General features: G+C 61.6%; 12 protein-coding genes, 1 long non-coding RNA gene and 3 pseudogenes across 26 annotated transcripts; 4 read left to right on the plus strand and 12 right to left on the minus strand.

Moving 5' to 3' along the window:
* Positions 1–12,243: 12,243 nt before the first annotated feature.
* LOC102444423 (V-set and immunoglobulin domain-containing protein 10-like) lies at positions 12,244–19,292 on the minus strand. 2 transcript variants are annotated; one of them, XM_075907871.1, is made up of 11 exons: positions 19,222–19,292; positions 17,206–17,538; positions 16,846–17,109; positions 16,303–16,587; positions 15,828–16,082; positions 15,066–15,338; positions 14,674–14,961; positions 14,270–14,383; positions 13,471–13,532; positions 13,207–13,350; positions 12,244–12,839 (listed from the first exon to the last, which is right to left on the minus strand). In XM_075907871.1, exons 1-11 carry the CDS (start codon positions 19,268–19,270, stop codon positions 12,738–12,740), a joined length of 2,169 nt encoding a protein of 722 aa, XP_075763986.1. In that variant the 5' UTR covers positions 19,271–19,292; the 3' UTR covers positions 12,244–12,737. The 2 variants fall into 2 exon arrangements, with proteins under 2 accessions (XP_075763986.1, XP_075763985.1); XM_075907870.1 differs by lacking the exon at positions 12,244–12,839 and having other exon boundaries at positions 12,858–13,350.
* Positions 19,293–20,850: 1,558 nt separating this feature from the next.
* ETFB (electron transfer flavoprotein subunit beta) lies at positions 20,851–24,896 on the minus strand. The gene is made up of 7 exons (XM_075907897.1): positions 24,741–24,896; positions 24,104–24,259; positions 22,961–23,119; positions 22,676–22,738; positions 22,352–22,510; positions 21,182–21,363; positions 20,851–21,044 (listed from the first exon to the last, which is right to left on the minus strand). Exons 1-6 carry the CDS (start codon positions 24,795–24,797, stop codon positions 21,193–21,195), a joined length of 765 nt encoding a protein of 254 aa, XP_075764012.1. The 5' UTR covers positions 24,798–24,896; the 3' UTR covers positions 20,851–21,044; positions 21,182–21,192.
* A 1,208-nt stretch (positions 24,897–26,104) lies between these two features.
* LOC112544991 (uncharacterized) lies at positions 26,105–29,517 on the minus strand. Its single transcript, XM_075907888.1, has 4 exons — positions 28,741–29,517; positions 28,161–28,310; positions 26,882–27,001; positions 26,105–26,799 (listed from the first exon to the last, which is right to left on the minus strand). The coding sequence occupies exons 1-4, from the start codon at positions 29,411–29,413 to the stop codon at positions 26,684–26,686; spliced, it is 1,059 nt and encodes a 352-aa protein (XP_075764003.1). The 5' UTR covers positions 29,414–29,517; the 3' UTR covers positions 26,105–26,683.
* A 53-nt stretch (positions 29,518–29,570) lies between these two features.
* On the minus strand, positions 29,571–34,773 carry LOC102448796 (protein NKG7-like). Its single transcript, XM_075907915.1, has 5 exons — positions 34,478–34,773; positions 33,343–33,553; positions 32,800–32,946; positions 32,318–32,452; positions 29,571–29,852 (listed from the first exon to the last, which is right to left on the minus strand). The coding sequence occupies exons 2-5, from the start codon at positions 33,518–33,520 to the stop codon at positions 29,806–29,808; spliced, it is 507 nt and encodes a 168-aa protein (XP_075764030.1). The 5' UTR covers positions 33,521–33,553; positions 34,478–34,773; the 3' UTR covers positions 29,571–29,805.
* A 4,197-nt stretch (positions 34,774–38,970) lies between these two features.
* Positions 38,971–45,306, plus strand: LOC142819625 (protein NKG7-like). 8 transcript variants are annotated; one of them, XM_075907904.1, is made up of 6 exons: positions 39,369–40,019; positions 41,145–41,295; positions 42,247–42,460; positions 42,806–42,952; positions 43,814–43,948; positions 45,053–45,292. In XM_075907904.1, exons 3-6 carry the CDS (start codon positions 42,283–42,285, stop codon positions 45,094–45,096), a joined length of 504 nt encoding a protein of 167 aa, XP_075764019.1. In that variant the 5' UTR covers positions 39,369–40,019; positions 41,145–41,295; positions 42,247–42,282; the 3' UTR covers positions 45,097–45,292. The 8 variants fall into 8 exon arrangements, with proteins under 8 accessions (XP_075764018.1, XP_075764017.1, XP_075764016.1 ...); XM_075907905.1 differs by having other exon boundaries at positions 41,148–41,295; XM_075907903.1 differs by lacking the exons at positions 39,369–40,019; positions 42,247–42,460 and adding an exon at positions 38,971–39,180 and having other exon boundaries at positions 41,145–41,191; positions 45,053–45,306.
* Positions 45,111–46,879, plus strand: LOC142819622 (uncharacterized). Its single transcript, XM_075907889.1, has one exon. The coding sequence runs from the start codon at positions 45,111–45,113 to the stop codon at positions 46,161–46,163; it is 1,053 nt and encodes a 350-aa protein (XP_075764004.1). The 3' UTR covers positions 46,164–46,879.
* A 240-nt stretch (positions 46,880–47,119) lies between these two features.
* Positions 47,120–52,269, minus strand: LOC112544519 (uncharacterized). Of its 4 annotated transcripts, none has more exons than XM_075907879.1 (5): positions 51,675–52,269; positions 50,938–51,134; positions 50,161–50,307; positions 49,554–49,688; positions 47,120–48,491 (listed from the first exon to the last, which is right to left on the minus strand). In XM_075907879.1, the coding sequence occupies exons 2-5, from the start codon at positions 51,044–51,046 to the stop codon at positions 47,542–47,544; spliced, it is 1,341 nt and encodes a 446-aa protein (XP_075763994.1). In that variant the 5' UTR covers positions 51,047–51,134; positions 51,675–52,269; the 3' UTR covers positions 47,120–47,541. The 4 variants fall into 4 exon arrangements, with proteins under 4 accessions (XP_075763994.1, XP_075763993.1, XP_025036588.2 ...); XM_075907878.1 differs by having other exon boundaries at positions 49,554–49,652; positions 51,671–52,269; XM_025180803.2 differs by having other exon boundaries at positions 51,671–52,269.
* A 1,037-nt stretch (positions 52,270–53,306) lies between these two features.
* LOC142819626 (protein NKG7-like) lies at positions 53,307–58,773 on the plus strand. 2 transcript variants are annotated; one of them, XM_075907913.1, is made up of 5 exons: positions 53,307–53,971; positions 54,673–54,803; positions 55,601–55,747; positions 56,538–56,672; positions 57,362–58,773. In XM_075907913.1, exons 2-5 carry the CDS (start codon positions 54,692–54,694, stop codon positions 57,460–57,462), a joined length of 495 nt encoding a protein of 164 aa, XP_075764028.1. In that variant the 5' UTR covers positions 53,307–53,971; positions 54,673–54,691; the 3' UTR covers positions 57,463–58,773. The 2 variants fall into 2 exon arrangements, with proteins under 2 accessions (XP_075764028.1, XP_075764027.1); XM_075907912.1 differs by having other exon boundaries at positions 54,673–54,876; positions 57,362–58,762.
* Positions 58,774–61,167: 2,394 nt separating this feature from the next.
* LOC142819623 (uncharacterized) lies at positions 61,168–65,247 on the plus strand. Of its 2 annotated transcripts, none has more exons than XM_075907895.1 (5): positions 61,168–61,275; positions 61,545–61,739; positions 62,851–62,982; positions 63,648–63,788; positions 64,623–65,247. In XM_075907895.1, exons 1-5 carry the CDS (start codon positions 61,230–61,232, stop codon positions 64,772–64,774), a joined length of 666 nt encoding a protein of 221 aa, XP_075764010.1. In that variant the 5' UTR covers positions 61,168–61,229; the 3' UTR covers positions 64,775–65,247. The 2 variants fall into 2 exon arrangements, with proteins under 2 accessions (XP_075764010.1, XP_075764011.1); XM_075907896.1 differs by having other exon boundaries at positions 61,188–61,271.
* Positions 65,248–67,109: 1,862 nt separating this feature from the next.
* On the minus strand, positions 67,110–75,634 carry LOC106731456 (protein NKG7-like). The gene is made up of 5 exons (XM_075907920.1): positions 74,635–75,634; positions 73,460–73,668; positions 73,092–73,238; positions 72,763–72,891; positions 67,110–67,344 (listed from the first exon to the last, which is right to left on the minus strand). Exons 2-5 carry the CDS (start codon positions 73,623–73,625, stop codon positions 67,304–67,306), a joined length of 483 nt encoding a protein of 160 aa, XP_075764035.1. The 5' UTR covers positions 73,626–73,668; positions 74,635–75,634; the 3' UTR covers positions 67,110–67,303.
* Positions 75,635–77,848: 2,214 nt separating this feature from the next.
* LOC142819624 (protein NKG7-like) lies at positions 77,849–80,845 on the minus strand. Its single transcript, XM_075907898.1, has 5 exons — positions 80,639–80,845; positions 79,073–79,281; positions 78,711–78,857; positions 78,365–78,550; positions 77,849–78,113 (listed from the first exon to the last, which is right to left on the minus strand). Exons 1-5 carry the CDS (start codon positions 80,821–80,823, stop codon positions 78,073–78,075), a joined length of 768 nt encoding a protein of 255 aa, XP_075764013.1. The 5' UTR covers positions 80,824–80,845; the 3' UTR covers positions 77,849–78,072.
* A 3,860-nt stretch (positions 80,846–84,705) lies between these two features.
* LOC142819696 (putative G-protein coupled receptor 33) lies at positions 84,706–86,164 on the minus strand (annotated as a pseudogene).
* Positions 86,165–97,696: 11,532 nt separating this feature from the next.
* On the minus strand, positions 97,697–99,173 carry LOC142819697 (putative G-protein coupled receptor 33; annotated as a pseudogene).
* A 4,018-nt stretch (positions 99,174–103,191) lies between these two features.
* On the minus strand, positions 103,192–106,088 carry LOC142819630 (protein NKG7-like). The gene is made up of 5 exons (XM_075907921.1): positions 105,960–106,088; positions 104,395–104,603; positions 104,033–104,179; positions 103,708–103,872; positions 103,192–103,456 (listed from the first exon to the last, which is right to left on the minus strand). The coding sequence occupies exons 2-5, from the start codon at positions 104,558–104,560 to the stop codon at positions 103,416–103,418; spliced, it is 519 nt and encodes a 172-aa protein (XP_075764036.1). The 5' UTR covers positions 104,561–104,603; positions 105,960–106,088; the 3' UTR covers positions 103,192–103,415.
* Positions 106,089–113,217: 7,129 nt separating this feature from the next.
* Positions 113,218–114,203, minus strand: LOC142819632 (uncharacterized). Its single transcript, XR_012897490.1, has 3 exons — positions 114,075–114,203; positions 113,754–113,903; positions 113,218–113,502 (listed from the first exon to the last, which is right to left on the minus strand). It is a non-coding gene; the product is annotated as an uncharacterized LOC142819632 (long non-coding RNA).
* Positions 114,204–125,818: 11,615 nt separating this feature from the next.
* Positions 125,819–129,832, minus strand: LOC142819698 (putative G-protein coupled receptor 33; annotated as a pseudogene).
* Between the last annotated feature and the right edge of the window lie 990 nt (positions 129,833–130,822).

Below are 130,822 nucleotides of genomic sequence, written 5' to 3' on the forward strand. Positions count from 1 at the left end.
GGCCGCCCCGCGGCGTCTCCTCTCTGGGAGCGTTTCCTCCGCCCACGCCAGGTGGATTTAGTTCCTGCCTGGCACCTCGTAGCCAACAATGTGCATGAATCCCAGCAGGGGTTAGCAGCGCTGGCTTGGTCGAGTGCTTGACCTGCAGATGGACCATGTACAGTGTCCCAGTGGAAAGGCCTCTGTGGGAACAAGGGACCAGCCCCGCACCTTCCTGTCCCGGCTCCGCCCCTTCCTGTCCCGGCTCCGCCCCTTCCTGTCCCAGATCCACCCATTCCTGTCTCAGCTCCGCCCCTTCTTGTCCCAGATCCACCCCTTTCTGTCCCGGCTCCGCCCCTTCCCCCACCTGTTTGGCTGAGCCCCTCCCCGCCGTTGGTGTGGATGCTGCAGGACGTGCGTTGGTCGACGTACCGCCTGGCACCTGGGCACTGCTCCATCACAGTCGAGCCACAATCACAGTGCCCCGGAGGATCCCTCCTGTCCAGCGACTCTCCTGGAGATCAGCCTCCCGCAGGGCTCTGCACCCGCACAGCGCACGCCGGCCCGGCTGCTGTTAGGGCCGTGCCCGCCGCCTTCCCGCTGACTTGCTTCTGAGCCTTGGAGCTGAGCGCGTCTGTCCTGCGCCTGCCTGGCGAGCCACGAGCCGGGCTCGTTCTCTGGGCTCTGCGGGCTGCTCCGAGGCGGGGCCGTGGGAGGGGACGCCAGCTGGGGACCTGGCGGACTGGGAGACTCACCCAGCGCTGCCACTCGTCCCAGCATCGTTGGCCGGGTCCTGCCAACCCCCGGGCTCCTTCCGCGTGTGCCCCAGTGACGTGCTCACCTGGCTCCTCCGCAGGAAGGTCCCCCAGGCGGCGGGGCGACGCTCGGCGCCTCCCGTGGCCACCTGCCAAGGCCCGTGTGAGCCTGCGGGTTTTGCAGTCGGTTCCCTTGCAGGGGTGGCCCATCCATATGGGTGAACTAGGCGGTCGCCTAGGGCACCAAGTTAAATGGGGCGCCAAACGGTGGCGCAATATCACTGAGGGGTTTGGAGGTGGGGCGCCGACCGCCTGGCTCGCCTAGGGCGCCAGTTGCTGGCAGCTAGTCTAGGGCCGCCCCGTTACTGTGACTCGTTCTGGGATGGGGGCAGAGGCGGCGAGTGGGACTGCCTGGGAAAGCTGGGTCCCCCTGGCGCAGCCACTGCTAACCCACGGCCAGACATCTGGGCTGCTGTGGCCCTGCCTACGCTCCGCCCCTTCCTCTCCCTGATCCGCCCCTTCCCCAAGGGCCCACCACCCACCTGCCTGGGTGAGCCCCTCCCCTCCCCCCTGAACTCCTCACCCACATCCCTGCGGGTGGGGGGGGGCCTTGTGGGGTAGAGGGAGGAAGGAGAGGAGGGAGGTGGCAAGTGGAAGGGGCGGGGCCTGAGTGGGCAGAGGGTGTGGCCTGAGATGAGATGTGGGCGGGGCCATGGGCAGAAGAGGTGGGACAGGGAGTTCGCCTCCCGCAGGGGAGGGCGTGTCTATGTCCGCGCCGTTGGCAGCTGGTGCCCCGCAGGCTCTGACTGGGTGCGGAAGCCTCATGAAGACTCGCTGGGGGCCACAAACGAAGCTGAGGCTCCCCACTGCCGCGCTGGCGCCGGCCAAGCCCCGGGAAATGCTCCGCCCAGTCCCTGGGCTCTGTAGCCTCACGGACACGAATCCGGGCCACGCGCTGAGCACAGCGGCTCCGCCAGGCGCAGGCTGCGAGATCACCGGGCCAGGGCTGCGTCCCGCGGGGGGTCTATCCCAGTCGGTTTGTGAGCAGCCTCCTCGACCCAGTTCCTGGCGCTGGTAGCGATCCGCCCACGGAGCCAGGAGCCGGGCGGGGGAGAGTCCCCCCCATCACAGCCCAGAGGAGACACCCCTGAAGGACCTAGATGTCAGAAAGGCCCTTAGCACGGTCTCGAATCAATAACCTTGGGAAACACAACCTACTTGGGGCTCCTGTAAGGTGGGGGCAGAACTGGCTGGATAACCGTTCTCAGAGAGTTGTTATTAACAATTCACAGTCAGGCTGGAAGGGCAGAACCAGTGGGGATCCGCAGGGGTCTGTTCTGGGACCAGTTCTGTTCAATATCGTCATCAACAATTTAGCTATCGGCATAGAGAGGACGCTTATTAGGTTTGCAGATGATACCAAGGTGGGAGGGGTTGCAACTGCTTCGAAGGAGAGGGTCATAATTCAAAATGATCTGGACCAACTGGAGAAAATGTTGGAGGTAAATAGGATGAAGTTTCGTAAGGACAAATGCAAAGTGCTCCCCTTAGGAAGGAACAATCCATGTCACACCTACAGAATGGGAAGCGACTGTCTAGGAAGGAGTCCTGCAGAAAGGGATCCAGGGGTCAGAGTGGACCACAAGCTGACTAGGAGTCAACAGTGTGAGACTGCTGCAGAAAAAGCCAACATGATTCTGGGCGGCATGAACAGGAGTGCTGGGAGCAAGACACGAGGAGTCATTCTTCCACTCTACTCTGCGCTGATTAGGCCTCAGCTGGAGTCTTGTGTCCAGTTCTGGGCCCCACATTTCAAGAAAGATGTGGAGAAATTGGAGAAGGTCCAGAGAAGCGCAACACAAATGAGGAAAGGTCTAGAGAACATGAGCCACGAGGCAAGGCTGAAGGAATTGGGCTTGTTCAGTTTGGGAAGGAGACGACTGAGAAGGGACATGACAGCAGCTTTCAAGTATTTAAAGGGGGTGGGGAACCGCAGGCCTGGGGGCCAGATGCAACCCCCTGGCTTGCCTGGATCCGGCCCCTGAGGCTCATGCCCCGCCCCCCAGCACTGGGGAGCCCACACTGGTGCGCCAGTCCCACCGCTACCCCACTGAGGGGCTGGAGCACACAAAATCTAGTAGGCCGGCCGTCGGCCCCCCTGGGCTCTGGTGCGTGAGGGGAATGTGGGGAGGGTCTTTCTCCTCATTGGGGTCATGTCAGTGTTTTTGCTTCTCACTTGTGTGCGGCCCCCGACTGATTTTCCTGTGGGTGGGCAGCCCCTGACCCAAAAAAGGTTCCCCAGCCCTAATCTAAAAGGTTGTTTGTTACAAGGCAGAGAGGGAAAAATTATTCTCCTCAACCTCTGAGGACCAGACAAGAAGCTGTGCCCATGGTATTCAGGAATAAAACCTGGCCTCCTCCACCCATTGATCCAAGCCCGAGTTGCAAGATGGTTCTGAGCTCAGGACTGGATTTGAATTTAGCTCCCTAGGGTGAATCTGGAGTCACACCGGATCAGTTGGCAACACTACGCTGCCTTTGCGACACTAGCGTGTTCAGCAAAATACAGCTTCTAAAGTCTGACCCTGTTATCTCTGTTGCTAAAAGCCCTTAGGGTGTGTCTAGACTACATGCCTCCTTCGAGGGAGGCATGTAGATTAGCCAGATCGGAAGAGGGAAATGAAGCCGCGATTAAAATAATCGCGGCTTCATTTAAATTTAAATGGCTGCCCCGATCTGCCGATCAGCTGTTTGTCGGCAGATCGGGGCAGTCTGGACGCGATGCGCCGACAAAGAAGCCTTTCTTCATCGGCACAGGTAAACCTGGTTTCACGAGGCTTACCTGTGCCGATGAAGAAAGGCTTCTTTGTCAGCGCGTTGCGTCCAGACTGCCCTGATCTGCCGACAAACAGCTGATCGGCAGATCGGGGCAGCCATTTAAATTTAAATGAAGCCGCGATTATTTTAATCGCGGCTTCATTTCCCTCTTCCGATCTGGCTAATCTACATGCCTCCGTCGAAGGAGGCATGTAGTCTAGACACACCCCTAGTGTTCATATCAAATTTACCTGACTATTTAGTTTATGGCTGTTTACATTGTTTTTGCAAAGTTGTTAACTTGCTTTACACCCGTTTACTTTCTGTTTATAGCTACACTAGATGCTTATTTTAAAAACCCATGCAAGCCACATGGAACTGCTGGGTACTGTCTCTGCAAACAGTGCCAAACTGCAAACAATTTTGTGAAGCGTATGGAAACAATGGATGACTCATGAAACCAATGAGTAAACCATACCTAAAGGATGAGTAAATTATGTACAAAGCACATGGATGCTACAAGGAAATTGTGCGTAAACAATGCAAAGCACTTGCAAGCAACGAATGACATGTAAAGTACATGTATGCTATGAGTAAACCTTGTGTAAAGCATGTGTAAACCACGAGTAAACCATGTGTAAATTATGTGTAAGCAAGCAAACCAGCAGTGAACAATGAGTGAACAAAGTGTCAAATCATATGCAAGACATGTGTAAGTCATGAGTGAACATCCTGAAGCCATATGTGCAAGATGCATGCTAATCATGAGCAAGCCATATATAAAGCATGAGTGAATCATATGCAAACCATGAATAAACAAAGCGTAAAACACAAGCAAACCATGTGCAAACTTCATGCAAATCATTATTAAGCCGCTGCATACAGCATGAGAAAAGCATGCATTAACCACAAGTCAAGCATGTGCTGCCAGTGTGGAAATCACATGTAAGCCTCCCATCACCACATGTAACCAATCTGTCAGCCGCAGCCAAAAGCAGAGACCGTGTGCACGAAATACATGCTAAGTGTGTGGAACTACATGTGCAAGCTACATGCAGAGCTGGGCAAATCATGTGCCATATGCCATGTATGACACATGACGAATCACATGTGATACATATCAACGCTTAATACTAGAGACACACAGGAGCCCAACACCTGCTTTCAGTGTGACTCTGGAATGGCTCGTTGGACTTACAGGGTATTTACACACTGCTGTAATTGAAAACAGAGTTGGGTGGGTGTTCCTGCAAATGGATGTTGAGAATTTGATTTACCCACGCTCACATGTGAATCAGGAAGTGCTCACAGCCATGCGTGAAGCATGAACAAGGCGACAAGTGTGTCTACGCAAAGAACCAAGTGTGCAAAAGAGGTGTGAGCCACAGCATAAGTTGTGTGTAAAGCCTGGGTGAACAAGGTGTAAACTCTATAGAGTGTATGCAGACCAGGGGTAAATTACAGGTCAAACCTATGTAAACAAGAAGCAAACGCTGAGTAAATCCCGTGCAAACCATGACAGAACAAGGCCTAACCTCTGTGTAAACAAGCGTGTGTACAGGGCATGCAGACGTGGTGTAAACTCACTGTAAGCATGTGTACATTCAGTGTAAAGCACATGCAACTATGTGTAAATGAGTTGTACAGTCTGTGTAAAGCATGAGTCAGTTAGTAACATGCAAGCAAACCGTAAGTGCTGTGTAAAGCACATGCAGAGTGGGAGTCGCTGGCAGAAAACCCATACATACGCCCTGTGGAAAGCATGCACAAGCAGGGTGTTCACTCTTTGTGACCGTCGCATAAACAGGGTTTAAACCACATGCACAAGAGCATGTAAACATGCGTAAACCAAGTGTAAGTCACATAGCACCATGGTGTACATTTCAGGGCCAAAAGAAATGCATCCTACTTGTCAACGCTGTGTAAATGAGGCATAGACCAGCGCCCAGAGAACATGTATACACGTAAAACAGGATGTACAGGTTTTACCTGCATGCAAACAAGGTGTAAAGCATGTGTAAACCACATGTAAACTGTGCAATGTGGATGCAGGCAGTGTGTACATTCTGTGCAAAAATCACACATGGTTTTCAAAGCACATGGAAACTGTGTGTACAGTCCAGGGAGAGGGGATGTAAATTGCTAGTCAAGCATGTGAAAAACGGGCCTAATGCACATGCAAACTGCGTGGAAAGTTGGTGCAAAACATCTGTCAACCTAATGTATGTGTAAACAGGTTGTAAACTTAATGCAGAGCAGATGTCACCAGGGTGTAAAGAATGTGTAAATGGTTTAAACACCACAAAGCATCTGTAAAGCTTGAGCAAAGACCGTGCATGTAGGGTGTAAATGCAGCAAAGCATGTGCAATCCTGGTGTAAAGCCAGTGTACACAAGGTGTAAAATCTGTGCATAGCCTCTGTAAAGGGATTAACTCTGTGCTACGCCTCTGTAAATGAAGTGTGAGGGAGATGTAAACAGGGTGTAAACATTGTGCCAAGTGAGATGTAAACATGGTGTACAGACTGTGTAAACAGGTGTAAATGTGCAAACCAAGGTAGAGAATGGGAAGCCACCCTCTTGTCCCCCTTTTGCACTTGGTTTGCACGGCTGGAGCTCATGCACAGCCCTGGCTGACTCCTGACTTCTCCAGAGACGAGGGGGGAGGGAACTTGGAGGGTTGCTGGTGATCCAGAGGCAGGAACTTTGTTCTCCCCCGAGGGGTGTTGCTGGGATCTCAGCCCGAGGTTAAGGACGAGATGGGGGTAGCTTGGGAGGCCGGAGGTGGTGAAGGACAGAAAAGAGGAATGGAGGAGAGGGAGATGAGCAGCAGGATGAACGCAGAGGGGAGGGAAGGGAGAATACGAGAGAAAGGAGAAATGGATCATTTGAGCGGGAGCAGAGGGAGGGAGCAGGAAAGGCTAGACATGGAGGAGGGGTGCAGAGGAGGGTGAGCGGAGGCAGGGAGTAGGAAGGGAAGAGAACGAGAAAGGCCTGACACGGAGGAGAAGAGCGGAGGAAGGTGAGTGGAGGCAGGGAGTGGAAAAGGCCAGGCAGGAAGGAAGGGAGCAGAGGAGGAAGGCGAGGCATGGAGAAGGGTGAGTGGAGGCAGGGAGCAGGCATGGTGAAGCATGGAGGAGGGGAGCTGAGGAGGGTGAACAAAGGCAGGGAGTGGGGCAGACATGGCGAGGCATGGAGAAGGGACCAAAGGAGGAAGGGGAGGGAGCAGTGAAGGCAAGGTGTGGCGAAGGGTGAGTGGAGGAAGAAAGGAAAGGAGCGAGAAAGGCCTGGCATGGAGGAGGGGAGCGGAGGAGGAAGGGAAGGAGCAGGCATGGCGAGGCATGGAGGAGGGGAGCGGAGGAGGAAGGGGAAGGAGCGGGCATGGCGAGGCATGGAGGAGGGGAGCGGAGGAGGCAGGGAAGGAGCAGGCATGGCGAGGCATGGAGGAGGGGAGCGGAGGAGGAAGGGGAAGGAGCAGGCATGGCGAGGCATGGAGGAGGGGAGCGGAGGAGAAAGGGGAAGGAGCAGGCATGGCGAGACATGGAGGAGGGGAGCGGAGGAGGCAGGGAAGGAGCAGGCATGGCGAGGCATGGAGGAGGGGAGCAGAGGAGGAAGGGGAAGGAGCAGGCATGGCGAGGCATGGAGGAGGGGAGCGGAGGAGGAAGGGAAGGAGCAGGCATGGCGAGGCATGGAGGAGGGGAGCGGAGGAGGAAGGGAAGGAGCAGGCATGGCGAGGCATGGAGGAGGGGAGCAGAGGAGGAAGGGGAAGGAGCAGGCATGGCGAGGCATGGAGGAGGGGAGCGGAGGAGGCAGGGAAGGAGCGGGCATGGCGAGGCATGGAGGAGGTGAGCGGAGGAGGAAGAGGAAGGAGCAAGCATGGCGAGGCATGGAGGAGGGGAGCAGAGGAGGAAGGGGAAGGAGCGGGCATGGCGAGGCATGGAGGAGGAGAGCGGAGGAGAAAGGGGAAGGAGCGGGCATGGCGAGGCATGGAGGAGGGGAGCAGAGGAGGAAGGGGAAGAAGCGGGCATGGCGAGGCATGGAGGAGGGGAGCGGAGGAGGCAGGGAAGGAGCGGGCATGGCGAGGCATGGAGGAGGGGAGCGGAGGAGGAAGGGGAAGAAGCGGGCATGGCGAGGCATGGAGGAGGGGAGCGGAGGAGGCAGGGAAGGAGCGGGCATGGCGAGGCATGGAGGAGGGGAGCGGAGGAGGAAGGGGAAGAAGCGGGCATGGCGAGGCATGGAGGAGGGGAGCGGAGGAGGCAGGGAAGGAGCGGGCATGGCGAGGCATGGAGGAGGGGAGCGGAGGAGGAAGGGAAGGAGCGGGCATGGCGAGGCATGGAGGAGGGGAGCGGAGGAGGCAGGGAAGGAGCGGGCATGGCGAGGCATGGAGGAGGGGAGCGGAGGAGGCAGGGAAGGAGCGGGCATGGCGAGGCATGGAGGAGGGGAGCGGAGGAGGAAGGGGAAGAAGCGGGCATGGCGAGGCATGGAGGAGGGGAGCGGAGGAGGCAGGGAAGGAGCGGGCATGGCGAGGCATGGAGGAGGGGAGCGGAGGAGGAAGGGGAAGAAGCGGGCATGGCGAGGCATGGAGGAGGGGAGCGGAGGAGGCAGGGAAGGAGCGGGCATGGCGAGGCATGGAGGAGGGGAGCGGAGGAGGAAGGGAAGGAGCGGGCATGGCGAGGCATGGAGGAGGGGAGCGGAGGAGGCAGGGAAGGAGCGGGCATGGCGAGGCATGGAGGAGGGGAGCGGAGGAGGAAGGGGAAGGAGCGGGCATGGCGAGGCATGGAGGAGGGGAGCGGAGGAGGCAGGGGAAGGAGCAGGCATGGCGAGGCATGGAGGAGGGGAGCGGAGGAGGCAGGGAAGGAGCAGGCATGGCGAGGCATGGAGGAGGGGAGCGGAGGAGGCAGGGGAAGGAGCAGGCATGGCGAGGCATGGAGGAGGGGAGCGGAGGAGGAAGGGGAAGGAGCAGGCATGGCGAGGCATGGAGGAGGGGAGCGGAGGAGGAAGGGGAAGGAGCAGGCATGGCGAGGCATGGAGGAGGGGAGCGGAGGAGGCAGGGGAAGGAGCAGGCATGGCGAGGCATGGAGGAGGGGAGCGGAGGAGGAAGGGGAAGGAGCAGGCATGGCGAGGCATGGAGGAGGGGAGCGGAGGAGGAAGGGGAAGGAGCAGGCATGGCGAGGCATGGAGGAGGGGAGCGGAGGAGGCAGGGGAAGGAGCGGGCATGGCGAGGCATGGAGGAGGGGAGCGGAGGAGGAAGGGAAGGAGCGGGCATGGCGAGGCATGGAGGAGGGAAGCGGAGGAGGAAGGGGAAGGAGCGGGCATGGCGAGGCATGGAGGAGGGGAGCGGAGGAGGCAGGGAAGGAGCGGGCATGGCGAGGCATGGAGGAGGGGAGCGGAGGAGGAAGGGGAAGGAGCGGGCATGGCGAGGCATGGAGGAGGGGAGCGGAGGAGGCAGGGAAGGAGCGGGCATGGCGAGGCATGGAGGAGGGGAGCGGAGGAGGAAGGGAAGGAGCAGGCATGGCGAGGCATGGAGGAGGGGAGCGGAGGAGGCAGGGGAGGAGCGGGCATGGCGAGGCATGGAGGAGGGGAGCGGAGGAGGAAGGGGAAGGAGCGGGCATGGCGAGGCATGGAGGAGGGGAGCGGAGGAGGCAGGGAAGGAGCGGGCATGGCGAGGCATGGAGGAGGGGAGCGGAGGAGGAAGGGGAAGGAGCAGGCATGGCGAGGCATGGAGGAGGGGAGCGGAGGAGGAAGGGGAAGGAGCGGGCATGGCGAGGCATGGAGGAGGGAAGCGGAGGAGGAAGGGGAAGGAGCAGGCATGGCGAGGCATGGAGGAGGGGAGCAGAGTCAGGGAACAGGGAAGGGAGGGAAGGGCCTAGCACGGAGGAGAAGCGCAGAGGAAGGGGAGTGGAGACAGGGAGTGGAAAAGGCCAGGCAGGGCGGAGGGGAGCAGAGGTGGAAGGGGAAGGCCCGGAGCAGGGAAGGAATCCGGGCAGGACTGCAGCAGATCCCCAAAGGAGACCAGGGCCAGGCGAGATGGGCGGGCGGGGGCAGGGCATGCGGCTCGATTCTGTACCTCAACGTTTGCAACACAAATGGGAACAAAGACAAAAATCTATTGTAGAAATGAAAACAAAACGTTATTGCAAGAAAACACTAACAAGCCACTTTGTCTTCCATCCCCACCAAGGCTCTGGGGGGGCAGCTCATCCCCCTCCCCCCATGAGCCCCAGATCCCCCGTGCGAGTGACCTCATGGGGCGCTCGCTCGATTCGCTCCGTTTTCCTTTGAAACACCCTTTGGTTTAATTTGTCAAACTCCATGGGGGGGAGGGGAGGGGAAAAGATGTTAAAAATAGCGTAAAAAATAAGTCACCTTCCTTTTTTCAATAAAATGCAAGAAAAGCAGCAATGGAGGCGTGGCCTGTGGTGTGGGGACGGGGCAGGGGGGTGGTGGGTTGTAGGGGAGAGCAGAGGTGGTGGTTGGGTGGGAAGGGGACAGGGAAGTGGGGAGGGACAGGGTGTGACTGGCTGGGGTGTGACTGGATGAGGAGGGGGGCGCTGGCTGGAGGCAGGATGGGGGGTGAGTGCAGTGGGGGTATCAGTCACACACCCCCAGCCCCAGGGGACAGAGCTTGGTGGGGTGGGACAAGGAGGGGCAGCATCGTGGCAACCCCAGCCCCAACCCCCAGCCCCCAGCCCTGGACGCAGAGCCAGGGCAGCCAGGGGCAGGAACGGGCTGACTGGCAGGGGACCGTTCTGGGATGAGGTACCAGCCACAACTCGTGTCCCTGTGGAGTATCGGCCCGGCCCACTTGCACCCCTGGCCCACGGGCACGAAGGGGTGGGAGTGAGGGGCACCGGCAGGGCTGGGGGGGCAGGGCTGAGGGTTGGGAGCGAGGGGTACCGGCAGGGCTGGGGGGGCAGGGCTGAGGGTTGGGAGCGAGGGGCACTGGAAGGGCTGGGGGGCACTGGCAGGGCTGGGGGGGCAGGGCTGAGGGTTGGGAGCGAGGGGCACTGAAGGGCTGGGGGGCAGGGGCTGAGAGTCAGGAGCGGGGCACCAGCTGACTGTGCAGGATGCTGGGAGCCGCTGGCTCGTGCACTTTGCGGCGAAGGGGATACTTTTGCAGTGTGGGGGGAGGGAGTAAACCTCCATTTGAGGGGGTCTGCCAAGGAGAGCCCCAGGTCAGCCAGGCACCCCCACAGCCCACCCTGACCCCGGCTTGCAGGACTCCTGGGTTCGCTCCCCAGCTCTGGAAGGGGAGAGGGGCCTAGTGGTTAGAGCAAGGCAGTGTGGGATGGGGGGAGCCTAGCCCGTCCCTTACCCTGAGGCCAGATCAGGGCCAGTGCCCCCTAAAGGAGCAAGCCCTCCCCCCCCAGGCTCTGAGCTGCTGGCCAATCACAGCGCTGGCCCCACGCCGGAGCCCGGCTCTTGGCACTGTCCCGTGTAAGAGCAACAAAAGCGACTGGAGGCGCCAGGGCCAGAACCCCAGAGTCAGCCACAGCGGGGGAGGGGGTGGGTGGGTGCCCGGACTCCTGGGTTTCCGCCCTGGCTCGGGGCGGGGGGAGGGGCCAGCACAGCTGTTACTAGCTGCTGCGCCTTTCTGTCCAGCTGCCCCCTCCCTGTGCTGGGGACGGGGGGGGGGCGGGGGGGGGCTCACAGCAGGGCTGCCTGGGTTAACGAGGGGAGGGGCAGGGGCCAGCACGGAATTAGGGACCCCAGTGACCCAGCTGGGAGGGCACAGCCGGGTCTGGCCGGAGGGAGGCCAATAGGCTGCAGAGAGAGGCCCCGGGTGCCCGCCCAGCGGGTTCCAGCCAGGGGGCAAAGGACGGAGGGAGGGGCCCCGCTGACCCTGTTACCAACAGAAGACGGAGTCCAGGGGAGGGGCTGCTGGAGGGGGGCAGCGGGGGCTGGGCTGGGAGGAGGGGGCTGCGGGACTGGTGGCAGGGGAGACAGAGGGGCTGGGCTGGGGGGCAAGGGGACCTGCAGGCCTGCGAGAGCCTCTGCTGGGTTCAAAGCTCAAGAAGCGGGACTGGCTAAGAGCCTCTGGGGGTTGGGCCTGGGGCCCAGAGGGAGGGGACCCGGGGGGGGCTCACAGCAGGGGCAGGCTGAAGGCCGAGAGGCGACCCCAGAGGCTGAGGGGTGGGCCCCCAAGAGAGGGGAGATCCCCAAGGAGGGTGTCGTGCTGCAGGGGGCGCCGCGAGGAAGGGCTGTTTGGAGGGGGGTTCCATGTGGGGAGCACCGGGGCCAAGTGTGGGCCCCACCTGTGAGACTGTGACAGCCCTAAGCCTCCCCTCCTCTCTCTCAAGCCAAAAGATTCAATGAATTCCCCCCCCCCCCATGTTCCTTCCCCCTTCTGCCCCATGGATTAGCCAGCCCCTCACCATGCTGGGGCCGGGGCCCCCCACTGCCCATTGCCAGGGTCATGATTCAAATCCTGTCTGGAGGGGATGGATTGTCCCTATGGAGGGGTGCAAACTGGTGTGTGGGGCGAAGGGCTGAGATGGGGGGGTCAATGTGGGCTGCAGGCTGGAAAACAGCCATCACAGGGCCCATCCTCTCCCACCTGTAGGGGCAGCTCCAGGCCTTTCAGGCTCTGCCCGGCCTTGATATCATGAGGGAAGGAGTTCCACAAGTTAAACGGATTTAAAAGAAAATCTGCACCAGCAACAACTCTTGCCCTATGGATTGACCTCCCCCCGCTTGCTGGAAATCGGGTTTTATTGGCAAAAAAAGTTCTAAAATCACATTATTAAAAATATAAATCGTTCTGTTGTACACAAAATAGATCAACACCTGTAATCCCGCGGCCTTCAGTCAAAACACCCACAGTCAATGACCCAGCCCTCGGCCCACCCCCACTCGGCCATCACCCTGACAGCAAAACCAGATCTCCAACCAATCAGAGCCAGGTATAACCTGAGATGATTTGCAAAGACAGGAAGTCCCACCCTCTCCCAAGCACACAGAGAAAGACAGGAAGTCTCACCCCCTCCTGGCCAGTCCCTTTCTCCCGCTACCCCTCCCAGCAGCTGAGGCAGGTGGACCCCCCTCCAGCCCCATTGTCAGTTCTGGGGAGCTGGGGGTGAGCACGTGACCGGGGATACTCAGAGCGGGGCCCCACAGAGCATCAGTCCATTTGCCAGACGCCTCCCAGGCCCCACAGGGCTCCCCGGCCGCCTGGCTCCGGCGCCAGTCACACCCGCGTGGCACTGCGTGCGGTCCTGGGGTCGCGCTGACTGGCCAGAGCGGGAAGCCCGGAGCCCCTGCCGTCTCGGCCCTCTCCAGGGCGCCCGGGCTGGTTAGAGGAAGGAGAAGAAGAGACGTATGGCTAGGGAGCCAGACAGTAGTCAGGGCTGGACCAGTGCCCGAGGCTAGCACAAGGGGGTGCTGTGTTGCAGGGTGGGAGTCTATAGGGGGCGCTGTGCTGCAGGGGGTGGGAGATCAATAGGGGCACGAGCTGCAGCGGGTGGGGGATCTATAGGGGGCTGAGCTACAGGGTGAGGGTGTTTAGGAGGCACTGTGCAGAAGGGGGTGGGGATCTATAGGGGGTGCTGTGCTGCAGGGGTTGGGGGATCTATAGGGGCCATGCTGCAGGGTGGAGGTCTATAGGGAGCGCCATGCTGCAGTGGACAAGGTAGCCTATAACCTGGGGGTGCAGTTACCCAGGAGGCGGGGGGGCCATGGATGCGCAGATGCTCTTCGTAGCTGATGTAGAACAGGCTGCCGTCGCCCCAGGAGCAGCGTGGGGACCCCCAGGCGGGCGAGGCTGGGGGCTCGATGGGGTCTGACTCTCTCCCGTTGGGGAACTAGAACAGAGCGACGCGCCGTGAGCCTCAGGACAGGGAAACTGAGGCACGGGCAAGTCACGGGCAGTAGAGTTCACCCCTGGGCTCTGCCCACAGATGGCCCCGCCCCCTTGCACGCACCTGGCGGGGCAGGTAATGCTGGCGGGTGCCTGGCGGAGTCATGGGCCTCTTCTCCCTCTTTCCTGATGGAGAGAAAGAGCCCAGTTGGCTGGTGCCAGAAACACTCAATTCTCATTGGCCGCTGGTAAGATCACTGACTGATTCCTTTGCTTCCCATTGGCTGGAGCCAGGGCACCCCACCCCCCCATATCCCTGAATTTTGATTGGCTGGTACCAGCCCCACCCCCAGCTGAACCTGTGAAGTCTGACTGGTGCTGGAAGCTGGGTCCTGCCTTCCAAACTCCAATTGGATAAGGACAGAGCCACTGTGTTTGGATTGGTCAATGGAAGCAAGACCCTTTGCTGCTCACTGGCCAATGACAACAGCCCTTCTACCTGATTGGGGAGTGGAGGTCAATGAGTCCATTCTCGCATCTGATTGGCTGAGAGCTGGTGCGTTGTTCTGCCCCTGTCAGCTGTTTGGCCTATGGTTACTCCACCCTTGCCATTTGATTGCTGAAACCCTGGGGATGATCCCACCCCTTGCACCTGATTGGCTAGGTTCAATTCACTAACCACTCCAGGTCTGATTGGTCAGGCCATATTTTAGCAACGCCATCCCCTCTTGTCTTCTGATTGGCCAAGGGCAGAGCAGTGATTCCAATCCTTGCATTTGATTGGAGAAGAGCAGCCCTTCCTCCCATTGGCTGGAACCAGTTTAGCAGTTTTCCCCTTGGCTCTGATTGGCTAAGAGCAGCACATCCTGTCCCAGGCCCCCTTTCCCTGCAGGCTGTGGGGTGGGAGGGGGTTTCAGACTCACCCCACCGTGCCCGGAGGAAGCAGATCAGCAACACGAGGAGGGCAAGGATCAGGATCATGCCCAGGATCGAGCCCAACACGATGCCCGCAATGGCGCCGGGGCTCAGGGTAGAGGCTGCAGAGAAAGGGGAGACAGAGGAAACCCCAGCGTCCTAGCTCCCAGCCCCCGCCCCAAAAACTAGCCCTCACTCCCCTCACTGAGCCAGGAAGAGAACCTAGGAGTCCCTGTCCCCTCTCCCCACTTCCTCTGATCAAACCACTGAACCCCACTCCCCTCCCAGTGCCAGGGAGAAAATGCAGGGGTCCTGGCTCACAGATCCCTCCCCTAGCTCTAACCACTAGCCCCCAACCCCCTCGCAGAGCTGGGAAAAGAACCGAGGCATCCTGCCCTGCCCTCTCACTCACCTGGCAGGAGCGTCTGTGTGCCACTGGGCTCCCCAGCCTGGGTGCCCAGCAGGGGCAGCAGGCGGAAGGAATAGGAGCTGTAAGGCTGCAGCCCCCCCACGGTGCTGGAGCGATTGGCGCCCCCTAGTGCCTGCAGCGTCTGCCACTCCCCTGCGGCCCGGCCTCCCAAGGTCCCCTGGACCTGGATCCAGAACTCGGTGACCACGGAGCCCTCGGGCACAACCCAGCTCAGCCAGGCAGAGCTGGGCTCCGAGTCACGCCCCAGGCTCCAGCTGGAGATGGCAGGACCTGCAGGGAGGAGGGAGCGTTGGAGGGAGGGGTTGGGGTGGGAAGGGAGTGGGGACTAGTGGTTTCAGCAGGGGGGTTGGGAGCCAGGACTCCTGGGTTCCCACCTGTCAGCGTGAGGTTACTCTCCTGCGAGCCCAGTGGGTTTTGGCACCGCACCGAGTAGTTCCCCAGGTCCTGCGGGGTTGTGAAGTTGGTGATGGTGAGTCGGGCCCCGTCGGCGCTGACCTGGTACCGCCCGCCTGCGCCCAGCGCTGCCCCGGCCCGGGCCCAGCCGATCTCCACAGGCCGGTACGTGCCCTGGCACCGCAGCTCCAGCAGCACCCAGCCCCCAGGCTCCCGGGAGGCCTGGAATGAGAGAGACACCCCCGAGGGCGCCTCTGGGGGGAGGAGCATTGGAGGGGAGCATTGGGGAATTGATTTGGGTGGAGTTGCCGGGTGCTAACCCACATCTATTGTCCAACCCTTCCCCCTTGGGGCTTGCCCCACATACAGCATCCTGGCCCCTCCCCTTGGATGCTAGCCCCGCCCACCGTGTCCTGGTCCCTCTCCCTGGATACAAGCCCCACCCATACTATCTTGGCCCCTCCTCCAGGATGCTAACCCCACCCATAGTGGCCATTGGCTGTGTCCTCACACTCCAGGCCACACCCCCTGGACGTTAGCCCCTCCCAACTCACTCTCCCCCTACCCACTGGACTTCCAGGCCTCACCCTCCTTCACTCCTCCCATCCCCCCATCTATTGGGCACCAACTCTGCTGCCATGGACCATGCCCTGCCCAGCTGGTAGGGACCCCCTGCCCTGCACAGTGCGGCCCCTGCTGGCTGGAGCTGGTACTGCACCCCCAGCGGTGGGCTTGGCTCTCACCAGGCGTCATGCTGCAGTTCCCGTCGGCGGCGAGGTGCCTTCCCAGGCAGGTGACACGGGTGCCATTGAGGCTGGGCAGAGGGGGGCTCAGGGTACGCTCCAGAGCAGAGCCGACCCCCTGCTCCTCTCCCCCTGGCAGCCCCTGCAGACTCAGGGTGGGGGTAGGGGAGCCCCCGGCCCAGGAGCAGCGGAACCGAAGGGCCGTGCCATTGGCCACCGCATCCAGGGAGCAGATCGGGGATCCGGGGGGCATCTCTGAGGGAGGGGGACATGGATCAGCCCCATAGCCCTGCCCCATGCCCGAACCAGCCAATCCCCTGCCTCGGGGCTGGGTGGGAGCTGGCGCCCCCTGGCGGGGACAGGCCCCTACCCCATTCCCCGCCCCCCTGAGTCAGCCAGTCCCTGCCCTGTGGCTGGATGGGAGCTGGCGCCCCCTGCAGGGAACAGGCCCCATTCACGACCCGGGGGCACTCACGGGTGACGGTGAGGGTCAGGGTGGCGCGCCGGCGGTTCTGGGTTTTCGGGTTGCTGGCGACGCAGGAGTAGGACCCGGCCTGGCTGAGCTGGACCCGGGGCAGCGTCAGGTCGGTCTGGGCAGGGACCAGGGGGTCGCTGGCATCCGCCAGGTTCCAGTAGATCTCGGCAGGCGGGTTCGACGGGGCCCGGCAGCCCAGCACCACCGTGCTGTTCACCCGGACGTAGCGCCGGGGCTCCGGGTTGCCGTCTGAGGAGATGCTGATTGTGGGGGGCTCTGGCCCGTCTGGGAAGGAACCAGAACTGAGTCCAAACTGGGGTGGGGGGGGACATGTCTAGTATTTCCCCCCCTTGGGCCCAGCCTGCCCTGGATCCCCTCCCCCTATGTGGGCCCAGCCAGCCCGGGATCCCCTCCCTCCATGGGGGCCCAGCCAGCCCAGGATCCCCTCCCTCCATGGGGGCCCAGCCAGCCCGGGATCCCCACCCTTTGCCATTTTCTGTCCCAGCACAGGCCCATCTACCCCGGCGTCCTGCCTGCACTCACAATAGACCCGGATCAAGGCGGCGCTGGTCCCGTGGCTGAACGGGTTGGACACAGTGCAGCTGTAGGTGCCGCTGTCGCTCCGGTCAGGCTGATTGATCTGGAGAGTCCCAGGCGAGACCTGGTAGCGGGGGTTCTGGGCCAGGCTTTGTCCATCCTTGGTCCAGGTGACGGTGCCCCGTATGGGGGCGCAGGTCAGAACTGCCGGCTCGGCGCCTTCTGTCACCTCCAGCAAAGTGGGCGTCACCAAGACGTTCCCTACCTTTTCTACAGGAGAGGAGACAGGCCTGGGAGTCCCTCTCTAACCACTAGGCCCCACTGCCCTCGCAGGGCTGGGCATACAACCCAGGCACCCCCACTTACCATACACCTCCACCTGCACCTCCCCCCTCCACAGCTGGCCCCCCAGCGGGAAGACCTCGACTGTGTAGGTACCGGCATCCTGGAGGGTGACACGGGCAATGGTGAGTGCCCCCCCGTGGGGGTCCACGTTGAGCCGGCCTTGGTAGGCGGCGGCCACAGCCACGGAGCCATTGGGAGCCAGGTATCCAGCCGCCAGCGTTGTCAGGTTCCTCTGCCACACGATGCTGGGGGGCGGCTGGGCCAGCGGGTAGGAGAGCGGGATCGAGAGATTCCCCCCCAGCAGCACCTGCAGGGGGCTGGGGGGCAGCTGGAGAGAGAGGAGGAGGGTGGGGCCTGGGGGGCAGGTGGAGACGCTGGTTAGTTCTGGGCTTTGGTTCCCCCCGGTGTCTTTGCCCAATACAATCCCCTGCCCTTTACCCAGTGGCCTCCCCTCACCCCAGCACAGAGACTGACTCTCCTCTGCCAGACACCCCCACGGCCCCAGAGCGGCTGATGGGTCCCCACACGTACCCACTCCCTGTCCCACCGCCAGTCACAGGCAGCCTATGGTGACGGAGGAATAGAACCCAGGAATCCAGCCTCCCAGCTCTTCCCAGCTACAACTGGCTCCCAGCCCCCCAGCTGTAATCACTAGGCCCCCCCGCCCCTCCCAGAGCCAAAACTGATAGGTACAGGCAGGGCACTGCAGGGGGCAGCGCTGGCAGTAGTGGGGGGCACTGGCAGGACGGGGGGGGCAGGAGCTGTGGGTCGGGAGTGAGGGGCACCGGCAGGGCGGGGGCGGCAGGAGCCGTGGGTCGGGAGTGAGGGGCACCGGCAGGGCGGGGGCGGCAGGAGCCGTGGGTCGGGAGTGAGGGGCACCGGCAGGGCGGGGGCGGCGGGAGCCGTGGGTCGGGAGTGAGGGGCACCGGCAGGGTGGGGGCGGCAGGAGCCGTGGGTTGGGAGTGAGGGGCACCGGCCCGACTCTTTCTGAGCCGCTTTCTGTCGCAGTGACCTTGGTGGCGGGCGGGACGCCCCTGCCAGTTCTTGGGCTGGATTCTGCAGCTTCTGCCCCGGCCTCCCCCGCCCCCGCCCCCCCCCCCCCCCCCCCGCTCAGTCAAGGGCCCAGCTGCAGGGGGCCAAGGGGGAAGCAGCTTTTGACGGGAGCAGCTGACTTGTCCCAAAATAGATCAATGCAGAGAGAAACCTGGGAGAAAGCCAGCCTTGGGGATGCCCCTCGCTCCTGCCCCCCAGCCCTGCCAGTGCCCCTTGCTCCCGACCCACAGCCTCTGCCCCCCAGCCCTGCCCCCTCTACTGGTCTCCCTCACTCCCTGCCCCCCAACCCTGCCCCCCACCGGTCTCCCTCACTCCCTGCTTTCCAGCCCTGCTGGTGCCCCTCACTCCCGACCCACAGGCCCTGCCCGCACAGCCCTGACCCCCTAGCTCTGCCGGTGCCCCTCGCTCCCAACCCCCGCCAGCCCAGCCCAGCCAAACGAGAACCAGAGCAACCATCCCACAGCGGTGTTATGTGTGGCTGTTCCCCAGCCCCGCTGCAGAGGTGGCTGCATCTCCGCTGGGTGAGCCATCCCCAACCCCCATTAGGAAGCAGCCCTCCGCCCCACTGCAGCCTGGGCTGGGCCTGGAGCCCGAGGCTGCATTGGGCGGGGGCGGGGCTGGAGCTGGGGGCGGGCAGACTCAGAGGCCCCCGGGCTGTGGGCAGAGGCTGGGTGGTGGAGCCGGGGGGCGGGGCTCTCCCAGCCCGAGCCAGGGCGGCGATCCCCGGGGGGCTCGTCCCCAGCCCCATCCCTCGGGGGGAGCGGGGGCTAGTGGTTAGCGAGGGGGAGTCGGGAGCCAGGACTCCGGGAGCCTTCAGCGCCCCTGACGAAAGGGGAGGGGCCAGCTGGGACTCCCGGCTTCTTTCCGCCCCCCCCCTCCGCCCCCAAGGCCCGTCCCCGTCGGGGGGGGGGGGCACTAGGGGCAGGCCCCGGTGAATCGCCCCGGAGCGATTCGGCCCCGCAGCCCCCCCCCCCCCCCACTCACCCAGCAGCAGCAGCGGCGCGGCCCAGGTGTCCCGGCACCTGCCGGCCATGACGGGCGGGGAGGGGGAAGGGGGGGGCGACACGCCCGGCGGGGGGGGCGGGGTCGGCGCAGCTACGCCAGGTATGAGGCCGGGGGCAGGGGTGGGCGGGGCAGTGACTGGCCGGGGACGGGGCAAGTGCCGAGGGGGGGGGGCGCGCTGGCTGGGAAGGTGGGGCAGGTGGGGGGGGCGCTGGCTGGGAAGGTGGGGCAGGTGGGGGGGGCGCTGGCTGGGAAGGTGGGGCAGGTGGGGCAGGTGGGGGGGGCGCTGGCTGGGAAGGTGGGGCAGGTGGGGCAGGTGGGGGGGGCGCTGGCTGGGAAGGCGGGGGGCGCTGGCTGGGAAGGTGGGGCAGGTGGGGGGGGCGCTGGCTGGGAAGGTGGGGCAGGTGGGGGGGGCGCTGGCTGGGAAGGCGGGGGGCGCTGGCTGGGAAGGTGGGGGGGCGCTGGCTGGGAAGGTGGGGCAGGTGGGGGGGGCGCTGGCTGGGAAGGTGGGGCAGGTTGCGGGGGGGGGGGGGGGAGGGGGAGTGTCCGGACTCCCGGGTTCTCCGTAGCGCAGGGAGGGCCCAGCGCAGTCCTACAAGCAGCCGGGCCCCGCACAGGGAGGCCTCCGGGCCCAGGGGAGGCAGCGGCTGTAACAAGCCCCAAGCCCCTCCCCCCCCTTTCTGGCGCTGCGCTCTGGGCAGCTGCACCCCCCCAAAGTCCCCTCCCGTTACATGCTGCTGCTCCAGCCCAGAGGTGGCTGCGTTGCCCCCACAGCAGAACCAGCTGCCACCACAGGGCAGGGAAATTGTGGGGCTGTGAAATGTGCCAGACCAAGGCTGGCTTGTGGCCCCCCCCCAGCCCCCTGCGTGGCTCCAGTAAGGGGCAGCAGCCCCCCTCCCCCCTTTCACTTCATGGTGCCATCCTGGGCAGAGTTCAGGTAACCCCTGGGCCCCTCCCCCTGCCAGGACCCCCTGCGCCCCCTTTTCAGGCTGCTGGAGTGAGCTGGGAGATGTGCTGCTCCCCCCTCCTGGACAGCGAGCTGGGGACTTCAGCTCCCCTCGGAGATCAGCCCAGACGGGGGCTGGGAGCCAGGATGGGGGGAGCAGAGGGTCTGGCTCAGGCAGGGCCCAAGCCGGCTGCAGGCGGCAGCACCTCCTCCCCGACGAGCCCTCTCAGCCTGGCGGGGCCTGAGCTCCATGTTCGTGCCAAGGGGCATCGCGTGGCAGGGAGGTCCAGAGGAGCAGCAGGCGCCGCCTCCTCCCCCCCCAAGGGCCCCACTCCTTGGCTGCGAGCAAGGGGAGGAGTCACCCGGCCGAGCCCAGCAGGGAGGGACCCGAGCTCCAGAGAACGGGCCCAGCCCAGCCGGGTCTCCTTGGGGGCCCCATGAACATCATTCCCCCCATAACGCACCCAGGTCCTTCCAAACCCACCCCCCCACTAAGTCCCACCTTCTTCCAGACCACGCCCACCCTACAATAACCCCACCCCCATTCCACAAAACCAACCCGCAGCCCCCAAATGCCACCCATGTGCCCCCAAATCTCTCATACACCCCCAGGCCAGGGTGCCCCCAGGGCACAAGGCTGCAAGTGGACAAAGGACAGACAGGAGTTCTCCAAAGACCCCCGCAGGGTTTATGGTTCCTGAGCGCCAGCGCTGACACAGCAGCGACTCCCGGCAGCCGTCAGGTTGAAAGGCAGCATGGTTAAAATGGGGGGGGGCAGCACCAGGTCCCGGGAAAGGGCCCCCCAGGGCGCTGCCCGTCACAGCAGCAGGAGGGCCGGATGCAGCGGCTCCAGGAGAGGCTAGAAGAGAAACAAAGCGCAGAGATCAGTGGGAGCAGGGAGACATGGGGGGAGGGTCAGTGTTCAGAAGCGGGGAGCAGAAGCCCCTGGATAATCCTCCCCCCCCCCCCCCCCCCCGTGCCCAGCCCTGCACTCACCAGCTGGCGGCTCAGACCAGACCACTCTCCTTCAGCTTGCCCACCAGGTCCTCCACCGTCTCCACCTTGAGGCCGGCCTGGCGCTGGGACGGCTCCTGGACGCTTTGCACCGACAGTCGGGAGGTGAGATCCACCCCCAGGTCCGAGGCTTTCAGCACCTCGATCTTCTTCTTCTTGGCTTTCTGAGACAACAGCCAGGCATGGAACCCAGGCAGCCGGGCTCCCAGCTCTAACCACTAGCCCCCCCGCCTCCCTGGGCTGGAGAGAGAACCCAGATGTCCTGGGCTCCCAGCCCCTGCTCTAACCACTAGCCCCACCTCCCCTCCCTGAGCGTGGGGGAGAACCCAGGCATCCCTGACGTTTCCCGCAAGGGTAACGTGGTATCATGGGGCTGTGCCCGGGACACACTGTCTGTACCCGAGGCCGCGGGCACAGCCGGCCGTGTGAAGGCTGCGACCTGCTGGACCCAGCTGTTCCAGGCCAATGCCCTGGCGCGGAGATGGCACAGGAGGAAACACGCTGGATGCTGCCTGTGGCCCACCCAGGAGGCTGCTCAGTCACTGACCAGCAGGAGGCGCTGAGCGAGGGATTCCTGGCTCCACCCCCTATTCAGGTGCAGGAAACCAGCCGGGTGGGAAGGGGGGGCCCCCAAGCCAGCGACTCCACATCGCCGCAGGCCAGGGCCAGGCGAGTGTCTCCCAGGCAGCCAGCCCCTCTCCTCCCCCACCTGGGCTGGAAGCAATGAGCACGCAGGGCAGACCCCGCCGGAGGAGAGGGCCGGGCTTGTAGGGCGCCTGCGTCCTCTGGCTGCGCCATGCGGGGGCAGGACGGTGCCGATCTAAGCCCTGCCCGGCAAGGCTGCAGCCTCACACTGCACCCGGGCTAAGAAGGTGTCCTGGGCAGTGCAGCTCTGGGGTGCCGGGCTGGGGCCTGTCCCTGGGGCAGAGGCTTTGAGAGCCAGCTATGGGGGGCGCCCCCTGCTAGTGGCTCAGTGATAACAGCACCTGGTGGCTTATGGCTGGCAAAGCACTGAGACAGCCCAGGCCAGGCACGAAGGGGGCCAGACGGACCCTACTTCCAGCTCCCACCATAGGATTCCGTCAGTTACCCAGCTGCCCCACCCCAAAAGTGGCTGCATCTTGGCGCGAGGGTTCCCATAACCCCCCTCACCATGATGTTGGGCAGGGTGGCGTAACGGGGCTCGTTGAGCCGCAGGTCGGCTGTCACCACGGCCGGCAGCTTGAGCCGGATGCTCTCTAGGCCCCCGTCGATCTCCCGTTCCACCGTCAGCTGCTGCCCTTCCAGCGTCAGTTCTGAGGCGAAGGTCCCCTGCAGGGCCAGGCCAAGGGGGTTAGGGAGCACCCTCCCCTAGGATGCCTCCCAATCTTCCCTCCCTGGCCACATGCCCCACTTGCCAGAACCCCGTCCCTGTCGTTCCCAGCTCCCAGACCCTCCCCCCACCCCATGCCTCTGGCTCCCCCCCGTGCCAGGCACCTGAGGCCAGTCCAGCAGCGCCGCTGTCATCTGCCCAGTCTGGTTGCAGTCATCGTCGATGGCCTGGGAAGGAGAAGATGAGTCAGCCCAAGCCAGACCCTCAAGATCCTCCCCATCCCATCATGAGGCTCCCCAGGGGCTGGGAACGGTGTCCCAAGTCATGCAGCACAGCAGGCAGACAGGATGCTGGGGTAGATGGGCCCATGGGGCTGAGCTGTGGAGAGTGAGCAGGCAGGATGCCGGGGTAGATGGGCCCATTGGGCTGAACACAGGAGGGGAACTCACCTGCTTGCCCAGCAGCACCAGGCTGACCCCCTCCTTCTTGGCTAGCGCGGCCAGGATCTTGGCCACCTGGAAGGGGCCGATGGTCTCGTACTCTGGGGCTGGGATCTCCACATGCACCCCCCGGTCAGCCCCCATGGCCAGTGCAGTCCGGATGGTCTCCTGGGGAGGGGCAGAGCTAGAGTTCAGGGGCAGGCGAGGCAGCCTCTGGTCCCGACCTCAGTCCCCCAACCATGTTCCCAACCCCGGAGTGGGGCTGGCTGGCTCCCTGCCCAGCCTGGGCGGGTCAGCGTCTGTCCCTCTGAGCGGGGAAGAGGTCTGGCACATTCCACTTCCAGCAGGCTGCTGAAATTGGGAACCATCAATGAGGGGAAATGTAGGGCTAGGCTGCCAGGGCTGCAGGTCAGGAGTGAGGGGCACCAGCAGGGCGGGGATAGCCAGGGCTGGGCTGGCAGGGCTGGGGAGGGGGGGAGAGGACACGGTTGGGCTGGCAGAAGCTGCGGGTTGGGCGTGAGGGGCAGTGGCTGAAGATCGAGGGCCCACAGGGGCTGTAAAGCCAGGACAGAGCTGGGCCAGGGGAGGATCCAGCAGAGCCTAGGCAGGGACCCAGTGGCAGGATTCAGGGGTGGGGGCTCTCCCCAGCAGGCAAGGCTAGCCCCAGTACAGTACTAGGGGGTGGGGTGCTGCAGAGTGGGGCTCTCTCCAGCAGGCAGGACTGGCCCCAGCATGACACCAGGGGCGGGGTGCAGCGCATCCCAAAAGCAGACACATTTCAGCCTGGCAGTGTGGGGGAGTTTCCTGAGGGCTGGAGGCAGGCTGCAGAGGGGAGCCAACAGGTTGGTAGGAGGATCATGGGAAGTGGGAGGAGCTGGGGGGCAGGTACCTGGCACTGGGTCACTAAGTGAGGTTGGTACCTCATACTGCAGGGCAACAGGGCAGGTCCCAGCAGTGAGGGGCACTGAGGGACCCAAAGGGGCTGCATGGGAGGGGGAGCAGAAGGGGTGTTCGGTGCCTGGCATGGGAGGGAAAACTGAGGAGTTAGGAGGGCAAGTACCAAGGAGTGAGGGTCGGGGAAAACGGGAGCTGGCACCTGGCACTGCTGCGAGCTGGGGCGGGAGGGAAGGGACAGGAGCCGGGGGTCGGTACCTGGCACTGCTGCGGGCCGCAGCTCACCACCACAATGTCCTGCAGCAGGCGCCGCTCCCGGAGCCGCACAGCCTCCTCCAGCGCGATCTCGCAGAAGGGGTTCATGGAGTGCTTCACCCCGTCCGTCACCACCCCGCCGCCCGGCCGCACCCGCACCTGCGGGCAGAGCGTCACTGGGTCCCGGCCTCGGAGACACCCCCCCCCGGGACAGGGACCCGCGCGGCGCCTCCCCCCCCCCCCGGGACAGGGACCCGCGCGGCGCCTCCCTCCCCCCCCCCCCCGGGACAGGGACCCGCGCGGCGCCTCCCCCCCCCCCCGGGACAGGGACCCGCGCGGCGCCTCCCCCCCCCGGGACAGGGACCCGGCGCGGCGCCTCCCCCCCGCCCCCCCGGGACAGGGACCCGCGGCCCCGGCTGTCCCGCGGCCCCCCCCCCGGCTGTCCCGCGGCCCCCCCCCCCAGCTGTCCCGCGGGTGGTGCGCCGGGCGCGGTCTCGGCGCAGGGAACAAAACTGGCTCCGCACAGGGATGTAAAAACTAAACGGACCGGGGGGGGGGGCCCGAGCGCTCCCGCCCGCAGGGACCCAGGCGCCCGAGCCCCGCCCCCCACGGGGGACCCAGCGGCCGGAGCCCCGCCCACCTTCACGGCATAGTCTATGACCCGCTTCACCCCAACCAGCGCCCGCAGCGCCGCCATCGCCCCGCTCCGCGGCCTGGCTACGCCCTCTTCCGGGCTCTTGGCCAATCAGCGGGCGGATCCCGCGGTAGGGCGGAGCCGGAGCTCAGCGGCCAATCGAAGAGGGGGCGGAGCCGGCGGCGGAACCAATCGGCGCCGCACAAAGGCGGGAAGGCGGCGCAGCCAATGGGAAGACGGCATGTGGGGCGCGTGGCCGGTCACGGCTAAGGGGCGCGCAGCCCAATCAGCGGAGAGCGAATCTAGGCTTGATGAGTAATCAGCGCTCGCAGGGGGTGGGTGGGTGGGGAGCAGCTGACCAATCAGAGCATGTATCGGTTGCCGAAGCAGCCAATCAGAGCAGAGGCTATTCCTCTCCAATCGTAACGGAAAACCACCTCCTTGAACCAATCACCATGAGAGGTAGGCGGGCTCTTCCCGTTGGCCAATCGGCATGCAGAAACGGTCGCCGCAACCCAATGGGGGGTCACGTTGTGACGAAAGGCGTAAACACCTGATCCGGACTCCAGCTGCCAGGCGCGAGGGGCGGGGCGGGGCTTTGTGGCTCCCTGGGCTGGGCCTTAGAGCCCCGCCCCCTCGGAAAGGAACCCCGCGTGCGGCTCTTCGCTCCGCCCCCTCCTGGCCCCGCCCCCTGCTGGGTCCGCTCTCAGGGCCGGGGCTGCAGATGGGTTTGAACAAAACACGGGGCGGGAACAGCCGGCAGGGGGCGGGCTGCGGGATCAGCCGGCTGGGGGCGGGGCTGCGGGATCAGCCGGCTGGGGGCGGGGCTGCGGGACCAGCCGGCTGGGGGCGGGGCTGCGGGGGCGGGACCAGCCGGCTGGGGGCGGGGCTGCGGGGGGCGGGACCAGCCGGCTGGGGGCGGGGCTGACCCGGGCACATGCAGACCCTGGGGCGCTGCCCGTCCCGAGCTCAGTGCTGGGTGCAGGGCGGGTCCGGTTGCCCCGGCCCCTCCCCGCTGTGTAGCTGCGCTGCCCGGCTGGGGGACGCTCCCGCCGTGTGAGCCTGTCGCCAGCCGGCCGCAGCCGCCTAGGGACACCCGCTAATAATAAAAGTTCCGGAATTATAAAGTGCCCCACACGTCTGTTTTCTCAAATTGTTTCCCGGACAGAAAGTTCAAATCCCGGACTGTCCGGTTCAAACTCAGACACCTGGCGACCCCACACAGGGCCCGTCTCTGACCATGGGTCCGGCCAGTGATGTGGGGCAGGGCCCGTCTCTGACCATGGGTCCGGCCAGTGATGTGGGGCAGGGCCTGTCTCTGGCTGTGGGTCCGGCCAGTGCATGTGGGGCAGGGCCTGTCTCTGACCATGGGTCCGGCCAGTGATGTGGGGCAGGGCCCGTCTCTGACCATGGGTCCGGCCAGTGATGTGGGGCAGGGCCCGTCTCTGACCATGGGTCCGGCCAGTGATGTGGGATAGGGCCCGTCTCTGACCATGGGTCCGGCCAGTGATGTGGGATAGGGCCCGTCTCTGATCATGGGTCCGGCCAGTGATGTGGGATACGGCCCATCTGTGGCTGTGGGTCCGAGCAGCGCCTGGGCCAGTGGATGTGGGGCAGGGCCCGTCTCTGGCTGTGGGTCCGAGCAGCGCCTGGGCCAGTGGATGTGGGGCAGGGCCCGTCTCTGGCTGTGTACTTGCAAAGATGCTGCCCCGGGCTCCTGGCTGTGAGCAGCAGTGGTTGTGGGGCAGGCTGGTTCAATGTTAGTTACAACTGGATGCCCTCCCCACCCCCACAGGTAGCTGCTCCTGCCCACGGGGATCCAGCCCTGGGCGCTATTCCAGATGGCTGTTCCCAGCAGCCCCACCCCAGAGATGGCTGCATCCCAAGCCAGATGAGCCATCCATGCTTCAGTCCCACGCCCTGTGGTGTCTCCACCTGGCAGACGGGGTTTAATAGCTCTGTTTGGGGGCCAGACGGGGGGCCGGGGCATCACTGAAGCTGGGTGGTCCTCTCTGGCCGCTGTGCAAGCGTCGCTCCCTCCGCAGAGCCTGGCGGTGGCAGGTGCCTGGAATGGATTGGGCAGGGGAGGGGAGGTGTCAGCCTCTCTTCCATTCCCCTCCCCCCCCTGCACCCTCCCCCGTGCTCACCTGCCAAGCAGGCTGCAGGCACGGCCATCCAGCCCACCACCAGCGACCAGGCCCAGCTGCCGCCCGCTTCCCTGGCTGAGCCAACCATGAAACTGCCCAGAGCCAGCGTGGCCAAGGCACCTGCGAGACAGAAGATGTGGGGCTGGGGGGAAACTGCAGGGATCCGGGGCCAGAGGAAGGGGTTGGGGGTCAGGAGTGAGGACGGAGAAGATGGGGCAGGGGTGGAGTTGGGGGGTAGGCTGTTAAGTCCCCTGTAAGCTATTTAGCAGGCACTCAAGCTGCACAGGGCAGGGACTTGGGCAAGCCACCCCACCCCTACCCTCCAACCCGGCCCAATCCTGCCATGGCCAGGGTGGCCTGGCTCTGCTCCCTCTCCAGCCCCGTCTCCTGCCCACCCAGGTGCTGTTCAGAGAGTGGGGGGATCCCGGAGCACCCGCTTTCATCCCAAACCAACCCTGGCCCCACCCCTAGGGCCGTCTCAACAGCCCCCTGCACCAGGCCCGAGCCTCCTTCCAGGCTGCAGACCCCTTGGCCCTTCCCCCGCCACGTGACTCATATGTTGTACACCAATGTGAAGGTGACATGTTGCATGTCACCTCCCTGTCGCACGTCTCCTCCCACAATGGTGCACATAACAAAATTCATTCCACTCGGAGATAGGGTTGCCAGGTGTCCGGTATTCTCCTGGATAGTCCGATATTTTCGGCTCCTGTCTGGTAAAAAAAATTCAGAGATACCGGACACCTAAAATGTCGAGTATTTTCTGAATTTTTCTCCGGCCAGGAGGTGAAAATGTTGGGCACCTGGCAACCCTACAAACACTCAGCGCCCGGCCTCTCCCCCCCACCGTGCCCCTTCCTGGCTTCTGGCGCCCCCAGCCTCCTGACCCCATGCTTACCTGGTTCCCCAAGGCTGCAGGCCAAAAGACCTAGGGGAAGCAATGGTTTCCCCTGGGTCTTGGTGCTCAACCGTTCCCAGTTCGTATCTGTCTCTTAAAGGGGGCATGCTGATTTAATGCTGCTTTTTTTTTTTTTTTCTCAACAACTTTGGTCTCCCTCCCGCCCCTTTTTTTTCCCTTCAATGGAATTTTTTCCCAATTTTTTTTTTTTTTTTTTTTTTTGCCAGGGAAGGGGGGGTGTTTGGTATTTTTGTTTCAATCCTACTCAGAGATGGGAAAAAATCAGTGCACATGAGGGTAAGGGAGGGGAGGAAGGCGGTTGGGGGTAAGGAGGCTGTTTGGGGGGCAGAGGATGCGGGAAGGGTTTGGGGTGCCTCTTACCTGTGAGAAAGCAGAGGGCAGCAGCCCCCCGGGCCCAATCAAGCCCCTTGGGGGCTGGGCAGGGAGTGAGTGCCAGGGCCCCACACAGCACGGAGAGGTACGAGGTCAGGACGGCTGGAACCAGGCATCCCCTCGACACTCCCACATATGCTGGGGGGGAGGGGGAGCAGAATGAGAGAGGGGGTTAGTGAACCTCTGCACACTATGGGGCCTTTCTGCCCTAGGGTTCCCCAGCATCATGCGCCGCTGTGTCCTCATGTGGGCAGTGGAGGGCGCCAACGCTCCATGCACTGGGTATTGACAACAGGGAAGAGGGAGCTGCCCCCCACTCAGGGCTCCCTCTTGATGGGTACAGCTGACCCCCCCACACACACTCTTCTTTCAGCCAGTTTCCCAATCTAGCCCCTTCCTGATGCTGATGGAGCACGTGGAACTCCCTGCCACTTGGCCTCACTGCAGTTATTGTGGGTCACTGAGAGCAGAGTTAATGCATGGGACTCCATGCCACTGGATAAAGGTGTGAATAACCTGTGGGACTCCCTGCCACCGGATCAGAGCAGGGTTAACCCGATGCCCCTACCTCGCTGGCCCTGGAGGGGGGTGCAGGTCCCCAGCTGACACTCCTGCCACAGCCCGCGGTGAATGACGATGCCCAGGACCCAGAGCCGGAGCCAGGACTCGGTGGCAGCACATACAGCCAGCAAGACAGTTGCCAAGCAGGAGAGATAGAGTCCGGCTGCCCCCATCTTGGAGCCCTGGCCCAGGGCCATCGTAGACAGGGGAGACCGGGCACGGCTAGGCTGGAAAAGCTGTGGGGTTAACCTGTGGGACTCCCTGCCACTGGGCGCTAGTGGGGTTAATTGGTGGGACTCCCTGCCACTGGGCACTGGAGAGGTTAACCCCCAGGACTCCCTGCCACTGACCATTGGAGGGGTTAACCCCTGGGGCTCCCTGCTTCTGGACATTGGTTGAGTTAATCCCCAGAGCTCCCTGTCACCGGGCATTGGTGGGGTTAACCTGTGGGACTCCCTGCTGCTGGGCATTGGTGGGGTTAACCTGCGGGACTCCCTGTCACTGGGCATTGGTGGGGTTAACCCCCAGGGCTCTCTGCTACTGGGCATTGATGGCGTTACCCCCCAGGGCTCTCTGCTACTGGGCATTGATGGTGTTACCCCCGAGGGCTCTCTGCCACTGGGTATTGGTGGGGTTAACCTCTGGGACTCCCTGCCATGGGGCCGTGGCCAGGTATCCATTGGGTCTGTCCTGGTGGTCGTCTCCCCACCTCAGCTCTAATCAGGTCTTGACTCCCATGGTAACTCCAGGGTTCCAGAACCCCTGTGGCCCATGTCGCCCCCGGCTCAGCCCCTGGGCCCAGCCCACCGGGCCCCCGTGGGTCGACAGGGGAGACGGTTCGGATGCAAAAGGACCATTTATTGCGGAGCAGGAACAGAGCCAGACACAACGGGCAAGCTGCTAGGGGGCGCTGGCTGTGCTCAGCCCCACAGCGGGACCCGCTGGCTCGAGGGGGGCAGGGAATGAGGTGTGCAGCCTTTCCCCTCAGGGGGCGCTAGCTCCGTTGCAGCAGGGGGCAGCAGAGGCTTTTGGGGGTGGGGTCCATCCAGTCCCCCCATCTCCAGGGCTCCGGTTACAACTGCTCGTACCCCGCCCGGCGGACTACAAGGGCGAAGATACCTGGAAAGAGATGGGAGAACTTGGAGACAGCTCCACAGCCCCCCCGCTCCCCGCCGCCCCTTTGCGCCCGGCCCTCACAGCACCTCCCCAACCTGCCCCACACTTCCTTTGCCTGATTTCCTGCCCTCGCCATGCACCCCCCTTTTCTTGCAGCCCCCACCTCCTGCTCCCATGGCACCCCACCCCTGAACCCCAGTCACCCCTGTCCTGCACAGCACTCCCTCCTTGCAGTCCCTGCCTCCTGCCCCCCCACGGCTCCCCCACCCTGAACCTGTCACCCCCTCCCCCTCACAGCACCTCCTCCCTGCAGCCCCAAACTCCTGTCCCCATGGCACCCCACCCCTGAACCTCAGTCCCCCATCCCCCACAGCACTCCCTGCCTACAGATCCTGCCTCCTGCCCCCACATGGCACCCCACCCCCAAACCTCAGTCACCCCCATCCCCCACAGCACCCCCTCTCCTGCCCCGATGTCACAGTGTCCTGCCCCCCACAATCCCAGTCACCCCCCGCTCCTGTGTCGGGGGAGGGGCGCCAGTCTGTGGGTCCACCATTTTAATTTCGCCTCTAAAGACAGTGATCAGCCTCCCTGTCGCCGACCCTGGCCTGAAGGCGGGAAAAGGAAAAAGGCGGGAAAAGTGGGGTCACCTGACCCCAACCTGCCGGGTGACAAGAGGGCTGACAAGGGCGCTCCTGCACCCTCAGGGGGGTCAGAGCCACAGCCCGTCTGTGCCCCTCGCGCTTGCTGGGCACAGCGTGTTCGTTTTAGGTTAAGGTGCCTGCAGTGAGGCCAGGCGACCGATCTCCCAGATCTACTGTCCACACACACACGCTCACGTTCCCTCATTCGTCTTCCTGCCGCACACCACACGCCGGGCGGCACGGCACGAAAAGAAGATTCAAGGCGGAGCGAGAGAAGACCGGCCGCCTGCCTGAGCCTCTACGGCTCCGTCCTGTTTCCCCGGGTTCCCTTCCTCCGTCCTGGACATCCAGCAACCCTCCTCTCCAAACACCGAGAGGGGGGTGTGATCCCGCTATTTGTATTGCCCCCAGTGTTAGCGACTCACATTTTGGGTTCTGCCTTCACACCACTGTTTCATGATAACCAGCGGCGGATATAGGGCAGGGCGAGCGGGACGGCTGCCCCGGGCCCCACACTTCAATAGGCCCTGCACACGCTACTTCTGGTTGGCTGCTGCCGAAGCGCATGCACGAAATTGTGCCGCCCTGGGCTCCGCAGCACTGCCTGGGCCCTGCAAAATTATCATCCGCCCCGATGATAACAGCCCGATTTCGTGGTTGTTCTTTACGTTTGCTGTTGTGTTAATAAAGTCGTTGTTGTTTCAGCCATTTTGTGCTGTGTGTGACCAGGCCGGGCTAAAATACGGCCCGTAGGCTGGATCCGGCCTGCCAAGCCACCGGATCTGCTGCAGGGAGCCCATGGCAGGCTCCCCGTTTACCTCACCCCACCTGCAGGCCACTCAAACACAGCCGCTGGGTGGTTTTTCTTTTTAAACTGTGAACCTGGAGTGGGGGGGAAGATTTAGGGGCTGCTCCCACCCCCAGCACAATCCCATTGGCTAAGAAACCAGCCAATGGGAGCTGCCTGTTTCAATAACAGGCAGCCATGAAGAACAAGGGGCTCCAGAGCACATGGCTGCAGCCTGTGCAGGACAGATCAGACAGCCTGTTCCCTCTAAGCTGGGCAGCCACACAGCTTCGCAGGGGATTAATTGGCCCCAGAGCGGATTAACCGGCTCAGGGCTCCATGCACGAAGCTGACTGACTGGGCAGGGCTGCCCCACAGCTGAGAGGGACACTGGCTGGCGGGGAGGCTGATTCAGGAACACCTCAGCCCCTCCCTTCTCCAACCCACAGACCCTAATCCTCTGCCTCCTTTCTGTACTCATATCGCCTCCCAGATCTGGCACCCAACCCCTGCCTTAGCTCCTGCCTTAGCTCACAACCCAAATCCCTGCACCCCCTCCTGTACCCCAATTCCCTGCCCTGGGACACAATCCAACCCCCTGCACCCCAGTCCAGTGCCCCAGGTCACAACTGCCTCCTTCACCCAAACTCCCTCCCTTACCCCAAGCACCCTTCTGCTCCCAACCTCCATCCCAGACCCCGCACCTCCTCCTCCTCTTGGAAGAGTGCAGCCCTTGACCACTTTTCAAATTCTTGGAGAGCCCCCATCATAAATTCATGCCCATCCCTGTACTTGTCTAATACCCGGTGACAGAGACTCAGCCAGGGTGGAGAGCCACAACTTCAGTCCACCCGTGCTGTCCCATGGCACCCTCTCCCCAGCCCCCCACAATCCCACTCACCCTGTTCCCTCCACAATGCCTCTCGCCTGCCCCCACAGCACCCGGCCTCCAAATGGGCTCCCTCCCCCCAACCTGCCCCAGCAGCCTTCCCCTGTGGAGTCCCAGCCCGGCTCGCCATGGCGACCCCCCAGCTCACCGCTCAGGACCAGCAGCGGCAGGGCGGCCCAGCCCAGGTAGAAGGACCATTCGAAGGTCAGTTGGATCTGCCCGTCCTTGTTCTTGTCCCACGACTCGGCACTGAACACGGCCATGGAAACCAGGGTGCAGCCAGCTGGGGCAGGGAGGGGTAGACACTCTGAGCCAGTAGGTTCCAGGCTCCCTGTCCTAAAGGCTGGTGCCCCCATGAGGGGACAGGCTCTGAGCCCCATTGCATGTCCCTGGGCACCAGTCCCGCTCTGACACCCCCCAGAGGGCAGGACCTGTGCCCCATTCTCTGCCCCCCTGGGCCTCCCAGCTCCACTCCAGCACCCGCACCAGAGGGGCCAAGCCCCAAGCCCCATTCTCGGGCCCTGGGCCTGTCAGCCCTGCTCCAACAACCCCCAGAGGGGCCAGCCCCAGTCTTCAATCCCTGCCCCACTTCAGCACCCCCCAGAGGCCAGGCCCGGGGCTGGGCCCTACCGGCAGCGAAGGCTGAGAGGGAAGCGACGAGGCTGAGGCTCACGGGGCTCTGGAAGCAGGATATGATGGAGGACAGCAGGGACAGGATGCAGACGGCCGCGGCCAGAGCTGCCAGGATCAGGAAGGCCCGGGTGGCTTGTATATACCCTGTGGGGAGGGTATGGACAAGAAGGGTTAACGAGGAACCACCATCCCCAGCCAACCCTCAGTGGGTGTAGGGGGAGCCTGGAGCAGAGGGAGCGGGGACTCGGTAGGGCTCTCTGTGCATGTCCCAAGATTGGGCGATCGGGGCCTATCGGGATGGATGCCCACTGCTTCACCCCAGTGAGGGCCATGTCTCAGCGCCAGGTAAGGGGTCCCCACAAGAACACCTCCCACCCCCACCCCAGAGGTGGCTGCATCTCACGGCAGGGTGAGGGGTCCCCAAATGAACACCTTCCACCCCCACCCCAGATCCCAGGGCAGGGCGAGGAGTCCCCATGTAAACACCTCCCGTGCCCCACCCCAGAGGTGGCTGCATCCCAGCCCCGGCTGTTTCCTCACCATTGACCTGTGCAGGGGACACACACACCCCGCCCACTGTACACTGCTGCCAGAGCCCGCTGTGGAACGTGTCCTTGGCGCCATAGGCCACCAGCCAGTAGTCGGTGCTGAGAGCCATGCAGAGCAGCAGCAGGCTGAGCGCAGCCAGCAGGCAGCTCCCCACGCTACAGGCCTGCATCTCCCTCCGAGACGGGCTGGCTCAGCTACAGACCTGCAAGAGGAACCCCGAGCTGGGGACAGTCCCCGGGCACAACCTCTCCCCCACCCAGCCCCCCTGCCCGGCATCCCCCCCCCCCCCCCCCACTGCGGCTGGGCCTGCTGTGGTGCCAGGGCTGAGTCAAAGTGCTGCCATGACTCATGTTCTCCCCTGCCCTTCAGAAGGCCATGAGTTTAGTGGTTAGAGCTGGGGGGAGGGGGCCAGGACTCCGGGGTCTCTCGCTAGCTCCAGTGTGGGTGGGGAGGAGTGTTTGCTAATGGTTAGTGCTGCTACTGCTCTCCCCAGCAGCGTTTCACACCCCAACCACTTCCCGAGCTATTCTCATGTCTTCCCTGCAACCTGAGCTGCACGGCGGCTGCTCTGAGGAACTTGGGCCCCTGTCTGGGGGATCAGCCCCACAGACCCTTCTCGCTCAGCCCCATGGTCCCCCAGCCTGGTGTCCTGCTGCCACAGATCAGCTCCATGGGCCCATCTACCCTGGCATCTGGCCCCTTATCCATCTACCAGTTTCATTCTTTTCCACTGCCTCTGGACAGCTACCCTGGACCCTCTCCCAGCCCCCTCTGGGCTCCTGGGAACCTAAGGCACTCCCAGTGCTCAGGGCTCCCCAGCCCAGTGAGGGGGTCTAATGGTTAGAGCAGGGGGAGGAGCCTGGGGGACAGGACTCCTGGATTCTCTCCTTGGCTGTGGAGCAGGGAGAGGAATCTAATGGTTAGGGCAGGGCACAGTGGAAGTGGGGAGGCTGGGAGCCAGGACTGCTGGGTTTGCTCTCTGGCTTAGAGAAGGGAGTGGGATCTAGTGGTTAGATGGGAAGGGGTAGGGAGCCAGGACTGCTGGGTTCTCTCCCTGGCTCAGGGGAGTGGGGTCTAGTGGTTGGAGCAAAGGGGAGCTATATTGGCAAGGGGGGCGTCTCCTTACCTTGCTGCTGGGTGCCCCCTGCACACTCTGTCCGGCTGCACCCAGGCCCCCGGCTGTCTCTCCCAGCGGATGGGGTCACCGAGAAAGGAGGTGGGGCTGTTACTTGACAGGAAGGAGCAAGGGGGTGGGCTTTGTGGTAAGAGTGAGCATCAGAGGAAACTGTGTGTCTGTCCCTGCCCTGCATACCCCGATCTCTGTGTACCCCGATCCCTGCGTACCCCAGCCAGCCATACCCCGATCTCTGTGTACCCCGATCCCTGCATACCCCAGCCAGCCATACCCCATCCCTGTGTAGCCTGATCCCTGCGTACCCCAGCCAGCCATACCCCATCCCTGTGTACCCCGATCCCTGCATACCCCAGCCAGCCATACCCCATCCCTGTGTACCCCGATCCCTGCATACCCCAGCCAGCCATACCCCATCCCTGTGTAGCCTGATCCCTGCGTACCCCAGCCAGCTGTACCAGGATCCCAGCCGATCCCAGTGTCCCTGGCCCATCCATCCCCTACACGTTTTATATCCATCTAGCCCTGTTCACCCCGTGTCTCGCCTTCCCCAGACACCCCCTTTAGGTGCCTCTGGCCACCCCAACTCCTCAGTCCGTTCAACCCCCCCCCCCCCGTCACCTGCCCCCTTCCCGCCTCGCGCTCTCTCGCTGGCTCGCCGAGCTGTTTCTCTCTCTGCACCCCCCTCCCCCCGCTTCCTGTGCCTGTGGTTCGGGGGGGGGGGGGGCGGTCACCACCGGCACAGCTCGGCGAGTCACCGCTGAGGAGGGGACAAGCCCTCCCCTCCCCCGCTTTGACTGCAGGGGGCAATGGCTGCTCCACACCCCCTGGGTTCTCCCCCCGGCTCTGGGGGAGGAGGGAGAGAATGGATAAAGGGCGCGCAGACTCAAACACACACACGGCAAGGGGCGCAGACACACACACACACAGGACAGGGGGCACAGATACACACACACACACACACACGGCAAGGGGCGCAGACACACACACACACACAAGGCAGGGGGCTCAGATACACACACACACAGGGCAGGGCGCGCACACACACACACAAGGCAGGGGGCTCAGATACACACGCACACAGGGCAGGGCGCGCAGACACACACACACAAGGCAGGGGGCGCACACACACACACACACACGGCAAGGGGCGCACACACACACACACACACACACAGGGCAGGGCGCGCAGACACACACACAAGGCAAGGGGCTCAGATACACACACACAGGGCAGGGCGCGCAGACACACACACACACAAGGCAGGGGGCGCGCGCACACACACACACACACACACACCCACACACACACCGGCTTTCCTGCATACACCGGTCACTCCCCAGCCAGCTGCTCCTGCTCCCCCGGGCTCAGGCGACTGTTGCGGCCGGGGCAGTCGCGGGTCTCGGGGCGTCAGGAGGCTCAAAACAGCGGAGCAGAGACCAGCACCGCGCGCCCCGCCCCAGAGGTGGCTGCATCCCAGCGCCGGGCGAGGGGTCCCCGTGTAACCAGCCCCAGAGGGGGTGGCCCGCCGGCCCGGCTGGGGAACAGGCGCTGCCTGCAGCGGAGCGGGCCGCGGACGAGCCGGGAGGGAGCAGCGGCTCAGGGCTGATGCAGCCGCCACGAAGCCAGCGAGAGCCGCGCAGTCAGGGCGATGCGAGCTGCCCGCAGGAGCCCACGTAGGTGGAAGATCCACCGGCCCTGCAGGGGAGAGAGCAGCGCTGGCAGGGCGGGTGGGGACGCTGGGGCACTGGCAGGGCGGGGGGTTTGCTCTCTGGCTTAGAGAAGGGACCCCGGACCCCAGCTGGGCCCACGGGACTCAAGAGTGAGCCAGACAGGTCACGCCCCCTGGTGACCGGGTTGGGGCTCTGCAGGCCATTGTGCCCGGCCACGCCCCCTGGTGGCAGGGTGGGGGGTTCTGCAGGCCACGGTGCCCGGCCTCGCCCCCTGGTGGCCAGATCGGAGCTCTGCTGGTCACTGTGCCCGGCTACGCCCCCTGGTGGCCTTGTGGGAGCCCCAGCTCTGGGCGGGATTCAGGGGAGCAAAGGAGTTTGGGGAGCAGCACCTGCGAAGCAAGCGGGGTTGGCGTGCACAGGGATTTGGGTACGGCTGTCTGGGGGGTGCGCAGGGATAGGGATATACAGGGATCGATCAGGGTATGGCTCTATGGGGTATGCAGGGACTGATCAGGGTACAGCTGGGTGGGGTATGCAGGGATGGGTAGGGCTGTGTGCCTCGATCCCACAGGGTACGCAGGGACAGACGCACATTTTCCTCTGATACTCTCTCTGCCCACAAAGCACCCCCCCAGCTCCTTCCTGCTAAGTAACAGCCCCACTCCCTTTCTTGTTGACCCCATCTGCTGGGAGGGACAGCTGGGGGCCTGGGTGCAGCTGGAGAGAGTGTGCAGGGGGCACCCAGCAGCAAGGTACGAAGATATCCCACTCTGCTCCCCAAAACTGGCCATCGCCCCCCTCACCACTACAGCTCCTTCTGCTCTAACCACTAAACCCTACTTCCTTCCCCAAGCCAGTGAGAGAACCCAGGAGTCCTGACCTCTGCCCCCTCCCCCACTCTAGCCATTAGACTCCACACATTAGATGGGATTGGTCCTACCTAGGGCAGGGGGCTGGACTTGATGACCTTCTGAGGTCTCCTCCAGCTCTATGGTTCTATGATTCTCCCTCCTCCCCAGCCAGGGAGAGAACCTCTCAGTCCTGGCTCCCAGCGCCCCCTCAGATCTACCCACTGGGCCCTCTCCCCTTATAGAATCATAGACCCTGTCATGGTCTTTGTTTAGACCAAGGTGAAAAGTGTCGAATTTAAGTATGAATGACAGTTCAAAGGATTCTCTTTCAAGTCTGGTGTTAAAAGGTCTTTGAAGCAGGATGCAGGTAATCAAGTCGTTGAGACAATGCCCTTTCTGGTTGAAATGGCAAGAAACTATTTTTTCTTTGTGATCCTAATATCTGTTTTGTGGGCATTGATCCTTTGGCGAAGTGTCTGAGACGTCTGTCCAATGTACATAGCAGACGGACACTTTCGGCACATGATAGCATAAATTATATTTCTGGATGAGCAGGAATATTTGTTCTTAATCTTATAACTCAACTGGTTAGGTCCAATAATGGTATCGGCAGAGTGAATATGTGGACAAAGCTGGCAACGAATCACAGATAGTACATTAATTTAAATGAAAAATTAATTATAAAAATAAATAGAAATAAAATCTTTGTTTAGCCCCCAAAGGAAGTATTCCTCTGTCTGTGGTTTCAAATCCTTTAAAGAACCAAACACCAGTTACCGAAACCTAGTTTCCATTTACCAGAAGCTGGAAATGGGCACCAGGGATGGATCGTGCTGATTGCCTCTTCTGTTTAATCCTTCTGTTGGCAGACAGGCCTCTGGGCTGGAAGGACCATTCTGATGTTCTTATCTAGAGCTGAAATGTATCTGCCCCCTGCTATAACCCACGAGACCCGACTCCCCTCCCAGAGCTGAGAGAGCGCCCAGGAGTCCTGACAGGGTCTAGGATTTTGCACAAAAGGTTTTTTTTTGCGCAAAATGGAAGCGTCTGTGCTGCTTCTTTTTGTGCAAAAACCATTGGCAAAACATATGCTAATGACATCAGACTCATGCTAATGAGTCCGTCATTAGCATACTCTCTGCCATAAAAACCTTGGGGTATGTCTACACTACAAAGTTAATTCGAAATAACAGCCATTATTTCAAATTAATTTTAATAGCGTCTACACATACAAACTGCTATTTTGAAATAAATTGGAAATAGTGGAGCTCATATTTCGAATTTGCTAAACTTCATCCTGCAAGGAATAACACCAAATTCGAAATAGCTAATTCGAAAGAAGTGCTGTGTAGACACTTACTTCGAATTGGGGGCCTCCAGCCCTTCCCAGTTTCCCCTGGTGGCCACTCTGGGCACAACCAGGAAAACTCTCCTCTCCCCCAGCCCGGGGCCCTTAAAGGGGTAGAGTCTGGCCACTGAGCACATGCAAGACCCAGGCCTGCCAGCAGCCACAGACCCTCAGCCAGTGGCAGCCAGTGGCAGCCAGCGGTACCCTGCCCAGTCCCCAGGGGACAGCCGGGGCGCCCAAGGCAACAGGCAGGGCAGCGGAGCCGAGGCCTGCAGGGGGAGCGCAGGGGGAGCGCGGCTCTTGCTGCCCCATGCGGCCTGGGAAGAAGTGTCAGCGCCCCAGTGCGGGGCCTCTAGTTCCCCCTCCCGCTGCAGAAGCAGCCCCGCCCCCCCACTCCACGCTCGCGCTCTCCCCCCTCAAACGCAGCGCCCCGCCGGCTCCCCACCCCCCCGCAACCCACCCGGCCCGCAGCCCGCTCGCCCCCTCTCCTGCCTCGCCCCGCCGCGCTGCGCACACGCGGCCGCTGAGACGCCAAGCCCCAGGGCAGCGGCGCTTTGGGCATCAGCGAGTGACCCCCCCCCCCCCCCCCCGCAGAGAGCCCGAGGTTAGCAGGCCCGGACTATGGCTGGGGGGGGGGGGAGGCTCCCGAAAAGCGCCCGCGCAGCGTTGCCGCTCTGTGGACACGGGGCGCGCGGGGCTTTCCGCTGGGGCCAGCCAGGGCGCACGGCGGGACGCGCTCCCACTGCCCCGGAGAGGCGCGGGGGCGGGACAGCGTGTCCAGGGGCGCACGCAAAGCCTGTGGCCACTGGGAACCCCGCCGAGGGGTGAGGCAGCCGCTCCCCCGACCCCCCCTCCCCGCTCCGGTGGGGGTCGGGCCGGGAAGGCGGAGCCGGGGCGCGCCCGCTGCTGGGTACTTGGGTGGCAGCGGCACAAGAGAGGCTGCGGGTGGGTTTCGGTTTTGCCAGCGGTGGGGAGGGGAAAGGTGGGGGTCGGGGTGGGGGGTGTCAAGGGGAGGCAGCTCCCGGGGATCGTGTGTGGGGAGGGGGGCCCCGCCTGCCCGCTGCTCTTACATCGGAGCTTCCCGAACAAATAAGAGCGGGTGGAGTCCGAGTGATCGCCCAGCCGGGCTTCCGCCGCTTCCTGCTGCGGCCAGGGCGGGCAGCTGCGCTCCACGGTCCGAGCCGCCTGCCGCCGTCCCCGCTGGGACCGCCGCCGCGCCGCTCCCCTCCCCTCCGGCCTCTTGTCTCATCAGCGCCAGGAGAGCTCGGGAGACCCTCCTGCTCCGCGCGGAGCTTGGAGCCTGGCGCAGCCAGCGCCCCACCCGCGCTCTGCCTCGCTCCTGCTCCCAGGGGTTTGCCCGGGGCAGCCAGCCTGCAGCCCACCCGCAGCACCCCCGGGAGCCGCTGGCCGCAGAGTCCCTCGCGGCGGCTGCAGGCGAGCCCTGGCCTGGCGGCTCCTCTCTCTCCTGGTGCAGGGAGGGGAGCCCGCGTCTAGATAGTCTGACCTAATCTGTCCTTTCTTATGTGTATAAGGTGTCACATTTTGCTGGAACCTCACTCTAGGCCCAGGATAACGAGTCTCCCATTTCCCAAATCCTGTTCCTACAATTGGGTTCCTGAATCCCTATGTGGGTACAGAAGCAGCGGTAGCCTGGTTGTCCAAGGTGCCCAGCATTCATAGCTCCTATTTTCTCTAACTTTAAGCCTCCCCATTTGAAAATTGTAGGCTAAGTGCCTGACCCCAGTGAGATTCACACAGCTCTCTAATCTCAGGGTACCTCTAGACAGCACCCTTCTGCTGGAATAAGGTAGCAATTTCCGCTACACACATGGCTTAGCTTATTCCAGTCTGGGTGGAAAGAGCTTATTTTGAAATTTGGCACTGTCTGCACAGTGCCAAATTTCAAAATAAGGCACAATTCCGACAAATCCCTTAACCCCGTTACAGGGATGTTAGAATTGTGCACCCGCAATCTTCCAGTATCTCAAAATAGTGCCACAGTCTAGACATACTCTTAGGCTACATCTAGACTGGCATGATTTTCCGGAAATGCTTTTAACGGAAAAGGTTTCCGTTAAAAGCATTTTCGGAACAGAGCGTCTAGATTGGCACGGACGCTTTTCCACAAAAGCACTTTTTGCAGAAAAGTGTCTATGCCAATCTAGACGCACTTTTCCGCAAAAAAACCCCGCTCCGCCATTTTTGCGATCGGGGCTTTTTTGCGGAAACAAAATCTGGGCTGTCTACACTGGCCCTTTTGCACAAAAGTTTTGCGCAAAAGGACTTTTACCCGAATGGGAGCAGCATAGTATTTCCTCAAGAACACTGACAATCTTACAGGAGATCGTCAGTGCTTTTGTGGAAATTCAAGCGGCCAGTGTAGACAGCTGGCAAGTTTTTCTGGAAAAGTGGCTGATTTTCCTGAAAAACTGGCCAGTCTAGACACAGCCTTAGATTCTCTCTCTAGAGAGCCATCATGATACTGAAGGTTAGACGGATAAATATAAGTTTTAGGGGCTTTACATTTGTGACAAAAACTCAGGAATGAGATACATCAAATCTTGTAGTTAAGGAGACTGTAGGTGAAGTACAATTATTGACATGCCTGCTTGTCTGTTTCCTGTGTTAGCATTTCTTATGGCAGCATCTCCCATAAAGAGGCAGGTTTTGTGGAAAGGGGAAAAGAGGAGTTTAAAAAGAGCGGCCTATTTTCTAATCAAGTAGGATTGAGAGATATTCAAATAGGGAGAAGTAATCTCATTGCATAAGGCCAATACGGTATTTTCAGCAGCTCATCAACTTGTGACGGTGGTTGGAAGACTGCACAGAGAGCAGGTACCCAGGGACACTTCTGCAAGTTCTCGTGCGCTGTAGAGGTCGACTCCACTGCAGCCCCAAAGAGTCTGATGCAGAGTTTGGGAATGTGGACGGGAGGTGATGGTAACTGGCCCAGCTCATAAACTGGCTTTATAACTATGCAGCCTGAGGGAACAGATTCTCTGTAATTCTCAGGCAATTCTCAGAAATTCCAAATGTCTGGGCTCTGTGTACGATTCATGAATTTCACTGTAATTATAACAAAGTGGTGCAAACAGAAAGGGAAACAACATGAACTTCCCTACTTTTCTAATGGCCTCAGCTGCAGAGAGAGGGAAGTAGGGGGACCCATGCCACTTTCACCCCTCCCCCAGGGCGTCCTGTGGGGAGGGGACACGAGGGTTTGGCGAGGAGAGGGAAAGGAGATGGAGTTTGGTCAGTGGGGGGAGGGGGGAGAGGGGAGCGGACTGGGTCTGGTTGGGAGGGGGGATCGGGTTTGATGGGAGAGAAGAGAGGGCGCAGGGTGGATTAGGTGGAGGAGGGGGGGACTGGGTCTGGTCACTGAGGGGTCGGGTTTGCCTGGGAGGGGAGAGAAGGTGGAAACTGGGTCCAGTGAGTGTGTGGAGGGGAGACAGGACGTAGGCTGGGTTTTCCGGAGGGCGCGGTGGGAGTCAAAGAGCCGCAAGGTGAAAGAGGCGCTTTCCCCATCAGTGCCTGTTCTGCAGCAACAGGCCAAGGCAGGAGTGGGTGGGGTGTGAAACGTTCATGGAAAAGCAGCAGCGCTAACAACTACTGAACACCTGCCTACCGCAGGGCTGCGACATCCTGCCCCCCCCATTCTAACCAGTAGACCCCACTCATCTCAGACTCCTGGCTCTGAGTCCCCCACTTCTCTCCCCCGCCCAGCTCTAACCGCTAGGCCCCACAGCCTTCTGAAGGGCAGGGGAGAACATGAGTCACGACAGCAATTTGACTCAGTCCCCGCACCGCAGTGGGTGGGATGCTGGGCAGGGGGGCTGGGCGGGAGAGGGGCTATGCCCCGGAAATGCCCCCATCTCAGGGCTCCTCTTGCGGGTCCCGCTAGCTGAGCCGGCCCATCTCGGAGGGAGATGCAGGCCTGTAGCGTGGGGAGCTGCCTGCTGGCCGCGCTCAGCCTGCTGCTGCTCTGCCTGGCTCTCAGCACCGACTACTGGCTGGTGGCCTACGGCGCCAAGGACACGTTCCACAGCGGGCTCTGGCAGCAGTGTACAGTGGGCGGGGTGTGTGTGTCCCCTGCCCAGGTCAATGGTGAGGAAACAGCCGGGGCTGGGATGCAGCCACCTCTGGGGTGGGAGTGGGAGGTGTTCTTGTGGGGACCCCTTGCCTGGTGCTGAGACACGGCCCTCACTGGGGTGAAGCAGTGGGCTCCAGGGGTTCCTAACCCGGAGATGGGATGCAGCCACCTCTGGGGTGGGCTGTGGAGCCAATGATAGGGCCCCCTCGCCCAATCCTGGGATGTGCACAGAGAGCCCTACCTAGGCCCCTCACGCCCAGCCCACCACCCCCTGCTCCCTCTGTTCCAGGCTCCCCCTCCACCGGCTCAGGGTTGGGGGGGGGTGGTTTCTCGTTCATTTTTCATGTCCCTCCCCACAGGGTATATACAAGCCACCCGGGCCTTCCTGATCCTGGCTGCTCTGGCCGCGGCCGTCTGCATCCTGTCCCTGCTGGCCTCCATCATGTCCTGCTTCCAGAGCCCCGTGAGCCTCAACCTCGTCGCTTCCCTCTCAGCCTTCGCTGCCGGTAGGGCCCAGCCCTGGGCCTGGCCTCTGGGGGTGCTGGAGAGGGGCAGGGATTGAAGATGGGGCCTGGCCCCTCTGGGGGTGCTGGAGCGGGGCTGGCAGGCCCTGGGGAAGGGGATGGGACTCAGGGCCTGGCCCCTCTGGGGGTGCTGCAGAGGGGCAGGGATTGAAGATGGGGCTGGCCCCTCTGGGGGTGCTGCAGAGGGGCAGGGATTGAAGATGGGGCCTGGCCCCTCTGGGGGTGCTGCAGAGGGGCAGGGATTGAAGATGGGGCCTGGCCCCTCTGGGGGTGCTGCAGAGGGGCAGGGATTGAAGATGGGCCTGGCCCCTCTGGGGGAGCTGGAGAGGGGCAGGGATTGAAGATGGGGGCTGGCCCCTCTGGGGGTGCTGGAGAGGGGCAGGGATTGAAGATGGGGGCTGGCCCCTCTGGGGGTGCTGGAGAGGGGCAGGGATTGAAGATGGGGGCTGGCCCCTCTGGGGGTGCTGGAGCGGGGCAGGGATTGAAGATGGGGGCTGGCCCCTCTGGGGGTGCTGGAGAGGGGCAGGGATTGAAGATGGGGGCTGGCCCCTCTGGGGGTGCTGGAGAGGGGCAGGGATTGAAGATGGGGGCTGGCCCCTCTGGGGGTGCTGCAGAGGGGCAGGGATTGAAGATGGGGGCTGGCCCCTCTGGGGGTGCTGCAGAGGGGCAGGGATTGAAGATGGGGGCTGGCCCCTCTGGGGGTGCTGGAGCGGGGCTGGCAGGCCCTGGGGAAGGGGATGGGACTCAGGGCCTGGCACCTCATGGGGGCACCAGCCTTCAGGGTGGGGGGTTGATCTGGTTGGGGGGGTTGGATCCTGCTGGCTCAGGGTGTCTACCCCCCAGCTGGCTGCACCCTGGTTTCCATGGCCGTGTTCAGCGCCGAGTCCTGGCACAGGAACCTGGACGGGCAGATCCAACTGGCCTTCGAATGGTCCTTCTACCTGGGCTGGGCCGCCCTGCCGCTGCTGGGCCTGTGTGGTGAGCTGGGGGGTCGCCATGGGGGGCCGTGCTGGGGTGCCGCAGGAGGGGGAGGGTGCTGCTGCGGGTTGGGTGGGGCGGAGCCTAGTCTGGAGGGTGAGGTTGGGGGAGGGGTGCTGTGGGGGAGCAGGGGGTGACTGGGGTTATGATGGGGGGAGGGTGCTGTGCAGCATAGGGGCAGGAGAGGGGTGCTGCGAGAAGGGATGCTGTGGGGAGCAAGAGTGATTTCAGTTGTGGGGGGCAGGGCACTGTGCGGTGTAGGGGCAAGAGAGGGGCTGATGTGGGGGACCAGAAGGTGACTGGGGTTGTGGGAGGCAGGATAGGGGTGCCATGGGAGAGAAGAGGCAACTGAGGTTTGGGGTGGGGTGCCATGGGGGCCAGAGGCAGGGGCTGCAGGGGAGGGAGTGCTGTGGGGGACAGGAGTTACTGGGGTTCAGGGGTGGGGTGCCATGGGGGTCGGAGGCAGGGGCTGCAGGGGAGGGAGTGCTGTGGGGGACAGGAGTTACTGGGGTTCAGGGGTGGGGTGCCATGGGGGTCGGAGGCAGGGGCTGCAGGGGAGGGGGTGCTGTGGGGGACAGGAGTTACTGGGGTTCAGGGGTGGGGTGCTATGGGATCTGGAGGCAGGGGCTGCAGGGGAGGGGTGCTGTGGGGGACAGGAGTTACTGGGGTTCAGGGGTGGGGTGCTATGGGATCTGGAGGCAGGGGCTGCAGGGGAGGGGTGCTGTGGGGGACAGGAGTTACTGGGGTTCAGGGGTGGGGTGCTATGGGATCCGGAGGCAGGGGCTGCAGGGGAGGGGTGCTGTGGGGGACAGGAGTTACTGGGGTTCAGGGGTGGGGTGCTATGGGATCCGGAGGCAGGGGCTGCAGGGGAGGGGTGCTGTGGGGGACAGGAGTTACTGGGGTTCAGGGGTGGGGTGCTATGGGATCCGGAGGCAGGGGCTGCAGGGGAGGGGTGCTGTGCATGGCGAGGGCAGGAAATGGGGCAAGGGAGGTGTGGCTCAAGTGAGAGAGGGGGCGCTGCAAGGGCCGGGCGCGAAGGACCAGCGGGGGCGGGGGGGGGGGGGGGCTGTGAGGGAGTCTCCAAGTTCTCCCATCTCCTCCCAGGTATCTTCGTCCTTGTGACCCAGAACCGCTGGGCGAAGAGGTGACTGGAGCCCTGGAGATGGGGGGACTGGATGGACCCCACCCCCCACAGCCTCTGCTGCCCCCTGGGGGAAAGGCCTCACGCCTCATTCCCTGCCCCCCTCGAGCCAGCGGGTCCCGCTGTGGGGCTGAGCACAGCCAGCGCCCCCTAGCGGCTTGCCCGTTGTGTCTGGCTCTGTTCCTGCTCCGCAATAAATGGTCCTTTTGCATCCGAACCGTCTCCCCTGTCGACCCACGGGGGCCCGGTGGGCTGGGCCCAGGGGCTGAGCCGGGGGCGACATGGGCCACAGGGGTTCTGGAACCCTGGGGTTACCATGGGAGTCAAGACCTGATTAGAGCTGAGCTGGGGAGACGACCACCAGGACTGACCCTGATGGATACCTGGCCACGCCCCCATGGCAGGGAGTCCCGCAGGTTAACCCCACCAATGCCCAGTGACAGAGAGCTCTGGGGGGTAACCCCATCTGAACCCAGTAGCAGAGACCTGGGTGTTAACCCACCAATGCCCAGTGACAGGGAGTCCCGCAGGTTAACCCCTCCAATGCCCAGTGATAGGGAGTCCCGCAGGTTAACCCCACCAATGCCCAGTGATAGGGAGTCCCGCAGGTTAAACCCACCAATGCCCAGTGACAGGGAGTCCCGCAGGTTAACCCCACCAATGCCCAGTGACAGGGAGCTTTGGGGGTTAACCCCACCAATGTCCAGAAGCAGGAAGCCCCAAGGGTTAACCCTTCCAATGGTCAGTGGCAGGGAGTCCTGGGGGTTAACCCCTGCAGTGACCAGTGGCAAGGAGTCCCACAGGTTAACCCCACAGCTTTTCCAGCCTAGCTGTGCCCGGTCTCCCCTGTCTACGATGGCCCTGGGCCAGGCCTCCGAGATGGGGGCAGCCGGGCTCTATCTCTCCTGCTTGGCAACTGTCTTGCTGGCTGTATGTGCTGCCACCGAGTCCTGGCTCCGGCTCTGGGTGCTGGGTGTCGTCATTCACCGCGGGCTGTGGCAGGAGTGTCAGCTGGGGACCTGCACCCCCCTCCAGGGCCGGCGAGGTAGGGGCATCGGGTTAACCGTGCTCTGATCCGGTGGCAGGGACAGGGAGTCCCAAAGGTTAACCCAGCTCTTAGTGGCCTGTCCCTCTGCTGTCCCTTCCCTGAGCTGGCCTGCGCCAGCGTTTCCATCTCTCCTTTCCCGGAAGTGGCCGCACACCCAGACGTGGCCTGTCCCCTGCTGCCCCTGTCCCATTTCAAGGGACTCACTGTGGCACTGGACCAGCCCGACTGGGGCTGTGTCCTGGGGCTGGGCAGAGCCGCTTTTGGGCCTCTGACGTCTCGCTGCCTGGCCCCGCGGCTCCCTCGATTCCTGCGGCCTGGCCGCCTGCCATGGCACTTTGGGACGTTTTCAGCGAGGGCCCCGAGGGGAGTTGGGCGCCCGCACCCCTCTGGGGATTGGAGCAGCCCGGGGCGCCTGGGTGGGTTCGGCCGCCGGCGTCGCTTCCCCACGCAAAGCTCAGGAGCCGAGGGGCAGGTTGTGTCACCAATGGAGCCTTCATTTGAATGAATTAATTAGAATAATTGCACAGGAGAGCGGCCGGGGAAGAAACGGCCTCGGTCGCCGTCTGCCGAGTGCCCGGCTCTTTCCCTCGACGCCTCGAGACAGCGCGGCCGCGTGGCCGGGGAAGCCAGGCCCGATGCGCAGGCCTTGTGCAAGCGCCCGTCGCTGCACACACTCCCACACAACAAACACAACCACACCCCCCACTCACACACAACAAACACAACCACACCCCCCACTCCCACACAAACACAACCACACACACACAACACAACCACACACACACAACAAACACAACCACACCCCCCACTCCCACACAACAAACACAACCACACCCCCCACTCACACACAACAAACACAACCACACCCCCCACTCACACACAACAAACACAACCACACCCCCCACTCCCACACAACAAACACAACCACTCCCACACAACAAACACAACCACACCCCCCACTCACACACAACAAACACAACCACACACCCCACTCCCAAACAACAAACACAACCACACACACACAACAAATACAACCACACACCCCACTCCCACACAACAAACACAACCACACACCCCACTCCCACACAACAAACACAACCACACACCCCCACTCCCACACAACAAACACAACCACACACACACAACAAATACAACCACACACCCCACTCCCACACAACAAACACAACCACACACCCCCACTCCCACACAACAAACACAACCACACACACACAACAAACACAACCACACACACCCCCACACAAACACAACCACACCCCCATGCTCACACACAACAAACACACCCACACAACCACAGTCACCTCATCTCCTCATCTGACCCCGCCCAGCAGCTCCTTCGCCCCCAGGGGTCCTGGCACTCAAGGGTTAATAGGCACCCATGGGGGCCTAAGACGAATCACCCGCTTTGAACTCTCCCTCAGCCCCTTGTGCAGCCCCCTCCTGCCCCTGGGGGAGGGGCTCTGCCCCCTGCCCCCTCTCCAGCTCCTCTGGAGCCGGTTTCACCGGCCCCAGGGAGAAGGGCTCTGAAGCTGCTCCCCCCTCCTGTTCCCCCTGAGCCAGTGTTACCTGCCCCAGAGGGAGGGGCTCTGCCCCCAGTCCTCCCTCCGGCATCACTTGGCCCAGGGGGAGGGGCTCTGCCCTCGGCCCCCCCTCCGGGATCACTTGGCCCAGGGGGAGGGGCTCTGCCCTTGGCCCCTCCTCCGGCATCACTTGGCCCAGTGGGAGGGGCTCTGCCCCTGGCCCCCCCTCTGGCATCACTTGGCCCAGGGGGAGGGGCTCTGCCCTCGGCCCCCCCTCCGGCATCACTTGGCCCAGGGGGAGGGGCTCTGCCCTCGGCCCCCCCTCTGGCATCACTTGGCCCAGGGGGAGGGGCTCTGCCTCTGGCCCCCCCTCTGGCATCACTTGGCCCAGGGGGAGGGGCTCTGCCCTCGGCCCCCCCTCCGGCATCACTTGGCCCAGGGGGAGGGGCTCTGCCCCCGGCCCCCCCTTCAACCCTTCCTTTAACCCCCCCTGTTCCAGTGGGAAGTGCTCTGCCCCCAGCCCCCACTCTGGCCCCTCCTGAGCTGGCAACGTCTGCCCCAGGCCCCTGTCCTCCTCCTGGGCTGGTGTCTCCACCTCTGGCCCCTCTTGTTCCAGTGGGAAGTGCTCTGCCCCCAGCCCCGGCTCTGGCCCCTCCTGAGCTGGCAACGTCTGCCCCAGCGGGAGGGTTCCTGCCCCTGGCCCCTCCTCTGACTCCTCCTGGGTCAGCGACGCCTCGAGGTCCAGGCTGTCCTGGCTCTGGGGTCCCACGCGGCTTGGTGCCAGGAGGCAGCTGTGGACAAAGAAACACAGGATCCCTGCAGGGGGGAGGGCAGGATTAGATAGCAGAACCCCCCCCATGGGGAGTGGGGCTCGCCCCCTCCAGCCTGTCCCCATTGTGGTGAGATGGGGGTCGGGGGGGAATATGTCCCAAATAGCCTTTGGACCCCCCACACCCTGGGCCCAGGGCAGGAAGCCCTGCATGCCCATTCCAGAACAGGGGCCTTGCAGCGTGGGCCGAGCTTGGGGGGGGGTGCGAGGGGACATCGCCCCCCAAACTGCCAGCCCCAGGCACAAAGTCCAGTGGGGCAGGAGGGAGCCGGTGGGTGCAGCCCAGCTGGCAGCAGGAGGCCTGGCTACAACTGTCAACTGTCTAATGGCACGGAAAACCTGGCTTGCCCCCTGCCCATGGCCCCGCCCCCTGCCCGTGGCTCCACCCCTTCCTCAGTCTCCCCACCACCCTTCACTCACTTGCACATTTTCACTGAGTTGGGGCAGGAGGTTGGGGTGCAGGTGGGAGTGAGGGTTCCAGCTGGGGTGCAGGCTCTGAGGAGAGCCTGGGAATGGGGGGTCTGGGGTGTGGGAGGGGGCTCCTGGGCTGGGTCAGGGCTCTGGGGGTGCGGGAGGGGGTGTGAGGTGTTGGAAGAGCCAGGGCTGACCTCAGGTAGCAACTGGCAGCGACTGGCATGTCCCTTGGTTCCTAGGTGTATGGGCCAGGGGGCGCCATGCGCTGCCTGTGCCTGTAGGCACCGCCCCTACAGCTCCCATTGGCCACAGCTCCCAGCCAATGGGAGCTGCAGAGCCGGCACTTGGGACGGGGGCAGCGGGCCGAGTCTCCCTGGTCGCACCTTTGCCCAGGGGCCGCAGGGACCTGGGGTCACTTCCCGGAGCCAGACAGGGCTGGGATAGGGAGCCGTCCCACCCGGATTTCAATGGAGCCACCCGGGCCCCTTTTCAACTGGCTATTCTGGTGGCTCCTGCCCTGACCTGGCTCTGGTTCCGAGCTGGCCCGGGGGTGGCCCCTGGGGTAAGAGGAGGGCAGGGGGCAGGGCCCCTGGGCACAGGCCCCGTGTGTGACTCTGCCCCAGGGTGGGGCTCACCACTGAAGACGAAGATGGGGCTGAGGGTCCAGCAGAGGAAGAAGGCCCATTCGAAGGAGGCCCTGGCCTGTGGGTTAACGATGCCCAGGATCACGTGCGCTGTGAAGATCACGACGCTGATCAGCACGAGCAGCCCTGGGGAGACCGGACACCCCTGAATGCTTCCAGCTGCCAGCCATCAGCTGCTCCCACAGCTCTTCACTCCCCCAGTATCCTGCACTGGGGGGCAAGGCATAGCCTGTGCAGTTCCGTCCCAGAGCAGGTGGCATCCCAGCACCAGAAGTGCATCCCCGGGCAGCGTTATGTGTGGCAGTTCCCCAGCCATCTCACCCCAGAGCTGACTACATTTCAGTGCTGGGCGAGTCATCATTGTGAAGTGTTACATGTGGCTGTTCCCCACCTGCTCTGCCTCAGAGCTGGCTGCATCCCCATGCTAGGAGAACATCCCCAGGCAGTGTTATGTGTGGCTGTTCCCCACCTGCCCCACCCCAGAGCTGGCTGCACCTTGGTGCCAGAGGAGCCATCCAGATAGCCAGGGGCTGTTGGCTGCCCGAGGCTCGTGTTTCTCCAGGGGATGGAGGGAAGGGAAGGGTTCTGATCTTTTTACCTGCGATGAAATTGGCCACAGCTGAGACCAGGAAGTGAGAGGCCCGCCATCGGGCACCTGGCCTGAAGGAGAGCAGCAGAGAGGCCACGGCCACGCAGGAAGCCAGCAGCGCAAAGATCAGCAGTGCCCGGATCGCCTTAAAGAAAGCTGAGGGGGAACAAGAGGGTAAACAGAAGCGTTAGCTCAGCAGGGGAGGGGGAGCCCAGGGCTGGAGTAAGGGGGGGCTGCAAGTCAGGACAGAGGGGCACTGGCACAGCAGTTGGGGGAGGGGCTGTGGGTCAGAAGGGAGGGGCACGGGCGGGGCTGGGGGGTAGGGACTGCAGGTCAGGGAGGCAGGGGCTGTAAGTTGGGAGTGAGGGCCAGGCACCAGAAAAGCTGGGGGGCAGGGGCTGTGGGTCAGGGGCACTGGCAGAGCTGGGGGCCAGGAACTCTGCCTCCCTGACCTGCAGCCCCTCCCCCCCATCCCCGCCACAGCCCCTCCCCCCCAACCCACAGCCCCTCCCCCAACTGCTCTGCCAGTGCCCCTCATTCCTGACTTGCAGCCCCCCCTTACTCCAGCCCTGGGCTCCCCCCACCCCTGCTGAGCTAATGTTTCTGTTTACCCTCTTGTTCCCCCTCAGCTTTCTTTAAGGGTCAGGAGTGAGGGGCACTGGTTGGGCTGGGCTGGCAGGGGATATGGGTTGGGAGTGAGGGGTACCGGCAGGGCTGGGGGGGCATGTTGTGGGTTGGGGGGCACCAGCAGGGCTGGGGAGCCTGGGGATCAGGCAGGGCCCTTACCCGTCTCCCTGACGATGCTGGTGCACACGGGCCGGGAGCAGAGCCACCAGACCCCGCTGTGGTACCCGTCCTCGGGTGAGTCAATGAGGAGCCAGCGCGGGGTTGCCATGGCGACGAGGAGCAGGGCCAGGCTGGCGCAGGTGGCCCCAGCGCTCACACAGCGCAGGGTCCCCAGGCTGCCATTGGGAGGGGGAGCCCTACGGGGAGACAGGAGTCTGAGTGGGGGAGACCCCCTCTGGCGCCCGTCCCATCCACCGCTTCATCCGTCACCACACTTGGCTGCCTGCCCATCCCAGTACACCCCCAATCCATCCATCAATCCATCCTCATACACCCCCATCTATCCATCCATCCATCCCTGTACACTCCCCATTTGTCTGTCCATCCTTGTATACCCCTTCCATCTGTTCATCCCCATACACCCCATGTGTCCATATGGCCCATAACCCACTCTCTGTTCATACAATCTAATCTATCTATCTGCACCCCCATCTATCTATCTATCTATCTATCTATCTATCTATCTATCTATCTATCTATCTATCTATCTATCTATCTATCTATCTATCTATCTATCTATCTCCACACACCCCTTCTATCTCTCTATCTAGCGCTGTAAGCATGTGTGTATCTATCTATCTAGCCCTAGACACACACCACTCTCCCTTTACAGGACCTGCTGCTCTGAGGGTGCTTTAGGGGCCCAGATCTCTCCTCACCCCACCTTACTCACTCACTGCCTGTTCCCGACATCGAGACCCTTGTTTCCATCGGGGCTGCAGGACTAGGGTGCGGAGCTGGTTGCGGCTCCATCCCATGGCCCCAGAGAGCTTGTCTGCCCCCGCCTGTCTGCAGCTACCGCCAACTGCCACGGAACCTTCCCTGGCACTAGGGGGCGCTGTGCTGCAGGGACGGGAGTCTCCCCAGGCAGGCAGGGATAGGCCCCAGTGCCCCAATATGGCACTAGGGGGCGCTGTGCTGCAGGGACGGGAGTCTCCCCAGGCAGGCAGGGATAGGCCCCAGTGCCCCAGTATGGCACTAGGGGGCGCTGTTCTGCAAGGGCAGGGTTTTCCCCAGGCAGGTAGGGCAGGCCCCAGTGCCCCAATATGGCACTAGGGGGCGCTGTGCTGCAGGGGCGGGGTCTCCCCAGGCAGGCAGGGCTGGCCCCAGTGCCTCAGTATGGCACTAGGGGGCACTGTGCTGCAGGGGCGGGAGTCTCCCCAGGCAGGCAGGGATAGGCCCCAGTGCCTCAGTATGGCACTAGGGGGCACTGTGCTGCAGGGGCGGGAGTCTCCCCAGGCAGGCAGGGATAGGCCCCAGTGCCTCAGTATGGCACTAGGGGGTGCTGTGCTGCAGGGGCGGGGTCTCCCCAGGCAGGCAGGGCTGGCCCCAGTGCCCCAGTATGGCACTAGGGGGCGCTGTTCTGCAGGAGTGGGATCTCCCCAGGCAGGCAGGGATAGGCCCCAGTGCCCCAGTATGGCACTAGGGGGCACTGTGCTGCAGGGGCGGGGTCTCCCCAGGCAGGCAGGGCTGGCCCCAGTGCCCCAGTATGGCACTAGGGGGCGCTGTTCTGCAGGGGGCAGGGTTTGTAGGGGGCACTGTTATAACCCAAGGCCCTGCCCCCTATTAGCATCATTCCTGCCCTGTCAGCTGAATTCACATCCTGCCCAATCTGCCTCCCAGGGCTCCTGGGCCCTGTTCCTGGCTCCGTGCTGGCTCTGCCGCAACCTGGGCTGCCAGCGGTGGGGGCTGCACAACAGAACGGGGCCATCGACATGCTCGGGGATGGAACAGCTGCCGGGGCAGGGCGGGTCCCTGAGGCCCAGAAAGGCCGGAGGGCGACTGGAAAGGATCCGGAGGCGAGGGACAAGGACGATCAACTGGAAGGGCCAAGAGCTGGACGGGCGCAGGCTGAAGGAGCTGGGGGTGGCCAGTGGGGGAAAGAAGAGCTGGGTCAGGCCGCGGGCTGCAGACACTTCCGACATGGCCGGACAGAGGGAGACGGGCTGGGCCCTTCGCCGCGAGGGGCCCGGGTTCAAAGTGCAGCGGAGCAGAGCAAGACGGGCTCTCGGGACAGGGGCCCAGGCCCAGAGAGCCGCAGGCCAACGGGCCAGAGGCTGGGAGAGACTGCCTGTCTCCGGTGGCCCCTGGGGGGCTCTGATCTTAGGATTTAATACCGAGGACACGGTGATGGCCAAAGCCCCCGGCCGGACTCTGCTCTGTGCTGGGCCGGATCAGGGGGAAGGGCCGGGGGGGCTTGCGCATGTGGGTGGCCATGAGCCGTGTGAACCGCTCCTCCGCCCTAGGCCAGGTATTCCCAGCAGAGGCAGGAGTGTTGCACGTGGGGGCCGGGTACAGGGCCCCCTTGCCCGGCACTGAGATGCAGCCACCTCTGGGGCGGGTGGGGCTCCCTCTGGCCCCATTGGTGCCCTGGGCTGCAGGCCCACGCGACAAAGCAAGCGCAAGGCCGGCGGCGGAACCGACCGACCCCAAAGGCAGGAAACGCGGCGTTTCCTTCGCAGGAAGCTGGCGACAGGCGACGTGCCCCTGACACAGGCCGTGGAGCCGTGCAGGAGGCCCATGGCCAGGGCAAAGCTTTGCAAGCCCCGGCCCCCGGTTCTCTGAGCGCCGGACGCCGGCTCGGCCCCAGGAGCTCGGAACGCGGCGCTTCTGCCGCCACCGTCGCGCTGTCCCTGCTCCCCGGCCCCGGCCCCTGAGCCGTTTCCATCCACGTCTCCCTGTTCCCAGCCCGCCCCCGCCCCCGCCCGGGGCGCTGCCTGCGGGGCTGGCCAGGGGCCCGGCTTGGTGGGTGGAGGGTTCCACGGCAGTTGGACACACCCAGAGGGTTCCACTCATCACTGGGAGCCTTCACGGAGCCACCGCCGCAGCCAAGCGGGGTCCTGCTGGCCCGCTGGGCTCCCTAACTCAGCACAGCCAGCCTGGGACGTGCCTGCGAGAGCCCCCACGACTGGCAGAGGCCCCGGCAGCAACGCTGGCCCGAGTCGCAGATACGGAGTTCGGGGCTGCAGTGAGGGTCTGTTTCTCTGTCACCACCCACCCAGCCCTCATCCATCCATCCATCCATCCATCCATCCATCCATCCATCCATCCATTCGCCCACCGATCCACCCCTCATCCATCTCTCATCCATCCGTCTGTTCATCCATCCATCCATCCATCCACCAGCCATTCACCCACCGATCCACCCCTCATCCACCCATCCATCCCTCATCCACCCCTCATCCATCTATCCCTCATCTGTCCATCCATCATCCATCTGCCCACCGATCCACCCCTCGTCCATCCCTCAATCCATTTGTGATCCATCTATCCCTCATCCATCCATCCATCCATGCACCCATCCATCTATCCCTCACCTGTGCATCCTTCCCTTCCCCCTTCCTCCATCTGTCCATCCATCCCTCTATCCCCATACACACCCCTTCATCCACCCCTCCATCCCTCCGTCTTCCTGTCCCCATTCACACCTCTCCAACCCCATCCCCATCCCCCCTGCATCCGTCCCCACCTTCCCCCCTCCTGCCCCCTATGGTCCCTTCTACCCATTTATCCATCTGCCTGCCCCGGAGCAGTGGGCACAGTGTGTGCTTCCTCTGGGTCTCCCCCCCACCGAAGGCCTGGGGCGGGGCGGCTGGTCAGCGGGGCTGCGTCCGCCGGCTCCCCCCTGCCTGAGCCTTTGCTTGGCTCCTCACGGCCCCGCCTCTCTCCCTCCAGGTTGGCTTGGCCCCGCTGCATGGGGCAGGATGTTCCCCTACCGGGCGGTGAACATCTGTCTCAACCTCTTCAGCTTCCTCCTCTTCCTGCTCACCGGCGCGTGTCCCTACTGGCTGCTCCTGAGCTCGGAGGTGGGGACCTTGCATTTGGGGATATGGAGCTTGTGCAAGGGGAACTTCTGCAAGAGCCTGCCTGCCAGATCCAGTACGTGTCCTCCTGCGCCCCTTGGCCGGCGGCCCGACGGGACCGGATCTCAATCAGCCAGCAACCGCTGCAGTCCATGGGGCAGATCCCTCAGCCGGTGTCAATCGGAGTCCCCCCAGCCGGTGTCCCTCAGCCAGTGTCAACTGGAGTCCATGGGGTCCCCCAGCTGGTGTCCCTCAGCCAGTGTCAATTGGAGTCCAGGGGGTCCCCCAGCTGGTGTCCCTCAGCCAGTGTCAACTGGAGTCCATGGGGTCCCCCAGCCGGTGTCCCTCAGCCAGTGTCAACTGGAGTCCAGGGGGTCCCCCAGCTGGTGGCCATCACCCAGCAACCACCAGAGTCCAGGGGGTCCCCCAGCCGGTGTCCATCAACCAGCAACCACCAGAGTCCAGGGGGTCCCCCAGCCGGTGTCCATCACCCAGCAACCACCAGAGTCCAGGGGGTCCCCCAGCCGGTGTCCATCACCCAGCAACCACTGGAGTCCAGGGGGTCCCCCAGCCGGTGTCCATCAACCAGCAACCACCGGAGTCCAGGGGGTCCCCCAGCTGGTGAACATCAGCCGGTGTCAATCGGAGTCCGTGGTGTCCATCGGCCTTCTCCCACATCCCCCATCCAGCGTCAGCTGTCCGTAGGCGATACATGTTCATTGTTCGGGCAGTGAGGCGGGGGGGGGGGGTGTCTGGGGTGGGGCCCGGGCCGGGCTGCCTGATTCTCCCGACACCCCCAGGTATGCTGGACGCCAGCCGGGGCTTCCTGCTGCTGGGGATCATCTTCGCCTTCATCTCCGCCTTGTGCTGCTTCAATTCCTTCCTCCGCCAGGCGAGCAAGTTCTTCCCGGAAACCAACGTCTCCGCCATGACTTGTTTCACAGCAGGTAGCACGGGGAAGGCTGCTGGGTCCAGCAACCTCGCTGCTCTCCAGTGGTTGCAAGGGCTGCTGGGGGCCAGGGCGGGAAACTGAGGCACAGGGAGGCTGAGCGAGAGGGCATGCAGGCAGCCAAGGGTAGAGCCTGGGACTTGTGCAGCCTAGGCCTGGGGTCTAGACATCCTGTTCGTCTAAATCCCCCCATTTGGCACCTGCCTCGGTGACTGGGCAGATGATGGCTGGTGGGGGGGGGGGAGGGGAGGAATGGACAGTGGGCTGTGTACAGCTGGATGGATTGGTGGAGGGGTGGAGCTGGGTGAATGGGGTGCACAGCTGGACAGATAAAGGGGCGAGTTGGGGGGATGGGTAGGAGGACTAGCCCGTAGGGGCCTATCTCCACAGACTGTCTCACCCAAGGAGAAGAGAAGCTTGGGGTGAAAGTAACTTCCATTGCTTACAGGTACTGTCCTATTGCAAGCCCCCTGGGGGTGCACTCAGGGCTGGGGGTTGTGATAGGACAGTACCTGTAGGAATGTAAGTGTGGGGTGGAGTGGGGGGCACAGGGCAAGGTGCTGGAGCTCCTGGTACCAATCTCAGGGTGGGGGCATCACCCCCTGCCCTTCCTAAATTACACTGAGGGGGGGGGGCTGGGGCTGTCCTGGATCGGGGGGGGGGGGTGCATCCCCAGCTGGCTCTTACCGTAACAGCACACCGGGAGCCCCGCCTCTGCCCAAAAGCACCAGCACCCCCTGGTGGCAGCGGAAGGCACATGCCCCTCAGACTCTCCCTTTGCTCCGCAGGGGCTTTAGGGCTTTTGGGCTCCGTGACATTCCTCGTGTTTGAGATCCACGTGCCCCCGCACCCCGAGATCAAGCACACCTACGACTGGGCCTTCTACCTGTCCTGGGCTGTGGGCCCTGCCTTCGCCCTTGCCGGTATGTAGGGCAGGGGGCGGGGCCAAGGGGCCCCTGCCTTCAGTCCCATCCCCGTATGGCCGAGCCGGGGAGCCCAGTCACGTCTGAGAATGGGGCCTGGGTGGTGGAGAATGTGGGATGTTTCCTTGGGGAGGCTGGTCCCTGAATACGAGGGGTCCAGCAGCAGAATGGGGGGAGATTTTTTCCTTCCAGAAACAGACTTTTTAACCCGAATCTAATTTGGGGGGGGGGGGAACAAATTTTATATTTTGGTGGGAATTTTTCCAAAAAGAAATCCGAAGTTTGTAGTGAACATTTTCCCTGAAGCCCTTATCCAGTTTTCTGAAGGAAAATGGAACAGAAACGGCTTCTGGTTTTGAAAAGCCGTTTATGTTAAAAAAAATCATTCCTGGAAAATGTCTTTTTGGGAAGAATCTGTGGGGGGAAGGGCAAAATCCATTGAAAACCATTTTCAGAAAAAATGTGTAATTGAAATGTATTTTTCCGTGACAAAATTTCAGCTTGGGAACCACTTTTGCCTTTAAAATTCCATTTTCAAAACTGGTTTTCAGAAGAAAAGAATCTGTGTTTGAAATGCATTTGGGCCCCCCCCCCCCCCAAAATCGGCAAAAACGTTTTTGTCCTCGTCTTCTGGAAAAGTTTCAATTCCCAGGAATTTTTCAGAACTCTTCTCTCCTCTCCATGCCCAGGAATATCGAGCCTCATCACCCAGAAGCATTTGCCTATCCTGGGCACCAAGCTGGGCAGCCAAGTGGCCCCGGAGGGGGGGATGGGCACATCCCTGGCATAGCCGGGGGCGCCATCCTCCTTGGCTTCCAGGGCCCGTCTCCTCGCCCAAACCAGCCACCCTACCCTGCTGGATCCTGGATGCCGATTGGTCCATGGATATTCCAAGCTGTGACCTCACCTGGCTCTTCACACCATTGGGAGAGCCATCCGCCAAGGGAATATTTTTTTGCAGTGTTTAATATCCTTCCATGACTGGGATTATTTTGTCATAGATGTAAGCTGGATTTATTGGAGATCCCTTCACTGTCAGGCCTAATTATCCTCTCATGAGCCTTAGCACTATCAAATATCCCTCCGCTCCTGGGAGTTTTTTCCTAACAGTGTCACTTTGCACTGTCATCTATTCTGCTACCACTGGGACATTTTTCTTTCGATGGTGCCTAGCACAACTGAAGATCTTTCCACGACTAAGACTTTTTCACATTCAGGCCTATTCGATCTCCCTCCCCCACTCCGACCACCACCAGGACTCTTTTGTGACCCTTTGTGCTATAAAATATCCCTCCACTGAGGGACTTGTTTTTCTCAGCCCCATTTAGAGGTCTCCATCCATGGAAGGAACGTGATCGCAGACCCAATTAGCCTATCGAATAGCCTGCCAGTGCCCGGGGAGGTTTCCGTTCTCAGTCAGCACTTATTGAATATCTCGCCGCTGCCGGGCCTTTTTCCCCTCTGGGCTTTTCCGCACCATCACATATTCCTCTCTTGCTGGGACATTGTCAATTAACTGAATCGTGTATCCCTCCACCTCTGGGACTATTTCCTCTGTAGGCCACATATTTTTGCATTGCTCTGCCATTCCCCTGCCTCGTCCATGGGACTTCATCCGGGCTTTAGTTACTCCAGCCTGTCGTCTGGGTCGAGCTCACAGCTGTCAGGGGAAACCCAGAGAGCCCCCTCGCCCCATGCTCTCCCCTCACCTGTTTCTGCCGGTGCCATCAGCTGCATTTGTATAAAGTCCTGAGAGTTTACATGCTTGGTCTGGGTATGTGAGTCATTCTGAGATCAGGAACCTGTTGTGCCGGGCGCTGCCCAGACGCTGGCCGAGATCAAAGCCCCATTGTGCCGGGCTCTGCCCAGACAGAAACAGTCCCTGCCCCTCCTAAATATAATCTGTGTAGCCAAAGGTAGATTATCCCCATTTTACAGATGGGAAACTGAGGCACAGCAAGTTTATGTGACTCTCCCATGCTTGGAATTGAAGCCAGGAGTCCTGCTCGTGCATGGCTGAGCACAAGGTGCCACTTGTACGAACCATCCCCCAAAAGCAAGAGAGTCACTGAACCCTCCGGGTAAAATCACTCGGCTGTCTCAGGCCACTTCACCCTCCAAGTTCCAGACTCCATTTTCAGGTTGTGCGGCCTCACCCAGCACTGAGATGCAGCCACCTCAGGGACAGGGTGGGTGGGAAACAGCTGCACATAATGTCGCATGGGGAGGGCTCTCTGGGTGCTCAGATGCAGCCACCTCTGGGGCAGGGCTCAGTGGCTGTTTCATTCACTGTAACTCGGCAATTTCTGGTGGGAAGTGAATGAAAATTCACAGTCTAAGGGGAGGTTAGGGAAGCTGAATGGAATTGTCCCTGTTGGGGTTTGGCCCAGACCCCTGGGATTCAAGCCCTGCCTCTTAGGGTATGTCTACACAGCAACGTTATTTCGAAATAACTTTCTTAGCATCTACACGAGCCAACTGCTATTTTGAAATTAATTCGAAATAGCGGAGGGCTTATTTCGAAATTGGTAAACCTCATTCCACGAGGAATAGCGCCAATTTCAAAATTGCTATTTCAAAATAAGCGCTGTGTAGACACTTATTTCGAAATAGGAGGCCTCCAGCCCTTCCCAGGGTGCCCTGCTGGCCGCCCTGGCCACAAGGTAACGTCTGACCTTATGCCCTGTTGGAACCAGTTCTGGCTGGCCTTAAATGCGATTCAGCATCCAATCAGTGTGGACGCGCTATTTCGAAATAGCAAAAAGCTATTTTGAAATGCATTTTGTGTGTAGCCGCGTTATTTCGAAATAAGATCTTTTGAAATAATGCTGTAGTGTAGACATACCCTCAGAGAAAAGGCTACAGTGCCCCCTAGCACTGCCCTGGCCCAGCGGGACCGGCCCTGCCAGCTGGGGCAGCCCCACACCCCCACAGCACAGCGCCCCCTAGCACTGCCCTGGCCCAGCGGGATTGGCCCTGCCAGCCAGGGGGAGCCCTGCCCCCAGAGCACAGCGCCCCCTAGCACTGCCCTGGCCCAGCGGGATTGGCTCTGCCAGCCAGGGGGAGCCTCGCCCACACAGCACAGCACCCCCTAGCACTGCCCTGGCCCAGCGGGATTGGCCCTGCCAGCCAGGGGGAGCCCTGCCCCCAGAGCACAGCGCCCCCTAGCACTGCCCTGGCCCAGCGGGATTGGCTCTGCCAGCCAGGGGGAGCCTTGCCCACACAGCACAGCGCCCCCTAGCACTGCCCTGGCCCAGCAGGACCGGCCCTGCCAGCCAGGGGGAGCACAGCGCCCCCTAGCACTGCCCTGGCCCAGCAGGACCGGCCCTGCCAGCCAGGGGGAGCCCTGCCCCCACAGCACAGCGCCCCCTAGCACTGCCCTGGCCCAGCAGGACCGGCCCTGCCAGCCGGGGGGAGCCCTGCCCCGACAGCACAGCGCCCCCTAGGGCTCTGTCGTGTGGTTCGATTTTTAGACCCGAGAGGAGCCAGTAAAACACCTCAGCTGAGCGCTTGGTAACTTGCAGTGCGAGGTTCCAGCCATGGGCTGCAAAGCAAGCTAGTCCGACACCCCGAGTGTTAGCCCAGACAATCTCACACCTACCCCAGGGCACTACACGAGCCACTCAGTTCTCAGCCTATGAACGTACCCGTACTTATGTCTATGACACACACACACACTCACCCCCACACAGTTCCAATGCCGCTACCCGTACGATTGTCAGGCGCGCGGTCGCCGCCGCTTTCTTTCCGCACATGCAGAGGCGTCCACAAGGCTTCGGGCGGTAGGGGCTGGTTCCGCTCCTTGTTGCAGCGAGTAGGGTTGCGGGGACCCCTTGCCCCACCCCACCCCCCGCCGATCTTTCCTACACCTCCATTTATACCCGACGTGGCCGTTCTGGCAAGAGCTCCCAATTGCTCCGTTCTGCGTAAGATCCCTATGATGCCAGTACTTAGGGTACGTTTTGCCAAAGCGCCTCAGTCGTAGTTTTTCGCCTGTCTCTGGCGTGTTCTCTTCTCACACATGGGACGTGCTAGTGCCAGGTTGTTTCTGGTCGTCTTGGCCTGCTCTCGCTGTCCTGTCCAGGCTCCTAACTCCCCCCCCACACACCCCTTTTCGGCCTGGCCTCCGTGCTTCGTGCCCCAGGCTTGAGTCAGGCCTGGTTTGCTTTGTGAGAGATCCGCACGTTGGACGCGGACGGGGCCTAGCACTGCAGACATGGGAGGCCTGTCCACGCTCCCCTATGGGCTGCCTTGGCCCAGGGGGACCGGCCCTGCCAGCCCGAGAAGAGCCTCCCCTCCCCCCAGCACAGCGCCCCCCCCAGTGCCATGCTGGGACATGCCAGGGGAACCCCCCTTCACACCCAGAAGCAGATGCCCTCTGTGAGCGGGGCGGGGCGGCGGCTGGCCCCGTCTCCCTGGCTCTGGGATGAAGCGGGGAGCCGGGCTCTGGGCCGCGCGGCAGGGGAGGCCGGTGACCCCAGACCCCTGCGCTGCCGGTCGCTGGGTGGGCGCGGGGCCCCCGGGGAGGTTCCGTGGCAGTTGGAGGCAGCCGGGGCCATGGGGGCGCGAGGCCGTGGGGGCGTCGGGATGGCCCCTGCAGCAAGTACATGGCACAGGGCCGGGAGGGGCACCAGCTGCCGGGGGGCACTGTCGGGGCTAAGGGGGGCCTGGCCCATTGGGGCGTAACGGGCAGGAGGCCTCATGAAGCGATGTGGCTCCTGGGGGCCAGGGCTGTGATGGGGCGGGGGGAGCTGGCTAACGAGGGGGCAGGGGTCATTCCGCGAGATCAAATGGGGGAGGGGTCCGAACCCTGGTGAGGGGGCTGCTCTGGGGGACCCTGCCCCCCCTAATGCAGATCCGCCCCTCCCCCAGTGTTTCCGGGGCTGGCTGAGAAGCTGAACTTCAGGAAGATGACCAAGGTCCTGTCCTGCCTGAGCCTGCTGACGGAGCTGCTGGCCCTGGTCTCCCCGTACTGGCTGGAAATCAGCAGCCACGGGTTCGAGACCACCATAGGGCTGTGGAACATCTGCCTCAACTGGTTCTGCAGGAAACTGCCCACGGGGTCGGGTATGGGCCCCTGCCCGGCCCCGCAGACAGTGCGCTGGTGCCCCTCTTCCGCCCGCAGCCCCCCCGCGGCGCCCCCTCTTCCGCCCACAGCCCCCCCCGCCGGTGCCCCCTCTTCCGCCCGCAGCCCCTGCCCCCCCGCCGGCGCCCCCCTCTTCCGCCCACAGCCCCCCCACGGCGCCCCCTCTTCCGCCCACAGCCCCTGCCCCCCCGCCGGCGCCCCCCTCTTCCGCCCACAGCCCCCCCCCGCCGGTGCCCCCTCTTCCGCCCGCAGCCCCTGCCCCCCCGCCGGCGCCCCCCTCTTCCGCCCACAGCCCCCCCCCGCCGGTGCCCCCTCTTCCGCCCGCAGCCCCTGCCCCCCCGCCGGCGCCCCCCTCTTCCGCCCACAGCCCCCCCCCCGCCGGTGCCCCCTCTTCCGCCCGCAGCCCCTGCCCCCCCGCCGGCGCCCCCCTCTTCCGCCCACAGCCCCCCCACGGCGCCCCCTCTTCCACCCACAGCCCCCCCACGGCGCCCCCTCTTCCGCCCACAGCCCCCCCCGCCGGTGCCCCCTCTTCCACCTGCAGCCCTTGCCCCCCCGCTGGCGCCCACCTCTTCCGCCTGCAGCCCCTGCCTCTCTGCCGGTGCCCCCCACTCCCGCCCCTGCCCCCGATCCGGTGACCCACTCCCGCCCGCAGCCTCTGCCCCCCACTGGCGCCCCCTTCTTCCGCCCTCAGCCCCTGACCCCCTGCCGGCGCCCACCTCTTCCACCCACAGCCCCTACCCCCCCGGCAGGCACCCCCCCACTACCGCCCGCAGCCCCTACCCCCTTGCTGGTGCCCCCCACTCCCGCCCACAGCCCTTACCCCCCATCGGTGCCCCCCACTCCCACCCACAGCCCCTGCCCCCCCGCCAGTGCCCCCCACTCCCGCCCACAGCCCTGGCCGCCCACTGGTGCCCCCCACAACCCATCTCGTTGGTGCCCCCCACTTCCACCTGCAGCCTCTGCCCGTGCCCCCCACTCCTGCCCACAGCCCCTGCCAGCCCAGCCCTGGGCTCCCCCCAGCTGTATCTCAGACCAGTGTCTTGGGGTCAGGGAGATCCGCTCGGTAACCGGCCTGGGCCCTTGATCCCGCAGTGACGTTCGAGGTGGTCAAAGCCCTGATGACGCTGTCCACTCTGCTGGGCTTCATCGCCGTCTGCTCTGTCTTCATCTCCTTCCACTCCTTCCACAAGTACCGGCTGGCCGCCATCACCAACTCCCTGACAGGTACCGCCTGCCCCCGCCGTGCTGCGCCCACGTCTGGGGCGGGGCTGGTTATACAGGCACCACTCACCCGCCCCGGGATGCGCCCACCTCTGGGGCGGGGCTGGTTATACAGGCACCGCTCACCCGCCCCGGGATGCGCCCACCTCTGGGGTGGGGCTGGTTATACAGGCACCGCTCACCCGCCCCGGGATGCGCCCACCTCTGGGGTGGGGCTGGTTACACAGGCACCGCTCACCCGCCCTGGGATGCGCCCACCTCTGGGGTGGGGCTGGTTATACAGGCACCGCTCACCCTCCCCGGGATGCGCCCACCTCTGGGGCGGGGCTGGTTATACAGGCACCACTCATCCACCCCAGGATGCGCCCATCTCTGGGGCGGGGCTGGTTATACAGGCACCACTCACCCACCCCAGGATGCGCCCACCTCTGGGGCGGGGCTGGTTATACAGGCACCACTCACCCACCCCAGGATGCGCCCATCTCTGGGGCAGGACTGGTTACACAGGCACTGCTCACCCGCCCCGGGATGCGCCCACCTCTGGGACGGGGCAGGGGCTGATCACACAGGGCCCTGGCCTGGTGGCTGGCTCTGGGGTGGAGCAGCCAGCTGGGAGCCCAGTGGGGCTGGGCAGGGAGGCTGCAGCCCACGCCTTGCCTCTGCTTCAGGGCTGTGCACGCTGGCGAGTGTCCTGACCTTCAGGGTGTCCTTCACCAAGATCTCGGAGCCCTTCCACCCCGAGATGAAGCCGCAGCGCGGCTGGTCCTTCTACGTGGGCTGCCTGGCCGGTTTCCTCTTCCTGGCCAGCGGTGAGAGCCTGGCGTGGGGCCTGGGAGAGATACTGAGGGGTTGGGAGATATGGGGAGGGGCTGGGTAATGGGGGGACCATGGATTGGGGTGCTGGGAGCTATGGGGGGAGGGGGTGGGGTAGTGGGAGGGCTGTGGATTGGGGTGCTGGGGGCTATGGGGGGAGGGGGGTAATGGGGGAGCTGTGGATTGGGGGGCTGGGAGCTATGGGGGGAGGGGGGAGGTAATGGGAGGGCTGTGGATTGGGGTGCTGGGGGCTATGGGAGGAGGGGGTGGGGTAATGGGAGGGCTGTGGATTGGGGAGCTGGGGGCTATGGGGGGAGGGGTTGGGGTAATGGGAGGGCTGTGGATGGGGGGCTGGGGGCTATGGGAGGAGGGGGTGGGGTAATGGGAGGGCTGTGGATGGGGGGCTGGGGGCTATGGGGGGAGGGGGCGTGGTAATGGGAGGGCTGTGGATTGGGGTGCTGGGGGCTATGGGGGGAGGGGTGGGGTAATGGGAGGGCTGTGGATTGGGGTGCTGGGGGCTATGGGGGGAGGGGGTGGGGTAATGGGAGGGCTGTGGATTGGGGTGCTGGGGGCTATGGGGGAGGGGGTGGGGTAATGGGGAGGCTGTGGATTGTGGGGCTGGGGGCTATGGGAGGAGGGGACGGGGTAATGGGGGGGCTGTGGATTGGGGGGCTGGGGGCTATGGGAGGAGGGGACGGGGTAATGGGGGGGCTGTGGATTGGGGGGCTGGGGGCTATGGGAGGAGAAGATGGGGTAATGAGGGGGCTGGGGGCTATCGGGGGAGGGTCCAGGGTAATGGAGCTCCGCTCAGCCCAGCTCTCCCCCCACAGCCCTGTTGAGCCTCATCACCTACATCCAGTGCCCGAACACGCCCCTGCACAGCCGCAGCCAGGTCTCCCCGCAGCAGGACAGGCCACAGCGCCCCGTCACCCTCCAGCAGCCCCCGCCGAGTGCCCAGCCGCAACTGCCCCCGCCGGAGTGACGCCGGGCCTGGGTTGGGCTGGGGCGTGTGTGTGTGTGTGTGTGTGTGTGTGTGCTCCCCGAGTGTGGGTACATGCATGTGTGTGCGCCCCCTGCTGGAGGGGACCGTCCCTGCTCTGTGTGTGTGTGTGTGTGTGTGTGTGTGTGTGAGCGCCCCCTGCTGGAGGGGACAGGCCCTGCTGTCTGTGTGTGTGAGTGTGGGGGGAGGGGGAGCAGCGCCCCCTGCTGGAGGGGACAGGCCCTGCTCTGGGCGCACACCCCTTCGTGCATGCAGTGACTCATGTGACCTGTGTCCGGCTGGCGTGACGGTGCCTCCGGGATGCCGCGGCTGAGCCAGCTCTCACAGGGCAAGGACGCCCGTCTGCTGCCCAGCACAACCCCCCTTCGCCCGCCTCCTCCCACCAGGATCCTGGAGCTGAAAGACGCGGAATCGGGACATTTATTGCACTAAATTAAACAGAGTTTGCAAATGCCTGGCCGGGCGTGTCCCTGCTGGGGTGTCAATGGGCACCACCAGGCCTGATGCTGGCACGATGGGCTCCCGGGTACAGCCTGGCCTGCAGGGCAGCTGGGCCTCCGTCCTGCCAGAAGGCGCCCCGTGTTCGGCTGCTCTCCTGGCAGCTGTGCCGGGGCAGGGAACCTCCCTCCTGGCCGGGCCGTCCCTTGGGCCCAGCTCCCACCAAGCGCCGCCCCCCACTGTGCCTCACGCCGCCCCTGCCAGGGCCAGAGATCGTGTCCCCCCACCAGCATCACCTACTGCCCCTCCCGGTGAGAACCCCAGAGCAGCCTCCCCCTGAGATTTTCCGTCTGCGAGCGCAGAGAGTTTCCTCAGACGTGCCACCGTGGCACCCACCAGTGGCGCTGCCCCGAGAGATTCTCCCAGGTAGCCCCCACCCCGCCTCGTGGGGAGAAGGTGAGACGCGCCCTGCCCCGGAGAGTGCTGCTCCTGGGGCAGCCCGGGGCAGGGTGGGGGCTGCCCCCGTGGGGCTGCTGCGAGTCCCCACCTGGGGCAGAGGGAAGCTGCTGCCAGCAGAGCAGCCCTGCCCCCCTACGAGGTGCCGGACCGAGCCATACTTGCGCCCCGGGCAGCGTGTGCGTGGTGTATGCGTGGCCCTGCTCCCGGGTGCGCGGCGCCCCTTACCACTTCCATCGGGTGCCCCCCAGACGTTGGCGCCCCGGGCAGCTGCCCGGCTAGCCCCCCACTTAATCCAGCCCTGCCCCTACACAGCCCCAGCCGCTGGAGTAGCCCCTGCCCCCCCCCCCCATGGCCCTAGCTGGACCTGGCTGCTGGAGCAGCCCCCCTCAGGCACCGCCAGCTGGCCCTAGCCACAGGGACAGCCCTGTCCCCCACCTCCCACTGCCCTAACTGGCCCTGGGTGCTGGAGCAGTCCACCCCCCTCCCCATGCATCCCCACCTGGCCCCAGCCACAGGGACAACCTTGCCCCCCCATGGCCCCAGCTGGCCCTGGCCGCTGAGCAACCCCGCCCTGGCTGGCTCCACCCAGCACAGGTCTCCAGTTCCGGCCCCAGCCGGGCTCCTGGAGCAGCTGCCGCCCGCCACGCGGCCCACAGCTCCAGCCCTGGGGAGGTCTGACGCCAGGGCCAGGGCCGCAGGGTGGCTGGGGAGGGGCAGTCTCCGGCCATGGGGCCCCGCCTGGAGCAGCCCCTTCATGGCTCTTCAGAGGAGCTGGGTGGGTCTCATCCTGGGGGGGGACCCGGCTCGGGGGGGCCACCCAGGCGCTCACCTTACAGCAGGGTCGGCAGCGTCCCAAAGCAAAGAGCCAAACGCCATCCAAAGTCAGAGCACGTCGCCCGGCGAGCCCCGAGAACGCCCGTCGGCCGGCCGGACCCTACGCGACTTCACAGCATGGGGATTGACCCGGTGACTAAGAGCATCCGCGAACCATTGCCCCGGCTGGCTGCACGTCATGGGCCGGCTGCGGCTGCATCTTTTCCCACCTGTCTTTGACATTTGTATCAGAACTGTCGAACCCAGGGTCATGCAGCATTCCAGCCGCACGCGTAAGGGCGTCTTTGAAAATTTGGAATTCATTTTTCATTTTAAATAAAAAAGTGGCCTGCTTTTCGGGAATGACAAAAGCGCCATGGCTTGGTTCCATACTGAGCTGTGTCTGGCTCCAGAGCCATAGGTTGCAGGCCCCTGCTATAGAGGGAGTCCTGGCTCCCAGCTGCCCCTCACTCTCACCACTAGACCCCACTCCCCTCCCTGAGCCGGGGACAGAACCCAGGCATCCGACTCTTCCAAATACCATAAAATCCCCAGGTGCGATACTTTAGAAACAGATCTGTTTAATGTCTGTACAAAGCCTGTGGGTTGGATGCCAAAGGACAGGGCTGGATTGTGGGGAGGCGAGGGGGGGGTCACAGCTGGCGGGGGCAGCCGAAGGTGGGGGGTTCCCAGGGTAGAGAGGGGCCAAGGCTGCACGCTCCCCCCTCTCTCTGCCCCCTGCTCAGGACTGTTGAGAGAATCGGCTTCGTGATGCTGCTGGCTCCATCCAGCCCCCTGGGCTCAGCTCGAGAGGGTGTTGGGGGTGAACATGGTCACTGCACCTGGGGGAGAGCAGACTGGGGTTCAGGGCGGTGTTGGGAGCAACACCCATAGCGACCATATTTCCCTTTGCTGAAGAATGGACACCTGGTAAAATCACCCGGGTTCAAGTGAATTCTCTGGCAATCAGCCACGACGCCGTCCTAACGGTCAGGGTAGGGTCACCTGGACAGAGGCCTTGTTGAAAAGAAATTCTGCAGCCCTGGAGTCATCGGCTACGTCTAGACTGGCATGATTTTCCGGAGTGTGTGTTGCAGGATGTTTGCAGGTTTGCATTTCAGACTAAGCTCGTAGGGTGTGAATAGGGTGCTAAACCCCTCCCCGCCCAGTGCCAGAAAAGCTTCCCCAGGCCAGCACTGGAGGGGGAAGGGGATGCAGGGCTTGACTTCTTGGAACCAGCACCCCTGACCAGAGGGCCTTCGGATTTCCTGGGGGTAGGATTACCAGATGATTTAAAAAAAATACTGGACACACTTGATCTCAGATGGGGGGTGGGTAGTGTGACGTAGTGGGGGTAATTGCTGGGCTGTGGTGACCCCTGCTGTCTGGAGCAAGACCCAGCAGGGAAAACCTCGCCAGGCAGAGGTGAGGCCAAACTGGTTGAACCAGTGGCCAGACACCCCCCATGGAGAGGAACAAAGGAAGGTGGAATGCGGCCCTGACTGCGGGGGCAGGGCTGCAAGGGAATTGAGTTGGTTGGTGGCTGTCTGTGAGGATGGATGAGACAGCCTAGGGAGAGGAGCTGGAGTTTTAGGGGCCCAGTCTCCCCCATCTCAAGGGGGCCTGAGGCATCCTAGCCCAGTTCCTGTAACCAGATTACATCTGTGCTGCGCTGTGCTGGAGGAGCAATAAACCACCCTCAATTCCACTGGCTGGTGCAGTCTGTTTGTGCCATTTCGGGGTGCAGGAGACGGGGAACCCCCAACGCGCCGTCACACTGGTGTCAGAAGTGGGATGCACTGCACCCCGTGGATGAAGCTTCCAGCGGCGAGCGACAAGGCGCAGTGGAAGCAAGAGCCCTGGAGCCAGGCGTGCTGGAGACAGAGCGAAGCGGTTCCGGGGAATCGTGGGGCGCTGCAGCACTAGACTGGTGAGTCTGCACCGAGGGGCCCAGCGGGCAGATGGCCTACGCCCGACTCTTGAAGGCAGAGCTGGTGGGGCTGTGCAGAGAGAGGGGCTTGCCTGTGCGGAAAGCAACCAAGGCCCAGCTGATTGCTCAGCTAGAAGAGAACGACCAGCCACAGTGCCAGGATCTTGTCCCCAGGGGAAGCAGCCAGACCCCCCCTGAGAGTGTGTCAGGCTCAGAGAGGGGGAGGAGCGCTGGAACCCAACGGAGAGATGAGACAGCGTCTCCCGGGAGGCCTGCAAGCCGTAGCCCATCTAGGGCAGGGGCCAGCCCAGCGGAGCTGCGGTGGCTGGAGATCCAGCTGCGGATCAGGGAATTGGAAGTAGAGGACCGAGAGAAGGAGCGCCAGGACCGAGAGAAGGAGCGCCAGGACCGAGAGAGGGAGCGCCAGGACCGAGAGAGGCAGCGGCAGCATGAGCTGGCCATGGCAGAGCGGAGAACCGGCGGGGCACCGGCTGCGCCAAGTGCGGATGGGCCCCAGGGTCCCAGGACTGCCAGGCGCTTGGAGAGGCTCGTGGTGGCCCAATTGAAGGACATGGGCGACATAGACGGGTTCCTCAGCTCCTTTGAGAGGGCCTGTGGACTGCAACGGGTTCCCCCAGCTGACTGGCTGCAGGAGCTCATCCCCGCACTGAGCCAGGAGGCGGCCGGAGTGCTCAGTCAGCTGGAGGACCTACAGCCAGGGGATTACAACCGAGTCAAGGAGGCCCTGCTGCACAAGTTCGGGCTGACCCCCGAGATGTACAGGAAGAAGTTCCGGGGGGTACAGAAAGGGCCACGGGAGACCTATGTGGACCTGGCCTCCCGCCTGGCACAATACTGCCGCAAGTGGGTGTCTGGAGTCGGAGCCCAGACCGCAGAGGAGCTGCTCAAGCTGGTCATGATGGAGCAGTTCTATGAAGCATGCCCCCCAAACTGAGGCTGTGGCTCAAGGACCGGAGACCAGAGAACCCCCAGGAGGCCGGGAGACTGGCGGATGAGTTCACGGAGAGCCGGTCCGGGTGTGAACGGGAGTCCCGGAGAGAGAGGGAACCGCACAGAGACCGGATCTCGGCTGAGCGACGGAGGGAGTCAACTACGGGGCGAGACCAAGGAACAGGTCGTCTGCGCCCCGGAGAACCAGCCAGGGCCTGGACAGAGACAGCCCAAAGCCTAACTTGCCATCGCTGTGGGCAAAAAGGCCACAAGAGGGCTCAGTGCACCAGGTCCCGGGACCGGGGACTTTCCAGGGTTAACTGGCTGGGGCGGGAGGAAGGGCAGGCTGCCCCAGAGGCAGGGGCTGGCAGGCAAACCTCAGCTCAGAGAGAGGGGAAGGATGCTCAGTGCACCTCCCCTGGGAGGTCTGATTCTCAGGAGGCGGATTTCTCCGTGTACCGGGTGGGGGCAGGACGGCCCCTGCGGAGCGAGTGCCTCATACCCCTGGAGGTGGATGGTAGGAAGGTGACGGGCTTCTGGGACACGGGGGCGGAGGTGACTCTGGCCCGATCCGACATAGTGGCCCAGGAGCGGATACTACCCCACGCGCAGCTGACCCTGAAGGGCATAGACGGGTCCCCGTTTAAGGTGCCTGTAGCCAGGGTGCATCTGAAATGGGGGGCCAAGGAGGGCCTCAAGGAAGTGGGGGTGCACCCGCACTTGCCCACCGAGGTGCTGATGGGGAATGACCTAGAGGAGTGGCCCCATGAATCCCAGCGGGCTCTAGTCACTACCCGGAGCCAGAGCCAGCGGGGGGCTGACAACGTGGGTCCAGGGAAGGACTCCTGGCAGCATCCTCAGGGTCCCATCCCAGTGGACACGGGGTCCAGCCAGGCTGGGACTCCGGACCTAGGCAGAGGTGGGGGACAGGTCCCGATCCCTGCCTCAGCAGCTGAATTCCAGGCTGAGGTGCAGGCAGACCCCTCCTTGCAGAGGCTGAGGGACCAGGCTGGCCTCCATGCAGCTCAGCCCCGGGGGAGAGGTGGCCAGGAGAGATTCCTGCGGGAGCGTGGGCTCCTGTTCCGTGAGTGGCTCCCCCCCAGGAAGGCGAGGGCATGGGGGGTCCAGCGGCAGCTGGTCGTCCCCCGAAAGTATCGCCTCAAGCTGCTGTATTTGGCCCACGATTCCCCCGTTGGGGGCCACCGGGGGATCCGGAGCACCCGGCTGAAGCTGCTCCAGCACTTCTATTGGCCGGGAATCTTTACAGCCGTGCAGCGGTACTGCCGGTCCTGTGACTCCTGCCAGAGGGGCGGGAAGGCCCAAGACAGGAGGAAAGCGGCTTGGGGGTCTCTACCCCAGATAGAGGACCCTCTGGGCTGGCTGAGAGAGTTATGGGAGGGGAAGACCTCCCTGGATGGAGCTTCGGGGGTGGAAGCCGCCCTGGCTGTCCAGAGAAGGCTCACTGGGCTCATGGCCCCGGCCCGAGAGACCCTGGCCAGAGATCAAGGCCAGCGGAAGGGTGGGTGTGACCCCCGGGGACAGGCCTGTGCCAGTCGCCCTGGAGCGGGGCGGCGAGTGGACAGAGGGAAGCCAGCTCATGTGGGGCCTTGCCACGGCCGGCCTGAGTCAAGGGGAGCACCCATGGCCCCAGGGCGGGTTCCCACGCAGAGGACCCGAACTTCCCTAGGTCACGAGCGGAGTGACCCTGCTCAGTTCGCTCTCGGAGGGGGGAGAACTGTGACGTAGTGGGGGTACTTGCTGGGCTGTGGTGACCCCTGCTGTCTGGAGCAAGACCCAGCAGGGAAAACCTCACTAGGCAGAGGTAAGGCCAAACTTGTTGAACCAGTGGCCAGACACCCCCCATGGAGAGGAACAAAGGAAGGTGGAATGCGGCCCTGACTGCGGGGGCAGGGCTGCAAGGGAATTGAGTTGGTTGGTGGCTGTCTGTGAGGATGGATGAGACAGCCTAGGGAGAGGAGCTGGAGTTTTAGGGGCCCAGTCTCCCCCATCTCAAGGGGGCCTGAGGCATCCTAGCCCAGTTCCTGTAACCAGATTACATCTGTGCTGCGCTGTGCTGCAGGAGCAATAAACCACCCTCAATTCCACTGGCTGGTGCAGTCTGTTTGTGCCATTTCGGGGTGCAGGAGACGGGGAACCCCCAACGCGCCGTCACAGGTAGCGGGGCTGGCTGGGAGAGATGGAATGGGGAGGTGGGGGAGAGTGGGGGGGCTGGCTGCGGGAGATCGGTGGGGAGAGTGGGGGGGCTGACAGGGGGAGATCCGCAGCCCAATGGGGCTCTCAGCCGACTGGTAGAACAGAAGGTTTATTAGTTCCCAGGGACACAGCCTAGCAAGGATCAATGTTAACACAGGGACCAAGAGCAGCCAGACTTATCCCCAGGGAGGGGTCTCGGGCCTTCTCCCCCCTTTCTGCCCTATGATCCTTCTCCTCCCCAGCCTGGTTCAGCCCTTTGTCCCTTTTCCTGGGCAGGAGTTATCTCCTGACTGGCCCTCAGGTGTCTGGGCCCAACACCCATCTGCAGTGAGTCATGCCCAGCCTCTCCCTCCTTATGCAAAGAGTGCTGCAGTAGCAGGGGGAAACTGAGGTGTGTGCACACACAGACATCACAATACAGCAAAGAGTGAATGTAACAACACCCCCACTACGTCACACAGCACACAGTCAGGGCCGGCTGGAAACCAGGTGCTGCGGAGCCTGCTGGCCGGGCACGTAGCAGGGACATGGATGGACCAGCAGGGGAAGCGGCCGGCCCTGCCTGCTGCAGCCTTGCCCGACTGCCAGCCTGGCATGCCCAGTCTCCTTAGCAGCCCCTGGATTTCCCTGCTCACCACTGGTGGGTGCGCAGCTGGTGACGAAGGAGCCAGCCAGCATTCGAGCCCACCAGCAGTGTTCCCTCTAATGTTTTCCAAGCATGTGAGGAATAAATTTTATGGGCATCAAAACATGTGTGGATGTGTACCACCAATAGCAACACACGCTGCTGGCTGTGGGTGCTCTGCTAATCAGCTGGAGGGCACCTGAATCTCTCCTGGGTGGCCACCCAAGCACACAGCTCACAGGGATCACTGCCCACCAGCACTGATGGGAGGGGAGAGACAGAAAATACAGGGTATTGTGCCCATTAAAAAAACCAGTAGGGACACTTGCAGAAGGGTTTAAATAGGGGACTGTACCTTTAAATACAGGGCAGCTGGTCACCTACCTGTAGCCAGCCCCCTGCCTCACCCCACAGGGACTGCGTCTTAGCACCAGGCGATGGGTCCCCCTATAAACACACCCAGGGCCCCACCCCAGAGACAGCTGCATCTGAGCAACAGGCGAGGGATCCCTGGGGACCCGCTCCCGGGGCTGCACTCACCAGTGATGAGGAAGAGGGGGAAGGAGGCCCAGCCGAGGCCGAAGGACCAGCCAAAAGTGAGCTGGGCTTGATTCTTATCCTTTGCACTTTCTGCTGTGAACACGGCCATGGCGATCATGGCGCAGAGCCCTAGGGCACAGAGAAGAGCATAGATCTCCGTTAGCACAGCCCATGCACAGCTCCCCCCCCCCGCCCTTGCCCCTCCTGCCACCAGGGGGAGCTGCTAGAGCCCTGAGAAGGGTCCCTGGCTGGGAGGCTCCCCAGGGCTGGCTGGGGGTGCACAGTGTGGAGGCTGGGAGTAGTGGGGAGAGGCCCCATGGGTGCGGTACCTGCGCTGAAGCTGCCCACAGCAGAGACCAGGGTGAGGGGCACGGGGCCGAGGTGGGAGCGGAAGAACGAGGTGATGAGAACGCCGCTGGACACCCCCCCGGCGATCATGGCCAGGAAGAGGAAAGCCCTGGTGGCATCAAAGTATTCTGTAAAGGCAACAAAGCAGGGGTTATGTAGAGAAGAGCCCTGCAGCAAACTCCCCAGAACCCAGGAGTTCTGGCTCCACATCCTCTGCCCTCCCTCCACGCTAACCACTAGACCCCACTCCCATCCCAGAGCTAGAGCTAAACCCCAGGAGTTGGGGCTGTGCCCAGTGGAGCGGGTTGGTGGCGGAAGTGGGATCCCTGGGAGAGCCGCCTGCCCTTACCTGGCACTGAAGAAAGTACTGCACATTCTGTTGGGATGCAGTTCTTCCACAGTCCATAACTGATGTTTCTGTCACCCACCAGCCAGTAGTCGGAGCCCAGGGCGAGCAGCAGCAGCAGGAGGCTGAGCAGAGCCAGGCCGGTGCTGACGATCCGGAGGGGCTGCATGGCAGGGGCAGCTGGGGGCCGAGGAGCTGGGATCTGGGGGCACCTGGCAGGGGAGGAAGAGCGAGATGGGAAATCGCAGCCCCAGGGGCCCTGGCGTGGGCTGGGCTGAGTCCCACGGAGAGATGGGGCCTGTGGAGCCAGATGGGCTGCGGCCGGGTCTCTGCTCTGCAGGGTGGCAAACCGAGATGAACGGGAGCCGTGGAAAATGCAGAATTGTGGCCGGAGGCTGAACCAGCGCGGCTCTGAGCAAGGGGCAGGTGCCGTCTATCGATGCCCCACGGTCAGGGGCTGCCGCCGGCTCCTATGTGTCTCGTCCTCGCTGTGTGGTCAGGGCACCCAGGGCAGCCTGATCAGCAGGGCCAGAGACCACTCAGCCGGGCGTGGCGGAGAGCCCCCGGCCAGCCCTAACCCAGCTGTGCACTGCGAAGCCAGGCTGGGACACGGTGCTCCGGGGGCACCTCTGCTCAGCTGGTCCCAGCACCCGACAGCTCAGCTGGGTCTCAGGGTGCCACATGCTGGTCCCGTCTCGGGCGTGGGTGCAGCGGGCAGGAGCTGGGACAACCCGTGGGACCCAGGGGCCCCTCTGGCCTTGAACTCTGGGCGTGTGATTCCCCCCCCTGTGCCGGGTCTGTGCCCCCTTGGCTCTGATCTCCCTGCACCTCCTGCCGGCCCCTCCCCGGTCCTCCCCGCTCCTGCCCCACTTCTATTCCATTGCCCCCCAGCCGAGCCCTGGACCAGCCAGCACCCAGACCCTCCCCCACCAGCACCTCCAAGGGTCCCCCACAGCCTTAGCCCGGCCCCTCCCGCGTGGCAGGGCAGGACCTGCAGCCATCCACAGGTGGGGGCCAGGCCAGGTGCTGGAGAGAAATGGGTGTGCTGGGCGGGAGGGGAGGGGGCGCTCTCTGTGTGTGAGGAAGGATGCGGGGGGGGGGGGCAGCCCTTCTGTGCCCCTGTGTGGGGCGTATGCCTAGGGGGATGTAGGTAAATGAACCCCCTCGATTCCCCTCACCTGCTGGCACCTGCTCCCTCGGAGGGCTGCGTCCGGCCGATCCCACCCCGGCTCGGAGCCCCAGCCTTGTACCTGGGCTGCTCCCACAGGTGGGGCTGGAGGCAGAGAAGGAGCAAAGTCCCATAATCAACCCCCCCCCCCCATCCATCCCAGCCGACTATTCCCTCCCCTGGGTAACGTACCCTGCTCAGCCCCTGGCACGCCCGCACCCTGCCCCCCACCCTCGGCTCCTCTGGAGTCTCTCAACCCCCTGAGGACAGGACACCCCAGTGCCCCCCACCCCAGTGCCCCCAGAACCCAGGAGTCCTGACCCCCAGACGCCGCCCTGTAACCGCTAGACCCCACGCCCCTCCCAGGGCTGGGGAGGGAACCCAGGAGTCCGAGGGGCGGCGGGGGGGGGGGCCGTGAGGGGAGCGTCTCTGAGGGGAGGATCTGGGAACGGGCTTATCAGTCCCCACAGAAGAATACGGGAATTGTCTGGCGCATGGGGCGGTTCTGCCTGGCAATGCGGGGCAGGGCCCCTCTGCTTCCCCTTGCACTTTCCCCTCCGCCTTCACTTTCCATTCCCCCTCGCTCTGGGGCCATGGGTGGGTTGAGGCAGGGAGGCTCAGGCCTGGCAGAGATCCCTCCCTCCATCCCTGGCTAGGCAGAGGGGGGCATGGGCAGGGATGGACGGACAGATGGATGGATTCCCTCCTCTGGGCGAGCTCCCCACAGACCAGCACCCCTGGCTGTGAAATCTGCCCCATGTGTCCCCTGCTCTGTTGAGCAACAACCCCCCCCCCCCGGCTTTGGGCAACCCTGGGCCTGCCCGTGCCCTGTGCCTATGGGTGAACCCTCTGCCCAGCCATCTCCCATAGATGCCTGCTCAGTCCTCGTCCCCATGGAAACCTGCCCACGGCCTGCCCCTCCCTCCCTCCCTCCTCCCATCCTCCCCACCCCTCGCCAGCCTGGTGCTAGAAACCCAGGGCTGGGCAGAGAGGCTGGAGATGGGGCTCATCCTGACCTGTACCCCCCTGCTCCCCTCCCCCACCTGCACCACTTCCCTGCCTGCTCCCCTCCCTTGGCTGTACCCTCTTGCTCCCCTCCCCACCTGCACTCCTCCCCGCCTCCACTCTCCTCTCCCACCTGCACCACTTCCCTGCCTGCTCCCCTCCCTTGGCTGTACCCCCCTGCTCCACTCCCCACCTGCACTCCTCCCCCCCGCTCCCCTCCCCCACCTGCACCACTTCCCTGCCTGTTCCCCTCCCTTGGCTGTACCCCCCTGCTCCCCTCCCCACCTGCACTCCTCCCCCCCTGCTCCCCTCCCCCACCTGTACCACTTCCCTGCCTGCTCCCCTCCCTTGGCTGTACCCCCCTGCTCCCCTCCCCAACCTGCAACCCCACCTGCACCCCTCCCCCATGACTGGAGAGGTGTTAAGGGGCCGCTTCAACTGGAACCGTCTCTTGACAGGGGTGTTATCTCCGTGTGGCAGACAGTCTGTGCCAGGCGCACTAAACGAGGGGGGGGTGGTGTCTGAGGGCCTGTCCCCCCCCCAGGAGAGCTCGTGCTGGCCCCCAGTGTGTCTCTCTCGCCAGCAGAGGTTGGGGCAATAAAAGACCTCCCTTCCCCTCCCCTCCCCTCCCTGCTCTGTCTCCCCGCAGGTCCCTGCGCCCCGTGGGGTGTTGCTGGACGTCGACAGGAAGAGGCCGACAGCGCTGTGCCCCTCGCGGCGGGTTTGCCGAGCGCCGGCGGGGGCGTCCATTGGCTGCGGGCGCTCGGCGGGGCCAGTCTGTGCTGCTCTGCTCCGGGTGGTGTTGGGGCGGGAAGTGGTGAGTCCGGGCTCCGGGCTGCAGTTTGAGGCATCGGCTTCTGGGCGACAGCAGCAGCGTCGCCACCTGTCGTGCCGGCGTCTCCGCAAGTGACCAGCCGCAGGCGGCGAACGGTGACCCACGAGTGCTGCCGAGCCGCACGGGAGGAAGTGTCTGCAAAGCGACAGTCGCCAGGCCCCCGGGGCCGCTTGGGAGCCCTGCACCGACAGGCCGCTTGCTCGTGCCTTGACCTGGGGGAGCTGCCGTCGCACCGGACGCCAGCGGGACCCCTCCACACGGGCAAGGGGATGCCAGGGCCCTGGGGTGCCTCACTCCCGCCTTCACTTCCCAAGCAGCTTTGCCGGGCGGACTGACGAGCCTGGGCCTGGAGGCTTTAGAGGCCCCAGCAGGGCTGGGAACCGGTTCCAGGCCGGGGGCCGCTGACCCAGAGAAAACCAGTCGGGGGCCGCACACAAGTGAGAAGCAAAAGAACCAACAACCCCTCACGGGGGGGGGGGCCTACAGAGCGGGAGAAAGACACCACAGCCGGGGGGGGGGGCTAGTCGAGTTGTGTGCTCCAGCCCTGCAGTGGGGGGCGGGGAGGGAAGGCTGCAGCCCAGTGCGAGCTCCCTAGTGCTGGGAGAAGGCTTGAGCCTTGGGGCTGGATCCACACAAGCTGGGGCCCGCATCCGGCCCCCAGACCTGAGGTTTCCCACCCTTGTCCTAAAGGATCGGCCCAGCCGGCTCTCTTGGGTGAGATCCGAGGTATCAGTCGCCCTGGGACTGGGGCTGGTCCTTTGGGACTGGGAGAACCTGTCTGGAGCTGGGGAGATGGGTAAGAACCTCTCCCCTGCGTGAGGAGGGGCTGGGTGGGGCACAGGGAACACCAGGATGGCAGCTGAGGTGCTCATTGTGGCTGGTTTGGTGCCTGACACAGAAGGATGCCAGGCTCGGGCTGTGAGTAGCCCTGTCTCTAGGCAATTTGCCCTGACTTGCCCCCTCAGAAGCGCCGCGGGGGTCGGACAGGCTGGCCGCTCTGCAGGGCGGACCCTCTCCCGAGCAGAGTCACCGAACCGCAGGGCCGGGGATTTCCTGCCATTTCCCTCCTGGCCAGGCTGCGCCCTGGGCTCAGCGCCCGCCAAGGGCCGCCCTTCGCTCCGCCTCACGCTGCCCTGGGCCAGGGCAGGAGATCGTGTCGCTCCTTCCTCCCCACGCCAACCAGCATCACGCCCTGTCCCCTGGGGGGAGAACCCAGGAGTGCTGGCCTCCAGCCCCCCTCTCTCTAACCAGTAGACCCCACTCCCCTCCCCGAGGCGGGGACAGAACCCAGGCGTCCGACTCCCTTTCAAACACCATAAAATCCCCAGGCACGATGCTTTAGAAACAGATCTGTGTAATGTCTGTACAAAGCCTGTGGGTTGGATGCCAAAGGACGGGGCTGCATTGTGCGTATGGGGAGAGGCAGGGGGGACACGGCTGGAGGGGACAGCTGAAGGTGGGGGGTTCCCATTGTAGCAAGAGGCCGGGGCTGAGAGGGGCCAGTGCTGCACGCTCACCCCTCTCTCTACCCCTGCTCTGGGCTGTTCAGGGAATCAGCTCCATGATGCTGCTGGCTCCGTCCAGCCTCCGGCCAGCGCGGCTTGAGGCTCAGCTCGAGGGGTCCTTGGGGATGAACATCGTCACTGCACCTGGGGAGAGCAGGGACTGGGGCTCAGTGCGGTGATGGGACCCTGGGAGCAGCACCCATGGGGACCATCCCAGAGGTGGCTGAATGTGAGCGCCCGGCGAGGAATCCCCACGTCCCACCCCTGGAGGACTGAATCTCAGCTCCCGGAGAGAGCTCCCTCTATAAACCCGCCCTGAGCTCTGCCCCAGACTCAGCTGCATTTCAGCGCCAGGTGAGAGATCCCTGGAGACCCGCTCCCAGTGCTGTACTCACCGGTGAGGAGGAAGAGGGGGAAGGAGGCCCAGCCGAGGGCGAAGGACCAGCCGTAGGAGAAGGTGGGGAGTTGGCCTTGGTCTGGAGTCCAAAAGCGTGCCATTTCGGCTGTGACCACGGTTATTTCTGCTGTGACCAAGGCCACTTCTGCTGTGAACACGGCCATGGCGATCATGGCACAGAGCCCTAGGGCACAGAGAAGAGCACGGACACCCGGTTAATGCAGCCTATGCCCAGCCCCAGGGCCCCTGCCGCGAGGGGGAGCTGCCAGAGCCCTGAGCATGGTCCCTGGCCTGGGGAGAGCTCTCCAGGACTGGGGTTGGGGGGAACCCCCTGGGCGCGGTACCTGCGCTGAAGCTGCCCACAGCAGAGACCAGGGTGAGGGGCACGGGGCCGAGGTGGGAGCGGAAGAACGAGGTGATGACAGCAATGCTGGAGACCCCCCCAGCGATCATGGCGAGGAACAGGAAAGCCCTGGTGGCGCCAACATAATCTGAGGAGCCAAGAGAGACCAGGGTTACATAGAGAATAACCCTGCAGCAAACTCCCATGGAAGCCAGGAGTCCTGGCTCCCAGTCCACTCTGCTCTGACCACTACACCCCTCTTCCTTCCCAGAAGCGACGAAAGAACACAGGAAGTCAGGGTTGTGCCCAGTGGAGCTGGATGGTGGCAGCGGTGGGATCCCTGGCAGAGCCGCCTGCCCTTACCTGACACTGCAGTATATTTTCCGCAGATTGAATAGTAGCAAACTTGCCACAACCCCATAACGAATCCACCGTTATTCACCCGCCAGTGGTCGGAGCCCAGGGCGAGCAGCAGCAGCAGGAGGCTGAGCAGAGCCAGGCCGGTGCTGACGATCCGGAGGGGCTGCATGGCAGGGGCAGCTGGGGGCTGAGGAGCCGCGATCTGAGGACACCTGGCAGGGGAGGAAGAGAGAGATGGGAAATCGCGGCCTCAGGGAACCTGGTGCAGGCTGGGCTGAGTCCCTCTTAGAGACGGGGCCCGTGGTGCCAGATGGGCTGCGGCAGGGCCTCTGCTCCACAGGGTGGGAAACCGAGATGAATGGGAGCCGTGGAAATTGCAGAATTGTGGCCGGAGGCTAAACCAGCGCGGCTCTGAGCAAGGGCCGGGTGCCGTCTATCGATGCCCCACGGTCAGGGGCTGCTGCCAGCTGCTACGTGTCTTGTCTTCACTTTGCGGTCACGGCGCCCAGGGCAGCCCGATCGGTGGGACCAGAGACCACGCACAGGGGTGGGGAATGGAATATGGGGCTTTTCCCCAGCAGGAGGCTCTGTCTCCACTCTGTCTCCAGGGCTGGGCTGGGCTGGCTCAGGAGGGTGGGATCAGTGTTGCTGACTCCCAGGGTGTAGAAGCTGGTGCCAGTGGAACTCTCTGCTACCAGATGGAACAAGTTGTCCCTCCCCCCCACTGTGTGCTGGGCTCATGTCCCTGTTGCTGTTACATCCTGACTCGTGAGATGTGCAGGGTCCTTCTCACCCTCATTTCAACACAGGAAACCTCAGTCCACTGAGTCGCTTCTGTGCTCCACAACCGTGCTGCCAGCCCTGCTCCAGCACCTCCGGGCTAGTGCCTCAGCCAGGGCCTTGGGAGCACGGTGCCTCCATGGGAGTCAGCACCCGTGGGTGTGTCCTGAGCTCTCGGACAGTGGAAGGAGTGAGAAGTGCTTGGCTGAGGGGGGGAAGTGAGGTGTGCTGCCTTAGAGCAGTGGCTCTCTACTAGGGACACGTACCCCAGGGGCGCACAGAGCCCTTCCAGGGGGTACCCCAGCTCATCGGGAGATTTGCCTCGTTTGACAACAGGCGCCATAAAGAGCCCTGGTGAAGTCAGTCCCTGCTAAGCTTTCCTACAGGGACTTGTTCCCACTGCTCCGTGCTCTGCCCCCCAGATGGTAAGTATCAGGGTTCTCAGCCAATGGGAAAACGGGAAGGGCAGCCGTCAGTAACAGAGGGCTGTGACATCGTGTGTGTTGTGTCGGATTGTGGAAACAGGTCCTTTCCCAGTGAGGTGAAACATGGGGGTGGGCAAGGGAAATCAGCAGTCGGGGAAGTTTAGGGGCAGGGAGTCCTGCAGGCAAACCCCATTAGTTCCCAGTGGCAGGGAGTCCCACGGGATAATCCCAGTTCTACCCATTGGCAGGGAGTCTCACTGGTTTGCCTTTGCAATAGCCAATGTCTGTGGTGTCTAAGAGGCCTCAGCGAGGAAATTCCCCTTCAGATGCAGCGTCGGGCTCTCTGCCCATCGTCTCGACTCACCTGGGTGGCGGATGGTGGAAATATGGAGCCAGCTCAGACAGAGGCTTGGATGGCTTGTGCTTCCCGGCAAAGCGCCGTCCGTGTGTCTGTCCCCTCAACGTCAAACCCTGCCAGTGTGGTGAGCTCACTCGCCGTCGCTCTGTGACTTCTGCACGCTCCACCCCCACAGCCACGCTCCACCCCATCAGAGGTGGGGAGAGAACCCAGGCGTCTTGGTTCCCAGCCCCACTAATGCAGCACATTACAGGCATTACCTCCTATCGCCAATGAGTGCCCCTCTGCTATCCAGTGGCAGGCAGTCCCACAGGCTGACCCCTCTGCTATCCAGTGGCAGGCAGTCCCACAGGCTGACCCCTCTGCTATCCAGTGGCAGGCAGTCCCACAGGCTGATCCCTCTGCTATCTAGTGGCAGGCAGTCCCACAGGCTGACCCCTCTGCTATCCAGTGGCAGGCAGTCCCACAGGCTGATCCCTCTGCTATCCAGTGGCAGGCAGTCCCACAGGCTGACCCCTCTGCTATCCAGTGGCAGGCAGTCCCACAGGCTGACCCCTCTGCTCTCCAGTGGCAGGCAGTCCCACAGGTTGACCCCTCTGTTATCCAGTGGTAGGCAGTCCCCCAGGCTACAGGTCCTGGCTCCCAGACACGCTAATACAGCTGATGTGGGACTAGGCGCTCATCTGTGGAGAGGTGCCCGTGTGAGGAGGAAGGGCCTGAATTTTGCACCCTTTTGTGACACAGGCTGCACCTCAACCACAACCACAGGCCTGCGAGCTCACTAGAAAAACTTAGTCACAACCAATGCATTAGTGGGCTGGGGGCGGGGTGCCTAGTGGTTAGAGCAAGGGGACTGCTGGGTTCTTCCAAGAGCTGGCTGAGGTGTGGCAAAGCCAGCAGGGAGCTATTTCAAGAGCTGGCAGGAACAAGGGTGCAATAGCAGAATACCTGTAAGAAATGTGACGTTACTTTCACTGCTGGGGTAGGGTCTAGTGCAGTGGTCCCCAGTGTGGTGCCCACGGGCGCCATGGTACCCGCAGGGACATTTCTGTGCGCCCGCCCAGTGACCAGGGCCTGCCCGAGCCATTCTTGTGCCCCGGGCCTCAGGCCCCCGCCCCGGGCACGCAGCATGCGAAGTGCCACCCCCAGGCGCCCAGCAGCCCCAAAGGTTGGGGACCACTGGTCTAGTGGTTAGAGCAGGTGATCAATAGCTGTGAGGGCTCTTGTGTTATCTACATGTGGTGGGAACCTCTCGGGGTGAGAGACTGAGAGGGGAAGCCGTGTTAGTCTGTAACTGTAATAAAAAAACCCATGGGCAGTCCAGTAGCCCCTTAGAATTGCACAGGGTAACCCCAGTTCTACCCAGTGGCAGGGAGTCCCACAGGTTAATCCCACTGGTACCCAGAGACAGGGAGTCTCACTGGTTTGCCTTTGCAATAGCAAATGTCTGTGGTGTCTAAGGGGTCTGAGCGAGGAAATTCCCCTTCAGATCCAGCGTCGGGCTCTCTGCCCATCGTCTCGACTCGCCTGGGTGGAGGATGGTGGAAATATGGAGCCAGCTCAGACAGGGGCTTGGATGGCTTGTGCTTCCCAGCAAAGCGCCGTCCGTGTGTCTGTCCCCTCACTGCCAAACCCTGCCAGTGTGCTGAGTTTACTCGCCGTCGCTCTGTGACTTGTACATGCTCCACCCCCACCAGAGGTGGGGGAGAACCCAGGTGTCCTGGTCCTCAGCCCTGCAATTAAAGCACATTACAGACCCTACCTCATATCTCCATTGAGTGCCCCTCTGCTATCCAGTGGCAGGTAGTTCTGGAGGCTAACCCCTCTGCTATCCAGTGGCAGGCAGTTCCTCAGGGTAACCCCTCTGCTATCCAGTGGCAGGCAGTCCCACAGGGTAACCCCTCTGCTATCCAGTGGCAGGCAGTCCCACAGGATAACCCCTCTGCTATCCAGTGGCAGGCAGTCCCACAGGGTAACCCCTCTGCTATCCAGTGGCAGGCAGTCCTGCAGGGTAACCCCTCTGCTATCCAGTGGCAGGCAGTCCCACAGGCTGATCCCTCTGCTAGCAGAGATGCCTGTCACTGGATATCTAGTGGCTATCTCTAGGTGAGGACGGGCCTGCGTCCCAAGGGCTGTGAGAGTGAGGGACACACATGCAACCCTGACCCTTCCTGTTGTAGAGAGCTTCAGGAGGTAGCCGAGTTACCCTGTTAAGAAAAATCCAACAAATGGTCTGGTAGCACTTTATAGACTAACAAAACATTTTGGCTGTGTCTAGACTGGCGAGTTTTTCCAGAAAATCAGCTGCTTTTCCGGCAAAACTTGCCAGCTGTCTACACTGGCCGCTTGAATTTCCGCAAAAGCGCTGACGATCTCAGGTAAGATTCTCAGTGTTCTTGCGGAAATACTGTGCTGCTCCCGTTCGGGCAAAAGTCCTTTTGCTCAAAAGGGCCAGTGCAGACAGCTCGGATTTGTTTTCCGCAAAAAAGCCCCGATTGTGAAAATGGCGATCGGGGCTTTTTTGCAGAAAAACGTGTCTAGATTGGCACGGACGCTGTTCTACACAAAGTGCTTTTGCGGAAAAGCGTCCGTGCCAATCTAGACGCTCTGTTCCGAAAATGCTTTTAAAGGAAAACTTTTCCGTTAAATGCATTTCCGGAAAATCATGCCAGTCTAGATGTAGCCGTAGATGGGATCATGAGCTTTCTTGGGCACTGTCTCCTTTGGTTTCCAGTTCAGTCGCTGCTGCAAATCTTGTAGTTCAGGGGTAGTGAAAGTCCTAGTTTTGGTTGTTTTTGTACCTTCCTCTGTCTCCTGTTCTTTCATTATACTAACAACTGGAGCAAGGGCACATGAGGTATTACAGTAGCTCCCTGACCCATCCGTTCAGGAGTTATCATCTGCCTCCTCCTTGTCACTCCAGATGTTCTCATCCCCATCCTCCGGGTCCCAATTCTCACATCTGCATAGAGCTGCCACTTTAGCACGACTCACTTTGTTTTCTTACAGGCAGCAACATGTCTTTCAGTCTCCTGTCTCCCTCCTGACACCGGGAGTTTACTTCACTTCCTCTCCCGCCCGTCTGTAAAGGTTTGTGTGTCTCTCATGCCCTGCCTGAGCAGCTGGATGGTGTTTGCGGCTTGTTCTAATCGCAGGTGCAATTTCTTTCTTTCACTAGCAACTTAATCCATGTGCAGATCTCCTGCCTCCAAGGCAGTTACTAGGAGCCAGGAGACAGTCGCAGGTCGAATGACACCCTTCTCCCTCTTTCACTCCCGTCAGCATGTCTGCCAGCTCCCCAGGGTTTTGCCAAATTGTCTGCACTTCATCCCTATCCCAGCCGAATGGTGGCTGCTTTTGAGGAAGGAGTCGGGCAAGAGCAGTCCAGGGCTTGCCAGGTGTCCGGCCTGGCAACAGCTCCCGATCTTGGTCTTTTGACCCCCATGTCCATTTGAAGAACGGCATGATTCCTTTCTCCTCTCGGTGCTCCGAGGCCCCTCCCATCCTGTGCGTGATGCCAGTTGTCGTGTGGTTTGGCTTTTAGACACTAGAGGAGCCAGTAAAAACACCTCCGAGAAACTCGTGTTAACTTTATTGTGCACAGAACAGGAAAGGAAAGCAATGCAAAGTTACACAGATCTATTTCAGTACACGGGGTAGCTAGCAAACAGGACACTGGGCTATATGGACCTTTGGTCTGACCCAGTCTGGCTGTTCTTATGTTCCTATAGTCCCCTCGTCTGCCCTGCTGGAAAATGTCCCTGAATTAGTGCCTGGTTGAACTTGAGCAGATCCCAGAGGAAATCACCCAGTCGTGCCTTAACAATTGCTGGTGGTGAAGAAACCAGCTGAGGAGTCTGGAGACGGCTACTGAATCTGTTGCCACTGAGGACCCAATGAGATTGAATAAAATTGTAACACCTAGAACCCATAGGAATCTGGAGATAGCCAGGAATCTAGAACCCAGGCACAGTGCCATGTTTACGAATGGTCAGATACCTAGAACCCATCAGCTTTTAGAACTACCAAGAAATGGGAAGCCTCGTTCTCACATCTCCCTAGGTCAGGTTCTGTTACATGTTCTTAAATTCTGACCCACGTCTTACACTAGACTTGAGAGCACTGCTGCCAAGTTCATCAACAAACACAGCCTTTACACTAATGGAGATTGCCTAGCTCCTAGAGCTGACCTTGGGAGATCATTGAGTCCAAATCTTTGCAGCAGGACCAAGCACCATCCCTGACAAATTGTTGTCCCCAAATGGCCTCTCCAAGGCTTGAACTTACAACCCTGGGTTTAGCAGGCCAATGCTCCAACCACTGAGCTATCCCTCCTCCCCACATTGAAGCAGCTTGTAAATGTGTAAATGACCACGAGGGCACCAGTCACCGACTCTGGCAACCCCTTTGTGTAGAGATTCAAGCCCTGGTAGAGGTGGGAGGGGCGGCCCTAGACTAGCTGCCAGCAACTGGCGCCCTAGGCGACCCAGGCAATCGGCGCCCCACCTCCAAACCCCTCAATGGTATTGCACCACGATTTGGAGCCCCGTTTAACTTGGCGCCCTAGGTGACCGCCTAGTTCACCTATATGGACGGGCCGCCCCTGGGTAGGGCAGCCAACCGAGGAAGAAGGAAGCCACAGCAGCCACCATGACTTTGAAGGGCTTCCCAGCCCACATTGGCCTCTTCTCCTTCATCTTCAACCCCACCCAGCCGTAGCATCCCGCAATGGTGCAGAAGGGCAGCAGGAAGCCCAGCAGGCAGGGGCAGACGACCGTTTTGCGGGGCCTCGGGCAGTAGAATTCCGCGGGGCCCCCCCTTTGCCACGGCGCATGCGCGGGGCTTTTTGAAGCGCGGAGCCCGCGGTGGCCGCCCCGTTCGCCCTGCCCTATATCCGCCCCTGCCAGCAGGAACCGGATCACAAACGTGGTCAGATGGATCCGTCTCCCTGGCTCCTGCACCACGGCTCTGTTCCAGTCTCTGGAGAGGGCATAGTTCCTGATACGGATGATTCTGTCCCCGTCTACCACATGGGTCTCCCAGAAAGCCAAGTAGGGGACACTGAGAGCAAAGGAGACCAGTCTCATACCCACAGCCAGCGTCCCAGCCTGGCGCACGGTGCGATGATGCCGGTACCAGACATGGTGGCAGATGAGGATGTAGCAGTCCAGGCTGATGAGGGTGAGCAGGAAGACGGAGGAGAACATGGCTCGGGAGATGCAGGTGTTGAGGAGTTTGCACATGGCCGTGCCGAAGACCCAGTGGAAACCCATCAGGATGTAGATAGCGAAGAAGGGGATCAGCAGAGTTTAGAGGAGGTAGCAGAAGACCAGGTGGAGGAACCAGAGCGTGGTCACCGTCCTCCTCATCTTCCACCCAAAACAGCCACAGGTACAGCCCGTTCCCCACCACACCCAGGAAGGTGATGAAGAGCAACCTGGCTGTGGCCAGGTGAACGGGCATCACAGCTGCTGGGCTCTGGCTGGAGTTTGCCTCTGCGATTGGTAGGAGAGTTGTGATCTCTTGTTCCATGGTGCCCTGGGGGGAAACGGAGGCAGAGCTGGAAGTGAGGGCAAAGGAGGGGAACGGAAGAGTGGAAGAGGAGAGAAGAGAAATAGCAGAGGGTGTTTGGAAGGCACCATCAGAGAGGACCTTTATGGGCACCTTCGGCTCCTCCAGAACATCCAGGCTGGATATGATGGGGAGCTGGGCTACAGCCGGTGGAACTCACTGCTGCAAGATGGAGCCCTGGGCAGTGGAGGAGGGAAAGAAGATAGGTGCAGGAGGAGCAGAGAAGGAGAAAGTCTAGTTGATCACACACAGCCCTGTGCTGAGAATACAACATGGCTGTGAGCTGGAGGACAGGCTGGCTCAGAGGGGTGGGGATGGACTATCGGGCCTTTCCCCACTAGGAGGCGCTGGCTCCACTCTCTCTCCAGGGCAGGGCCGGGCTGGCTCAGGAGGGTGGGATCGGTGTTGCTGACTCCCAGCGTGTAGAAGCTGGTGCCAGTGGAACTCTCTGCTACCAGATGGAACAAGTTTCCCCTCCTCTCTTCTGGTCTTATCTGCCTGTCGCTGTTACATCCTGACTCGTGAGACTGGCAGGGTCCTTCTCACCCTCATTTTAACACAGGAAACCTCAGTCCACTGAGTTGTTTCTGTGCTCCACAGCCGTGCTGCCAGCCCTGCTCCAGCACCTCCGGGCTAGTGCCTCAGCCAGGGCCTTGGGAGCACGGTGCCTCCACGGGAGCCAGCACCCTTGGGTGTTTCCTGAGCTCTCGGCGAGGGGAAGGGTCAGAAGTGCTTGGCTGTGGGGGGAAGTGAGGTGTGCTGCCTTAGAGCAGTGGCTGTTTGCTAGGGACACGTACCCCAGGGGCGCACAGAGCCCTCCCGGGGGTACCCCAGCTCATCGGGAGATTTGCCTAGTTTGACAACAGGCGCCATAAAAAGCCCTGGTGAAGTCAGTCCCTGCTAAGCTTTCCTACAGGGACTTGTTCCCACTGCTCCGTGCTCTGACCCCGGACGGTGAGTATCAGGGTTCTCAGCCTGTCGATGTATAAGTGTCTGAGAAAACAGGAGGGCAGCCGTCAGTGGCAGCGTGCCCCCCCCGCTTCCAGGAGAGCTCGTGCTGGCCCCCAGTGGGTCTCTCTCGCCAGCAGAGGTTGGGGCAATAAAAGACCTCCCCTCCCCTCCCCTCCGCTCTCCTCCCGTCCCCTGCTCTGTCTCCCTGCAGGTCCCCGTGCCCCGTGGGGCGTTGCTGGACGTCGACAGGAAGAGGCCGACAGCGCTGTGCCCCTCGCGGCGGGTTTGCCGAGCGCCGGCGGGGGCGTCCATTGGCTGCGGGCGCTCGGCGAGGCCAGTCTGTGCTGCTCTGCTCCGGGTGGTGTTGGGGCGGGAAGTGGTGAGTCCGGGCTCCGGGCTGCAGTTTGAGGCATCGGCTTCTGGGCGACAGCAGCAGCGTCGCCACCTGTCGTGCCGGCGTCTCCGCAAGTGACCAGCCGCAGGCGGCGAACGGTGACCCGCGAGTGCTGCCGAGCCGCACGGGAGGAAGTGTCTGCAAAGCGACAGTCGCCAGGCCCCCGGGGCCGCTTGGGAGCCCTGCACCGACAGGCCGCTTGCTCGTGCCTTGACCTGGGGGAGCTGCCGTCGCCCCGGACGCCAGCGGGACCCCTCCACACGGGCAAGGGGATGCCAGGGCCTGGGGTGCCTCACTCCCGCCTTCACTTCCCAAGCAGCTTTGCCGGGCGCACTGACGAGCCTGGGCCATGCCCCGAGCCTTTCGCCGGCCGTTGTTGCCGCCCTGCTCACAGCCCCCCCAGGGACCGGTGTGTGTGTTGTGGTTTCCATCACCGCTCTGCTCTCAGCCGCCTCCCTCCTCTTCTTAGTGGGCCTGGAGGCTTTAGAGGCCCCAGCAGGGCTGGGAACTGGTTCCAGGCCGGGGGCCGTTGACCCAGAGAAAACCAGTCGGGGGCCGCACACAAGTGAGAAGCAAAAGAACCAACAACCCCTCACAGAGGGGGGGGCCTACAGAGCGGGAGAAAGACACCACAGCCGGTGGGGGGGGCGGCGCTAGTCGAGTTGTGTGCTCCAGCCCTGCAGTGGGGGGCGGGGAGGGAAGGCTGGAGCCCAGTGCGAGCTCCCCAGTGCTGGGAGGAGGCTTGAGGCTTGGGGGCTGGATCCAGACAAGCTGGGGGCCCCTGGGCTTGACATTCCCCACTCCTGATCTCAAGGATCTGCCCAGCCGGCTCTTTGGGTGAGATCCGAGGTATCAATCGCCCTGGGACTGGGGCTGGTCCCTTTGGGACTGGGAGAACCTGTCTGGAGCTGGGGGGATTGGTTAGAACCTCTCCCCTGTGTGAGGGGGGGCTGGGTGGGGCACAGGGAGCACTGGGGTGTCTGAGGGGAGGGGGGGGATGGGTTAGAACCTCTCCCCTGTGCGAGGGGGGCTGGGTGGGGCACAGGGAGCACTGGGGTGTCTGGGGGAGCTGGGGGGATGGGTTAGAACCTCTCCCCTGTGCGAGGGGAGGCTGGGGGGGACAGGGAGCACTGGGGTGTCTGAGAGAAGGTGGGGGGATGGGTTATACCCTCTCCCCTGTGCGAGGGGGGCTGGGTGGGGCACAGGGAGCACTGGGGTGTCTGGGGGAGCTGGGGGGATGGGTTAGAACCTCTCCCCTGTGCAAGGGGAGGCTGGGGGGGACAGGGAGCACTGGGGTGTCTGAGAGAAGGTGGGGGGATGGGTTATACCCTCTCCCCTGTGCGAGGGGGGCTGGGTGGGGCACAGGGAACACCAGGATGGCAGCTGAGGTGCTCAGTGTGGCTGGTTTGGTGCCTGACACAGGAGGACGCCAGGCTCAGGCTGTAAGTAGCCCTGTCTCTAGGCAATTTGCCCTGACTTGCCCCCTCAGCGGCGCCACGGAGGTCGGACAGGAAGGCCGGTCTGCAGGGTGGACCCTCTCCCAGGCGTGTCCCTTGCGGGTTTGCCCCCCCCCACCCTCACGTGGGTCTGTGCGTGTGGGAGCCAAACCAGGATCCCGTGCGCCCAAGGGCGGCTTTCGGAGAGCAGAGAGGTAGCGAGTGGGGGCCCCGGGCTCTGCTGGACTGGTCTGTTCAGCATCTGCAGGGCCGCTCGCCGGGCGATCCCTCATGTGGGGCTGAAATGCAATCAGCTCTGGGGAAGGGCACGGGGCTGGGCATAGAGGGACCCTGGTGCCCCAGGTGCTGCAGGAAGGAGGCTGCGGCCCAGACCTTTTCTCTCCTGCCCCAGGGCTCGTCTCGCTGACCAGCCTCCTGTGCCGGCCGCTGCTCCCCAAGACCTCAGCCGCCTTCCCCTCGGGCTGAGGCCCCCGTGTGGCTGGTTCTGCTACATGGGCTGCCTGGCCTCTTCTTCTTTCTCCCGGGTGGTGAGAGCTGGGTGCTCGGCCCGCGGATGTGGACACGGGGTCATAGTTAGATACCCTGGTGGGAGGGGCTATCAGGTTGTGGGAGGCACTGTGGGTGGGATTCCAGGGAGGGAGCTGGGGGTGAGCGGGGCTCTTGGGGGGGCGATAGGATAGTGTGTGTGGGAGCACTGGGGGTATGGACGAAGGCGAGAGGTCAGGGTAATGTGGGGGAGGGGTGTCTGTGCCCCATGAAAGGATCAGGCCCACCCCCGAGGCTGGCACGCACCCAGTCCCCTCCCCCCCCAACAGGGCCCAGTGACCCCAAACACCTCAGCTAGGTGGGTCTCCAATGATCTCCCAGGTTCCACGGAACAGATTCACCGGTGACCCCTGGCCAGAACTGCTCCCCCTGAGTCACTGTGTGTGTGTGTGCGTGTGTGTGTGTGTGTGTGTGTGTGTGTGTGTGTGTGTGTGTGTGTGTCCGTCCCTGCTGCACCCCCGGGGTATGTAGCCACACCTATGACCCTGTGTCCAGCTGGCATGTGGCTTGTGCACGGCCCCCAGCCCCTGAGCTCCTGGCGCAGGAGAGACTGAGGTGGGACAATTGTGCGGAGTTAAGGGCGTTGGCGAGGGCTGGCCGCTGGGCATCGCCCCCCAGGGAGATGGCGCTGCGAGGCCTGGCCCAGCCTGGCCGTTCCTAGGATTATGGGGAAGGGGCCGTGGGGCCAGTAGGACTCTGCGATGCCCCAGAGGCTCATGGGAGACTCGCTCCAGACGAGACGGTGCCGTTCGGTTCCCTTTGCCCAGCGCCGGCTCCGAGCAGAGTCACCGAACCGCAGGGCCGGGGATTTCCTGCCATTTCCCTCCTGGCCAGGCTGCGCCCTGGGCTCAGCGCCCGCCAAGGGCTGCCCCTTGCTCCGCCTCACGCTGCCCCGGGCCAGGGCAGGAGATCGTGTCCCTCCTTCCTCCCCATGCCAATCAGCATCACGCCCTGCCGCCTGGGGGGAGAACCCAGGAGTGCTGGTCTCCAGCTCCCCTCTCTCTAACCCATAGACCCCACTCCCCTCCCCGAGGCGGGGACAGAACCCAGGCGTCCGACTCCCTTTCAAACACCATAAAATCCCCAGGCACGATGCTTTAGAAACAGATCTGTGTAATGTCTGTACAAAGCCTGTGGGTTGGATGCCAAAGGACGGGGCTGCATTGTGCGTATGGGGGGGGGGGGCAGAGGGGTCACGGCTGGAGGGGACAGCTGAAGGTGGGGGGCCCCATGGTAGCAAGAGGCCGGGGCTGAGAGGGGCCAGTGCTGCACGCTCACCCCTCTCTCTGCCCCCTGCTCCGGGCTGTTCAGGGAATCAGCTCCATGATGCTGCTGGCTCCGGCCAGCCTCCGGCCAGCGCGGCTTGAGGCTCAGCTCGAGGGGTCCTTGGGGATGAACATCGTCACTGCACCTGGGGAGAGCAGGGACTGGGGCTCAGTGCGGTGATGGGACCCTGGGAGCAGCCCCCATGGGGACCATCCCAGAGGTGGCTGAATGTGAGCGCCCGGCGAGGAGTCCCCACGTCCCATCCCTGGAGGACTGAATCTCAGCTCCCGGAGAGGGCTCCCTCTATAAACCCGCCCTGAGCTCTGCCCCAGACTCAGCTGCATTTGAGCTCCAGGTGAGAGATCCCTGGGGACCCTCTCCCAGTGCTGTACTCACCGGTGAGGAGGAAGAGGGCGAAGGAGGCCCAGCCGAGGCCGAAGGACCAGCTCTAGGAGAAGGTGGGGGGTTGGCCTGGACCTGGAGGCCTAAAGCGTGCCATTTCGGCTGTGAACACGGCCATGGCGGTCATGGTACAAAGTCCTAGGGCACAGAGAAGAGCACGGACACCCGGTTAGTGCAGCCCATGCCCAGCCCCAGGGCCACTGCCGCGAGGGGGAGCTGCCAGAGCCCTGAGGGTGGTCCCTGGCCTGGGGAGAGCTCTCCAGGACTGGGGTTGGGGGGAACCCCCTGGGCGCGGTACCTGCGCTGAAGCTGCCCACAGCAGAGACCAGGGTGAGGGGCACGGGGCCGAGGTGGGAGCGGAAGAACGAGGTGATGACAGCAATGCTGGAGACCCCCCCAGCGATCATGGCGAGGAACAGGAAAGCCCTGGTGGCGCCAACATAATCTGAGGAGCCAAGAGAGACCAGGGTTACATAGAGAATAACCCTGCAGCAAACTCCCATGGAAGCCAGGAGTCCTGGTTCCCAGTCCACTCTGCTCTGACCACTACACCCCTCTTCCTTCCCAGAAGCGAGGAAAGAACCCAGGAAGTCAGGGTTGTGCCCAGTGGAGCTGGTTGGTGGCAGCGGTGGGATCCCTGGCAGAGCCGCCTGCCCTTACCTGACACTGCAGGATATTTTCCGCAGATTGAATAGTAGCAAACCTGCCACAACGCCATAACGAATCCACCGTTATTCACCCGCCAGTGGTCGGAGCCCAGGGCGAGCAGCAGCAGCAGGAGGCTGAGCAGAGCGAGGCCGGTGCTGACGATCCGGAGGGGCTGAATGGCAGGGGTAGCTGGGGGCTGAGGAGCCGGGATCTGGGAACACCTGCCAGGTGAGGAAGAGAGAGATGGGAAATCGCGGCCTCAGGGAACCTGGTGCAGGCTGGGCTGAGTACCAGATGGAACAAGTTGTCCCTCCCCCCCACTGTGTGCTGGGCTCATGTCCCTGTCGCTGTTACATCCTGACTCGTGAGATGTGCAGGGTCCTTCTCACCCTCATTTCAACACAGGAAACCTCTGTCCACCGAGTTGTTTCTGTGCTCCCCAGCCGTGCTGCCAGCCCTGCTCCAGCACCTCCGGGCTAGTGCCTCAGCCAGGGCCTTGGGAGCACGGTGCCTCCATGGGAGCCAGCACCCCTGGGTGTTTCCTGAGCTCTCGGCGAGGGGAAGGGTCAGAAGTGCTTGGCTGTGGGGGGAAGTGAGGTGTGCTGCCTTAGAGCAGTGGCTCTCCGCTAGGGACACATACCCCAGGGGCGCACAGAGCCCTCCCGGGGGTACCCCAGCTCATTGGGAGATTTGCCTAGTTTGACAACAGGCGCCATAAAGAGCCCTGGTGAAGTCAGTCCCTGCTAAGCTTTCCTGCAGGGACTTGTTCCCGCTGCTCCGTGCTCTGACCCCGGACGGTGAGTATCAGGGTTCTCAGCCAATGGGAAAACGGGAAGGGCAGCCGTCAGTAACAGCGGGCTATGACATCGTGTGTGTTGTGTCGGATTGTGGAAACAGGTCCTTTCCCAGTGAGGTGAAACATGGGGGTGGGCAAGGGAAATCAGCAGTCGGGGAAGTTTAGGGGCAGGGAATCCTGCAGGCAAACCCCATTAGTTCCCAGTGGCAGGGAGTCCCACGGGATAACCCCAGTTCTACCCATTGGTAGGGAGTCTCCCTGGTTTGCCTTTGCAATAGCCAATGTCTGTGGTGTCTAAGAGGCCTCAGCTAGGAAATTCCCCTTCAGATGCAGCGTCGGGCTCTCTGCCCATCGTCTCGACTCACCTGGGTGGCGGATGGTGGAAATATGGAGCCAGCTCAGACAGAGGCTTGGATGGCTTGTGCTTGCCGGCAAAGCGCCGTCCGTGTGTCTGTCCCCTCAACGTCAAACCCTGCCAGTGTGGTGAGCTCACTCGCCGTAGCTCTGTGACTTCTGCACGCTCCACCCCCACAGCCACGCTCCACCCCATCGGAGGTGGGGAGAGAACCCAGGCGTCTTGGTTCCCAGCCCCACTAATGCGGCACATTACAGGTATTACCTCCTATCGCCAATGAGTGCCCCTCTGCTATCCAGTGGCAGGTAGTCCCATGGGCTGATCCCTCTGCTATCCACTGGCAGGCAGTCCCACAGGCTGACCCCTCTGCTATCCAGTGGCAGGTAGTCCCACAGGCTGACCCCTCTGCTATCCAGTGGCAGGTAGTCCCACGGGCTGATCCCTCTGCTATCCAGTGGCAGGCAGTCCCACAGGCTGACCCCTCTGCTATCCAGTGGCAGGTAGTCCCACGGGCTGATCCCTCTGCTATCCACTGGCAGGCAGTCCCACAGGCTGACCCCTCTGCTATCCAGTGGCAGGTAGTCCCACGGGCTGATCCCTCTGCTATCCAGTGGCAGGCAGTCCCACAGGCTGACCCCTCTGCTATCCAGTGGCAGGCAGTCCCACAGGCTGATTCCTCTGCTATCCAGTGGCAGGCAGTCCCACAGGCTGATCCCTCTGCTATCCAGTGGCAGGCAGTCCCACAGGCTGACCCCTCTGCTATCCAGTGGCAGGTAGTCCCACGGGCTGATCCCTCTGCTATCCAGTGGCAGGCAGTCCCACAGGCTGACCCCTCTGCTATCCAGTGGCAGGCAGTCCCACAGGCTGACCCCTCTGCTATCCAGTGGCAGGTAGTCCCACGGGCTGATCCCTCTGCTATCCAGTGGCAGGCAGTCCCACAGGCTGACCCCTCTGCTATCCAGTGGCAGGCAGTCCCACAGGCTGATTCCTCTGCTATCCAGTGGCAGGCAGTCCCACAGGCTGACCCCTCTGCTCTCCAGTGGCAGGCAGTCCCACAGGCTGACCCCTCTGCTATCCAGTGGCAGGGAGTCCCCCAGGCTACAGGTCCTGGCTCCCAGACACGCTAATACAGCTGATGTGGGACTAGGCGCTCATCTGTGGAGAGGTGCCCGTGTGAGGAGGAAGGGCCTGAATTTTGCACCCTTTCGTGACACAGGCTGCACCTCAACCACAACCACAGGCCTGCGAGCTCACTAGAAAAACTTAGTCACAACCAATGCATTAGTGGGCTGGGGGCGGAGTGTCTAGTGGTTAGAGCAAGGGGACTGCTGGGTTCTTCCAAGAGCTGGCTGAGGTGTGGCAAAGCCAGCAGGGAGCTATTTCAAGAGCTGGCAGGAACAAGGGTGCAATAGCAGAATACCTGTAAGAAATGTGATGTTACTTTTACTGCTGGGGTAGGGTCTAGTGCAGTGGTCCCCAGTGTGGTGCCCACGGGCGCCATGGTACCCGCAGGGACACTTATGTGCGCCCGCCTAGTGACCAGGGCCTGCCCGAGCCATTCTTGTGCCCCGGGCCTCAGGCCCCCGCCCCGGGCACGCAGCATGCGAAGTGCCACCCCCAGGCGCCCAGCAGCCCCAAAGGTTGGGGACCACTGGTCTAGTGGTTAGAGCAGGCGAACAATAGCTGTGAGGGCTCTTGTGTTATCTACATGTGGTGGGAACCTCTCGGGGTGAGAGACTGAGAGGGGAAGCCGTGTTAGTCTGTAACTGTAATAAAAAAACCCATGGGCAGTCCAGTAGCCCCTTAGAATTGCACAGGGTAACCCCAGTTCTACCCAGTGGCAGGGAGTCCCACAGGTTAATCCCACTGGTACCCAGAGACAGGGAGTCTCACTGGTTTACCTTCAGAATAGCGAGGGGCAGATGACCGTTTTGTGGGGCCCCGGGCAGCATAATTCCGCGGGGGCCCCCCCTTTGGCACGCGGATGCGCAGTGACGCAGCGTTGGGCTCTCTGCCCATCGTCTCGACTCACCTGGGTGGCGGATGGTGGAAATATGGAGCCAGCTCAGACAGGGGCTTGGATGGCTTGTGTTTGCCGGCAAAGCGCCGTCCGTGTGTCTGTCCCCTCACTGCCAAACCCTGCCAGTGTGGTGAGTTTACTCGCCATCGCTCTGTGACTTGTACATGCTCCACCCCCACCAGAGGTGGGGGAGAACCCAGGTGTCCTGGTCCTCAGCCCTGCAATTAAAGCACATTACAGACCCTACCTCATATCTCCATTGAGTGCCCCTCTGCTCTCCAGTAGCAGGAAGTCCTGCAGGCTGACCTCTGTGCTATCCAGTGGCAGGTAGTTCTGGAGGCTAACCCCTCTGCTATCCAGTGGCAGGCAGTTCCTCAGGGTAACCCCTCTGCTATCCAGTGGCAGGCAGTCCCACAGGGTAACCCCTCTGCTATCCAGTGGCAGGCAGTTCCGCAGGCTGACCCCTCTGCTATCCAGTGGCAGGCAGTCCCGCAGGGTAACTCCTCTGCTATCCAGTGGCAGGCAGTTCCTCAGGGTAACCCCTCTGCTATCCAGTGGCAGGCAGTCCCACAGGGTAACCCCTCTGCTATCCAGTGGCAGGCAGTCCCGCAGGGTAACCCCTCTGCTATCCAGTGGCAGGCAGTCCCACAGGCTGATCCCTCTGCTAGCAGAGATGCCTGTCACTGGATATCTAGTGGCTATCTCTAGGTGAGGACGGGCCTGCGTCCCAAGGGCTGTGAGAGTGAGGGACACACATGCAACCCTGACCCTTCCTGTTGTAGAGAGCTTCAGGAGGTAGCCGAGTTACTCTGTTACGAAAAATCCAACAAATGGTCTGGTAGCACTTTATAGACTAACAAAACATTTTGGCTGTGTCTAGGCTGGCGAGTTTTTCCAGAAAATCAGCTGCTTTTCCGGCAAAACTTGCCAGCTGTCTACACTGGCCACTTGAATTTCCGCAAAAGCGCTGACGATCTCAGGTAAGATTCTCAGTGTTCTTGCGGAAATACTGTGCTGCTCCCGTTCGGGCAAAAGTCCTTTTGCTCAAAAGGGCCAGTGCAGACAGCTCGGATTTGTTTTCCGCAAAAAAGCCCCGATTGTGAAAATGGCGATCGGGGCTTTTTTGCAGAAAAACGTGTCTAGATTGGCACGGACGCTGTTCCACACAAAGTGCTTTTGCGGAAAAGCGTCCTGCCAATCTAGACGCTCTGTTCCGAAAATGCTTTTAAAGGAAAACTTTTCCGTTAAATGCATTTCCGGAAAATCATGCCAGTCTAGATGTAGCCGTAGATGGGATCATGAGCTTTCTTGGGCACTGTCTCCTTTGGTTTCCAGTTCAGTCGCTGCTGCAAATCTTGTAGTTCAGGGGTAGTGAAAGTCCTAGTTTTGGTTGTTTTTGTACCTTCCTCTGTCTCCTGTTCTTTCATTATACTAACAACTGGAGCAAGGGCACATGAGGTATTACAGTAGCTCCCTGACCCATCCGTTCAGGAGTTATCATCTGCCTCCTCCTTGTCACTCCAGATGTTCTCATCCCCATCCTCCGGGTCCCAATTCTCACATCTGCATAGAGCTGCCACTTTAGCACGACTCACTTTGTTTTCTTACAGGCAGCAACATGTCTTTCAGTCTCTTGTCTCCCTCCTGACACCGGGAGTTTACTTCACTTCCTCTCCTGCCCGTCTGTAAAGGTTTGTGTGTCTCTCATGCCCTGCCTGAGCAGCTGGATGGTGTTTTCGGCTTGTTCTAATCGCAGGTGCAATTTCTTTCTTTCACTAGCAACTTGATCCATGTGCAGATCTCCTGCCTCCAAGGCAGTTACTAGGAGCCAGGAGACAGTCGCAGGTCGAATGACACCCTTCTCCCTCTTTCACTCCCGTCAGCATGTCTGCCAGCTCCCCAGGGTTTTGCCAAATTGTCTGCACTTCATCCCTATCCCAGCCGAATGGTGGCTGCTTTTGAGGAAGGAGTCGGGCAAGAGCAGTCCAGGGCTTGCCAGGTGTCCGTCCTGGCAACAGCCCCCGATCTTGGTCTTTTGACCCCATGTCCATTTGAAGAACGGCATGATTCCTTTATCCTCTCGGTGCTCCGAGTCCCCTCCCATCCTGTGCGTGATGCCAGTTGTCGTGTGGTTTGGCTTTTAGACACTAGAGGAGCCAGTAAAAACACCTCCGAGAAACTCGTGTTAACTTTATTGTGCACAGAACAGGAAAGGAAAGCAATGCAAAGTTACACAGATCTATTTCAGTACACGGGGTAGCTAGCAAACAGGACACTGGGCTATATGGACCTTTGGTCTGACCCAGTCTGGCTGTTCTTATGTTCCTATAGTCCCCTCGTCTGCCCTGCTGGAAAATGTCCCTGAATTAGTGCCTGGTTGAACTTGAGCAGATCCCAGAGGAAATCACCCAGTCGTGCCTTAACAATTGCTGGTGGTGAAGAAACCAGCTGAGGAGTCTGGAGACGGCTACTGAATCTGTTGCCACTGAGGACCCAATGAGATTGAATAAAATTGTAACACCTAGAACCCATAGGAATCTGGAGATAGCCAGGAATCTAGAACCCAGGCACAGTGCCATGTTTACGAATGGTCAGATACCTAGAACCCATCAGCTTTTAGAACTACCAAGAAATGGGAAGCCTCGTTCTCACATCTCCCTAGGTCAGGTTCTGTTCCGTGTTCTTAAATTCTGACCCACGTCTTACACTAGACTTGAGAGCACTGCTGCCAAGTTCAGCAACAAACACAGCCTTTACACTAATGGAGATTGCCTAGCTCCTAGAACTGACCTTGGGAGATCATTGAGTCCAAACCTTTGCAGCAGGACCAAGCACCATCCCTGACAAATTGTTGTCCCCAAATGGCCTCTCCAAGGCTTGAACTTACAACCCTGGGTTTAGCAGGCCAATGCTCCAACCACTGAGCTATCCCTCCTCCCCACATTGAAGCAGCTTGTAAATGTATAAATGACCACGAGGGCACCAGTCACCGACTCTGGCAACCCCTTTGTGTAGAGATTCAAGCCCTGGTAGAGGTGGGAGGGGCGGCCCTAGACTAGCTGCCAGCAACTGGCGCCCTAGGCAACCCAGGCAATCGGCGCCCCACCTCCAAACCCCTCAATGGTATTGCACCACGATTTGGAGCCCCGTTTAACTTGGCGCCCTAGGCGACCGCCTAGTTCACCTATATGGACGGGCCGCCCCTGGGTAGAGCAGCCAACCGAGGAAGAAGGAAGCCACAGCAGCCACCATGACTTTGAAGGGCTTCCCAGCCCACATTGGCCTCTTCTCCTTCATCTTCAACCCCACCCAGCCGTAGCATCCCGCAATGGTGCAGAAGGGCAGCAGGAAGCCCAGCAGGCAGGGGCAGACGACCGTTTTGCGGGGCCTCGGGCAGTAGAATTCCGCGGGGTCCCCCCTTTGCCACGGCGCATGCGCGGGGCTTTTTGAAGCGCGGAGCCCGCGGTGGCCGCCCCGTTCGCCCTGCCCTATATCCGCCCCTGCCAGCAGGAACCGGATCACAAACGTGGTCAGATGGATCCATCTCCCTGGCTCCTGCACCACGGCTCTGTTCCAGTCTCTGGAGAGGGCATAGTTCCTGATACGGATGATTCTGTCCCCGTCTACCACATGGGTCTCCCAGAAAGCCAAGTAGGGGACACTGAGAGCAAAGGAGACCAGTCTCATACCCACAGCCAGCGTCCCAGCCTGGCGCATGGTGCGATGATGCCGGTACCAGACATGGTGGCAGATGAGGATGTAGCAGTCCAGGTTGATGAGGGTGAGCAGGAAGATGGAGGAGAACATGGCTCGGGAGACGCAGGTGTTGAGGAGTTTGCACATGGCCGTGCCGAAGACCCAGTGGAAACCCATCAGGATGTAGATGGCGAAGAAGGGGATCAGCAGAGTTTAGAGGAGGTAGCAGAAGACCAGGTGGAGGAACCAGAGCGTGGTCACCGTCCTCCTCATCTTCCACCCAAAACAGCCACAGGTACAGCCCGTTCCCCACCACACCCAGGAAGGTGATGAAGAGCAACCTGGCTGTGGCCAGGTGAACGGGCATCACAGCTGCTGGGCTCTGGCTGGAGTTTGCCTCTGCGATTGGTAGGAGAGTTGTGATCTCTTGTTCCATGGTGCCCTGGGGGGAAACGGAGGCAGAGCTGGAAGTGAGGGCAAAGGAGGGGAACGGAAGAGTGGAAGAGGAGAGAAGAGAAATAGCAGAGGGTGTTTGGAAGGCACCATCAGAGAGGACCTTTATGGGCACCCTCGGCTCCTCCAGAACATCCAGGCTGGATATGATGGGGAGCTGGGCTACAGCCGGTGGAACTCACTGCTGCAAGATGGAGCCCTGGGCAGTGGAGGAGGGAAAGAAGATAGGTGCAGGGGGAGCAGAGAAGGAGAAAGTCTAGTTGATCACACACAGCCCTGTGCTGAGAATACAACATGGCTGTGAGCTGGAGGACAGGCTGGCTCAGAGGGGTGGGGATGGACTATCGGGCCTTTCCCCACTAGGAGGCGCTGGCTCCACTCTGTCTCCAGGGCAGGGCCGGGCTGGCTCAGGAGGGTGGGATCGGTGTTGCTGACTCCCAGCGTGTAGAAGCTGGTGCCAGTGGAACTCTCTGCTACCAGATGGAACAAGTTTCCCCTCCTCTCTTCTGTGCTTATCTGCCTGTCGCTGTTACATCCTGACTCGTGAGACTGGCAGGGTCCTTCTCACCCTCATTTTAACACAGGAAACCTCTGTCCACCGAGTTGTTTCTGTGCTCCACAGCCGTGCTGCCAGCCCTGCTCCAGCACCTCCGGGCTAGTGCCTCAGCCAGGGCCTTGGGAGCACGGTGCCTCCATGGGAGCCAGCACCCGTGGGTGTTTCCTGAGCTCTCGGCAAGGGGAAGGGTCAGAAGTGCTTGGCTGTGGGGGGAAGTGAGGTGTGCTGCCTTAGAGCAGTGGCTGTTTGCTAGGGACACATACCCCAGGGGCGCACAGAGCCCTCCCGGGGGTACCCCAGCTCATCGGGAGATTTTGCCTAGTTTGACAACAGGCGCCATAAAGAGCCCTGGTGAAGTCAGTCCCTGCTAAGCTTTCCTGCAGGGACTTGTTCCCGCTGCTCCGTGTTCTGACCCCGGACGGTGAGTATCAGGGTTCCCAGCCCATCGATGTATAAGTGTCTGAGAAAACAGGAGGGCAGCCGTCAGTGGCAGCGTGCCCCTCCCCCCTTCCAGGAGAACTCGTGCTGGCCCCCAGTGGGTCTCTCTCCTCAGCAGAAGTCGGGACAATAAAAGACCTCCCCTCCCCTCCCTCCCCTCCCTGCTCTGTCTCCCCGCAGGTCCCCGTGCCCCGTGGGGCGTTGCTGGACGTCGACAGGAAGAGGCCGACAGCGCTGTGCCCCTCGCGGCGGGTTTGCCGAGCGCCGGCGGGGGCGTCCATTGGCTGCGGGCGCTCGGCGGGGCCAGTCTGTGCTGCTCTGCTCCGGGTGGTTTTGGGGCGGGAAGTGGTGAGTCCGGGCTCCGGGCTGCAGTTTGAGGCATCGGCTTCTGGGCGACAGCAGCAGCGTCGCCACCTGTCGTGCCGGCGTCTCCGCAAGTGACCAGCCGCAGGCGGCGAACGGTGACCCGCGAGTGCTGCCGAGCCGCACGGGAGGAAGTGTCTGCAAAGCGACAGTCGCCAGGCCCCCGGGGCCGCTTGGGAGCCCTGCACCGACAGGCCGCTTGCTCGTGCCTTGACCTGGGGGAGCTGCCGTCGCACCGGACGCCAGCGGGACCCCTCCACACGGGCAAGGGGATGCCAGGGCCTGGGGTGCCTCACTCCCGCCTTCACTTCCCAAGCAGCTTTGCCGGGCGGACTGACGAGCCTGGGCCTGGAGGCTTTAGAGGCCCCAGCAGGGCTGGGAACCGGTTCCAGGCCGGGGGCCGTTGACCCAGAGAAAACCAGTCGGGGGCCGCACACAAGTGAGAAGCAAAAGAACCAACAACCCCTCACAGGGGGGGGGCCTACAGAGCGGGAGAAAGACACCACAGCCGGGGGGGGGGGCTAGTCGAGTTGTGTGCTCCAGCCCTGCAGTGGGGGGCGGGGAGGGAAGGCTGCAGCCCAGTGCGAGCTCCCTAGTGCTGGGAGAAGGCTTGAGCCTTGGGGCTGGATCCACACAAGCTGGGGCCCGCATCCGGCCCCCAGACCTGAGGTTTCCCACCCTTGTCCTAAAGGATCGGCCCAGCCGGCTCTGTTGGGTGAGATCCGAGGTATCAATCGCCCTGGGGCTGGGGCTGGTCCTTTGGGACTGGGAGAACCTGTCTGGAGCTGGGGAGATGGGTTAGAACCTCTCCATTGCGTGAGGAGGGGCTGGGTGGGGCACAGGGAACACCAGGATGGCAGCTGAGGTGCTCATTGTGGCTGGTTTGGTGCCTGACACAGGAGGACGCCAGGCTCGGGCTGTAAGTAGCCCTGTCTCTAGGCAATTTGCCCTGACTTGCCCCCTCAGAAGCGCCGCGGGGGTCGGACAGGCAGCCGCTCTGCAGGGCGGACCCTCTCCCAGGCATGTCCATAAAATCCCCGTCACGTGGGTCTGTGCTTGCAGGAGCCAAACCAGGATCCTGTGCGCCCAAGGGCGGCTTTTGGAGAGCAGAGAGGTAGCGAGCGGGGGCCCCGTGCTCTGCTGGACCGGTCTGTTCAGCACCTGCAGAGGCCACTCGCCGGGTGCAGGGAGACCAGCACCTCTGGCGTGGGGTACGGGGGCGGGTTATTCAGGGATCCCTCACGTGGGGCTGAAATGCAACCAGCTCTGGGGAGGGGCACGGGGCTGGGCATACAGGGACCCTGGTGCCCCAGGAGCTGCAGGAAGGAGGCTGCGGCCCAGACCTTTTCTCTCCTGCCCCAGGGCTCGTCTCGTTGATCAGCCTCCTGTGCCGGCCGCTGCTCCCCAAGACCTCAGCCGCCTTCCTCTCGCGCTGAGGCCCCCATGTGGCTGGTTGTGCTACATGGGCTGCCTGGCCTCCTTCTTCTTTCTCCCGGGTGGTGAGAGCTGGGTGCTCGGCCCGCGGATGGGGACACGGGGTCATAGTTAGATTCCCTAGTGGGAGGGGCTATGCGGTTGCGGGAGGCACTGTGGGTGGGATTCCAGGGAGGGAGCTGGGGTGGGTGGGGCTCTTTGGGGGGCGATAGGATAGTGTGTGTGGGAGCACTGTGGATATGGAGGAAGGCGAGGGGTCAGGGTAATGTGGGGGAGGGGTGTCTGTGCCCCATGAAAGGATCGGGCCCACCCCCGAGGCTGGCACGCACCCAGTCCCCTCCAACCCCAAACAGGGCCCAGTGCCCCCAAACACCTCAGCCAGGTGGGCCCCCAATGATCTCCCAGGTTCCACGGAACAGATTCACCGGTGAACCCTGGCCAGAACTGCCCCCACTGAGTAACTCTGTGTGTGTGTGTGTGTGTGTGTGTGTGTGTGTGTGCGCGTCCCTGCTGCACGCCCCCCCCCCCCCAGCGTATGTAGCTACACCTATGACCCTGTGTCCAGCTGGCATGTGGCTTGTGCACGGCCCCCAGCCCCTGAGCTCCTGGCGCAGGGGAGACTGAGGTGGGACAATTGTGCGGAGTTAAGGGCGTTGGCGAGGGCTGGCCGCTGGGCATCGCCCCACAGGGAGATGGCGCCGCGAGGCCTGGCCCAGCCTGGCCGTTCCTAGGATTACGGGGAAGGGGCTGTGGGGCCAGTAGGACTCTGCGATGCCCCAGAGGCTCATGGGAGACTCGCTCCAGACGAGACGGTGCCGTTCGGTTCCCTTTGCCCAGCGCCGGCTCCGAGCAGAGTCACCGAACCGCAGGGCCGGGGATTTCCTGCCATTTCCCTCCTGGCCAGGCTGTGCCCTGGGCTCAGCTCCCGCCAAGGGTCACCCCTCGCTCCGCCTCACACTGCCCCTGGCCAGGGCAGGAGATCGTGTCACTCCTTCCTCCCCACGCCAACCAGCATCACGCCCTGCCCCCTGGGGGGAGAACCCAGGAGTGCTGGCCTCCAGCCCCCCTCTCTCTAACCCATAGACCCCACTCCTCTCCCCGAGGCGGGGACAGAACCCAGGCGTCCGACTCCCTTTCAAACACCATAAAATCCCCAGGCACGATGCTTTAGAAACAGATCTGTGTAATGTCTGTACAAAGCCTGTGGGTTGGATGCCAAAGGACGGGGCTGCATTGTGCGTATGGGGAGAGGCAGGGGGGACACGGCTGGAGGGGACAGCTGAAGGTGGGGGGTTCCCATTGTAGCAAGAGGCCGGGGCTGAGAGGGGCCAGTGCTGCACGCTCACCCCTCTCTCTACCCCTGCTCTGGGCTGTTCAGGGAATCAGCTCCATGATGCTGCTGGCTCCGTCCAGCCTCCGGCCAGCGCGGCTTGAGGCTCAGCTCGAGGGGTCCTTGGGGATGAACATCGTCACTGCACCTGGGGAGAGCAGGGACTGGGGCTCAGTGCGGTGATGGGACCCTGGGAGCAGCCCCCATGGGGACCATCCCAGAGGTGGCTGAATGTGAGCGCCCGGCGAGGAATCCCCACGTCCCACCCCTGGAGGACTGAATCTCAGCTCCCGGAGAGGGCTCCCTCTATAAACCCGCCCTGAGCTCTGCCCCAGACTCAGCTGCATTTCAGCGCCAGGTGAGAGATCCCTGGGGACCCGCTCCCAGTGCTGTACTCACCGGTGAGGAGGAAGAGGGGGAAGGAGGCCCAGCCGAGGCCGAAGGACCAACTGTAGGAGAAGGTGATGGGTTGGCCTGGACCTGGAGGCCTAAAGCGTGCCATTTCGGCTGTGAACACGGCCTTTTCTGCTGTGAACACGGCCATGGCGATCATGGCACAGAGCCCTAGGGCACAGAGAAGAGCACGGACACCCGGTTAGTGCAGCCCATGCCCAGCCCCAGGGCCCCTGCCGCGAGGGGGAGCTGCCAGAGCCCTGAGGGTGGTCCCTGGCCTGGGGAGAGCTCTCCAGGACTGGGGTTGGGGGGAACCCCCTGGGCGCGGTACCTGCGCTGAAGCTGCCCACAGCAGAGACCAGGGTGAGGGGCACGGGGCCGAGGTGGGAGCGGAAGAACGAGGTGATGACAGCAATGCTGGAGACCCCCCCAGCGATCATGGCGAGGAACAGGAAAGCCCTGGTGGCGCCAACATAATCTGAGGAGCCAAGAGAGATCAGGGTTACATAGAGAATAACCCTGCAGCAAACTCCCATGGAAGCCAGGAGTCCTGGCTCCCAGTCCACTCTGCTCTGACCACTACACCCCTCTTCCTTCCCAGAAGCGAGGAAAGAACCCAGGAAGTCAGGGTTGTGCCCAGTGGAGCTGGTTGGTGGCAGCGGTGGGATCCCTGGCAGAGCCGCCTGCCCTTACCTGACACTGCAGTATATTTTCCGCAGATTGAATAGTAGCAAACCTGCCACAACCCCATAACGAATCCACCGTTATTCACCCGCCAGTGGTCGGAGCCCAGGGAGAGCAGCAGCAGCAGGAGGCTGAGCAGAGCCAGGCTGGTGCTGACGATCCGGAGGGGCTGCATGGCAGGGGCAGCTGGGGGCTGAGGAGCCGCGATCTGAGGACACCTGGCAGGGGAGGAAGAGAGAGATGGGAAATCGCGGCCTCAGGGAACCTGGTGCAGGCTGGGCTGAGTCCCTCTTAGAGACGGGGCCCGTGGTGCCGGATGGGCTGCGGCAGGGCCTCTGCTCCACAGAGTGGCAAACCGAGATGAACGGGAGCCGTGGAAATTGCAGAATTGTGGCCGGAGGCTAAACCAGCGCGGCTCTGAGCAAGGGCCGGGTGCCGTCTATCGATGCCCCATGGACAGGGGCTGCTGCCAGCTGCTACGTGTCTTGTCTTCACTTTGCGGTCACGGCGCCCAGGGCAGCCCGATCGGTGGGGCCAGAGACCACGCACAGGGGTGGGGAATGGAATATGGGGCTTTTCCCCAGCAGGAGGCTCTGTCTCCACTCTGTCTCCAGGGCAGGGCCGGGCTGGCTCAGGAGGGTGGGATTGGTGTTGCTGACTCCCAGGGTGTAGAAGCTGGTGCCAGTGGAACTCTCTGCTACCAGATGGAACAAGTTGTCCCTCCCCCGCACTGTGTGCTGGGCTCATCTGCCTGTCGCTGTTACATCCTGACTCGTGAGATGTGCAGGGTCCTTCTCACCCTCATTTCAACACAGGAAACCTCAGTCCACTGAGTCGCTTCTGTGCTCCCCAGCCGTGCTGCCAGCCCTGCTCCAGCACCTCCGGGCTAGTGCCTCAGCCAGGGCCTTGGGAGCACGGTGCCTCCATGGGAGCCAGCACCCGTGGGTGTGTCCTGAGCTCTCGGACAGTGGAAGGAGTGAGAAGTGCTTGGTAGAGGGGGGGACATGAGGTGTGCTGCCTTAGAGCAGTGGCTCTCTACTAGGGACACGTACCCCAGGGGCGCTCAGAGCCCTCCCGGGGGTACCCCAGCTCATCGGGAGATTTGCCTCGTTTGACAACAGGCGCCATAAAGAGCCCTGGTGAAGTCAGTCCCTGCTAAGCTTTCCTACAGGGACTTGTTCCCACTGCTCCGTGCTCTGCCCCCCAGATGGTAAGTATCAGGGTTCTCAGCCAATGGGAAAACGGGAAGGGCAGCCGTCAGTAACAGCGGGCTGTGACATCGTGTGTGTTGTGTCGGATTGTGGAAACAGGTCCTTTCCCAGTGAGGTGAAACATGGGGGTGGGCAAGGGAAATCAGCAGTCGGGGAAGTTTAGGGGCAGGGAGTCCTGCAGGCAAACCCCATTAGTTCCCAGTGGCAGGGAGTCCCACGGGATAATCCCAGTTCTACCCATTGGCAGGGAGTCTCACTGGTTTGCCTTTGTAATTGCCAATGTCTGTGGTGTCTAAGAGGCCTCAGCGAGGAAATTCCCCTTCAGATGCAGCGTCGGGCTCTCTGCCCATCGTCTCGACTCACCTGGGTGGCGGATGGTGGAAATATGGAGCCAGCTCAGACAGAGGCTTGGATGGCTTGTGCTTCCCGGCAAAGCGCCGTCCGTGTGTCTGTCCCCTCAACGTCAAACCCTGCCAGTGTGGTGAGTTCACTCGCCGTCGCTCTGTGACTTCTGCACGCTCCACCCCCACAGCCACGCTCCACCCCATCAGAGGTGGGGAGAGAACCCAGGCGTCCTGGTCCCCAGCCACACTAATGCAGCACATTACAGGCATTACCTCCTATCGCCAATGAGTGCCCCTCTGCTATCCAGTGGCAGGCAGTCCCACAGGCTGACCCCTCTGCTATCCAGTGGCAGGCAGCTCCGCAGGCTGACCCCTCTGCTATCCAGTGGCAGGCAGTCCCACAGGCTGATCCCTCTGCTATCTAGTGGCAGGCAGTCCCACAGGCTGACCCCTCTGCTATCCAGTGGCAGGCAGTTCCGCAGGCTGATCCCTCTGCTATCCAGTGGCAGGCAGTCCCACAGGCTGACCCCTCTGCTATCCAGTGGCAGGCAGTCCCACAGGCTGACCCCTCTGCTCTCCAGTGGCAGGCAGTCCCACAGGTTGACCCCTCTGCTATCCAGTGGTAGGCAGTCCCCCAGGCTTCAGGTCCTGGCTCCCAGACACGCTAATACAGCTGATGTGGGACTAGGCGCTCATCTGTGGAGAGGTGCCCGTGTGAGGAGGAAGGGCCTGAATTTTGCACCCTTTTGTGACACAGGCTGCACCTCAACCACAACCACAGGCCTGCGAGCTCACTAGAAAAACTTAGTCACAACCAATGCATTAGTGGGCTGGGGGCGGAGTGTCTAGTGGTTAGAGCAAGGGGACTGCTGGGTTCTTCCAAGAGCTGGCTGAGGTGTGGCAAAGCCAGCAGGGAGCTATTTCAAGAGCTGGCAGGAACAAGGGTGCAATAGCAGGATACCTGTAAGAAATGTGACGTTACTTTCACTGCTGGGGTAGGGTCTAGTGCAGTGGTCCCCAGTGTGGTGCCCACGGGCGCCATGGTACCCGCAGGGACATTTCTGTGCGCCCGCCTAGTGACCAGGGCCTGCCCGAGCCATTCTTGTGCCCCGGGCCTCAGGCCCCCGCCCCGGGCACGCAGCATGCGAAGTGCCACCCCCAGGCGCCCAGCAGCCCCAAAGGTTGGGGACCACTGGTCTAGTGGTTAGAGCAGGTGATCAATAGCTGTGAGGGCTCGTGTGTTATCTACATGTGGTGGGAACCTCTCGGGGTGAGAGACTGAGAGGGGAAGCCGTGTTAGTCTGTAACTGTAATAAAAAAAACCCATGGGCAGTCCAGTAGCCCCTTAGAATTGCACAGGGTAACCCCAGTTCTACCCAGTGGCAGGGAGTCCCACAGGTTAATCCCACTGGTACCCAGAGACAGGGAGTCTCACTGGTTTGCCTTTGCAATAGCAAATGTCTTTGGTGTCTAAGGGGTCTGAGCGAGGAAATTCCCCTTCAGATCCAGCGTCGGGCTCTCTGCCCATCGTCTCGACTCGCCTGGGTGGCGGATGGTGGAAATATGGAGCCAGCTCAGACAGGGGCTTGGATGGCTTGTGCTTCCCAGCAAAGCGCCGTCCGTGTGTCTGTCCCCTCACTGCCAAACCCTGCCAGTGTGCTGAGTTTACTCGCCGTCACTCTGTGACTTGTACATGCTCCACCCCCACCAGAGGTGGGGGAGAACCCAGGTGTCCTGGTCCTCAGCCCTGCAATTAAAGCACATTACAGACCCTACCTCATATCTCCATTGAGTGCCCCTCTGCTATCCAGTGGCAGGCAGTTCCGCAGGGTAACCCCTCTGCTATCCAGTGGCAGGTAGTTCTGGAGGCTAACCCCTCTGCTATCCAGTGGCAGGCAGTTCCTCAGGGTAACCCCTCTGCTATCCAGTGGCAGGCAGTCCCACAGGGTAACCCCTCTGGTATCCAGTGGCAGGCAGTCCCACAGGGTAACCCCTCTGCTATCCAGTGGCAGGCAGTCCCACAGGGTAACCCCTCTGCTATCCAGTGGCAGGCAGTCCTGCAGGGTAACCCCTCTGCTATCCAGTGGCAGGCAGTCCCACAGGCTGATCCCTCTGCTAGCAGAGATGCCTGTCACTGGATATCTAGTGGCTATGTCTAGGTGAGGACGGGCCTGCGTCCCAAGGGCTGTGAGAGTGAGGGACACACATGCAACCCTGACCCTTCCTGTTGTAGAGAGCTTCAGGAGGTAGCCGAGTTACTCTGTTACGAAAAATCCAACAAATGGTCTGGTAGCACTTTATAGACTAACAAAACATTTTGGCTGTGTCTAGACTGGCGAGTTTTTCCAGAAAATCAGCTGCTTTTCCGGCAAAACTTGCCAGCTGTCTACACTGGCCGCTTGAATTTCCGCAAAAGCACTGACGATCTCAGGTAAGTTTCTCAGTGTTCTTGCGGAAATACTGTGCTGCTCCCATTCGGGCAAAAGTCCTTTTGCGCAAAAGGGCCAGTGCAGACAGCTCGGATTTGTTTTCCTCAAAAAAGCCCCGATTGCGAAAATGGCGATCGGGGATTTTTTGCAGAAAAGCGCTTCTAGATTGGCATGGACGCTGTTCCACACAAAGTGCTTTTGCGGAAAAGCGTCTGTGCCAATCTAGACGCTCTGTTCCGAAAATGCTTTTAACGGAAAACTTTTCCGTTAAATGCATTTCCGGAAAATCATGCCAGTCTAGATGTAGCCGTAGATGGGATCATGAGCTTTCTTGGGCACTGTCTCCTTTGGTTTCCAGTTCATTCGCTGCTGCAAATCTTGTAGTTCAGGGGTAGTGAAAGTCCTAGTTTTGGTTGTTTTTGTACCTTCCTCTGTCTCCTGATCTTTCATTATACTAACAACTGGAGCAAGGGCACATGAGGTATTACAGTAGCTCCCTGACCCATCCGTTCAGGAGTTATCATCTGCCTCCTCCTTGTCACTCCAGATGTTCTCATCCCCGTCCTCTGGGTCCCAATTCTCACATCTGCATAGAGCTGCCACTTTAGCACGACTCACTTTGTTTTCTTACAGGCAGCAACATGTCTTTCAGTCTCCTGTCTCCCTCCTGACACCGGGAGTTTACTTCACTTCCTCTCCCGCCCGTCTGCAAAGGTTTGTGTGTGTCTCATGCCCTGCCTGAGCAGCTGGATGGTGTTTCCGGCTTGTTCTAATCGCAGGTGCAATTTCTTTCTTTCACTAGCAACTTAATCCATGTGCAGATCTCCTGCCTCCAAGGCAGTTACTAGGAGCCAGGAGATAGTCGCAGGTCAAATGACACCCTTCTCCCTCTTTCACTCCCGTCAGCATGTCTGCCAGCTCCCCAGGGTTTTGCCAAATTGTCTGCACTTCATCCCTATCCCAGCCGAATGGTGGCTGCTTTTGAGGAAGGAGTCGGGCAAGAGCAGTTCAGGGCTTGCCAGGTGTCCGTCCTGGCAACAGCCCCCGATCTTGGTCTTTTGACCCCCATGTCCATTTAAGAGAACGGCATGATTCCTTTATCCTCTCGGTGCTCCGAGGCCCCTCCCATCCTGTGCGTGATGCCAGTTGTCGTGTGGTTTGGCTTTTAGACACTAGAGGAGCCAGTAAAAACACCTCCGAGAAACTCGTGTTAACTTTATTGTGCACAGAACAGGAAAGGAAAGCAATGCAAAGTTACACAGATCTATTTCAGTACACGGGGTAGCTAGCAAACAGGACACTGGGCTATATGGACCTTTGGTCTGACCCAGTCTGGCTGTTCTTATGTTCCTATAGTCCCCTCGTCTGCCCTGCTGGAAAATGTCCCTGAATTAGTGCCTGGTTGAACTTGAGCAGATCCCAGAGGAAATCACCCAGTCGTGCCTTAACAATTGCTGGTGGTGAAGAAACCAGCTGAGGAGTCTGGAGACGGCTACTGAATCTGTTGCCACTGAGGACCCAATGAGATTGAATAAAATTGTAACACCTAGAACCCATAGGAATCTGGAGATAGCCAGGAATCTAGAACCCAGGCACAGTGCCATGTTTACGAATGGTCAGATACCTAGAACCCATCAGCTTTTAGAACTACCAAGAAATGGGAAGCCTCGTTCTCACATCTCCCTAGGTCAGGTTCTGTTCCGTGTTCTTAAATTCTGACCCGCGTCTTACACTAGACTTGAGAGCACTGCTGCCAAGTTCAGCAACAAACACAGCCTTTACACTAATGGAGATTGCCTATCTCCTAGAACTGACCTTGGGAGATCATTGAGTCCAAACCTTTGCAGCAGGACCAAGCACCATCCCTGACAAATTGTTGTCCCCAAATGGCCTCTCCAAGGCTTGAACTTACAACCCTGGGTTTAGCAGGCCAATGCTCCAACCACTGAGCTATCCCTCCTCCCTCATTTTAACATAGGAAACCTCAGTCCACCGAGTTGTTTCTGTGCTCCACAGCCGTGCTGCCAGCCCTGCTCCAGCACCTCCGGGCTAGTGCCTCAGCCAGGGCCTTGTGAACACGGTGCCTCCATGGGAGCCAGCACCCTTGGGTGTTTCCTGAGCTCTCGGCGAGGGGAAGGGTCAGAAGTGCTTGGCTGTGGGGGGAAGTGAGGTGTGCTGCCTTAGAGCAGTGGCTCTCCGCTAGGGACACATACCCCAGGGGCGCACAGAGCCCTCCCGGGGGTACCCCAGCTCATTGGGAGATTTGCCTAGTTTGACAACAGGCGCCATAAAGAGCCCTGGTGAAGTCAGTCCCTGCTAAGCTTTCCTGCAGGGACTTGTTCCCGCTGCTCCGTGCTCTGACCCCGGACGGTGAGTATCAGGGTTCCCAGCCCGTCGATGTATAAGTGTCTGAGAAAACAGGAGGGCAGCCGTCAGTAACACCGTGCCCCCCCCCCCTTCCGGGAGAGCTCGTGCTGGCCCCCAGTGGGTCTCTCTCCCCAGCAGAAGTCGGGACAATAAAAGACCTCCCCTCCCCTCCACTCCCCTCCCCTGCTCTGTCTCCCCGCAGGTCCCCGCGCCCCGTGGGGCGTTGCTGGACGTCGACAGGAAGAGGCCGACAGCGCTGTGCCCCTTGCGGCGGGTTTGCCGAGCGCCGGCGGGGGCGTCCATTGGCTGCGGGCGCTCGGCGGGGCCAGTCTGTGCTGCTCTGCTCTGGGTGGTGTTGGGGCGGGAAGTGGTGAGCCCGGGCTCCGGGCTGCAGTTTGAAGCATCGGCTTCTGGGCGACAGCAGCAGCGTCGCCACCTGTCGTGCCGGCGTCTCCGCAAGTGACCAGCCGCAGGCGGCGAACGGTGACCCGCGAGTGCTGCCAAGCCGCACGGGAGGAAGTGTCTGCAAAGCGACAGTCGCCAGGCCCCCGGGGCCGCTTGGGAGCCCTGCACCGACAGGCCGCTTGCTCGTGCCTTGACCTGGGGGAGCTGCCGTCGCCCCGGACGCCAGCGGGACCCCTCCACACGGGCAAGGGGATGCCAGGGCCTGGGGTGCCTCACTCCCGCCTTCACTTCCCAAGCAGCTTTGCCGGGCGCACTGACAAGCCTGGGCCGTGCCCCGAGCCTTTCGCCGGCCGTTGTTGCCGCCCTGCTCACAGCCCCCCCGGGGACCGGTGTGTGTGTTGTGGTTTCCATCACCGCTCCGCTCTCAGCCGCCTCCCTCCTCTTCTTAGTGGGCCTGGAGGCTTTAGAGGCCCCAGCAGGGCTGGGAACTGGTTCCAGGCCGGGGGCCGCTGACCCAGAGAAAACCAGTCGGGGGCCGCACACAAGTGAGAAGCAAAAGAACCAACAACCCCTCACAGAGGGGGGGGCCTACAGAGCGGGAGAAAGACACCACAGCCGGCGGGGGGGGGGGGGGCGCTAGTCGAGTTGTGTGCTCCAGCCCTGCAGTGGGGGGCGGGGAGGGAAGGCTGGAGCCCAGTGCGAGCTCCCCAGTGCTGGGAGGAGGCTTGAGGCTTGGGGGCTGGATCCAGACAAGCTGGGGGCCCCTGGGCCTGACATTCCCCACTCCTGTTCTCAAGGATCGGCCCAGCCCGCTCTTTGGGGGAGAGCCGAGGTATCAGTTGCCCTGGGACTGGGGCTGGTCCCTTTGGGACTGGGAGAACCTGTCTGGAGCTGGGGAGATGGGTTAGAACCTCTCCCCTGTGCGAGGGGGGCTGGGTGGGGCACAGGGAACACCAGGATGGCAGCTGAGGTGCTCAGTGTGGCTGGTTTGGTGCCTGACACAGAAGGACGCCAGGCTCAGGCTGTAAGTAGCCCTGTCTCTAGGCAATTTGCCCTGACTTGCCTCCTCAGCGGCGCCACGGGGGTCGGACAGGCAGGCCGCTCTGCAGGGTGGACCCTCTCCCAGGCGTGTCCCTTGCGGGTTTGCCCCTCCCCCACCCTCACGTGGGTCTGTGTGTGTGGGAGCCAAACCAGGATCCCGTGCGCCCAAGGGCGGCTTTCGGAGAGCAGAGAGGTAGCGAGCGGGGGCCCTGGGCTCTGCTGGACCGGTCTGTTCAGCATCTGCAGGGCCACTCTCGGGGGGGTATGTCTACACGACAATGATCTCTCAGGTTCCACGGAACAGATTCACCGGTGAACCCTGGCTGGAAGTGCCCCCACAGAGTCAGTGCGTGTGTGTGTGTGTGTGTGTGTGTGTGTGGGGCCACACCTATGACCCTGTGTCCAGCTGGCATGTGGCTTGTGCACGGCCCCCAGCCCCTGAGCTCCTGGCGCAGGAGAGACTGAGGTGGGACAATTGTGCGGAGTTAAGGGCGTTGGCGAGGGCTGGCCGCTGGGCATCGCCCCCCAGGGAGATGGCGCTGCGAGGCCTGGCCCAGCCTGGCCGTTCCTAGGATTACGGGGAAGGGGCCGTGGGGCCAGTAGGACTCTGCGATGCCCCAGAGGCTCATGGGAGACTCGCTCCAGACGAGACGGTGCCGTTCGGTTCCCTTTGCCCAGCGCCGGCTCCGAGCAGAGTCACCGAACCGCAGGGCCGGGGATTTCCTGCTATTTCCCTCCTGGCCAGGCTGCTCCCTGGGCTCAGCGCCCGCCAAGGGCCGCCCCTCGCTCCGCCTCACGCTGCCCCGGGCCAGGGCAGGAGATCGTGTCCCTCCTTCCTCCCCACGCCAACCAGCATCACGCCCTGCCCCCTGGGGGGAGAACCCAGGAGTGCTGGCCTCCAGCTCCCCTCTCTCTAACCCATAGACCCCACTTCCCTCTCCGAGGCGGGGACAGAACCCAGGCGTCCGACTCCCTTTCAAACACCATAAAATCCCCAGGCACGATGCTTTAGAAAGAGATCTGTGTAATGTCTGTACAAAGCCTGTGGGTTGGATGCCAAAGCACGGGGCTGCATTGTGCGTATGGGGAGAGGCAGGGGGGACACGGCTGGAGGGGACAGCTGAAGGTGGGGGGCCCCCATGGTAGCAAGAGGCCGGGGCTGAGAGGGGCCAAGGCTGCACGCTCACCCCTCTCTCTGCCCCCTGCTCCGGGCTGTTCAGGGAATCAGCTCCATGATGCTGCTGGCTCCGTCCAGCCTCCGGCCAGCGCGGCTTGAGGCTCAGCTCGAGGGGTCCTTGGGGATGAACATTGTCACTGCACCTGGGGAGAGCAGGGACTGGGGCTCAGTGCGGTGATGGGTCCCTGGGAGCAGCACCCATGGGGACCATCCCAGAGGTGGCTGAATGTGAGCGCCCGGTGAGGAGTCCCCATGTCCCACCCCTGGAGGACTGAATCTCAGCTCCCGGAGAGGGCTCCCTCTATAAACCCGCCCTGAGCTCTGCCCCAGACTCAGCTGCATTTCAGCGCCAGGTGAGAGATCCCTGGGGACCCGCTCCCAGTGCTGTACTCACCGGTGAGGAGGAAGAGGGGGAAGGAGGCCCAGCCGAGGCCGAAGGACCAGCCGTAGGAGAAGGTGGGGGGTTGGACTGGGCCTGGGACTGGAGTCCTAAGACGTGTGTTTTCTGCTGTGAACACGGCCATGGCGATCATGGCACAGAGCCCTAGGGCACAGAGAAGAGCACGGACACCCGGTCAGTGCAGCCCATGCCCAGCCCCAGGGCCCCTGCTCTGCCCTGCCACCAGGGGGAGCTGCCAGAGCCCTGAGCATGTTCCCTGGCGTGGGGAGAGCTCTCCAGGACTGGGGTTAGGGGGAGGCCCCGTGGGCGCGGTACCTGCGCTGAAGCTGCCCACAGCAGAGACCAGGGTGAGGGGCACGGGGCCGAGGTTGGAGCTGAGGAACGAGGTGAGGAGAACGCCGCTGGAGACCCCCCCAGTGATCATGCCCAGGAACAGGAAAGCCCTGGTGGTATCATAGAATTCTGTAAAGGCAGGAGAGACCTGGGGTTATATGAAGAATAATCCTGCAGCAAAAATCAAATAGAACCCAGGAGTCCTGGCTCCTGGCCCTGTGTCCCTCCCCCACTCTGACCACTAGACACCCTTCCCCTTCCCTCCCCTTCCAAAAGTGAGGAAAGAACCCAGAGTCCTGGCTGTGCCCAGTGGAGCTGGCTCTTGGCAGCAGTGGGTACCCTGGAAGAGCCGCTAGCCCTTACCTAGCATTGTAACATGTTGGTAACACATTAAACTGTCACACTTCTTCCACAGCCCCTCATGGATGCCTGTACTATCCACCAGCCAGTGGCTGGAGCCCAGGGCGAGCAGCAGCAGCAGGAGACTGAGCAGAGCCAGGCCGGTGCTGACGATCCGGAGGGGCTGCATGGCAGGGGCAGCTGGGGGCCGAGGAGCTGGGATCTGGGAATGCCTGGTAGGTGAGGAAGAACAAGATGGGAAATTGCAGCCTCAGGGGACCTGGCGCTGGCTGGGCTGAGTCCTGCGGCGAGATGGGCCCCTGGAGCCAGACAGGCAGCAGCCGGGTCTCTGTTCCACAGGGCAGAAAACCAAGATGAAGAACCGCGACTGTGAGCAAAGGGCCGTCGATGGGTAATGGCAGCCCAGGATCACCCACAGGAGCCGCTGTCGGCTTCTCCTCCTCTTTCCCTTACTCCACGCCTCACAGCAGGGCCCTGGGAGCCGCTCAGCGCCTGGCCGGCCCCAACCTGGCTGTGCAACGTAAAGCCAGGCTGGGACACGGTGCTCAGGGGCAACACAGCTCAGCCAGCACCAGTCCCAGGGTACCCCGCCTCTCCAGCCAACCTGGCTCATGCCTTTCAGAGAGCCGTATGCTGACAGGGAGGGAACCACATGGCAGCGCAGCTGCCCTGCTGCCGTCACATCTCTAGCACAGACTCACTCCGAGTTCATCCCCCCCGCGGGCAGGGCCAGATTAAGACCTGCTCAGACTCTAAGGGTATGTCTACACTACCCTCCTAATTGGAAGTAGGAGGGTAATGTAGGCATACTGCACTTGCAAATGAAGCCCGGGATTTGAATTTCCCGGGCTTCATTTGCAGGAAGCCGGCCGGTGCCATTATTAAATGCCAGCAGTTCGAACCCCGTGCCGTGCGGCTACACACGGGCTTCCTAATCCGAACTAGCTGTACTCGTGGAATGAGGAGTACAGCTAGTTCGGATTAGGAAGCCTAATCCAAACTAGCTACTCCGTGCCGTGTGTAGCCGCGCGGCACGGGGTTCGAACTGCCGGCATTTAAAAATGGCGCCAGCCGGCTTTATGCAAATGAAGCCCGGAAAATTCAAATCCCGGTCTTCATTTGCAAGTGCGGTATGCCTACATTACCCTCCTATTTCGAATTAGGAGGGTAGTGTAGACATACCCTAAGTTACATTTAAGAGGCCCCACAGCATTACTAAAAAATGGAATTTAGGATTTTTTTTCTATTTAGAGGCTCCCTCATAATATAAGGCCCTAAACCAGGCTGGGCAAAATATGGCCCACGGGCTGCATTTGGCCCGCCAGCACAGCGGGAGCCTCCCTGCCTTGCTCTCACCCTCTGCTCCAAAAAGCCAACTGCGGGGCCCCCTTTTGTCTTTGAACAGCTGTGACCCTGGGGGCGGGGGAGGGAGAGGCTTCTACATGCTGCCCCCCCCCCCAGCATAATCTTGCAGCTCCTATTGGCCATCTTCCAGCCAATGGGAGTTGCCTGTTTGAATAACCAGCTGTGCATGCAGTATCCCTCCCCCCTTCCTGGCAGCTGTTCACAGAAGCACATGGCTCTGGAGGGAGCCTGGATGGCAGGGAGCCTGCCTGAATAACCTGCTGGGCTGCTGGCCAGGAGTCACCAGGTAAGCACCTCATGGCCTGAACCTGCCTCTGGCACCCCAGGTCCCCCCTCCCCTCCTGCCTCCCCCCACTTTACATAACACAAATCCTCTGTCCCCCTCCTGCACCCATAAGGGGGTATGGGTGTGCCCAGATCCTGCAGCCTACACGCTGCCCTAGGTCACAACCATGTGCTTCACCTAAACTCCCTCCCAGACCCCCCACCCAAGCTCCCTCCTGCACCCAACCTCCCTCCCAGATCCCGCACCTCCTCCGTTAATATTGTGCAAGGGTGCAGCCCTCGACCACTTTCCATTTTCTTGGCGTGGCCTCTCTTGGAAAGGGGGTGAAGCCGTAGTGTACTTAGCTTGTGTGTCAATCCGGCCCCGCCCGCAGGGTTTCTTCCCTGAGGGGCCCTGCTTCTCCCCAGGCCACCTGGGATCCCAGAGCCTTGGGCGGAGGCTCAGACGGTTGTTCTCTCACTTCCTTAACCTTCTATCTGTTGCAGCCGGGCTGCGTCCAGGAGCTGGCTCTGGCTCAGGTGGGTCTGGGCAGGCTCCCATCCCCACCCGCAGGGTCCAGCTGATGGTCAAAGGAGGAATCCCCCCCCCCCCCCCGCCTTTCAGGGGATTCACTTTCTTCTGTAGCCCCTCCCTCCCACTCTGTCCTGGGCTGGGCTTCTCTGCCGCTCCCTGCCAGTCAGGTTCATTCCTTCCCCCAGGTGAGCAAACAGCCAGGTCCCTTCCTCCGCGCTGGCTTCAGGCCGCGGCCTGGGTCTCCGGCTGCCCGGCAGCCACCTGCCCCCAGCCAGCTCTGCCCCCTTCTTGGGGGATCAGCCCCAGAGCAGCTGTCCTGAGCCCCTGGTGCCTTGTCCCAGGGCCCCAGCCCAGTAAGGCTCAGCCTGGCTCAGCCCTCGTCCCCCAGCTGCCTGCTAGCGGCGCTTTGCAGACCCTGCTTGGGCTCCCGGATCTGGTCCAATGGGGCTGGGTTTGGTCTTCCCAGAGCCAGCCCCTGCTGTGCTGGTCCCCTGGGTGCCACCCTCTGGTCCCGTCTTGGGCGTGGGTGCAGCGGGCTGGAGCTGGGGCAGCCCGTGGTACCCAGGGGGCCCTCTGGCCTTGAACTCTGGGCATGTGATTCCCCCTCCGCGTGCCCCCAGTGATGGGGTCTATGCCCCACCTGGCTCTGATCTCCCTGCACCTCCTGCCGGCCCTTCCCCAGTTCTCCCCGCTGCTGGTCCACATCCTCCCTCCCTGCCTCTATTCTATCACCCGCCCAGTCTGGGTGCTGCTCCAGACCCGCCAGCACCCAGTCCCCCCTCCGCAGGCGCCTGCAATGGTCTCCAGCCCTGTCCCCGTCCCACAGCCCTAGCCCAGCCCCTCCCAGGCTGGCCCCGTAAGCTCCAGTGTGTGGCAGGGCAGGACCTGCAGCCAGGCTCAGGTGGGGGCCAGGCCAGGTGCTAGGGGGACGGTGCTCTTTGTGTGTGAGGAAGGATGGGTGGGTGGGGGGGGGGACAGCCCCTCTGTGTCCCTGTGTGGTCCTACGCCCAGGGGGCTGTGGGTAAATGAACCCCCTCGATTCCCCTCACCTGCTGGCACCTGCTCCCTCGGAGGGCTGCGTCCGGCCGATCCCACCCCGGCTCGGAGCCCCGGCCTTGTACCTGGGCTGCTCCCACAGGTGGGGCTGGGGGCGGAGAAAGGGCAAAGTCCCATAATCAACCCCCCCCATCCATCCCAGCCGACTATTCCCTCCCCCAGGCAACTTACTCCGCTCAGCCCCTGACCCGCCCCCCTTGGCTTCCCTGGAGTCTCCCATCCCCCTGGGGACAGGACACCCCAGTGCCCCCCACGCTCCTCCCAGAGCAGAGGAGAACTCAGGCGTCCTGACCCCCAGACACCGCCCTGTAACCACTAGACCCCACTCCCCTCGTAGGGCCGGGGGGGGCCGTGCAGGGCGTGTCTCTGAGGGGGGGATCTGGGAACGGGCTTATCAGTCCCCACAGAAGAATACGGGAATTGTCTGGCGCATGGGGCAGTTCTGCCTGGCAATGCAGGGCAGGGCCCCTCTGCTTCCCCTTGCACTTTCCCCTCCGCCTTCACTTTCCATTCCCCCTCGCTCTGGGGCCATGGGCGGGGAGTGGGGTGGGGTAGGGAGGCTCAGGCCTGGCAGAGATCCCTCCCCCCATCCCTCACTAGACGGGTTCGCCCATGGGCCCAGGACGGGGCTTTGTCCATATTCCCCCACCAGGCTGTTCCAGTGCAGCGGGGCGGGGGGGTTCAGACCTGCCACTGTGGGGCCGCGTCCCACCCTGCAGGGGGTGCCATGGGCCATGCAGGGCCCAGCAGGCCCAGGGCTCCCCCAAGCATGGTGGGGTGTCACTCACCGGAGCAGGGCACACGGGGAGCTCGCCCAGGGGAGGGGGATCCATCCGTCTGTCCGTCCATCCTTGCCCATGAGCTTGTCGCATGGTCGATTAGTGGCCCCCCTCCCTGGCTGCTCTATCAGAGACAAGCAGCAAGCGGGGGGGCAGAAGCCAGAATTCGGGGGAGCCAGCTTAAAACCCGATTCCCCCCAGCACCATCTCGTGGGGGGGGGGGGGGGGCAGGGGCGCAGCGGGGAATTGGTGGTGCTTCTGCCTTTGAAATGTTGGGGGGCCCTTGCTCCATTTCAAGCAGAAGCCCCGCAGGGAGCATGGGCCAGCGGGGGACTCAAGCCGCCTCCCGCTGGCCCCCACTTCCTGCTTTCAAATGTACAAGAGCCCCCAGCTCTTGCCACATTTCAAAGGCAGAGAAGGGGTCTTGTCGACAAAGCGAACCAATTAGCATCGACTCTCGGATTAGTTGAGGCTGTGGGGGGTGATGGGACAGTTGGGGGGCAGTTGTGAGCACTGGGGGCTATGGAGGAAGGTGAGGGGTCAGGGTAATGTGGTGGGGGAAGCTTTGCCCCATGGAAGGGTTGGGCCCACCTCCGAGGCCGGCATTCATCCAGCTCCCTTCCCCAACAGGTCCCAGGTCCCTCTTGTGCCTGCCGCTGCCCAGACACACTGCAGAGGCAGGTCCTGCCTCAATAGTTCACAAACAGACTAGCCAGTGGGCAGATTATTTATTTTCAAATGGGCATCCGAGGTATTGAGACATTGGGACCAATATTTCCTCTAATTTTTCCATCCATGTGCAGAATAAATGTTGTTCTATGCACTGAGTCATGTGCAGATGTGCACCACCAGTAGAAACACCTACTGCCAGTTGTGGGAGCTCTGATAATCACCTGGGTGACACCTGACTCTCTCCTGGGTGGCTGCCCAAGTGCACAGCTTCCAGGGAGCCCTGGCAGGGCCTCAGACGGGCCAGGAAAACGCAGTTCAGGTCCACAAAAATGTTGAAGTGTTCCCCAGGGAAAAATAAAACATCCAGGCTAACGCAGGGCAAAAAGCCCCAAGCACACAAATGGGGTGGCTTTTTCAAAGAAACGTTTCCCTCTGGATCCAAACAGGTTTAAAACAAACAGCAGGAAGTTTTTCTTCACTCAGTGCCACAGTCAACCTGTGGAACTCCTTGCCAGAGGATGTGGGAAAGGCTAAGACAATGACAGGATTAAAAAATGAGCTAGATAGCCATTGTTGGACCTAACCTCCATGAATCTATTAGCCAGGACAGGTAGAAATGGTGTCCCCAGCCTCTGTTTCTCTGGAGGTGGGTGACAGGGGAGGGATCACGGGATGATTTCCTGTTTTGTTCACCCCCTCTGGGGCACCTGGCCACTGTGGGCAGACAGGACACTGGGCTGGAGGGACCTTTGGTCTGACCCAGCCTGGCCGCTCTGACATTCTTCTGATCTCCCAGCTGTGTGGCTCTGGCAGAGCCGGGGAATTCTTGGGGTGAGCTGCAGACGGGGAGGGATACCGGCCTGGTCGCTCTCACGCCTCCTGGAAACCGACCAAGTGCCGTCCAGTCTGACCCATGCCACATGGCTCCCCAGGCCACGGCTCCCTGTGCTCCAGGGTCCCAGCGTGTAGTCGTCCTTGTCCCCCATAGTCTGTCCGGAGGGGGGCTGCGAACCTGTGAGCTCTGGCATCCAGAAACCCCCGGGGAGGTGGCTCCCTGCTGAGTGGGGTGTGGGGCGTTCGCAGAGACCCAGCCCAGGCAGGGTTCGATTCGCATGCACAGATACCGTCCGAGGGTGGAAAGTTTCATGGAAGCGTTCGTCAGAACGGCCGGGCCGGCGCCGTGAGCCCTGGGTCCCGTCTTCCAACAGCTGCAGAGGCAGGAGTGCCAGTTTCTTGATACAGGAGGGAAGCCACAGACTCCGCCCCTTTTGCCCCTCCCATTGCGCCTCCTCTTCTTCTAGGCCCCGCCCCCTGGCCAGGCTGAAAGGTGGAGCCAGGCCAGGGTATAAACCCCACAGCAACCCAGCCTCGCTGGGTGGCTCTTACCACAGCCCAGCTCTGGCTGGTGGCTGATCTGGGGGAAAAAGAGCAGAGGGTGCAGCCATGGGGGAGAGGCAGATGGGGGGGGCCTAATACCCATGTCAGTGCCCCCCTACCCAGAAGAGGCAGGAGCTGCAGGCTGCTCCTGCCCCCAGTGCTTCAGGCCTGCCCGAGGCTTGCAGATTGGGGGAGCATTATGACCCCCAAAACATATTGCAAAGTGGGGAGGCATGGGGGCTGTCCCCCTTCTCCCGCCCTCCCCCGGCTCTTGTACCTCTGGGCAGGGCCAGGGGCTACAGAGGGAATGAACAGCAAAGGGCCATTTTCAACTGATACCCAGTCTCTGATTCTAGCAGGGGGAGGTTTGGGGACCCCCAGAGCAGGGAGGCCTGTCTCAACCCCTGCCATCCACTGGCTGGAGCCGTGCACATGGGGCTGGAGACTCATAGAGCTGGAAAAGTCCTCAGGAGGTCATCAGGTCCAGCCCCTGCTCTAGGCAGGACCAATCCCAACTAAATCAACCCGGCCAGGGCTTTGTCAAGCCGAGACTTAAACACCTCTAGGGATGGAGACTCCACTACTTCCCTAGGGAACCCAGCCCAGCACTTCCCCACCCGCCTAGGGAAATAGTTTTTCCTAATCTCCAACCTAGACCTCCCCTGATGTAACGTGCGACCATTGCTCCTTGTTCTGCATCCCTCACTACTGTGAACAGCCTCTGTCCATCCTTCTTGGGACCTCCCTTCAGGGAGTTGCAGGCTGCTACCAAATCCCCCTTCCTCTTCTCTTCTGCAGACTAAACAGACCCAAGTCCCTCAGCCTCTCCTCATCCGTCAAGTGCTCCAGCCCCCGAATCATTTTGTTTGCCCTCCGCTGGACCAGGGCAGGAGATCATGTCCCTCCTTCCTCCCCATGCCAACTAGCATCACCTACTGCCCCCCCCAGGGGAGACAACCCAGGCGTGCTGGCCCCCAGACCGCCTGCTCTAACCACTAGACCCCACTCCCCTCCCCGAGCTGGCAACAGAACCCAGGCGTCCGACTCCCTTTGGGTATGTCTACACTACTACCCTAGTTCGAACTAGGGTGGTTAATGTAGGCAACCGAAGTTGCAAATGAAGCCCGGGATTTGAATTTCCCGGGCTTAATTTGCATCTTGCCGGGCGCCGCCATTTTTAAATCCCCGCTAGTTCGAACTCCGTGCCCGCGGCTACACGCGGCACGGAGTAGGTAGTTCGGATTAAGCTTCCTATTCCGAACTACCGGTTCCACGCTCTACACGCTCCACCCCCACGCTCACGCTCCACCCCATCAGAGGTGGGGAGGGAACCCAGGCGTCTTGGTTCCCAGCTCCACTAATGCAGCACATTACAGGCATTACCTCCTATCGTACAATGAGTGCCTGTCATGTTACTGGAATTTGAGGGAAGCAGCCAAATCATGGCTGCACCCATAGGTGGGGGTGCTGGCCCCAACAATGGTATAAAAGGGGGCCATGTGGGGTATTGAATGGGAGCTTATTGTTTGCTGATCCTGTGTACGCTATTTATGTGAGTGTATAATGTCTGTGTGTGTAGGTAGGAATCTGTAATCTGTGTGGAAGCTGAATATTTCTCTGAATGTGGTTGAGCATTGCTATGGACAGGCTGATTAGCGAGGCCCTGTGGGACAATGGCACTTGATGGGCCAAGGACACACCTAAAGCATGAGGGCGGAGACCTAAGAGCGGCCAGCAGAGAGAGGCTGAGGGCCAGGTGACCGGCTGCATTCAAGAAGAGGCCAGGAAGGAGGTATAAAGAGGCCATGTGGTCGATGCCATTTTGTTCTCAGCTCAGCACTTCATCCCAGAGGCAGCACTGCAGGGATTGAAGAGCCCGGAAGACCTGTGAACCCATCCTGATGCTAGGATGTGCAACAAGAACTTTTAAACCAGCAGCTGCAACATCTCTGCTAGAGCCTGCATTGAGGACTGGGAGATTCGATGCATGTAACGTACTATTCTTTAATAACCTTATTCTCATGCTTTTCTTTCTTGTGATATTAAACCTTTAGATATAGATTCTAAAGGATTGGCCCAGCGTGATTTGTGGGTAAGATCCAGAGGGTAAATTGACCAGGGATCTGGGGCTGGTTTCTTGGAACCGGACAGGACTTGTTCGGGGTAGGTGGGATTGGGTGCTAGGACCCCCCACCTGTGTATAGGCCCGGGGCCATCTGGGTCACGGATATTGCTGGGGTGTCGGAGGGGTTTTGCTCGTGAGGCTTCAGGCAGGCAGCTGAAGCGCTCTGTGAGACTGGTTTGTGGCCTGTGTGGAGAGGTCATCAGTCTGGGGCTGTAAGGAGCCCCGGATTTGAGCAATTCACCCTGAGCGGACGCCCTCAGCTGTGCCCAGACACGGCCCGGTCCGTCACAGTGCCCCTCTGCTACCCAATGGCAGGCAGTCCCACAGGCTAATCCCTCTGCTACCCAATGGCAGGCAGTCCCACAGGGTTACCCCTCTGCTATCCAGTGGTAGGCAGTCCCACAGGGTAACCCCTCTGCTATCCAGTGGCAGGCAGTCCCACAGGGTTACCCCTCTGCTATCCAGTGGTAGGCAGTCCCACAGGGTAACCCCTCTGCTATCCAGTGGCAGGCAGTCCCACAGGCTGATCCCTCTGCTAGCAGAGATGCTTGTCACTGGATATCTAGTGGCTATGTGTAGGTGAGGACGGGCCTGCGTCCCAAGGGCTGTGAGAGTGAGGGACACACATGCAACCCTGACCCTTCCTGTTGTAGAGAGCTTCAGGAGGTAGCCGAGTTACTCTGTTACAGAAAAAAAACGACAAATGGTCTGGTAGCACTTTATAGACTAACAAAAAATTTTGGCTGTGTCTAGACTGGCGAGTTTTTCCAGAAAATCAGCCGCTTTTCCGGAAAAACTTGCCAGCTGTCTACACTGGCCGCTTGAATTTCCTTTGGTCTGACCCAGTCTGGTTGTTCTTATGTTCCTATAGTCCCCTTGTCTGCCCTGCTGGAAAATGTCCCTGAATTAGTGCCTGGTTGAACTTGAGCAGATCCCGGAGGAAATCACCCAGTCGTGCCTTAACAATTGCTGGTGGTGAAGAAACCCGCTGAGGAGTCTGGAGACGGCTACTGAATCTGTTGCCACTGAGGACCCAATGAGATTGAATAAAATTGTAACACCTAGAACCCATAGGAATCTGGAGATAGCCAGGAATCTAGAACCCAGGCACAGTGCCACGTTTACAAATGGTCAGATACCTAGAACCCATCAGCTTTTAGAACTACCAAGAAATGAGGGACAAATGAGAAGCCTCATTCTCACATCTCCCTAGGTCAGGTTCTGTTCCACGTTCTCAAATTCTGACCCGTGTCTTACACTAGACTTAGGAGCACTGCTGCCAAGTTCATCAACAAACACAGCCTTTAAACTGAGGGTATGTCTACACTACAAAGTTAGTTCGAACTAACGGACGTTAGTTCGAACTAACTTTAATAGGTGCTACACTAGCGCTCTGCTAGTTCGAATTTGAATCGAACTAGCGGAGCGCTTAGTTCGAACTAGGTAAACCTCATTTTACGAGGACTAACGCCTAGTTCGAACTAGCTAGTTCGAACTAAGGGCTGTGTAGCCCTTTAGTTCGAACTAGGGGGAGGCTAGCCCTCCCCAGGTTTCCCTGGTGGCCACTCACCTGGCACGGCACAGAGCCACCCACCCGATGCCCCCCAGCCCTCCCCCTCTTGCCGGGACCAGGCTGGCGGCTCCCGGGAGCTTGCCCTGGACCGCAAGAGGCGGGCACCTTCCTGGGCTAGTGCGGACATAGTGGTCCTCGTCCACGATCTCCTCACTAGGCACAGGAAAGTGGCCATCTAGGGCAGGAGAGCTGCCAGCCTGGCCACCCAGGAGCAGGTGTGCATGAAAATCAAGGGGGTCCAGTGAGACCCCCGACCCTGAGCCCTGAGCTTACAATGGCCGTCCTGGGTCAGACCAAAGGTCCATCTAGCCCAGTAGCCTGTCTGCCGACAGCATCCAACCCTAGGGACCCTGGAGGGGATGGACCGAAGACAGTGACCAAGCCATTTGTCTCGTGCCATCCCTCTCCAGCCTTCCACAAACTTTGGGCAGGGACACCACTCCTACCCCCTGGCTAATACCACTCCATGGACCCAACCTCCATGACTTGATCTCACTTCCCTTTCAACTCTGTTCTAGTTCCAGCCTTCACAGCCTCCTGCAGCAAGGAGTTCCGCAGGTTAACTATTTGCTTTGTCAAGAACAACAACTTTCTCTTACTAGTTTGAAGCCTGATACCCATTCCTTTCCTTTGGTGTCCTCTAGTCCTTCTTTATGGGAACTCAGGAAGAACTTTTCTGAATGCACCCTCTCCACCCAACCCCTGCTTTTAGAGACCTCTATCCTGTCCCCCCTCCGTCTCCTCTTTTCTAAGCTGAACAGTCCCAGTCGCTGTAGCCTCTCTTCATCTGGGACCTGTTCCCAACCCCTGATCATGTTAGTTGCCCTCCCCTCTCCCAGCCTTTCTCTTCCCCTCTCCCACCTCCTTTTCCCAGTCTCCCCCAGTTTTGTTCAATGAAGACAGAGTCAATGTTGGAAGAAACGTTATCTTTATTTTGTACATCAATAAGAAGGGGGGCTAGGGAAGGGTAAGTGGAAGGAGGTGAGGGAGGAATGGGGTACGAGCCCCCGATGGGGAGGACTGGGCTGGCTCTGCGGGCTTCTGGGGGTGGAAGCTCTCCTGCAGCCCCCCGATTGCCCCCTCTCCCCAGATGGCAGCCTGCGGCAAGTGCAGCCGGGCTGATGGCCGAGTGCTGTGATGTGCCCAGTGTGGGTACTCCGGGCACTCCAAGCCAGAACTTCTTTGCAAGCGGGGCACCCCTTAGAACTGTGTGTCCGGGGTGGGGGTCGGGACCCTTTAAGCGCAGCCCTCGGCTAGCCTGAGACAGCATCTCCATGCTCTAAGTCCTCCTCTGATGCCCTGCCGGCACTGCTTCCGGCCATCCTTAAGCCCTGTTCAGAGTCCACTCAATGTGGACTTGCTAGTTCGAATTAGCAAAATGCTAATTCGAACTAGTGTTTAGTTCTAGACGCGTTAGTTCAAATTAACTAATTCGAACTAAGTTAGTTTGAACTAGTGCTGTAGTGTAGACGTACTCTAATGGAGATTGCCTATCTCTTAGAACTGATCTTGGGAGATCATTGAGTCAAAACCCTTCCCTTTGCAGCAGGACCAAGCACCATCCCTGACAAATTGTTGCCCCAAATGGTCTCTCCAAGGATTGAACTTACAACCCTGGGTTTAGCAGGCCAATGCTCCAACCACTGAGCTATCCCTCCTCCCTGTGTTGAAGCAGCTTGTAAAGGTGTAAATGACCAAGAGGACACCAGTCACCGACTCTGGCAACCCCTTTGTGTAGAGATTCAAGCCCTGGTAGAGGTGGGAGGGGCGGCCCTAGACTAGCTGCCAGCAACTGGCACCCTAGGCGACCCAGGCAATCGGCGCCCCACCTCCAAACCCCTCAATGGTATTGCACCACGATTTGGAGCCCCGTTTAACTTGGCGCCCTAGGCGACCGCCTAGTTCACCTATATGGACGGGCCGCCCCTGGGTAGGGCAGCCAACCGAGGAAGAAGGAAGCCACAGCAGCCACCATGACTTTGAAGGGCTTCCCAGCCCACATTGGCCTCTTCTCCTTCATCTTCAACCCCACCAGCCGTAGCATCCCGCAATGGTGCAGAAGGGCAGCAGGAAGCCCAGCAGGAACCGGATCACAAACGTGGTCAGATGGATCCGTCTCCCTGGCTCCTGCACCTCGGCTCTGTTCCAGTCTCTGGAGAGGACATAGTTGCTGATACTGATGATTCTGTCCCCGTCCACCACATGGGTCTCCCAGAAAGCCAAGTAGGGGACACTGAGAGCAAAGGAGACCAGCTGCACGCCCACAGCCAGCGTCCCAGCCTGGCACACTGTGCGATGATGGTGGCAGATGAGGCTGTAGCGGTCCAGGCTGATGAGGGTGAGCAGGAAGACGGAGGAGAACATGGCTAGGGAGACGCAGGTGTTGAGGAGTTTGCACATGGCCGTGCCGAAGACCCAGTGGAAACCCATCAGGATGTAGATGGCGAAGAAGGGGATCAGCAGGGTGAAGAGGAAGTAGCAGAAGACCAGGTGGAGGAACCAGAGTGTGGTCACCGTCCTCTTCATCTTCAGCCCCAGCACCCATAGGTACAGCCCGTTCCCCACCGCACCCACCAGAAAGGTGATGAAGAGCAACACGGCTGTGGCCAGGTGAACGGGGCTCACAGCTGCTGGGCTCTGTTGGGAGTTTGCCTTTGTGGTTGGTAGGAGAGTTGTGATCTCTTGGTCCAGGGTGCCCTGGAGGGAAATGGAGGCAGAGCTGGAAGTGAGGGCAAGGGAGGGGAACGGAAGAGTGGAAGAGGAGAGAAGAGAAATAGCAGAGGGTGTTTGGAAGGCATCATCAGAGAGGACCTTTATGGGCACCCTCGGCTCCTCCAGAACATCCAGGCTGGATATGATGGGGAGCTGGGCTACAGCTGGTGGAACTCACTGCTGCAAGATGGAGCCCTGGGCAGTGGAGGAGGGAAAGAAGATAGGTGCAGGGGGAGCAGAGAAGGAGAAAGTCTAGTTGATCAAACACAGCCCTGTGCTGAGAACACCACGTGGCTGTGAGCAGGAGGACAGGCTGGCTCAGAGGGGTGGGGATGGACTATCGGGCCTTTCCCCACTAGGAGGCTCTGTCTCCAGGGCAGGGCCGGGCTGGCTCAGGAGGGTGGGATCGGTGTTGCTGAGTCCCAGGTTATAGAAGCTGGTGCCAGTGGAACTCTCTGCTACCAGATGGAAGAAGTTGCCCCTACACTCTTCTGTGCTTATCTGCCTGTCGCTGTTACATCCTGACTCATTAGATGTACAGGGACCTCACCCTCATTTTAACACAGGAAACCTCAGTCCACTGAGTCGCTTCTGTGCTCCCCAGCCGTGCTGCCAGCCCTGCTCCAGCACCTCCGGGCTAGTGCCTCAGCCAGGGCCTTGGGAGCACGGTGCCTCCATGGGAGCCAGCACCGTTGGGTGTTTCCTGAGCTCTCGGCGAGGGGAAGGGTCAGAAGTGCTTGGCTGTGGGGGGAAGTGAGGTGTGCTGCCTTAGAGCAGTGGCTCTCTGCTAGGGACACGTACCCCAGGGGCGCACAGAGCCCTCCCGGGGGTACCCCAGCTCATCGGGAGATTTGCCTAGTTTGACAACAGGCGCCATAAAGAGCCCTGGTGACGTCAGTCCCTGCTAAACTTTCCTACAGGGACTTGTTCCCACTGCTCCGTGTTCTGACCCCGGACGGTGAGTATCAGGGTTCCCAGCCCGTCGATGTATAAGTGTCTGAGAAAACGGGAAGGGCAGCCGTCAGTGGCAGCGTGCCCCCCCCCCTTCCAGGAGAGCTCAGGCTGGCCCCCAGTGGGTCTCTCTCGCCAGCAGAGATTGGGGCAATAAAAGACCTCCCCTTCCCTCGGCTCCCCTGCTGAGTCTCCCCGCAGGTCCCTGCTCCCTGTGGGGCGTTGCTGGATGTCGACAGTGTAGAGGCAGGAAAGGGAATAAGGGAATTTGTGTGCAGCCATCAGCATGTACCTGCCCTCACTAATTTGGTTACTAATTATGATATGTTGTGTGATGTTACTAAAATTATAGACCAGCCCCATCACAGAATTATATTGGGGATATTAATGATTATATTGCTTTTGCTTATTAAAGGTTTCATATTTGATTGTTGTTGTAAAAGATGTAGTAATAGAAATAACTTTTATGTTTGTACTAATTATGTAATGTTTAATGAAAATAAAGGATTAGAAAGGTAGTTGTGCTGTAAGCACAAAAGGGGGGACTGTGGAGGCAGGAAAAGGGACTAAGGGAATTTGTGTGCAGCCATCTTGGTCTTGTTAACAAGAGAGCAAGAGTCAGGCTAAGTCTGTGGCGTGACAACGCGAGATCTGGAATTAGACGCTGCCTTCGCCTCTCGCCTCCGTACGGAGATAAGGATAGAACGCTGACTCTGGCAGGGACCTTGAGATAAGGAGCATCTGGGTGGAACTAAATAACTGTGAGCCATTGGGGTTTGTAATGGGGAGGAGACTAATTGTTATTGTTATTATATCTAATGGACAGTATAGAAACTGCTTCAGAATTGCTTGTATTGGAAGATCTGCCTCGGGGGGGCGAGGGGGCTCCCCCTGTCCGAACCAGTTTTCCCTTGCTGCAGCTCGTAATAAAACTGTCTCTGGCTACTTGTTGCTTAAACACAACGCAGAGTGAGGACAATGTTTTCTTCCAGAAAAGAAGAGGCCGACAGCGCTGTGCCCCTCGCGGCGGGTTTGCCGAGCGCCGGCGGGGGCGTCCATTGGCTGCGGGCGCTCGGCGGGGCCAGTCTGTGCTGCTCTGCTCCGGGTGGTGTTGGGGCGGGAAGTGGTGAGTCCGGGCTCCGGGCTGCAGTTTGAAGCATCGGCTTATGGGAGACAGCAGCAGCGTCGCCACCTGTCGTGCCGGCGTCTCCGCAAGTGACCAGCCGCAGGCGGCGAATGGTGACCCGCGAGTGCTGCCGAGCCGCACGGGAGGAAGTGTCTGCAAAGCGACAGTCGCCAGGCCCCCGGGGCCGCTTGGGAGCCCTGCACCGACAGGCCGCTTGCTCGTGCCTTGACCTGGGGGAGCTGCCGTCGCCCCGGACGCCAGCGGGACCCCTCCACACGGGCAAGGGGATGCCAGGGCCCTGGGGTGCCTCACTCCCGCCTTCACTTCCCAAGCAGCTTTGCTGTGACAACGGGCCTGGGCGGACTGATGAGCCACCCTGGCGAGGGCCGTGCTCCAGAGCCTTTCGCCCGCGGTTGTTGCGACCCTGCTCACAGCCCGCCCCCGGGACCGGTGTGTATAATGTGATTTCCATCACCGCTCCGCTCTCAGCCGCCTCCCTCTTCTTCTCATAGACTCATAGACTTTAAGGTCAGACGGGACCATTATGATCATCTAGTCTGACCCCCTGCACAGTGCAGGCCACAGAATCTCACCCACCCCTCCCAGAATAATCCTCTCACCTAGATCTCAGATATTGAAGCCTTCAAATACTTTGAAGGCCCCAAGCCGCAGAGAATCCTCCAGCTGTGATCTGTACCCCATGCTACAGAGGAAGGCGAAAAACCTCCAGGGCTTCAGCCAGTCTACCCTAGAGGAAAATTCCTTCCCGACCCCAAATATGGCGATCAGCTAAACCCTGAGCATGTGGGCAAGACTCACCAGCCAGACACCCAGAAATTCTCCATAGTAAGTGCTATCATCCCTCCATTGACCTATTTCCCACTGATAATGAATGGTCAATTAGTTACCAAGATCATGTTATCTCATCAAACCATCCCCTAATCATAGAATCATAAAACTGGAAGAGACCTCAGAAGGTCATCAAGTCCAGCCCCCTGCTCTAGGCAGGACCAATCCCAACTAAATCAACCCGGCCAGGGCTTTGTCAAGCCGAGACTTAAACACCTCTAGGGATGGAGACTCCACTACTTCCCTAGGGAACCCATTCCAGTGCTTCTCCACCCTCCTAGTGAAATAGTTTTTCCTAATTCCTCATTCCACGAGGAGTAACGGTAGTTCGGACTAGGAAGCCTAGTCCGAACTACCTACTCCGTGCCGCGTGTAGCTGCGGGGCACGGAGTCCGCACTACCGGGGATTTAAAAATGGCGGCGCCCCGCTTATGCAAATGAAGCCCGGGAAATTCAAATCCCGGGCTTCATTTGCAAGTGCGGTATGCCTACATTACCCCGCTAGTTCGAACTAGCGGGGTAGTGTAGACATACCCTGAGGGAGTCAAAATCTGCTTTTTTGAAATCCTAGGTGTGTATTTTACTACTCTCTTTTCTTCCTTTGGAAGGATCCTGAAATCTACCATCTCATGATCACTGCTTCCCAGGTTGTCACCCACCTCCACTTCCCCTATTAGTTCCTCCCTGTTTGTGAGCAGAAGGTCAAGCTGCTCACGGCCCCTGGTCGGATCCTTCAGCACTTGTGTCAAGAAGTTATCCCCAACATTCTCCAAACACTTCCTGGACTGCCTGTGTACTGCCGTATTGGTTTCCCAACAGATGTCAGGGGGATTAAAGTCCCCCACGAGAACCAGGGCCTGCGATCTGGCAGCTTCTCTCAGTTGTCCGTAGAAAGCCTCATCTACCTCATCCACCTGGTTCGGTGGCCTGTAGCAGACACCAACCACAACATCACTGCTGTTGTTTGCTCCTTTAAACTTAACCCA

Source organism: Pelodiscus sinensis, chromosome 24 (genome assembly GCF_049634645.1).
Source record: "Pelodiscus sinensis isolate JC-2024 chromosome 24, ASM4963464v1, whole genome shotgun sequence".
Classification (NCBI taxonomy): domain Eukaryota; kingdom Metazoa; phylum Chordata; order Testudines; family Trionychidae; genus Pelodiscus; species Pelodiscus sinensis.

Bases quoted from the DNA above. Each gene is read 5' to 3' on its own strand.
- LOC142819626 (XM_075907912.1), top strand. From the start codon at position 54,702: ATGTTCCCCTACCGGGCGGTGAACATCTGTCTCAACCTCTTCAGCTTC. The intron at 54,877-55,600 runs GTACGTGTCCTC...CGACACCCCCAG, and splicing joins GAGCCTGCCTGCCAGATCCA to GTATGCTGGACGCCAGCCGG. The intron at 55,748-56,537 runs GTAGCACGGGGA...TTTGCTCCGCAG, and splicing joins CATGACTTGTTTCACAGCAG to GGGCTTTAGGGCTTTTGGGC.
- LOC106731456 (XM_075907920.1), bottom strand. From the start codon at position 73,625: ATGCAGCCCCTCCGGATCGTCAGCACCGGCCTGGCTCTGCTCAGCCTC. The intron at 73,239-73,459 runs GTAAGGGCAGGC...TTGCCTTTACAG, and splicing joins AGTACTTTCTTCAGTGCCAG to AATACTTTGATGCCACCAGG. The intron at 72,892-73,091 runs GTACCGCACCCA...TCTGTGCCCTAG, and splicing joins TGTGGGCAGCTTCAGCGCAG to GGCTCTGCGCCATGATCGCC.
- LOC142819624 (XM_075907898.1), bottom strand. From the start codon at position 80,823: ATGGGGTGGAGCGTGGCTGTGGGGGTGGAGCGTGCAGAAGTCACAGAG. The intron at 79,282-80,638 runs GTGAGTCGAGAC...CTCCCCTGCCAG, and splicing joins TTCCACCATCCGCCACCCAG to GTGTCCTCAGATCGCGGCTC. The intron at 78,858-79,072 runs GTAAGGGCAGGC...TTGGCTCCTCAG, and splicing joins AAAATATACTGCAGTGTCAG to ATTATGTTGGCGCCACCAGG.
- LOC142819625 (XM_075907903.1), top strand. From the start codon at position 38,978: ATGGCTGGGGGGGGGGGGAGGCTCCCGAAAAGCGCCCGCGCAGCGTTG. The intron at 41,192-42,805 runs GTACCCAGGGAC...CCCTCCCCACAG, and splicing joins GAAGACTGCACAGAGAGCAG to GGTATATACAAGCCACCCGG. The intron at 43,949-45,052 runs GTGAGCTGGGGG...ATCTCCTCCCAG, and splicing joins GCCGCTGCTGGGCCTGTGTG to GTATCTTCGTCCTTGTGACC.
- LOC112544519 (XM_025180803.2), bottom strand. From the start codon at position 51,750: ATGGAGCCGCAACCAGCTCCGCACCCTAGTCCTGCAGCCCCGATGGAA. The intron at 49,689-50,160 runs GTAAAAAGATCA...CGGTCTCCCCAG, and splicing joins TGTGGCCAATTTCATCGCAG to GGCTGCTCGTGCTGATCAGC. The intron at 48,492-49,553 runs GTGAGCCCCACC...TCCCCCCTGCAG, and splicing joins CCCCATCTTCGTCTTCAGTG to GGATCCTGTGTTTCTTTGTC.
- LOC102444423 (XM_075907870.1), bottom strand. From the start codon at position 19,270: ATGGCCGGCAGGTGCCGGGACACCTGGGCCGCGCCGCTGCTGCTGCTG. The intron at 17,539-19,221 runs GTGAGTGGGGGG...CCTGCCCCCCAG, and splicing joins CGCGCCGCTGCTGCTGCTGG to GCCCCACCCTCCTCCTCTCT. The intron at 16,588-16,845 runs GTGAGTGCAGGC...GTTCCTTCCCAG, and splicing joins CGCCTTGATCCGGGTCTATT to ACGGGCCAGAGCCCCCCACA.
- LOC102448796 (XM_075907915.1), bottom strand. From the start codon at position 33,520: ATGCAGGCCTGTAGCGTGGGGAGCTGCCTGCTGGCTGCGCTCAGCCTG. The intron at 32,947-33,342 runs GTGAGGAAACAG...CCCTCCCCACAG, and splicing joins GTCCCCTGCACAGGTCAATG to GGTATATACAAGCCACCCGG. The intron at 29,853-32,317 runs GTGAGCTGGGGG...ATCTCTTTCCAG, and splicing joins GCCGCTGCTGGTCCTGAGCG to GTATCTTCGCCCTTGTAGTC.
- ETFB (XM_075907897.1), bottom strand. From the start codon at position 24,797: ATGGCGGCGCTGCGGGCGCTGGTTGGGGTGAAGCGGGTCATAGACTAT. The intron at 24,260-24,740 runs GTGGGCGGGGCT...CTCTGCCCGCAG, and splicing joins TCATAGACTATGCCGTGAAG to GTGCGGGTGCGGCCGGGCGG. The intron at 23,120-24,103 runs GTACCGACCCCC...GCCCCTCCCCAG, and splicing joins GCGGCCCGCAGCAGTGCCAG to GAGACCATCCGGACTGCACT.
- LOC112544991 (XM_075907888.1), bottom strand. From the start codon at position 29,413: ATGGATACCTGGCCACGGCCCCATGGCAGGGAGTCCCAGAGGTTAACC. The intron at 27,002-28,160 runs GTAAGAGGCACC...TCTGTCTCGCAG, and splicing joins TGCCCTCTGCTTTCTCACAG to GTGCCTTGGCCACGCTGGCT. The intron at 26,800-26,881 runs GTGAGCACGGGG...AATCCATTCCAG, and splicing joins GCCTGCAGCCTGCTTGGCAG to GCACCTGCCACCGCCAGGCT.
- LOC142819630 (XM_075907921.1), bottom strand. From the start codon at position 104,560: ATGCAGCCCCTCCGGATCGTCAGCACCAGCCTGGCTCTGCTCAGCCTC. The intron at 104,180-104,394 runs GTAAGGGCAGGC...TTGGCTCCTCAG, and splicing joins AAAATATACTGCAGTGTCAG to ATTATGTTGGCGCCACCAGG. The intron at 103,873-104,032 runs GTACCGCGCCCA...TCTGTGCCCTAG, and splicing joins TGTGGGCAGCTTCAGCGCAG to GGCTCTGTGCCATGATCGCC.
- LOC142819622 (XM_075907889.1), top strand. From the start codon at position 45,111: ATGGGGGGACTGGATGGACCCCACCCCCCACAGCCTCTGCTGCCCCCT.
- LOC142819623 (XM_075907895.1), top strand. From the start codon at position 61,230: ATGGGGGCGCGAGGCCGTGGGGGCGTCGGGATGGCCCCTGCAGCAA. The intron at 61,740-62,850 runs GTATGGGCCCCT...TTGATCCCGCAG, and splicing joins GAAACTGCCCACGGGGTCGG to TGACGTTCGAGGTGGTCAAA. The intron at 63,789-64,622 runs GTGAGAGCCTGG...CTCCCCCCACAG, and splicing joins TTTCCTCTTCCTGGCCAGCG to CCCTGTTGAGCCTCATCACC.